Source organism: Salmo trutta, chromosome 17 (genome assembly GCF_901001165.1).
Source record: "Salmo trutta chromosome 17, fSalTru1.1, whole genome shotgun sequence".
NCBI classification, from domain to species: domain Eukaryota; kingdom Metazoa; phylum Chordata; class Actinopteri; order Salmoniformes; family Salmonidae; genus Salmo; species Salmo trutta.
In genome coordinates this window covers 30,191,561-30,322,910 of record NC_042973.1, presented here as the reverse complement: position 1 = coordinate 30,322,910, position 131,350 = coordinate 30,191,561, and the positions used below count along the sequence as shown (strand labels likewise).

The following is a 131,350-nucleotide window of genomic DNA, read 5'->3' as shown; positions in this document are numbered from 1 at the left end:
ACAAAGTCTGCTGCCTCAGTTTGTATGATGGCAATTTGCATATACTCCAGAATGTTATGAAGAGTGATCAGATGAATTGCAATTAATTGCAAAGTCCCTCTTTGCCATGCAAATGACCTGAATCCCCCAAAACATTTCCACTGCATTTCAGCCCTGCCACTAAAGGACCAGCTGACATCATGTCAGTGATTCTCTCGTTAACACAGGTGTGAGTGTTGACGAGGTCAAGGCTGGAGATCACTCTGTCATGCTGACTGAGTTTGAATAACAGACTGGAAGCTTCAAAAGGAGGGTGGTGCTTGGAATCATTGTTCTTCCTCTGTCAACCATGGTTACCTGCAAGGAAACATGTGCCGTCATCATTGCTTTGCACAAAAAGGGCTTCACAGGCAAGGATATTGCTGCCAGTAAGATTACACCTAAATCAACCATTTATCTGATCATCAAGAACTTCAAGGAGAGCGGTTCAAATTGTTATGAAGAAGGCTTCGGGGCGCCCAAGAAAGTCAAGCAAGCGCCAGGACCGTCTCCTAAAGTTGATTCAGCTGCGGGATCGGGGCACCACCAGTACAGCGCTTGCTCAGGAATGGCAGCAGGCAGGTGTGAGTGCATCTGCACACACAGTGAGGCGAATACTTTTGGAGGATGGCCTGGTGTCAAGAACGGTAGCAAAGAAGCCAGTTCTCTCCAGGAAAAACATCAGGGACAGACTGATATTCTGCAAAAGGTACAGGGATTGGACTGCTGAGCACTGGGGTAAAGTCATTTTCTCTAATGAATTCCCTTTCTGATTGTTTGGGGCATCCGGGAAAAAAGCTTGTCCGGAGAAGACAAGGTGAGCGCTACCATCAGTCCTGTGTCATGCCAACAGTAAAGCATCCTGAGACCATTCATGTGTGGGGTTGCTTGTCAGCCAAGGGAGTGGGCTCACTCACAATTTTGCCTAAGAACACACCCACGAATAAAGAATGGTACCAACACATCCTCCAAGAGCAAATTCTCCCAACCATCCAGGAACAGTTTGGTGACGAACAATGCCTTTTCTAGCATGATGGAGCACCTTACCATAAGGCAAAAGTGATACCTAAGTGGCTCGGGGAACAAAACATTGATATTTTGGGTCCATGGCCAGGAAACTCCCCAGACCTTAATCCCATTGAGAACTTGTGGTCAATCCTCAAGAGGCGGGTGGACAAACAAAAACCCACAAATTCTGACAAACTCCAAGCATTGATTATGCAAGAATGGGCTGCCATCAGTCAGGATGTGGCCCAGAAGTTAATTGACAGCATGCCAGGGCGGATTGCAGAGGTCTTGAAAAAGAAGGGTCAACACTGCAAATATTGACTCTTTGCATCAACTATATGTAATTGTCGATAAAAGCCTTTGACACTTATGAAATGCTTGTAATTATACTTCAGTATTCCATAGTAACATCTGAGAAAAATATCTAACGACACTGAGGCAGCAGACTTTGTGAAAATTAATATTTGTGTCATTCTCAAAGCTTTTGGCCATGACTGTACCGTTCTATATATTCCTCTTTGCATGCAGCCAGATGGCCAGGGGTTCACACACTTTTTGGGGACCCCTTTTGTGATAGGGAACTCATCAGGGGCCCCCTCATAATCAGAACACAACTCAAGTGCGATAAAAATAGCATACAAGGAGTTTTACTACAATGTCTGCAGTGCATGGATGGATGAACCAAGTCTACAGAACATTTAAATGTCCTGCATTTTGAGAAAATAAAGCGGTTTTCAATATAATTTCCTGCAAAATTCTACACACTTTGCCATAGTCAGAGAGAACACTTTGCAAGTTTGTACATTTATGTTCAGAACAACATTTCGGGAACTTATTCAATGAATCCCTTGGCCAAAATTGGTTTAATCTGTTGTTGTTAGCAATATTCATAAAACAAACTAAAACGTAAATATAGATCTCTGGCTGATCCCCCTGCAGTACCTGACCCCTATAAAAGACAATCAGCCAATGGAAAGCCAGCTAGTCAGAATGGCGCAAAACATACAGCCTCTTTGCAGAAATGATTTATTTTAGTAAATTATAGCTAGCTAGGTAAACAACAACATAGACAGTCTTTTTGTTGTTGATACACCACGACAATAAGACGTTCAGAGACTGTACAAGCTAGCCAGCTTTTTATGATTACACTAACGTTATGAAGTTGAGTCCCTAGCCTAAAGCGTTAGCTGATGATGTCCAGTCTCCCTCAAAATAATTTGGAAGAACTCGAGATACATATCAATGGTGCTCATGGCAAATTGTCGTTGTTTAAACCCAAACCAGGGTGAGTAGCTATCTTGATAAATTATTTAGTTAGAGTTTTATAATGTTAGCTAGCTAACTGTTAGGACGGGCTGGTCCTGAGCGTTACGTGGAGCCTTCCAACGATTTGTTGCCCCGATGTTGTTTATTGACTGGCTTCAAGCCTCACCAAAGTAAAGATATGCTAGAGTGTTGTTGAACTTTGCTATGTATGCGCAATCTGTTGTTTCTCCCAAAATACCATATAGCAAGCTAAACTACTATTTTGTACCTTCACTAACTCTGGTCAATGCGCACTCATCGGTTCTGTCACTACAAGCTGCATACATATCCAAACGTATGCGCGTGGACCAGAGCCAGCTAAAAGTCTGCACCAAGCTGAGTTCATTATAAACCAGGTGGTTCGAGCCCTGAAATCTGATTGGCTGACAGACGTGGTATATCAAGCGTATGACAATACGTGTATTTTTACTGCTGTAATTATGTTGGTAGCCAGGTTATAAGGCACCTCGGGAGTTTGTGGTATATATTTTTTTTTGAAATTTGACCTTTATTTAACTAGGCAAGTCAGTTAAGAACCCTTTTTTTCAATGACGGCCTAGGAACAGTGGGTTAAATGCCTTGTTCAGGGGCAGAACAACAGATTTGTACCTCATCAGCTCAGGGATTCAATCTTGCAACCTTTCAGTTACTAGTCCAATGCTCTAACCACTAGGCTACGCTGCCAGCCCAAATATTGCCAATATACCACAGTAAAGGGCTGTGTCCAGGCACTCCGAGTTGTGCCATGCATAAGAACAGCCCTTAGCCGTGGTATATTGGCCATATACCACACCCCCTCAGGCCTTATTGCTTAAATATTGCCTTGGTAGTCTTATAGCTACTCATTAAGTATCTTTCCAGCTACATAAACATTGTTATGAGGTTAGCTATAATCGCTTGACTTTACTTTTCTTTGCAGGACATTTTGTTTAAAAGATAAGTTCACATCAGGCATCACCAAGGTGGAAGTTCCCTCTAAGGTATAATACGTTCAAATGGTTTAACAGACAGGAGTGTCAATGTACCTCATGATAACGACAATTGACTTTTTCAACCAAGCCTGAAAGATCTCTCGCCAAAGTCAACTTCTCCTCAGTCAATCCCAAAAGCAAGTCGGAAGCCATCAAGCCTGTATTAAACCCCTTTTCAGTGAGGAAACCCATTCCAGCTTTGTCTTCTACAAAGATCTCCCCTGCTCTAAACAAATCTGATCGCTCAATCACAGATAGCAATGGCAGCAAACCCACAGGACTTGATAGTTCTTTTGCTGGTATACCCCTGGATGGATAGGATGATTTTGATGACTTTGAAACCCCTGTCAAGGGCAAAAGTACTTTACCAAGCCATCACTCCACCCAGTCCAGTTGAAAAGACCGATGAGTAGTACTCTTAAAATATAGCCTCACTCCAAGTATTAATGTCTCCGGTCCAAGTAATTTCCCTTTGTACATTTGTTGTAAGCTGGAGGTCACCTATTTAAGGATTAACATCTTGGCAGTGTGTTGGCATTGAAAAGACAACAAACTCATCTCCCAAAACTTTTCCCCAGATCATCAAAGTAGATGGAGTGAAACAGCTGTCATAGATCTTGATGACAAGTCGGAGCTAGATGAAGACCTAGATTGCACCCCCCCCCCCCCCCTTTCCACAAGCCCAGAGGATTTCAGTCATTCTATTTCTACAAAGGAAACAAGGTACGTTTCTGCTGTACATGTGTACATTCATCTGTTACATTTTAGTTTATGATTGTGTTTTACATTTGTTTCTAATGGACGTATGACTTGAGGCCTAATGGTGCGAATGCACTTGATATGATGTTGTACAGCACGCTATATCTATTTGCAAGCGTATATTATGATCACAACAGATTGAAGTCAGCTGGCTCTGCAGTCAGTCAAGGCATCAGCCCTGTATCAACAAGGGTGTCAAGCCTGCAGAGTGTCTGATGGTCCTCCTAAAGAAAGAAGAGGTGAATAACATGGGTTATGTTTCAGCCAGATGTTTCAGTCTATTTTGAAAATTTCAGTGAACATACCAGTATGCTTATAATTCTATTGTATTGCCTCCATCATTTATTTGTCCAGAATAGTCACCAATCTAAAATCAGAAGATCCGTTTTTGAGTATCATGGAGTCCATCAGTGCTCTGGTGGATTCCATTCCCAAGCATGAACTGATAGGCCTGTGGGACAGAATTCTTACCGCAGCGGGCTCACAGGTAATTCCTTGATTCTGCGCTATATGGGACAACAGCTGTAGATTAAGTTTCAGCTGTAATTTTACTGTGACATGTATTAATCTCACGTGATATATTGTTGTCTCTACCTTCTTGCCTTTTGTGCTGTTGTCTGTGCCCAATAATGTTCGTACCATGTTGTGCTGCTGCCATGTTGTGTTGCTACCATGTTGTTGTCATGTTGTGTTACTAACATGCTGTGTTGTCATGTGTTGCTGTCATGCTATGTTGTTGTCTTAGGTCTCTCTTTGTGTAGGCCGTCATTGGAAATAAGAATTTGTTCTTAACTGACTTGCCTAGTTAAATAAAGGTTTCTTTTTTTTTATCTAACAAATCTGCAAGTTATATCACATTTTACCCTCAGGAAAAGGATCATTGCTACTGGCAGTAGTGACACATCTTTCAGCCAGACAGCACTGTCTTTGAACCCAGATTTAGAGAAAAGCCTACCTTTTCTTTTACTACACCGAGTGTCCTGTCTACCACCACTTGCCTGCCCAAGGATAAAGGAGATTCTTCCATGAAAGCCCTTCCATTCAGGAGATCCTCAGTCATATCTGTGGACTACAACAGCAATTTGTTTGAGGACTGCATGATCAATGGAGTTCCGACACAAAGCACCTCTTGGAAACCCAGCACTCTGGCAAGTCCTATTTTCTCTGGAGACGAGGGGAAAGTGTATACAAGAGGCCAAAGTAATTGTGACTCTCTCCAAATAACACCATCTCCAAAAATCAAACTTGTGATGTGGATCAGTCAGATCTCTTCTTCTCACAGAAGAGGCCGGCAGCTGCTGTACAAGTGACTGGGGAGAGCAGTACCCAAGCCTCTGTGGCTCAAGCCCCGGCAGTCACGGAGCCGTGTGATTTTTTTTTCATTGATGACTTTGACATAGATGACATCAGTGATTCAGATATCCCTGATTACTTTGATGAACCCCTGAGCTCCTCAGCATCAAGGCAAGAAGCACTGCAGAGTTGTCACTAAAGTGGTGTGTGAGGGAGGACTAAGAACAGCAACATGGCAAAAGAAACCAGCTACACCAGTCCCAGTGGCTAAACCTCCTAAAATCCCCTCTCCTGGAAAGTACATTCAAGTTATAGAGCAGCCTTGAGATTTGATTGTATTGTTCCCTCTACTAAACAAATGTGATTATTTTTTCTTACATGTATTACTTGGTCTGTAGCCCAGACACCCATGTTTATCTCTCATGTCATTTGCAGAGCCCAGATAAAGAAACCCTGCCCACGATCGTTTCAGAGGCTTCAACTTCCCCAACTGTCCAGAGATTATGATTTTCCACAAGCGCTTTGGTCTGGTTCCTATTCAATCAACTAGAGACCATTAATGCTACGTTGTTCAGTGAAGACTCATTTTTCCTGATGTCCACAGGTGAGTGGTGAATCAATGCAGATTGAATCAAATCAAATTTTATTTGTCACATGCGCCGAATACAACAAGTGTTGACCTTATCGTGAAATGCTTACTTTCAAGCCCTTAACCATCAGTGCAGTTCAAGAAGAGTTAAGAACATTGTACTATACAACAAGTGCATTTTAATGCATTAATTCAAATAACTTAAACTGACTGCAGATTTGTAACATTTAGTAGGTATGAACAGATCGTTTTGATTTGGAAATGTAATAAACTGTGATTTATTTCCTGTTTTTCAGGAGGGGGTAAAAGTCTTTGCTACCAGCTGCCGGCCTGTGTGTGCGCAGGAGTGACTGAGGTCATCTCACCACTGAAATTTCTCATTGTAGACCAGGTCCAGAAACTCATTACTCTTCATGTACGTTTTCAACCATACTGCTCACAGTGCGAAGTATGAAATGTGTACATTCTTGCCACTCTGTGCATGGAAGATGTTTTAAACATCCTTACATGCTTTTAGATTCCTGCCACAAGTTTGTCTGGTGACAAGGCTGATGGTGAAGCAGGGAGGATCTTGCAGCTGTCCAAAAAGGACCCCCATCAATAAACTGCTTTATGCCACTCCTGAGAAGGTGAGAATAAAATCACAAGACCTGTAGCGAAAACTAACATTAACCTCTTCTTGAAAGCCCCCTGTTTGAACTAGTGCGTGTTTTGTTCGCACTGTGACAGTAACATGCTTAGCAAGAACAGAATGCTCGAATCAAACCTGTGTTTTCTGACCTATCCCTTTCCCCAGGTGTGTGCGAGTGGCAGATTGATCAGTGGCCTTCAGAACCTGTATGAGAGAGGTCTTCTGGCACACTTTGTCATTGAGGCTCACTGTCAGTCAGGTAGGTTCATGTAGTGAATGTGAAGCTTTATCTGTCCTACTGTTTTGTGGTCGTGGATGAGCCTCATGCCCATTTATCTTTTTAATCTCAGTGGGGCCATGACTTCCGGCCAGACTTCAAGTGGATGCATGAGCTGCGGAAAAAGTGCCCCACATGGCTCTAATGGCCACAGCCACCCCCCGTGTCCAGAAGGACATCCTCAACCAGCTGCAGATGGCCAGACTTCAGGTGTACGTACTCTAAGAGGTGTCTTACCTGGGACAAAATACCAGTACAGATGTGGTGATGTCTTATGCAAACATACAGAGGCTGTTTGAATGAATGTTCCTCACTGTGTCTTTTCTCTTTCAGATTTACTATCAGTTTCAACAGAAACAACCTCAAGTATGCTGTGCTACCCAAGAAACCCAAGAAGGTAGATGAGGACTGCATCAACTAGATCAATAACCATTATCCACGTTAGTGTTCTCCCTAAGTTTGTCTGAAGTTTCCAATGCTCATTGAATAATGTGTTTTTGAGGACTGGGATCATGACTTGGTATTTACTCCTTGTGTGTACTCCAGGTGATTCAGGCATTGTGTGCTGTCTGTCCCGTAATGACTGACACCATGGCTGACAGTCTTCAGAGGGCTGGTATACTAGAGCTAGATTACCACGCGGACCCTCAATGACAAAGACAGAGAATATGTGCATACCAAGTGGATCAATCCGGATGGCTGCCAGGTAAGGTAATCTCAACATATGTTAACATCACTAACAACCTTCTACTAACTTCATGAAGAGGTTAATGTTGTATCCCTGTCCTCCTGGTCATGTGTGCCACCATAGCCTTTGGCATAGACATCGACCGGTTTGATGTTCGCTATGTGATCCACGCCAGTCTCCAAGTCAGTGGAGGGCTACTACCAGGAGTCAGGCAGAGTAGCCAGGGACGGAGAGATCTCTCACTGCATCCTCTTCTACTCCTACTCTGACATAATTTGCATCGAGAGGTTCATTTTATAGATTTTTTTACTTACCGGAATTTCCGGACTATTAAGCGCACCCACTGAATTTAAGCCGCACCCACATAAGCCGCACCCACTGAATTGAATTGTTTTTTAGCCAGATCAATCGCCTTCAACTTGAAAGCTGCATCATATGCATTTCTCCATGTCTTTGCCATGATGAGGGTGACAAAATGACTACCGTAATCAGAATGATGGGAAGTTTGAGAGCGCTCGATTTAATCTAAACAGTAAACAAAAAAGTTGTTTGACCTTAACCCGTTGGGCAATTTCATTTGTCTAATGAAAGCTTCATGCCGCCAAAAAACTGAGCACATCACAGAGTGTGTTTAAAAAAACAAAAACAAATTGAAAGCGGGAAAAATCCATATATATCATTGTTTAAGCCGCGAGGTTCAAAGCCTGGGAAAAAAGTTGCGGTTTATAGTCCGGAATTTACAGTAATCCTTATTTTACCAGGTATGTATCTGAATTTTGACTATATAGGCCTACATCTTCTTACATAGAATACTCTGCAAGTTTGTATGTGTTATAACACACACACACACATTGGAACATTTCTGTGAAAGCATTGCAAGTTCCATGGAAGGGTCTAAAATCCTGTATGTCAAAGTGTGAAAGTTGGATCCAGATATGGCAAATCTGCGAACCAAAACCGACTGACTCTGAACATGCTGGTGGACATTTTCTTGGGTAAGCAGTAAAGTGTAGCGTCACTCAAATTAAGCATTAACAATGGCTGTATGTGTTCTGAGAAAATCTGAGAAACCAACAATGCGTTCTGATAGGCACTAAAACTGCCCGTATCCAATCGGGGATGTTTGGGTTTGGAGCGGCCTTCTCCAGACACAACGCTGACAGGCTGTTCAATAAGCTTGTGCTGGATCACCTCCTGGTGGAGGACCTGTACATCACAGCCAACGGCCAGGCAGTGGCCTACTGCTCTGCGGACTCAATGCTATAAACATCCTAAGGGGACACATGCAGGTGAGCTGACACACATCACACACTGGCTTCATGTAAATACATACTCTTCAATAGCAGTGTTTTCCATATGCACCAGCCTTCGGCTAAATAGCTGATAAGACTCACTGTAATCCAGCTACTTTTTCAACTTTAACTAGGCTTCTTTTCATAGTCAGAAAAGTCTGTGTAGACTTCTCCTGCTAGAATGAACGATATGCATCTTCTAGTGATCTATTGATAGGACAGGTGCCTGTCAGTCACAAAGCGAGCAATGGCAGGTAAAGACTACTGGTTTGCCAGTTTGCTGTCTTTCCCGGTTCTTGGTACCTATGTTATTTTTGTGCGCTGTGGTTAGCTGCAGTCTAATTTATTTTACGGAGGAGTGAGAGCATGATGCTTCTTCATCGTCTCCTTTGAGTGAATTTACACGTCCCATGTAATGGAAGTGGTAACGATGAGTTGAAAAATGTAATAATGACAATTACAACAATACTGAATGAACAATGAACACTTTTGTTTTAATTTAATATAATACATCAATAAAATCAATTTAGTCTCAAATAAATAATGAAACATGTTCAATTTGGTTTAAATAATGTAAAAACAAAGTGTTGGAGAAGAAAGTAAAAGTGCAATATGTGCCATGTAAAAAAGCTAACGTTTAAGTTCCTTGCTCAGAACATGAGAACATATGAAAGCTGGTGGTTCCTTTTAACATGAGTCTTCAATATTCCCAGGTAAGAATATTCCCAGGTATATGAAATACAAAATACCATTTGTATTTCATATACCTTTGACTATTGGATGTTCTAATAGGTACTTTAGTATTGCTAGCCTAATCTCTGGAGTTGATAGGCTTGAAGTCATAAACAGCGCAATGCTTGAAGCATTGCGAAGAGCTGCTGGCAAACGCAGGAAAGTGCTGTTTGAATGAATGCTTACGAGCCTGGTGCTGCCTACCACCGCTCAGTCAGACTGCGCTATCAAATCATAGACTTAATTATAATATAATAACACACAGAAATACGAGCCTTAGGTCATTAATATGGTCAAATCCGGAAACTATCATTTCGAAAGCAAAACGTTTATTCTTTCAGTGAAATACAGTGGGGGAAAAAAGTATTTGATCCCCTGCTGATTTTGTATGTTTGCCCACTGACAAAGAAATGATCAGTCTACAATTTTAATGGTAGGTTTATTTGAACAGTGAGAGACAGAATAACAACAAAAAAATCCAGAAAAATGCATGTCAAAAATGTTATAAAATGATTTGCATTTTAATGGGGGAAATAAGTATTTGAACCCTCTGCATAACATGACTTAGTACTTGGTGACAAAACCATTGTTGGCAATCACAGAGGTCAGATGTTTCTTGTAGTTGGCCACCAGGTTTGCACACATCTCAGGAGGGATTTTGTCCCACTCCTCTTTTCAGATCTTCTCCAAGTCATTAAGGTTTCGAGGCTGACGTTTGGCAACTCGAACCTTCAGCTCCCTCCACAGATTTTCTATGGGATTAAGGTCTGGAGACTGGCTAGGCCACTCCAGGACCTTAATGTGTTTCTTCTTGAGCCACTCCTTTGTTGCCTTGGCCGTGTGTTTTGGGTCATTGTCATGCTGGAATACCCATCCACGACCCATTTTCAATGCCCTGGCTGAGGGAAGGAGGTTCTCACCCAAGATTTGACGGTACATGGCCCCGACCATCGTCCCTTTGATGCGGTGAAGTTGTCCTGTCCCCTTAGCAGAAAAACACCCCCAAAGCATAATGTTTCCACCTCCATGTTTGATGGTGGGGATGGGGTTCTTGGGGTCATAGGCAGCATTCCTCCTCCTCCAAACACGGCGAGTTGAGTTGATGCCAAAGAGCTCCATTTTGGTCTCATCTGACCACAACACTTTCAACCAGTTGTCCTCCGAATAATTCAGATGTTCATTGGCAAACTTCAGACGAGCATGTATATGTGCTTTCTTGAGCAGGGGGACCTTACGGGCGCTGCAGGATTTCAGTCATTCACGGCGTAGTGTGTTACTAATTGTTTTCTTGGTGACTATGGTCCCAGCTGCCTTGAGATCATTGACAAGATCCTCCCGTGTAGTTCTGGGCTGATTCCTCACCGTTCTCATGATCATTGCAACTCCACGAGGTGAGATCTTGCATGGAGCCCCAGGCCGAGGGAGATTGACAGTTCTTTTGTGTTTCTTCCATTTGCGAATAATTGCACCAACTGTTGTCACCTTCTCACCAAGCTGCTAGGCGATGGTCTTGTAGCCCATTCCAGCCTTGTGTAGGTCTACAATCTTGTCCCTGACATCCTTGGAGAGCTCTTTGGTCTTGGCCATGGTGGAGAGTTTGGAATCTGATTGATTGATTGCTTCTGTGGACAGGTGTCTTTTATACAGGTAACAAGCTGAGATTAGGAGCACCCCCTTTAAGAGTGTGCTCCTAATCTCAGCTCATTACCTGTATAAAAGACACCTGGGAGCCAGAAATCTTTCTGATTGAGATGGGGTCAAATACTTATTTCCCTCATTAAAATGCAAATCAATTTATAAAATTTTTGACATGCGTGTTTCTGGATTCTTTTGTTGTTATTCTGTCTCTCACTGTTAACATAAACCTACCATTAAAATTATAGACTGATCATTTCTTTGTCAGTGGGCAAACGTACAAAATCAGCAGGGGATCAAATACTTTTTTCCCTCACTGTATGTAACCGTTCCGTACGGTTGTGATTTTTTCGCAAATGCGCTTTTGTTAAATCATCCCCCGTTTGGCGAAGTTGGCTGTCTTTGTTAGGAAGAAATGGTCTTCACACAGTTCGCAACGAGCCAGGCCCAAACTGCTGCATATACCCTGACTCTGTTGCACAGAACGCAAGAGAAGTGACACAATTTCCCTAGTTAAAAAAAATTCATGTAAGCAGGCAATATTAACTAAATATGCAGGTTTAAAAATATATACTTGTGTATTGATTTTAAGAAAGGCGTTGATGTTTATGGTTAGGTACACATTGGTGCAACGACAGTGCTTTTTTCGTGAATGCGCTTGATAAATCACCCATTTGGCGAAGTAGGCTATGATTCAATGATATATTAACAGGCACCACATCGATTACATGCAACGCAGGACAAGCTAGATAAACTAGTAATGTCATCAACCATGTGTAGTTAACTAGTGATTATGATAAGATTGATTGTCTTTTATAAGATACGTTTAATGCTAGCTAGCACCTTACCTTGGCTTCTTGCTGCACTCGCATAACAGGTAGTCAGCCTGCCACGCAGTCTCCTCGTGGAGTGCAATGTAATCGGCCATAATCGGTGTCCAAAAATGTTGTAATTGTCATTATTACAAATAAATAAATCGGCCGGTTAATCGGTATCGGCTTTTTTTTGTCTACCAATAATTGGTATCGGCGTTGAAAAATCATAATCGGTTGACCTCTAGTAGGGGTAGCCAGGTGGAAAGCATGGCCAGCCGTAGAAAAATCCTTATTGAAATTCTCAATTATAGTGGATTTATTGGTGGTGACAGTGTTTCCTAGCCCCAGTGCAGTGGGCAGCTGGGAGGAGGTGCTCTTATTCTCCATGGACTTTAGTGTCCCAGAACCTTTTGGAGTTTGTGCTACAGGATGCAAATTTCTGTTTGAAAAAGCTAGTCTTAGCTTTCCTAACTGCCGGTGTATATTGGTTCCTCACTTCCCTGAAGAGTTGTATTTCACGGGGGCTATTCGATGCTAATGCAGTACGCCACAGGATGGTTTTGTGCTGGTCAAGGGCAGTCAGGTCTGGAGTGAACCAAGGGCTATATCTGTTCCTGGTTCTACATTTTTTGAATGGAGCATGCTTATTTAAGATGGTGAGGAAGGCACTTTTAAAGAATAACCAGGCATCCTCTACTGATGGGATGAGGTCAATATCATTCCAGGATACCCCAGCCAGGTCGATTAGAAAGGCCTGCTCGCTGAAGTGTTTAAGGGAGCGTTTGACCGTAATGAGGGGTCGTCATTTGACCGCAGACCCATTACGGATGCAGGCAATGAGGCAGTGATCGCTGAGATCTTGGTTGAAAACAGCAGAGGTGTATTTGCAGGGCAAGTTGGTTAGGATGATATCTATGAGGGTGCCCGTGTTTATGGATTTGGGGTTGTACCTGGTAGGTTCATTGATAATTTGTGTGAGATTGAGGGCATCAAGCTTAGATTGTAGGATGGCCGGGGTGTAAGCATATCCCTGTTTAGGTCACCTAGCAGCACGAGCTTTGAAGATAGATGGGGGGGCAATCAATTCACATATGGTGTCCAGGGCACAGCTGGGGGCAGAGGGTGGTCTGTAGCAAGCAACAACGGTGAGAGACTTGTTTCTGGAAAGGTGGATTTTTAAAAGTAGAAGCTCGAATTGTTTGGGTACAGACCTGGCTAGGCTATCTCTGCAGTAGATTGCAACTCCGCCCCCTTTGGCAGTTCTATCTTGGTAGAAAATGTTATAGTTAAGGATGGAAATGTCAGGGTTTTTGGTGGTCTTCCTAAGCCAGGATTCAGACACGGCTAAGACATCCGGGTTGGCAGAGTGTGCTAAAGCAGTGAATAAAACAAACTTAGGGAGGAGGCTTCGAATGTTAACATGCATAAAACCAAGGCTTTTACGGTTACAGAAGTCAACAAATGAGAGCACCTGGGGAATAGGAGTGGAGCTAGGCACTGCAGGTCCTGGATTAACCTCTACATCACCAGAGGAACAGAGGAGGATAAGGGTAACAGAGAGTAAAAGGAGCAGGTTTCTGGGCACGATAGAATAGATTCAAGGCATAATGCACCTTTGGCAGCAATTACAGCCTTGATTCTTCTTGGGTATGACACTACAAGCATGGCACACCTGTATTTGTGGAGTTTCTCCCATTCTTCTCTGCAGATCCTCTCAAGCTCTGTCAGGTTGGATGGTGTAAGAATATTTAAGATAAACACACAATGCAGAGGACTAAAGGTCAAGAGAGAATTAATGATCAATGGGTCAGAGACATGGGAGGAATTTGTCTAGGCATTGAGCCTGAAACAGAATACTTGTTATTTGGCCATTGGCCCAATTTTATTGCCAGGAATTGTAATTGGTCAACCACAGGCTAGGGTTGAGGGTATAAAACTACACCCTGTCTCTTTGTTCTGTGGAGAGAATCACTGAGGACAGGGGAGAATGAACATCTATCTCTCAGCATAACATCTATGATTTGTCCTCTTTGAATAAACCAATTTTTCTCCCCCTGATTTGCTTTGGAGTCTGTGTTATTGAAGAGTAACAACTGCTAACACTGGGGAGCATTGTGGCACAGCTATTTTCAGGTTTCTCCAGAGATGTTCGATCAGGTTCAAGTCCGGGCTCTAGCTGGGCCACTCAAGGACATTCACAGACTTGTTCCAAAGCCACTCCTTGAACACCTACTTCGAATACTGTACTTACTGCCATTTACCCCAAAAACATGCAATATGAAGAGGTTTCCTTTAGACGTCAGTATAGTATGAACTTTCAGAAAATCTATCGGAGACATACCGGTACTGTTTTCATGGAAAGATTATACAAAAATGTTGACATTTTAATTGCATTGATGGGAATGTGCAGTGAAGAGCCATAAACCACAAGAATCCACTTTACATTTTTATCCAATGTTTATTTCAAGTTTGAGTAGTTTAATGGCACCAGTTACAAGGGACTATCAGAGAGAAACAATATTTTATACTGTGTTGTACAGAAGGTTCCTACAGTACAAACATGGGTTCGGAATGGATGAGACTGAACAAGGACTGGATTTGGCACATACATTTGTATATATTTGTATATTCATATATTACGTAAATAAACAGCAACCTTCAGTCCTGACATGGAAAGATGCAGAATACATAAGACATGCCGACAGACACTGGTATGCATATACACTTATTTACATGTATATGCATGGCTGTGTGAGTGTCTGTTTGCTTGGGAGCTGGTTAGGGGGTAGAAGCATATTACAAGGTGACAATAGTATGACTGATTTTATTAACTCCCTCAGCTACTCCGTCTGCCCTCTACTTGTTAAGTAGTATTACTGTGAGAGTAAAGGGGACCTTCAGGAAAAGAACACTCAATGCCATTTACCTTGTTTGCAGTCAAACTAGCATATTATTTTTCAAGCTGTCCTTTTTGCTTGGCTACTGTTTACTCTTCATGTCTCTGGCAAACAGCCATCATATGTAGAATATATTTTACCTCCTTTATCAGAATAATAGCCAGTCAATGTTATGCCTGTGTTATGCCAATTTAGCCTGTGGTTTCCAGTTCAGACTTTATGGGTATGGCCAGTGTATTGACTTTTTAACTGATGTTCAATAACTAATGTAGTTTGTCCTATAGAACTTAACTGCAGAATGATTTCCAACATACTGCATGTAAACCATAGCAGATGTCCAAAGATAACATCAGAACAATTCCATACTGTTTTACACACCTACCAGACAAACAAGTACTACAGCCAGTTCCCAATAGAGATTAGTCAAATAAAATAATTTAAACATGACATTACCAGACCAAAGGTACTGTATAGTTTCAAGGTTTTTCAAAGGCAACATACCTGTACAGACAGATACAGGTGGAGACAACTCCAGAACTTTCCCCCAGACACACAGATGACTCATGCTGCCATAAGTGCTGACCATAAACATGACATGAGATCAGTAACCACCACCCTATACTAACACAACATCTACAGCATGAGAAGTCAAAGCTACACAGCAAGCAGTGTTTTCCCTTTGAGTCTGTGAAATGAAAGGGTCGTCCATACTTTATGAGGATGCACTGAATATATGTCTATGTCCATTCACTCATTTGCCCCTTTTGTAAAATGCAGAGCTGTTAGGAACTAAAGATTCCAGGCACAGGGAAAGACGCTTCGGTCACATTGAAGTACTGTTGAACAAAACTCTGAAGGCTAACATCCCAACAAGGGCACTAACAATGAAAGAAACACTATAAAATGTGGTAAATACTAAGAACAATGATAACTGTATTTGTCTTCACATTATTACTGTTTTTATAAAAAAGGAAAAGGAGCGTACCATGAGCTCTTGTTGGTTTTGTAGATACAGCAACAGTAGACAGATTTTTGACACTGCAAAAACCAACAGCACAATGTCCAGTGTAAGACTTCTGTATACATTTCTATGTCCATTTGCTCTTACAGTTTGACTGATTATTGCTCATTGAATGATACTGCCTTAATTGGTGCATGCTTGAAAAGACATTTGAAGCTACATAATGCTAATGCATACAAATGTAGACCATCAATTGACATTTCCTTCCTTTTTGCTCTTCCAGTTCCCTGACCTTTAAGAAGTAACACTAACATACTCTGCCTACTGTCCTGTTGACCTTTACAGTATTTAGCTTTAGGCAAGTAATAAATAGGAAATATGAATGCATAAAACAATGAAACAGTACCGTTATCTTGCATATCGGATCTACACTCCCCGTCCAGGTACAGACAAATTCAACCTTTCAAGTCGTCCTCCATCCTTGTATCTGTTGTTCATTGGAAGTGCATGCATGGTATACTAGCATAGAGAGCATGCATATTTGACTCAGGAATTTCTGCCTTTATACGGTATATAACGGTTACTGCACCAGATTTGCTACTAAGGGCTGCTTTTACCACCCCTGTGCCATAAACATGGATATTTATCCCCACAGATGTCTGGGTTGATTGAGGGTTAAGAACTGAAATGGTTATGAATACAGTAGACACCCAGCCATAGCACTACAGTATGCTGTAGTGTCTTCATTGTTGGGTCTACCTCAACTAGCAGGGTGCTGTTGGGAGACAGACTACACTTAGGGCCAGGGGCTACAGTGCTCTGGTTACATGGGCCCAGGCTGGGTTCCCCAGGGCAGAGCAGGCAGCAGCACTGCTGGGGGATCAGAGCATGGGGCAGCTGTGTGGAGGTCATGGTGTGAAATAACAGGCCAAAACAGGCATGGCTATACTGCCAATTGAATCACAAGCACCAAGTGCTCACAAATGCATTCCCCTTTGACTATACTTGTACCGGCCACTTTCATGTGAGGCTGGTCACTCACCAGTTCCTCATTGCTCATCTCTTCTGACGTCCCTTGTACCTCTGTCTCACTCAATCTCTTTCTTTCCAATCTCTCTTACTTATCACTCTCTGTTATTCTCCCTTTTCAAAAATAAGACCATATTTTTCTCAGTCAACACTTCACATTATCATCTTGAAGTTTGTTACATTCCTACATACAGACACACAAACGCACTCACACCTGCACCAGGTACAGTAGAGGAGGTAGACAGAAACACAAAAACAGATTTTACCCAGAATCCAGCAGCCATGACAGCAGAATTATTGCTCCTTTGAGCTATGAGGCAGAAGAGTCTGCACCGTCACCTCTCAAACTGTGGAAAACTATTGACTATCTGCTTTTGTTGTGATGTTTCCAGGCATGTCTTTGGACTGACTATGCTTTTTCTGTTGGTATTGTAGTCCAGTCTACTTTCTAAAATATGTATTGTTCCTCCACCATCTGTTGTGCCTTCCTGGCCCATAGTGGGCATTGGAAATAGTTGTATTGACTTCTAAAAAGGGTGCATACAGTGACTGATGCTTCATTGCTGGCGGAGTGAGAGAGGTGTGATCTGTGGGGAGTCAGTGGATCTGGATAAAATATCTGTTTCTGAGTTAAACCCCCCCTTCCAATATGTCCATAAATGCTAGACCTCACTTGAAACACAGCGCTAAAAAAATGTATAATTTAATCTTCAATAACAAAATAACATTTCAGTTCTGTTAAAATATACATGGAAAAACTGTCAATATATTAGGAAACAAACTACTTTGTACAAAAAGTACATCATTGTAATTCTTATGCTAACAATTAATTATAGTGTGATATACACAAACTTAAGAGCAAGGTTGATATGTAACTAAAATAAACCATAAATTCTTTATACAAAGAAATCCTTAAATTTCATCAGATCTTAACATAATAAAGAAATGTAGACACAACTAAATTAAGAAATATGACAAAACAAATGCACTCATTCAAAAGTACTGAAGTATTTAACCATAAGATTATTGCACATCTACCTAGACTGGTTCCATTGGTGCTAGTGAGTGTTTTCATGAGGTTGATCATCAACACTTCTAAAAGCTACTGACACAATGGGGTCACAAAACACCATGGTTACTGGTTTATTTAACTGTATCATTTATAAAACTTCACAGTTTCTACTTTAAACACATACAGTAGTTGCATTTCCACTAAATTATAACTTTAAAACAATCCGCCAAATTCAAAACGGTCTTCATGTCATCTACTTTTTTCTTCATAAAAGGCATTTGGTAATCATCCTGACTTACTCAATTTCAATCACTTGCACTTTGACAGACAGACACAATGCACATTGCTCTAATTTCCCTCACATAAGGTGTTCTGATCGATGGCCATCCAATGAAAATCATTATAGATGTATTGATTGGGATGGATGTTTTCAAAACTGTATCTAGCTCACTCCGTTCTGAACCATTTCAATGACTTGGTGGCTTTCCTGATATCCTTGCATCACATTCCTCCCATATGCAAATGTTTTATGTTCCAAACAATAAATAGTAAATGAAGGCAACTTTCATTCGTTGCAACAAAATGTCTACTTCCTAAAAAGTAACGTTCTAAAATACTTCAGTTCTTTGATTTCAGTTTAATATTTTTTTGTTTATATTTTTTGAAAAAATAAAATACCTGAAATGACCTGAAATTAAAAAAAATGCAAAAATGTCTTCTGGCTTTGTAAAAAAGAAACTAACGTAAAGGGAAAAAAAGGGGGAGTAACTCAAAATGGAGGGAGAGAGAGAGAAACTCCTGGCACAGTGATTCCAGGAGTGGTCCGAGGTGTATGTCAGAAGGAGTATCATGAGAGAAGCTGGGTTCATGGTTGGTACGGGGCTGCCCTCCATCTCTCCGGAGCCTTAATCGTCTTCTCAAACCCCCAAATGGGCTTACGCACTCTATGGCCTCACTCTCTCTCTCTCATTTGTTAATGAGCAAACTGCCCGCCCAGCGGAGCTTGCAGGCAAACCACCGCCTGAGGGGACAAAAGTATTCGTAATGGAACTGCTCAAATTCGGGGGTCTGGCGGATATCACGTAAAAATGCAACGTCAAGGTCGGATTCGGTGAGGACGATGAGGAGGAGGAGCAAGACAAAGAGGAGTCCAATGGTCACAAGGAGCAAACGGAGGACACTTAAAACAAACTTATTCACCTGTTCCACTTCGCTGAGCGACGAGGCCCCCCCTGCACCCTCTACCGCCGCTCTACTGTCTGTCAAGTCGCCTGCCTCCCCCACAGAGGGGGTGCCCGCCTCCGACTCCTTCTCCTCCTCGATGCTGCAGGGGGCTCCGTTGACCTGGCGTGCCACGGCCAACTCCAGGCTGTGCTCTGCCACGGGGGTGGGCAGCACACTGTCAGAGGGGCTGTAGGCCTCGTCAGAGATCACCGCTGAGCCCTCGCTGGCGTTCGTGGCCAGGCTGCGGGAGCGCGGCATGAAGGAGTCCCCATGGGACACAGAGCGCACAGGTGTAGAGTGGGCACTGTCACGCAACGACTCCAGACCTGTCAGGGCAGGGGGGTGGGGCGAGGAAGGTGAGGGAACAGAGGGAGGGAGAGAGAAACAGAAACACTCAGGAGAAATAAAAACATACCAGTAAAGTTGGCTACAGACCCCAGCTGTCCACACAATATGCATACACTACAGATCACTGACATGAGATGTATCTAGAGACTATCTAGTGTTCACACTGGTACAGCAGGTATAGAGGAGTTCATAAACGGGGTGTAAAGAGGTCTGTTAAAGGCAGGAGACACTCAGGCTCCAGGCAGACCAGTCTGAGAAGGGAAACCTGATCATAGATCCCCAGAGTGAGAGGGGGTTTCCAGTACACACAACACTGCAGTGTTAATGTCTAATAAGAGATAGCTTCAATCCTGTGAGAGCATATCAGTGTGTTTATACAGTAACATAATGCAATCTGTTTGTTTTAACGGTGGATCATATGAACATGGGTCTGGACTGGATCATTGATCTAGATGAAGGTCTGATGAGTGGGCAATGTCCAATGACATATAGATAGATCAACAAACACATGCTCCATTCTATTTAGCAGCTCGTTCATTAGTCCCACAGCACTCTGAGCCCTCCCAGGTCTAAAACTTGAAGGTCACGGTGGGTGTGCGTTTTATCTTTCAGTCAGAAGCTAATATAGGCCTATGTACTGTATATGGACTCTTGATGGGCCTTCAAGTCAAAGTACAGGATGATAATAACACACTAAGTATTGCTCATTTCAACCTACTAACAGGGAGTTATAATTACCACAATGGGAAGTAAACAGGCCTATGCAATAACAGGGAGAATATCATAATCCACAAGATAGTAATAAATATAAATATTTCAAGTAATGTCCCATGTCAATTGAATTCCCTTTGCTCTCATTTTCAACTGTCATGATTTCCTAAATAACTATTGACTCAGTATTGGTCTCTGGGGTAGCCTACAGGGAGCTTTAGCATGCATTAAAGGTTGCTAGCTCATCGGTGATCACATGCTTACCCTGTAAAAAGCAAAAGCAGCATTTTTGAATATACCTAAAGGACATGCAAACAAAAGTATCTATATATTCTCTTTATAAGAGCTGAAGAATAGACGTCACTGCGGGTGAGAAAGAGTTGAGCTTGCACTGACTGTTCCATTCCTCAGACAGCCACCGCAATGTTACACCTTCATAGATGCAGAGGGATTAACATATCTCCTGAAGATGAGGCGTATGTCAATGCTCATATGTGTGCTTTTCATCCATAGGCAAAAAAAATCCTTACAAAATCGAGATTAAGCCAGCTCTTTTAAACCATGCTGACTGCTGAGATTCTGTCAAAGCAAAAGCAGGATGCCTCTGAAGTGGGTGAAAGTGAGAGGCCATCTTTACTCATTGGTAATCTCCTTCAGTACATCATAGGATATGCTTGGTTGCAGGGCAGATTGCCAAATGCAACCTACAAACAATTGACTGCACAATATATTTTGCAAAGGACATCAAAATCCTTGAAAGGCCAAGATATAATTGAATTCAAAATCAAATCATAACTTCACAAATCAACAACAAACCAGGATCAGCTCATTAGTTTGTACCTCAACCATCACAACCAGAATAATGAGACCCATAAACTCAAGACTTCCTCTAAACCAACAAAAGGATAAATGAACCGACATCTCAAAGAAAAATAGACCAAAAGAATCTCCATTCACAAAGGACCACCAAGGACCATATGATTTAGAGGATCAGACATCAACAGCATCAAATGCATGGTGCCATTTCCATTCGGTCAACATTGATGTGGTGGGACTGATTTAACACAGAGAGAGCTGGTAACTGTGTAACACACACTCCAGGATGGTGCTGATGAGGTTACCTGTTGGGGTTCTGGACTGGGGCCGGCTGTCGGGCTGGCCGTCTGGCAGAGGGGTGCCAGGCAGGATGGGGGGAGGCAGAGGGGAGAGGCTGTCAGGCTCCTGTCCAGTCAGGGCAGGGTAGAGGGGCAGGACGCCCAGGGCCTTTCCCAGCATCCGGGGTCCCAGGCTCAGCACGCGCACCTTCACATCTCGGTAGCAGTGGTTGATCATCCGCAGGTGGACGTTCACCCGGGTGGTGATGCGGATCAGACACTTTACCATGGTGGCGTCTTCTAGAGCTCAAAGCATGTGTGTCTTTGTACAGTCCTGGTGGTCCCTGTCCCAGAGCCCTGGTGGTCTCGCTATGTGTGTTAGACCGATGGCTGCTGTCTTGACTGGCAGTATGAGGGCTAGCGAGAGCCACTGTCCTGCTCTAGCAGTGTTCAGACGGCCAGCGCTGGCCCTGTTCAGGCCCCACCCAGGGCAGTGACATACATGGAGAGAAAGGCCCTGGCTATTTTCAGCAGGGGTATTAATACTACTGTAAGACAGCCAGTCAGCACAGGCAGGGGGTGATAGGTGAGCACTTCTCATAGCTCTCTGAGACATGCAGCACCAGACCCTCTCACTCATTGCAGCAGCCTAGAGCCAGACCTGCGTATGGCCAGGTGTACATACTGGGAGGCAGGCAGGGACTCAGCTGTGACAAGGACAGGTACCAGTGACCTTCAGTCATGCTGCTCCTGTTCACCCAAGCCCATGCTGCAGTGTCAGCCTGCAAGGTTAGCCTCAGGGACAAAGGCAGGTCAGATCACTGTGTGTGAGAGGAGGAGCAGGCCCACCTGCAGGCTCAGAGCCCAGGCCCCAGGGCAGGTGGACTGACTGATGGCTGCACCAACTGCCTTTGTATTGGCACTGTACCCCTCACTCTCACACACACACCCAGCGCTGAGAGCTGGCACTGAAATAGAGCAGCCTGAGTGACACACACACATGCGACTTAGCCCTCCACTCCCACAAGCCGGGACATGGTCAAGCTCAGGTTACAGTGTGTGTATATGCGTGTGTGTTCTGGGGAGGGGGATAACAGGCTCCCAAATAGGAGCAAGAACCTGATCCATTTAAAACTCTTTGGATTTAACACCCTCCCCTCTGTTATTGCTCCATTGAATTATCCACAAATGACTTTCAAAACCACAGATCCAAACTAACGTGTTGCGACACATTCCCACAACTCTCCAGTCTAGTGTACATGTTCATATAGCTGCAGAAAACTGACAGAGCTGTGTCCCTCCTGTCCACATTCTTGAGGGGATTGTTATTGAGTGTCAGGGTTGACTGAGGGGACGAGTGTGTCAAGGGTTAGGTCAAACTCTTACCCTCCATGATGGATATGTGGACAGCTCTCCGGCGGGTGCGTGGAACACTGGTGAGGCGCGGGCCATGAGTTATGGACGGACAGCTTCTACTGGGAACCAGGCCAGCCCTGTGGAGACACACAACATGCACATGTCCACACATACACAGACACACATACGGAGGCACGGAGGCACATACACACACACATCCCATATTTGTAATCTGAGATGATACACTGCCCCCATTGACATCTAGTGGATAGCATTGATATTACCTGTGTATTTCTGGAGGCTCTCGTTTGATTTTGGCACTCTGCTCCATCACTTCTTTTGCTACTCGTCCACTACAACAGAGCACAATAATTGAGCTCAGACTTACGCGCACACACACACACACACACACACACACGCACACACGCACACACGCACGCACACGCACACACACACACACACACACACACACACACACACACACACACACACACACACACACACACACACACACACACACGACCCCAGACTCCCTGGCGCCACACAGTACACTGACAGCAGTTCAGTGAGAAGCATAAGTACAGTACATGGGAACTGAGATTAGATTAACCTCGTGAACCCACTCTCTAACCCAATCACTGTCTCAAGACAATACTGCAATATCAAAAAAATAACCAAGGGTTCAAACACAAACTCAACCTTTCATCATAACACACTGGACTCACCTGTAATCATTTGAAACCATTTGAACATTTAGATTTCTAGTTCATATTGCAGTGAAACACAATAACTATAAAACAGGTGAAACACAATAACTCTAAAACCTTTAAAAGGTTTCACATGCCCAGTTATTTTTCCCGCCCCTTGCCCTTTGGCGTTCACAGATATGAAAAGAATGAAATGGAACCTGCAACTAAAACACTGTCCCCTCTGTGTCCTCTAGCCTACTGTCTGAGGTGTCAGGCTCAGGTAAAGGTCCCCTCCTGAGGGACAAGCTCTACAGCACAGCTGTGGGCTCTCTGCTGTGCCCTCTATTCACTGTCATAATTGGCTATACCTGTAGCGGAAACGACTCCCCTTGAAGAACAGGTTGCTGCTGGACACTGTCCGCACCTGACTCGACTTCTCCAGCCTGATGCAGGGGGAAAGAAGGGAAGAGGAAAGAAAGAAAAGAGGGGTGAACTTTGGGAGCTGTTAATACTTTTTACTCTTTACATTGTAAGGAGTCTGTGGACTGATCCTATTCTCCCTCCTACAGCATAACAGCCTATTCGCACTTTGCTGTTCTCACTTTTAGTACATACAATGAGCTTCTTTATTTCCAGCCTTATATGCTATCTGGTTCTCTAAGCCCAGGTTGGACTGGAAAGCAACACCCTGACTGTCATGTATTATGGCCTAGTGCCTAGTCCTCCTGGGAGATGTGTGCATGCAGTATACTGTATGTAAGACATAATAGCATATTTATACTATATGTAAGACATAATAGCATATTTATACTATATGTAAGACATAATAGCATATTTATACTATATGTAAGACATAGCTTAGTTATAACTATGGGAAAATTACATAAAAAATCATTGTGCCCTGAATTATAAATGTGTGTATGTGTGGTGTGTGCCTGATGTGCATGTGTCTGTTTCTGTGGGATGTAGCTCTCATAGACAGATGGCTTTCATTACAGCAGTATGAAACTCTGTGCCAATGAGCCAGGCGTCCCTGAAAATCCACCAGTCCCCACTGAGATCTACAGCCCTATAGCCGGAAATCTCATCATACTAATTCCATTTCGCTGTGTGCTGTGAGCTGCCCTACGCTTGCCCTTTCCTCCCCCCTTTCCCTCTTCTCCCTCCCCCTTCCTCTGTGTCCTTATATCACCTGAGCACTCTCTCAGCCCACATGCTCCTTAGTATCATTCCCTGTCACCCTCATCCATTACAACACTCTCTCCAGTCATTGTGTTGATGTGCTGCAGGGGGTGGGGATGTTTTAACTCCTCCCAGAGGAGGTGGGTAGAGGACATACAATCAGTCATGGCTGAGACGGAAGGAGGACTCATTTCTCTGGAGGAGCAGTGGGGTGTTCACTGCCTCACTCCAGTGCACACTCACTCACAATAGGTCACCGTTGCCACGCGTCTCATCCCCTCTCTGAGAAGGACGCTTCAGGGTGAGAGGAGAGCCCCCTTCGGACCCCTCTCACAGATACACTGGAGTACAACGTGTAGCTACGGACTAGAGGAAGAACAACACTTACTTGTAGAAGGCTTGGTTCTCCACTCCACATTTCCACAGGTGCTTGCAGGCCTCTGGTGTTGGTGCAAAGTATGTCAAGATGATCTTTTTGTCCTGCACATTAGAAATAAATGTGCAGGAAAATAAAACAAACTGACAGTTTATCTCAGAGTTTCAAGAGTCAAGAGTCATTACTGTAACTACCGCTGTTGATTGAACACACTGGTCTGTGGTATGACTAGATCATGGTGTCTCCAAGCCCTGTTGTCGGAGTATAATGGCCTTAGAACAGTCCCAGTATGTTGCTGCACTGCTCTCTCTGCTTGACTCCCCCAACACACAACAATAATTCATGCTCTCACCTCCTTCTGATTTGCATATATATGGAATATCTTTCCCTCGAACTTCAGTTTAGTCACCTCATTCCTGCCCACAAGGAAAGGGGATAGTTACACACACATATCCGGCTGCACTGAGAGGCTCTTTAAAAAGTCCTCACAACCACTAAAAGATCACACAAAAAGCTCCATGTTTGTCTGACAGAACACATTTCTGATAATATCCCAGGCAAACTGGGGACATGGGATGGGTAAAACCAACAAAGCAGCCATAAATAACATGTTGTAACATTCACATTGTCTACTTGGCCAGAATTAGTAGGTATTATAGACATACGGTACTGAATTAGGCAGTGGGATTTCTATATCTAACCCATATTGAACTATTACAGTACCCAATATAGTGGGTTACTGGCTTAAAGAGAGGAGCTGTATGGAATAGAATACAGCATTGATCCATGTGTCTTTGAAGATTCTTATAGCCACAGCTGCATGCCTGAACATTTCTGCATTGTGGTTGAAAACATGTTTTTCTATTAAGCATCCAATCTGTAAACACGTTGATTTTTGAACAGACAGGCTGTGGAATCATATGCCCAGAATGGTAGCGACTAGCTAACATAATGAGACACCTATAAGTCCTGTATGCATTCTGGCCCTCTGATCAGGAGGAGAGAGACAGATGGACACACTCTGTTGATTGTGACAGTATAACAAGATAGGGCATTTTGGTTTAGGGTTACAGGAGAAATCATTCTACTCACCACTTGAGGAAATGAACCCTCTTATTTCCCTGAAGCACGACAAATCCAAACGGGGTGAAGGCAAGAAAGGCTGGATTTCCAGATACATCCTGTCAGAAACAGAATAAAGTGTTTTACATAACGGCACCATACAATACTCGATATACCTGTATCAAATACACACACGCACTGAACATACTACATAACTGTATATGCTGCTATTTGTTTTAGAAAGTTGTTATCCGTTCTACCAAGAGAGACCTCAAAGCTCAAGTAGAGGGAAAAAAAAGGGTCTTTAAATGAAAATGTCTTAAACTGAAGCAGCAGTGTGTGAGAATTGGCCACCTTGCATGGATGAGGATCCACACCATATGTCTCCAGCATCTGGGCTTTCTGGAGGAAGTTCAGCTCTGATGTTTCAGGTGTCTGGCCACTGAGAGAGAGCACCAACAAATATGGCATCAATGTCTGATTAAGATACTTAACATCAATACAGCCAGGTCTATGAAACGAACAAGTAAAGGTAAAACGCCTGAATAATATTAACAGTGACAAAACTCTTCCCCTTACACAGAGGATTGATCACCAGACTGAGCTAGCAGATGCTGAATAGACCACAGAGATCTGGATACATAGCCAGACATGCAGATAGTGTGTCAACCGTCCTAGATGCCTTTACAAATGAACATTTAATCAAGCACCAACCATTCAACATCCAATAGCAATGGAGTAATGTGAGTATCAGCCTGACCTCCAGCACAATCAATGGAAAAAACACATCAAGATATGCCTGCGACCCTTAGGCTTGAATTACTGATACACTAAAAAAATCGAAATAGGCACCTGCCTCAGCATTCCAAGGATATTTTCCACAGCCAGGCATGTTGGACAGGTGTTTTGTTGGTGGTGAGACGTGAACAACCCACTAGAGTGCAGCAGAGGATCTTATCTATAATTATCTTACAGCTCCTATATCTACGAACCTGACTACACTCATTTGGGTGCAGTCACATCCTCCATGCTTTCCACAGTATAAAGTATGTTCCATGGCCATGACCAGTTCACGGGATTCCAAAAGGGTTCTTCGGCTGTCCCCATAGGATAACCCGTTTTGGTTCCAGGTAGAACCCTTTTGGGTTCCATGTAGAACACTCTGTGGAAAGGGTTCTACATGGAACCCAAAAGAGTTCGACCTGGAAACAAAAAGGTTCTACCTACAACCAAAAAGGGTTCTTCAAAGGGTTTGCCTATGGGGACAGCCAAAGAAACCTTTTTAGGTTCTAGATACTGAAGCACCTTTTTTCAGTGTAGACAAAGCACTCAGTAATAGCAACAAACATTAAAGAACCTTCAAATCACCTCTGAGCTAAAGTGAAAATGTCTGATCCATGTTTCAATGTATTTTCATTTCTATAGAGCACATTATCTCATACTAATTATGGTTAAAACAAAGGAGAGGGAGGATACATAGCTCATTCATTATGGCTAAACCATTATCCATGCGGCCTCAATCACATGACCTTCAGAGTCCTGAGGGAGAGCGTGAAGGATCAGTGTGGTAAGTGTCTGTCACAGCCTGTGTATCATCATGAAGAAACCCTCAGTGATGCTTAATCTGCTAACCTGTGTATCATCATGAAGAAACCCTCAGCGATGCTTAATCTGCTAACCTGTGTATCATCATGAAGAAACCCTCAGCGATGCTTAATCTGCTAACCTGTGTATCATCATGAAGAAACCCTCAGCGATGCTTAATCTGCTAACCTGTGTATCATCATGAAGAAACCCTCAGCGATGCTTAATCTGCTAACCTGTGTATCAGCGATGCTTAATCTGCTAACCTGTGTATCATCATGAAGAAACCCTCAGCGATGCTTAATCTGCTAACCTGTGTATCAGCGATGCTTAATCTGCTAACCTGTGTATCATCATGAAGAAAACCACAGCGATGCTTAATCTGCTAACCTGTGTATCATCATGAAGAAACCCTCAGTGATGCTTAATCTCCTAACCTGCTGGCAGAGAAAGTGATGTGTGTGTGTGTTTGTGTGTGTTTGTGTGTGTGCGTTGTGTGCACACTACCTTATCCTACTTCATTAGGTGTAATGCATTGCACTCCCTACCAGATCATTAGTACACTAATGACTGTTCTAATGAAAGGTAGTACTAATTTGTGTGCTCAAGACAATTCCACCATCTCAACTCTGTTTTCTACAAAAGCCTTAAATAACAAAGGGCCATTAGCCAGTCTATCTGCCTGTTTCTGCTAGTTGCAAGCTTTAGAAGATTTTCCATTTGATGAAACAAATGTTTGAGAAAAGGGTGAAGGAACTAGTCTCCAAGACGATAACAATTGCAGCGCTTTGAGATTTATTTTAAATGAATAGCGCTATAAAAGTTGAATCACTTGTAAGTGCTTTGAGTTGTCTTATAGGTTGAATGTTGTGTGTATGCATGAACGTGCATGTGTGAGTGGTTGAGAGAGACCCAGGAACAGTGGATTGGTCCTTACATCAATTCTGTCTTGTGTATATCTGAGATTCGTCTCTCCAGCTTCTCTGAATGTTTTGGAAAAAACTGGAATTTAGAGCTGTATCCTTCAGGATGTTTCCCAGGGTCATAGTCCCCAATCTCAGCTGGAACACAGAGATAGAAAAATATTCATGAAATTATATACCATTTCACAGCACCACACTCTAACCCTACATGGTTACATACAGTATATACGGTAATATGTCTAATATCCACATCATTCCATGTGTTGGTTCACACCTGTGTTGTATGTCAGCAGAGCTCTGAAATGACAGAGTTGCTGTTGTTTATTTGTGACTTCATGCAGCACTGAAGTCCCTGACAATTATTTCCCCCAGCGAGCAAGGACGAGAAGGTGACCAGGCAGCACATCTTTAATTCAGCAGCAGCCCTTCCTCCTGAACAGAGCAAGGGCACCTGCCAAGGGACCTGATACTGCACTTTCTGCAGACTTTGGCTCGCTCCCTGTACCCCTCAAATATGTTTTTAGAGGGTCTACTACGTGTGAGCTCCATGCTTACATGAGAATGCTGTTCATTGACTACATCTCAGCATTCAACACCATTGACACTGAGCTCAAGGCATGAACCCCACCCTCTGCAAATGAATCCAAGACTTGCTGACAGGTAGGCCGCAGGTTTTTTATTTCTTTATTTTTTAACCTTTATTTAACTAGGCAAGTCAGTTAAGAACAAATTCTTATTTACAATGACGGCCTAGGAACAGTGGATTAATTGCCTTGTTCAGGGGCAGAACATCAGATTTTTACCTTGTCAGCTCAGGGATTCGATCCACCAACCTTTCGGTTACTGGCCCAACACTCTAACCACTAGGCTACCTGCCACCCCTGGTAGTGAGGTTAGGCAACAACACCTCCGCCACGCTGACCCTCAAAACGGGGCCCCCCAGGGGTGTGTGGTCAGCCCCCTACTGCACTCCCTGTACACCCACAACTGCGTGGCCGCCCATAACTCCAACACCATCATTAAGTTTAACGATGACACACTGGTGGTGGGCCTGACGTTGACTGCGATGAAACAGCCTACAGGGAGGAGGTTCGAGCCCTGTCAAGTGGTTCCAGGAAAACAGCCTCTCCCTCAATGTCAGCAAAACAAAGGAGCTGATCGTGGACTACAGGAAACGGAGGGGGAGGATCAAAAACATCAAGTTCATTGGCGTAGACATCACAGAAGACCTGACATGGTCCAATCACACCAACCACCGTTGTAAGGAAGGCGCAACAGTGCCTCTTCAACCTCAGGCGACTGAAGAAATTCGGCATGGGCCCACGGGTCCTCAAGAAGTTCAACAGTTACACCATCGAGAGCATCTTGACCGGCTGCATCACCACCTGGTACGGCAACTGCACCACCTTCAACCAGAATGCTCTACAGAGGGTGGTGAGGACGGCCCAATGCCCTGCAGGACATCTACTCCAGAGGGTGTCGGAGGAAGGCCCGAAAGATAATCAAGGACTTCAGTCGCCGAGCCACAGACTGTTCACTCGGTTACCATCTGGCAAGCGGTATCAGAGCATTGGGTCTCGGACCAACAGGCTCTGACAGCTACTACCACCAGGCTATTCGACTGGTGAACAGCTAACCCTAGATGTCTTCCTGCATAGACCTGCACCTTAGAGACTATTTGCACCTTAGAGATTATTTCCACTGACTACCCACACATCCAAACCTTACACACAAACGTACACCCAAACATACACTCAGAACACACACACATAGACATGTATATACTATTTATTCTACTGCGTGACCAAGTCACTACCCACTTTATATTTGTAAATACAGTGTAATACATTCCATTATTACTATGCGTACTACCTCTCCTATTACTTCTATTAATAGTTATTTTGGACTTGACTATTTCTATTGCTGTAAATGTAATTGAATAATGTACTGCATTGTTGAGGGAGCAAGCACATAAGCATTTCATTGCACCTGCTGTAAACTGTGTACGTGACGAATACAATTTGCTTTGATTTTAAACAGCTAACGATAGTGCTGATAGCAAGATGCCTGATAATCATGTTGAAGACCTTATAACCTAGCAACCTCATGTTTATGCATTCAAAGCATTGATCTTACTTATCATCCGTCCCATCTTTCTTTGTCAGCTATGGTTTGACAGTGTAAATTAGTATGGAGGTGCACATGTTGTCTGCATGAAATTCTAATTTCATGCTTTTTAGTATACAGTAGAGATCAGTCAATACGGAGGTAAGAAACCCACAGGACATATAATTTGCGTTACAAACTGATTACACTACAATCCAGGATTGTTTTTCCTGGCTGGTATTTATCTCGATGGTGGGGTGACTGGCAGGTCCTGTCACTGTACCTTGCAGGATGAAGGCAGCCAGCATGGCAGCATCCGATGTCTTACACAGGAGGCGGCCGTGGTACAGATCTCTCTTGATCTGCAGGAAGACTAAATATCTGGAACCAGAACAGAGAGGGGAAAGGTCAGAGGTCATGAAACTCAGTCACACGTCTACTTTAATGAGATTCATCAATATTACAGACGTATTTTTAGATCTACTGCAAAACAACTACATGGCAAGACATCCCCAGTGACAAACTCAAAATAATGTTGATTTCAGATTCCCTTGGGTGCTTTGAATAAAAAATTATAGATTTTGCACAAAATGTGCTTTCTGTTTCTGGGGAAAGGATGTTTAAATTAGTTTTGGGGACAGGGTTTGGTAGGGAAGGTCCTGAGGCAAACTGCTGCTATTGTCGACTGACTGTGTTTCTGTTCAAGCCTACAGATTAGAACCCAGATGGGACCAGGGCCTCCCAGAACACAGCAGCACTGTCTGCCAGATACACCAGCTGCACTGGCTTCGGACTGAGACTAACACCTGGAACAATGCAGCTACACTGGCTGCAGACTAAGACTAACACCTGGAACAATGCAGGTGTTAGCAATGGTTTATGTACAGGTTTGCCCATTTAAAGATTCTGAAAGTGAATGTAACACGTGAAAGAAATGGTTTAATGGATCATTTGGAGAGACAACCAAATGGACCCCAGATTCCCCTGACACCAACTTGACAGAACCAACACCAGAATAAGTCCAGGAGAACCCATGTGAATGCAAAAAGACACGTTTGCTCGGCTGTAACTTTGTAATCTAGACCAGCTCCACAACAGTTAATAGCATATCACTTAAGGAGCATTATGTGTTAAAAAAACAACCTTCCATTCTCTCTCTGGGTGATACCATTAAATCACCGATGCTGTACCCTGACAATTTTCTGCCCTACATTTATTTTGTCTTTTTATCTGCCTTTCACACTTCTGCTGTCGGTAGATTTGTTGAAGGACAGCCGTGAATTGAAATGAATATTTTACCCATCCCTATCCTCTTCCCTCATTGTGTGGTCTAACCATTGTGCTATATATTATACAGTATCCTTTCAGCATTTGATTAACAAGGAAACAACATTGAAAAAGACATGTCATTGATTTGTATCATTTACCCTCCTTTTACCGTTCCTCTCCCTGACCTCCAACTAGATGAGGTGGTCTATCCCTCCCTGCCACTCTCATAATCTCTCTCTCTATCTCTCTTTTCCTCAGCCTTCACTCCCCTTCTCCCCTCCCTCTCCCACTCCATCAGAACCTCTCACCCATACATAATCCACACAATTCATTATCTGCACTCAGCATTCTATGTTCATTTCATCACACCCAAGTGAATGAATCCCTAGACAGTAATGAATATGAGATGTCAAACACCTCATATGAATCAGGCTAGGTGTGTATGCCTCCTTTCAACACATACACAAACATTGTAATAGACATAATCAAACACACGTACCGATACACAGACAATAGAAACACACTCATACTCAATTGCACATGTGCAGTGCATTCAGAAATTATTCAGACCCTTCACTATTTCCACATTTTGTTACGTTACAGCCTTATTCTAAAATTTATGAAATAAAACATTTTCCTCATCAATCTACACACAATACCACTTAAGGACAAAACGACTCGAAATTGAGCTCAGGTGCATCCTGTTTTCATTGATCATCCTTGAGATGTTTCTACAACTTGATTGGAGTCCACGTGTGGTAAATTCAATTGATTGGACATGATTTGGAAAGGCACACACTTGTCTATACAAGGTCCCACAGTTGACAGTGCATGCCAGAGCAAAAACCAAGGAATTGTCCATAGAACTCCGAGACAGGATTGTGTCGAGGCACAGATCTGGGGAAGGGTACCAAAAAAAGGTCCAGCATTGAAGGTCCCCAAGAACACAGTGGCCTCCATCATTCTTAAATGGAAGAAGTTTGGAACCACCAAGACTCTTCCTACAGCTGGCCGCCCGGCCAAACTGAGCAATCAGGGGAGAAGGGCCTTGGTAAAGGAGGTGACCAAGAACCCAATGGTCACTCTGACAGAGCTCCAGAGTTCCTCTGTGGAGATGGGAAAACCTTCCAGAAGGACAACCATCTCTGCAGCATTCCACCAATCAGGCCTTTATGGTAAAGTGGCCAGGCGGAAGCCACTCAGTAAAAGGCACATGACAGCCCGCTTAGAGTTTGCCAAAAGGCACCTAAATGACTCTCAGACCATGAGAAACAAGATTCTCTGCTCTGATGAAACCAAGATTGAACTCTTTGACCTGAATGCCAACCGTCACGTCTGGAGGAAACCTGTCACCATCCCTACGGTGAAGCATTGTGGTGGCAGCATCACGCTGTGGGGATGTTTTTCAGCGGTAGGGACTGGGAGACTAGTCAGGGTTAAGGAAAAGATGAACGGAGCAAAATACAGAGAGATCCTTGATGAAAACCTGCTCCAGAGCGCTCAGGACCTCAGACTGGGGCGAAGGTTCACCTTCAAACAGGACAACGACCCTAAGCACACAGCCAAGACAATACAGGAGTGGCTTCGGGACAAGTGTCTGAATGTCCTTGAGTGCCCAGCCATAGCCCGGACTTGAACCTGATCGAACATCTCTGGAGAGACCTGAAAATAGCTGTGCAGCGACGCTCCTCATCCAACCTGACAGAGATTGAGAGGATCTGCAGAGAAGAATGGAGAAACTCCACAAATACAGGTGTGCCAAGCTTGTAGCATCATACCCAAGAAGACTCGAGGCTGTAATCGCTGCCAGAGGTGCTTCAACAAAGTACTGAGTAAAGGATCTGAAAACTTATGGCAATGTGATATTTCCATTTGTTTTATTATATAAAAATGTTGTAAAAATGTCCAAAAACCTTTTTTTACTTTGCCATTATGGGGTATTGTGGGTAGATTGATGAGGAAAAAAACAATTGAATCAATTTTAAAATAAGGCTGTAATGTAACAAAATGTGGAAAAAGTGAAGGGGTACTTTCCGAATGCACTGTACTTGCTTCTTTGATGTCATCATCAGGAGGTAGAAATCAGAGCGTATCAGAGGGTGTTTAAAGGCCCTATTGAGGGCACAGAGAGGCTTTTCTGGGTGACCTCATTGCAGACTGCACAGGAGATGAGGGAGTCAGGCGAAGAACTGTGCAAAAATGATTCCAATCTGAGCTAGCTGGGGGCTAATCATGTATCATTTAGAGGAGTCTGCTAGCCGTCACTGACCCTCAGTCCGCCTCCTTCCCTGCCTTCCCTCAACAGCCAGCAAGTCAGCCGGCCAGAGAGACCAACGGAGAGCACAGCCCAGCTACACAGCCTCCCAATTTAGCTGAAATTTCTGAGAACAGGCTCGCCCGCCAGCTTACTTAGGAAGGCTTTTTATGTACATCTCAACTTTACTTCAAACTGCAGTCTCTTTTTAATATTTATCGCACTATTTTAGACACAAAGTGCTCAGAATTGTTTTATTATGGAGGCCCTTCAATAATGACTAGAAAAACTAAAAATATTGTATGTGCATTCAGCAGGCAAACACTTCTGGAGGAAAAGAAAAGTATGAAAAAAGGTGATAAGCAGAGGGTGCTTTGAAACTGCTTTTGAAAAGGCAAAAGTTATTAAAAGATTTTATACACAAAGCCATGGCTGCTCTACCTTACTTATTTTTTATACTAGAGCAGTGGTTCCCAAACTTTTTATAGTCCCGTACCCCTTCAAACATTCAACCTCCAGCTTCATACCCCCTCTAGCACCAGGGTCAGCGCACACTCAAATGTTTTTTTTGTTGCCATCATTGTAAGCTACATGATAAATGTATTAAACATAAGAATGAGTGTGAGTTTTTGTCACAACCCGGCTCGTGGGAAGTGACAAAGAGCTCTTATAGGACCAGGGCACAAATAATAATATAATAATAATCAATAATTTTGCTCTTTATTCAGCCATCTTAAATAAAACCTTATTTGTTCATCAAAAATGGTGAATAATTCACCACAGATTAATGAGAAGGGTGTGCTTGAAAGGATGCACATAACTCTGCAATGTTGGGTTGTATTGGAGAGAGTCTCAGTCTTAAATCATTTTCCACACAGTCTGTGCCTGTATTTAGTTTTCATGCTAGTGAGGGCCGAGAATCCACTCTCACATAGGTACGTGGTTGCAAAGGGCATCAGTGTCTTAACAGCGCGATTTGCCAAGGCAGGATACTCTGAGCGCAGCCCTGTCCATAAATCAGGCAGTGGTTTCTGATTAAATTATATTTTCACAGAACCGCTTGTTGCAATTTCGATGAGACTTTCTTGTTCAGATATGTGGACTGAAGTGGACTGGAGGCAGGGCATGAAAGGGATAACGAATCCAGTTGTTTGTGTCATCCTTTTCTGGAAAGTACCTGCGTAATTGCACACCCAACTCACTCAGGTGCATCGCTATATCACATTTCACATTGTCTGTAAGCTTGAGTTCATTTGCACACAAAAAATCATACAATGATGGAAAGACCTGTGTGTTGTCCTTGTTAATGCAGACAGAAAAGAGCTAAAACTTCTTAATCATAGCCTCAATTTTGTCCCGCACATTGAATATAGTAGCGGAGAGTCCCTGTAATCCTAGATTCAGATCATTCAGGCGAGAAAAAACATCACCCAGATAGGCCAGTCGTGTGAGAAACTCATCATCATGCAAGCAGTCAGACAAGTGAAAATGATGGTCAGTAAAGAAAACTTTAAGCTTGTCTCCCCATATAAAAAAAACATGTCAATACTTTTCCCCTTGATAACCAGCGCACTTCTGTATGTTTTAAAAGCGTTACATGTTCGCTACCCATATCATTGTATAATGCAATAGTTTTTTGTGCCTTTCCCCCAGCATTGTCCCAGCCATATCCATGGCAGCAGGAAGAATTAAGTCCTCCACAATAGTATGGGGCTTGCTTGTCCTAGCCACTCGGTAGCTCCCCATATAAGATGCTTCTAGCTCCTTCTTATTCATGGTATCTGTTGCTTTTATAAATGTCTTACTACTCGAAAGTCGTCTTTATTCTCGCTCCAAAAACTCCCGTGGCTTATTTTCAAATTGTCATGTTTCGTTTCTAAATGTCTGTGCAAGAGTGAAGGTTTCCTGCGAGAGAGTAACGGTTAATGTGATTGGATGTTAATTATTTGACAAGGCTACCTGTACTTGACATTGTGTTGTTATTTCGCTGAACACTAGATGGTTTCATTTTATTTTTGGCAGTGAAACGTACCCCAGCTTGGGAATACCTGTACTAGAGGAACCCAGAGTGGTGGCTGGGGGAGTGGTTGTTGGCATTTCTTTACTTTGCTGAGGATCACAAAAATCCTACCTGGTGATTTCCTCTTTGAGAGCAGCGGGATCAGGAGGGTAAAACTTGACTCTGAGACACATGGTGAACGGAGGCTGGGCTGGGGGACAAAGGCTTGAGTCAGCAATGGAGAACAAAATAGTCAGGAACATTTCATGGTCAGAGTTAAAATGATTAACTGAAAAAATGCTCTAAAAGCACCACCTTGCAAAAGTGTTCTAACAGTGCTAACATGAATTGATGAAACCATTTCGGTTAACATATTAGCATTTCAAATGGCTACTCAATTTAAACAGAACCCATTAATTAAGCAATCTTTGAAGGTGGCACTGAAAAACGATTACCATAAATGAAAATGATTTTCGATCTTTACTTCCTATCATAGCACAGTATACAGTAGATTAGGTTAACGGAATCTCACTTAAACTCTGTATCCACAATTAGCAAGACACAGTTCATGATGATTTGCAAAGACAAGAGAGTGGGTGAGAGACCTTAGTGTGGATTATCTTCTGCTAGGATTTATTTGAGTTTTTTTGAGGGACAGTTCATCTTTTCTGTCCATACTCACAGTCAAATGGAGAATCTTGATCTGTTGAAATCATAATACAGTAACTTCCTACCATCTGTATTCAAATGCACAATCATTACATTTACATTTTAGCAGACACTCTTAGCCAGAGCCATGTACAGGAGAAATTAGGGTTAAGTGCCTTGCTCAAGGGCTCATGACAGATTTGTCACCTAGCTGGTTGAGGGATTTGAACCAGCAACCTTTTGGTTACTGGCCCAACACTCTTAACCATTAGGCTACCTGCCACCCATTAGTCAAGTTACATAATGTGTCATTAGAGACCCCATGGTGATGATAACTACAATTGCTCAATTGGCAGAATGATCATAGCATGAACAGGAAGACACTCGAAATACTTACATTTCATCTGCTTGGCAATACACTTTGTGACCTCCAACCAATGCTGCATCAACAACAAAAAAGACACATGATCAAAGTGTGACAAAAGTGAAACGTCTGTCAATCCTGCATCTACCGCCTTAACTACAGCTGAGCTGAGCTGTTACTCCTGACGCCATACTCAAATCACTCCATATCACTCTACAAAAGCTAGCAGGTTAAATGCAATAGACAGGAATGACCGTTCATCTAAAGATGTGTGAAAGCCTGTGTCATGTCATGTCAGCTTCGGATCTAAAACACACCAACATCATTCATGCTATCAAGTCCTGATTTGTATCATTAAATCAACATCATGCTGAAGCAAATTGAAGAGTAAAGGCCCATACAGATAACCTCTTTGTCTATAAATGACAGTAATGGATGTTGTATCAGATGAGACAGACAGACAGACAGACAGACAGACAGACAGACAGACAGACACAGACAGACAGACAGACAGACAGACAGACACAGACAGACAGACAGACAGACAGACAGACAGACAGACAGACAGACAGACTGCGGCAGTACTCTCTAGGCTCAGTGCTGAAGGTAACTCTGGTTCTGCCAGTATATCAGGCCTTGGTTTATCCCCCTGTCTTCTGGGAACATTAACTCCATCAAGCCCCTCTCCTCATTGTAAATGCAGGATCAGCAGGACCTGTGTCTTGTCTCTGTGGCTAAAACACACGCTCTGAGCACATGTTAATTCTTCATGAATCAAGCAGTGCAGCTACAAGCTATTTCTGAGAGAATATAATAACCTTTAGTGCTCTGCTGCTGCTGCTGGAATGAGTGTCGCTCTAATATGGTGTGTTATGAAAGAAAGAAAATAACATACATCTTCAATCTGGCCCTGTATCTCTTTCAACCGTCACCTCTACTGCAGTATGCTTCATGCAGCACACGGACACACACACGCACGCACGCACGCAAGCACTCACACACACACCCGCTGTTTGTCTGGGTCCACATATCTGATGCCAAAGTAGTCCTTCTCCAGTAGGTTCAGGTGGTGGCAGATGAGGTCGAACAGATACTGTCCTTTTGCATCCCGCTGCAAGACAAGGAGAAAACAATAACATGAGGAACTGACAGAAAACACAAGAGCACTACAAACTACTGTAAGCAGGCAATTTCGAGGAAATACCCCCACTTAAAGGACATAAGTGGGCTGGCCCAGGGACTCAACTCCATTAGGACATGAGGGAGAACCTTTGCCAAAGTTTGAGTGTGAGACTAAGGGCAAAGAGGGAGGTCATTTACTGATATATAAATGTGCTTCATATTTCCCAGAACCTGTGGAAATATCTAGGATTTATACAATATTTATACAATACAGTCTAACCCAGCCACCACAGCCATCTGCTGAGTCTGGGCCAGAAACCCTCCATAGCTGAGAAAAAATGAGAGAGTGGATTAAGTGTGCTGAGATCTGGCTGGGTTAGACTGATGAACTGTGACCCTCCCTTGCTTGCGTGTGGGCACGCTGCCCTATGAGCAGCAGTCTGGCACACCACACAGTGGCACAGAGGACTGGACGCAGTGGGCACACTCCTCCACTGACTCTCTACTGCACATCTGATGCCCCCGTCGGTCTCCTATATTCTGCACAGCCACAGGTGCAATTCCTATGGACTAACCCAGCCTCCCTATTGAGTCCAGACCCTCTACACTGAGTTTAATGCAAATGTTTCTTCTCCCTAAAATTACTGTACCTCTAGGCCTGTACATTTAGACAGACAAATGGTGTGTTACAGCACCTCCGCTTATATTCTAAGCTTTAATGAAGGTTAACCAAGTATCACACAGTTTAGGTATGATGATTGGTCAAACCCATAATACACTATATACAGTATATTATGCTGAGAAAAATTGCATATGATTTAAAGGCATTAATTAAGGTCCTGGGTTTAAACTAAGCTAACATATGTACCGTAATTTCCGGACTATTAAGCGCACCTGAATATAAGACGCACCCACTGAATACAGTTTTTTTTTTTTTTGAACATAAATAAGCCGCACATGTCTATAAGCCGCAGGTGCCTACCGGTACATTGAAACAAATGAACTTTACACAGGCTTTAACGAAATACGGCTTGTAACAAAAATAAATAGGCTTTAACGAAACACGGCTTGTAACAAAAATAAATAGGCTTTAGCGAAACACGGCTTGTAACAAAAACAAAAAAATTAGCAGTAAACAGTAGCCTACCAAGAAAGTCATTGCTCCAGACCAAGCTCCCGTGCAGCAGCTCTAATTCCTTTTCCAACAGCCAGATCAATCGCCTTCAACTTGAAAGCTGCATCATTTCTCCGTGTCTTTGCCATGATGAGGGTGACAAAATGACTACTGTAATCAGAATGATGGGAAGTTTGAGCGCGCTCGATTTAATCTAAACAGTAAACAAAAAAGTTGTTTGACCTTAACCCGTTCGGCAATTTCATTGGTCTAATGAAAGCTTCATGCCGCCAAAAAACTGAGCACGTCACAGAATGTTTTTATTTATTTATTTATTTGAAAGCGGGAAAAATCCATATATTAGCCGCGTCATTGTTTAAGCCGCGAGGTTCAAAGCGTGGGAAAAAAGTAGCGGCTTATAGTCCGGAAATTACGGTAATTGTTTTCCGATGGTCATACCAACCAACATTTTTGCTTTTTGATTTAGTTTTAGGACCCCTGTAAGTATCCCCCCAATAAATTGAATTTGGCCTTACTGCTATTGGCCCATAGAAACGCATTGAATAACATATTCATACATGACAAAAGACAGTAAAAAAATACATAAAAAGGAAGTATGCTTTGATGTGCCTGTCCTATATCTGAGAGATATGAGAAAGCTCATGAAATTATGATGTTTTTTTACCCATATTGAACACTTTTTTGGCACTAAAGTACTTCCAGACTGAGTGTACAAAATATTAGGAACACCTGCTCTTTCCATGACAAAGACTGACCAGGTGAATCCAGGTGAAAGCTATGATCCCTTATTGATGTCACTTGTTAAATCCACTTCAATCAGTGTAGATGAGGGGGAGGAGACGGGTTAAAGAAATATTTTTAAGCCTTGAGAGAATTGAGACATGGATTGTTTATGTGTGCCATTCAACATGGGGGACAAAATATTTAAGTGCCTTTGAACAGGGTATGGTAGTATGTGCCAGACACACCGGTTTGAGTGTGTCAAGAACGGCAACGCTGCTGTGTTTTTCACACTCAACAGTTTCCCGTGTGTATCAAGAATGGTCCACCACCCAAAGGACATCCAGCCAACTTGATACAATTATGGGAAACATCGGAGTCAACATGGCCTAGCATCCCTGTGGAACGCTTTTGACACCTTATAGAGTCCATGCCTGACAAATTGAGACTGTTCTAAGGGCAAAAGGGGGTGCAACTCAATATTAGGAAGGTGTTCCTAATGTTTTGTACACTCAGTGTATATAATTCCATTCATTTTTTTAACTGGTCCCGGGCTACCTTAAGATGAGTCTTGTGAGGCAGCATGTACGTGTTCGTAAGAGTCTCACCTTTCGATGATGGGGTCATATTACTGTGTAGCCCAAACTGTTCGGACGCCTCAGATAGAAGTTTGCAGATCGGCGGTACCTACTTCAGACAAGGCCCGTGACGCTTGTGAGGGTCGTAGAGACAAACGGAGAACACAATCGTGCTCGTGAGAGTCTCATCTTTCCATAAAGGGGTCATATTAGCATTAGTAGCCAAAACCGTTCAGGTAGCTCTGCCACCTTCCACCGCAGATGCGGAAAGCCAACATCGGCGGATGCGGTGGATTGAGCCCATGCAAAACAACATATATCTCTAGATTAAACAGATGGATTTTTGATTATGCTAATTAGATTTCCACGGGGGCGCGGGCATCGACTCTAGTTAAGAGGAGATCAAAGAGAAGGCAAGGCAGAGAAGGAGAGGATAGAAGAGGAGGGGAGACTCTGCCCACCTGCACCAGCACCAGTTTTCCCCTTCCTCTCTCACACACCACTGAAAGACCTATCAGGCTCCCAGCTCTGATTACTATTTAAAATGTCACTCAAATCAACATGTTTTCCATAATAATATCCACCCTCTCTGAATTATTCCAGAAAGATAAGTTATGTGAATTTTCAGCAAACATTGCACACCACCATAATAAGTTGTTACCCTCTGGTGGAGCTTAAGGCATTTGTAAGGGCTGCTGGTATTAGCAGAAGCACAAACCAGGGGTGATTACAGCTCATTGGAACAGGGTGGTGATCCATCCGGCAGGCAGGCAACTAATACATCTCTCTACCTAGCCTACAACCTGGGAGTTATATAGTGCAGACTCAGTCAGGCTGTCAGCTTAACACTGTGTCTGTTAGTCAGCTAACTAGAATAATGTACTGAAACTGGGTGGACTAGGATTCTGATACACTGGCACCCCTCACAGATTACTGTGCAACATCAGGAAACGACAGACTAAATTATTACAATTATTACAATATCCTGAATCAGTACCAATGTAAAAAGTCACCTTCAAAGCAATGCTATAAAAGAAAAGAAATGCAATGTGAATGATCTGTTTATCGCTCAGTGCCATTGCATTTTAATAGCTGAAAAGGATACATGCAGGTGCTGAAGTTGTGCCTTCTAGGCATGACATGTGTGACATATTAAGAGGATTGCATCTCCCAGTCTTACTAATAACTGGGATGTGGATGAAGAGGTGATACATCAGTGCCAGGGAGAGAACACAGATTAATGATCGCTCCACTGCTCTGCCTCTCCTTCTCCCTCCCCATGCCAGGGACAAACAGGCCTCACGTGCCACCTCCCTCCATCCCCACTGGCTCACTCGGGGCCGTTTAATGGAGCTTAGTAATGCGGTCAGTCAACACACATGCTCCTCACAATCAAACTCATATAAGCTCATAAGTCTTCATGCAAACTTTTAAAGGAACACGCTTCAAGGTCAAGCATACGTATCATGCGTATCATGCGCCAGATGAATCTGTCACGCTCCTATTGATACCATGTCAGCCAATGAGGACTGCAGTCAGAGCTCTGCATGCCTATTTTTGGTAGTCTGACAGACGGGGAGCAGTCGACCTTAAACGCATACGATTGAAGCATGCAAAGCACAATGTGATGTGTGGGTGAACAGCAGAGGATTCCCTAAATGAGCTCCTGACACAGAGCGGGCTGAGGTCTGCTGAGAATAAGACACTGGCCATGCGTGGGTAACATGCTGCTGTTGGCCTGGACACCACCTGATGGCTGCTGCTGCTGCTGGATCTCACTGGATCTCTCCAGTCCAGAGGACAAGAAGACATGTCCCTCCCCCTCACCATCAAGAACAGTTTGACCCTTGAGCTGTGAGTGAAGGTCACCTCAGGCCAGGCTAGACCAGGGCAGTGGGCTGCTAGAGTCAGCCTCAGTCACTCTCTATGTCCTCATTGGGCCTGTGATGGCAGAGGAAGTGTCTCTTTGATCAGTAATCTCCTCAACGTCATTACTCAGGCTCCAGCTAACACACTTCATTAAGAGAGAGCCCTGTCAGAGAAGGTTTACCGGGTGCCTGCCGTGACTCTCCGGCCAAATATCAGTGCGAGCAAGCGCTGCTAACAGTCTGACCTTTCTCACAGTAAGACTTAGGGCTTGCGGACCTCCATGGGCGATCGTCACTGTCACTTCTAGACCTCTCCCTGACATCCAACTCAACCCGACATGCCTGCTTACTCGCCCCGGGCAGAAATTGAAGCGCAAAGGGGCAATGCATTGCGCAAGGACACACACACGCTTATCAATTATGCATATTACATCCTTATAAAATAGGTATTGGACACAGATCCCTCAATAAGATCAATCACAGTCTCTCACTCTGAGTATTGACACAATATCCCATCATAATAAAACATTCTTGTTCGCCTTGCATTTAGAATTAAACTTTGTTTATTCAACTTGAATAAGTTGTATTTAAAAAAAGCTGTAAATAGACAATACACATTGTTCTGAGATGCACCGGCCTCAAAAACCACCACTGGGCAGAAATCCCCGCCAAGGCGAGCCAATGACAAAGCAAAAAAGTCTGGAAGACAGTGATGTATATGGGCAAACGGTGACGCATTGAGTCAGACAGGAAGCCTGGCTTTTTTTTCAGACAGCAAGTGTGTTAGTATTCCATAACACTCCTCTATCCCTCTCTCGCTCCTTCTCCTGTCTCCCTCCCTGAGTCATCTCTCTACCCCACACAAAGCCTAGCTGCATTATCCCCCTCCAACAGGCTCTGTAATTATAGGATCTGTGACGGTCTGGCGGGAAAAAAGGATCTAATGAATGATACTGGTGAATTCTTAATTAAAACTAATGCAGCGTCTCTTCAGCTGAGTTGGTCATGGATTGTTAAAGGGTATAGACCAAACTGCCAATCCCCTGGTCTGACCATTAACTAACCAAATCAAATAGCATCTCCGATAAAGACATTGGTTTGTTCGTGTGAACAGGGATTCAGTGATTGTTGAGGTGGCAGTAGCATCTGGTGTGAAAACCTATGCATTCTGTTACCCCTAGTGAAATTTTACAGTTGGTGTGAAAACCTATGCATTCTGTTACCCCTAGTGAAATTTTACAGTTGGTGTGAAAACCTATGCATTCTGTTACCCCTAGTGAAATTTTACAGTTGGTGTGAAAACCTATGCATTCTGTTACCCCTAGTGAAATTTTACAGTTGAGAACACTTTTATAAAAAAGGGTAACAAAAGTTTTTTTTGGCCGTCCTCATAGGAGAACCCTTTGAAGAACACTTTTTGGTTCCAGGTAGAACCCTTTTGAGTTTCATGTAGAACCCTCTGTGGAAAGGGAAAGAACCCAAAAAGATTCTACCTGGAACCAAAAAGTGTTCTTCAAAGGGTTCTCCTATGAGGACGGCCAGAAAAACCTTTTAGGTTCTAGATAGCACTTTTTTTCTAAGAGTGTATGAAGGCCTCTTTCCACACATCCTGTAAACAGACTGCATCCTCTGCCATCAAATCCAAAGGATGATTCATAATAGTGATTGGGGGGGAAATAAATACAGTTGCATATCGGGATATTACTTTTGAAGTTATATCGTATCATTTTGACAATATCGCAATATTATGTTTGCGCTAGTTGGCTGCACCAAAACTCCAGTATTTTTCATTATATATCTTCTTTTTAAACAGGGAGCCAATTTGTTTTCAGACCTTTTATTTTCATGACTGATCAAAACTAATTTTCTCATGGCTCTCTCTTGTCCCTCTGCAGCAGACATATGGTGAGCAATATGTTTGTAACACCGAATCGCATAACAATCACAATATCGAATCGCAATACATATCTTATCGGCACCTAAGTATCGTGATAATATCGTATCGTGAGGTCACTTGCAATTTCCAGCCCTAATTCAACATAAATCATAAAAACATTTGGCTAAACCTGTGGCAAAATGCCTGTCCTGTACTAATACTACCGTACGCATAAGTAGTAGCACAGCCATGAAAAGGTGGGGTAATTCTATTAAATGTCATACTGCTTCACAAGCGTTTTCCTCTCCTGCGTTCTCTCTGTTAGCTGCAGTCTTAATTTTGTCATTAAACTGTAATTTACTGAACAATAGCTCATCCTGGAGGTAATGCTGCGCCAACAATAGCACATCTTCCATGCAATGCCATAACGTGTTACCTAAATGGTTGGGCTGCTTTAACTGGCAAAACAACCCCAGTCTCCATAATGTCTGTGTGTCCAAACAGACAGCTAGAGCTCCTGCAGAGTATAAGGCTTCACAGGACACAAAGTTGATGGAACTCTAGCCAGATATTTGAATGGAGCAGACTTATACGTACAGTATGCTCAATGGCAAAAAGACTGACCAGCAAAATAATCCCCAGTCTTAAAACAGCATCATTGCTACCCTATTTCCTAAGGGTCCCCTTGAGTACAATGCCCACTTTCCTTTCAGATGAATCATTCAAATGGGCTCTATGTCAACCTTGCAACACAGAACATTAATAAAAGACAGTTTCATTTCATAGAGAGGGGGAGGGAAACACAATGCTGTTGGCTCTTGTGTGACTGGTGCGTGTGTGTGTGTATGTGTGTTTGTGTGTGTGTGGTTTAAAGCACAGAGAGGACCTGGAGTGGTAAATCCCTGGGGTAATTCCTCTGGTTTCATTAATAGATTACTTTCCTTAGCATCAGGGCCCGGGGTGTGTGAGTGAAAGAATTGTTAATGTAGCACACTCAGCCTGTGTGAGGTTCAAGCTCAGGTTCTGCTGCCACAGCATCACAGCCTGGGGCCTGGGACCCAGAGCACACCAACGCATGCACACACGGCAACTCATCCACAACCCATTACATACAGTACACACAATACCTCTGCTTCAAACGGAAAATCAACAATCAAGTTCTTAAGCCTTTCCAAGTAACAATTAGAGAACGATTAACGATCACCCAGCAAACCTATTCGTTCTTTTAAACAGAGAACATAACATCAGACGGTTGTAAAGAGCAAATCTTTATGATGTAGATTTGTTAAAATCATTCTTAAGCACTCAAGACATTTATCAAGCACTTAAGCTTTATTGACCCCAGAGAGTGTCCTTCAGATATCTGCAGTGTTCTGCGGTAATGGGAATGTAAGTCAAAGGGATACAAAGCACATTCTCCACTCAGCCACTTCACACTTCCCCATAGCTTCACCTGCTAGGTTCATACTGTATGGTGGTGAATAGGGTTGCAAAATTCCGGGAACTTTCAATAAATTCCCTGGTTTTCCCAAAATCCCAGTTGGAGGTTTCTAGAATAAGCAGAAAATCCGGAATCCTGCAACCAGGATTTCTGTTGGAGGGAATTTATTGAAAATGCCATGAATTTTGCAACCCTAGTGGTGAACATTGGGAACGAGGCCATTGGCTTCCTCTAAACCTTTCACCTGCACTGGGCTGGTGCTGCTCATCTCTCCCAGTTAAAACCCCGACCACATAGTCTCCATCACACACTGGTCCCAATAGGAGAGGAGGCTAGGATGCCGGGGTTAGATGGGGATAAGCTGAACTGACATTTTGGGACCTGGGAGACGATGGTAGAATCTGCGGCTCAGACACAGTAGCTAATTAAAACTTTAGAGTCTATGATGACTCAAACAGGATAAAATCACACAGGAAGTGCTTAGTCCCCTACTGTAATCCCTGTTCACCCATGACTGTGTGGCCGCACACAACTCCAACACCATCATCAAGTTTGCTGATGACACGAAGATGGTAGGCCTGATCACGTACTGCGATGAGACAGCCTATAGGATGAAGGCTAGAAACTTAGCAGTGTGGTGCCATGACAACAACCTCTCCCTCAATGTCAGTAAGACCAAGGAGCTGATTGAGGACTACAGGAGAAAGAGGGGAGAGCACGCCCCCATCCAGTAGTGGAGTGAATCAAGCGGTTCAAGTTCCTTGGCGTCCACATAACTAAGGACTTAACATGGTCCACACACACCCGCACAGTTGTGAAGAGGGCACGACAGCGCCTCTTCCCTCTCAGGAGGCTGTAAAGATTTGGCATTTGCCCTCAGATCCTCATTGGACCTCGTATCCCCTCACGGGGGCCGAGCTCCCTGCCATCCAGGACTTCTATATCAGGCGGTGTCAGAGGAAAGCCCTAAAAATGGCCTCAGACTCCAGCCACCAAAGCCAAAGACTGTTGACTATGCTACCGTCCGGCAAACAGTACCAGAGCATCGGCTCTCGGACCAAAAGGCTCCTAGACAGCTTCTACCCCTAAGCCATAAGACCACTAAATAGCCATAAGACTACTAAATAGTTAATTCATTGGTTACCCTATCTGCACTGACCCTATCTTGCACTGACTCTATGCACAGTATTAACACACTATAGTCACGCACACACTACACTGACATTCTCACACAAAACCCACATAAATCCACATACACTACATACGCACACACACACACATAACATACAAACGCATAGCAACACAACACAAACACACATACAGAAAAAAGGGTTCCAAAAGGGAGGGATAGAGTTCTACCAAGAACCGTTTTGATCAGAATAACCCTTTTTTGGAAGACAAGGGTTCTTTGTAAGGCAAATGGTTCTACATATACCCTTTAACATCCTAAGAACTGTTTTTAAAAGTAAGGGTTCTTTGATTATTCTTTGGAAGGCAAGAAGGATTATTTGGAAGGCAAGAAGGGTTCTCGATAGAACCATATATAATATTTCCCAGCATGGTCTATTGCAGGGAGATTTTCAGAATTGTTTGTTTAACAATAATATCTGTGTTTTTGCATGTACTGTACATTGATTGGTTGATTAATTTTATGCAACACAAAGATAAATAACATAACGTTTTGTAACCTAATCCAATCTGTTAGTAATTGGATGAATTGCTGTTCCAGTTTAGATGATTGAGGTAGTCTCAGTATTCAATCTTCCCTACCCTGGCAGTCATTCTGAATACAGGTTGCGGGTGATTAACAAGTCCACTTGTTGGATATCCTAACTCTGGCTGGATTCCAATAGGAATTACACATCACTTTGCAAGGCATCATAATGTAATTTGCAGGCCTGATATGACCTGTAAACCAGGAGATTCCTAACATCACTGTGTTTGGAGATAACTAGGCTCTCAAAGAAAGCCTTATGATATACCCTGAGTATACAAAACATTAGGAACACCTTCCTAATATTGAGTTGCATCCCCGTTTGCCCTAAGAACAGCCTCAATTTGTCAGGGCATGGACTCTACAAGGTGTTGAAAGCGTTCCACAGGGATGCTGGCCCATGTTGACTCCAATACTTTACTTGACACAGGTGTGTCAAGTTAGCTGGATGTCCTTTGGGTGGTGGACCATTCTTGACTGTTGAGTGTGAAAAACCCAGCAACATTGCAGTTCTTGACACACTCAAACCGGTATGCCTGGCATCTACTACCATACCCCGTTCAAAGGCACTTAAACCTCTGAATGGCACACATAAACAATCCATGTCTCAACTCTCTCAAGGCTTAAAAATCCTTCTTTAACCTGTCTCCTCCCCTTCATCTACACTGATTGAAGTGGATTTAACAAGTGACATCAATACGGGATCACAGCTTTCACCTGGATTCACCTGGTCAGCCTGGCGTGGAAAGAGCAGGTGTTCTTAATGTTTTGTGCACTCAGTGTATGTAAAGTATTGTCATAAATAATTACATTTTAAAGGCTAATAAAGCTGAAGGAACCGTTCATAGAGGGTTTAGGAAGAACCCTTCAAAGATAAAATGGCTATTGGTCGAACCATATACGGGGGTTATTTGAAGAACCCTACATCAGCAAAGGTGTCTACCCAGCACCAAATAGCGTTCCCCTATGGGGACAAACCAAAGTACCCTGTATGATTCTATGTAGTGCCTTTTTGTGTGTGTACACACACACACTTTTACACTCATCATATGGTGCTGCTACTCTGTTCTGTATTTTACTCTTATTATTATCTATCCTGATGCCTAGTCACTTTACCCTGCCTTTATGTTCATATCTATACCTCGTACCCCTGCACATTGATCTGGTACTGGAACTCCATTTACCAGAAGATACCGACCCTGCCGTTACACTTGTTTACACTGAGCTGTACTGGGGTTGGAACCCAATCATGGTTACATTAAGACACCGTGGAGCTAACGTACCTCAAACTAGCAGTCTTCTCAATGGAGCAGTTTGGATAAAGGTTACATTTGGAGAACAGTGCGTTATCCCATCCTTGTATTCCGACCTATATATCGCACCGGCTCTACGGTGTCTTAATGTAACCATGATTGAATTCCGACCCCAGTGCAGCTCAGTGTAAACAAGCGTAACGGTAGCGTCAATATCTTCTGGCAAGTACTCCCTGTATATCGTTTCATTCTTGAGTATTTAATTACTCTTGTGCTACATTTTTTTTTTTATTATAATATTTTAACTGCATCGTTGGAAATGACTTGTAAGCAATCGTTTTACAGTAAAGTCTACTACACCCAATGTATTCAGTGCATGTGACAAATACAGTTTAATTTGAATTGACCTATCAGAGCTCACTGTGAAATGCTTGCTTATAAGCCTTTCCCAACAATACAGAGTTGAAACATCTCCTTAGTGTGACTGGAGTGTGCAAGAAGTACAGGATGCCAGAGCAGAACTGTTAGCAGGTCAGTGTAAGGAACCACAGTGAGTGGCAGAATGACTTAAGTGTGATCAGCCTGAATACTAAATACTATTCACACTCTGATCACTCATGGTAACATGCTAAACAGACAGGCAGACATCAGCATATACCCATGCCTCATGCCTGTACACATAAACAGAAAAATACAAGTTACATCTAAGAAATGCAGATATCCTAGTGTTAAATTCCATCTGTCAATACTCACATAGAATTTAAATTCCAAAACCTGTAATTTCCTGTTACCAGGGCTCTGTGTTTGTCACTGTGCCTACATGTACATGAACCTCCAGAAAGCTGTTGCGTGTTGAGAGAGTTGTATTGTCCAGGAACTAGTTCCTGCAGCCTCCTAGTAGCCAGGGTTCCCACCAGCAGCATAATGCTCTGCTTGGAGAAAAAGCAAGCTGTTCACACTCACCAGGCAAAAAGTGGGCCATCAAAACACGACGGGAATGAGGCGGAGTATGGATTTGCCCCAGAAACAGGAAGAAACAGGAAAACTAGAAAAGCAACAGAAGCTGGGGAGTTGGGACAGACTGAAAACAACACAATGACTACATAATATAAACCACACATACTGTATCTCCTTGTATGAGCATCCATAGAAGCTTCTGAAAAGCTCAATTGAGCAGAATATTAAATGTAGCTGTATGGAATGCAAGTCGGCATGTACGGAACACACATGATAATCAAACCCTTCAGCGAGAGCGGATCCACACTATCCACACTAATGCCAGAGTAATACTTCCAGTACTTCAAGTTCAATAATGATGCATAATTAACGATTGTCAGTGGTGGAAAAAATACTCAAAAGTCATACTGTAGTAAAAGTAAAGGTACCTTAATAGAAAATTACTCAAGTAAAAGTGAAAGTCACCCAGTAAAATATTACTTGAGTAAAAGTCTAAAAGTATTTGGTTTAAAATATACTTAAGTATCAAAAGTAAATAGAATTGCTAAAATGTACTTTAGTATCAAAAGTAAAAGTACTACAAATTTAAAATCCTTATATTATGCAAACCAGACAGCACAATTCATTTTTTTATTTTATATTTACAGATAGCCAGGGGCACACTACAGCACTTTGACATTAATTTACAAACAAAGCATTTGTGTTTAGTGAGTCCGCCAGATCAGAGGCAGTAGGGATGACCAGGCATGTTCTCTTGATAAGTGTGTGAATTGGACCATTTCCCTGTCAAAATGTAACAAGTACTTTTGGGTGTCAGAGAAAATGTATGGAGTAAAAAGTACATTATTTTCTGTAGGAATGTAGTGAAGTAAAAGTAAAGTTCAGAAATATAAATAGCAAAATTAAGTACAGATATCCCAAAAAACTACTTAAGTAGTACTTTTATTTAAAGTTTTTGTTACTTTTACCCCTTTTTCATGGTATCCAACAGTCTTTTCTCATCACTGCAACTCAACTCAACCACACTGCTTCTTGACACAATGCTAACTTAACCCAGAAGCCAGTTGGAGGAAACACCATGCACCTGGTGCCCAGCCTGCCACAGGAGTCACTAGCGCACAATGGGACAAGGACAAACCCTCCCCTAACCTGGACCAATTGTGCACCACCCCATGGGTCTCCCAGTTGTAGCCAGCTGCGACAGAGCCTGGACTCGAACCATGAATCTGTAGTGGCACAGCTAGCACTGTGATGTAGCGCCACTCGGGAAGCCACTTAAGTAGTACTTTAAAGTATTCTAAGTTAAGTACTTTACACCACTGACAATTGTATCGTAGCTCTCTGATAACCGCTTGAATAAACACATACATTTTTAAATACACATTTTAATGTATGTATAATCATATCCATGACAAACATTCAGACTTTGCATTGAGTATCTGACTCATGCATACCATCTATCCAATCAGATTAAAGCAAGAACACATACAGACATCTTCAATCGGGTGCTAACAACAATCTGTACCATTCTTGTCAGTATCCTCCTGTCCACCCTCTCTGGAATGTCTTATTAAGTACATACAAAAATTAGATGAAGCCATCAATTGCAACATTCAGAAGGGGGGATTGGGACTGTACTGGACTGGGTTCTGTAAGAGAGCCTGGTCTATCTGAATCATTTATTGAGGAGATTGTGGCTCCCCGGGGCCTCCATTAACGCATTGACACGCAAAGCCGCAGTGTTCCTCTCACGCCTGCATGCACAAGGAGCCAGTCTCCAAGGCCAAACAGCTTTCTGCATTTTCATGGCTGGATTCACCAGTGGTAAGTGATCTCTCCTGAGGCTTGGGAAACAATGGAGGGGGTAAAGTGGCACCATGGAACTCCCTGCCTCTCCACATGGAAACCTCAGGTAGCCAGAGGAACTCCAGTCCTGAGGCAGGAGCTGTACTGTATTGCATGCCATTTCACCACTCCCCTTTTCTCTTCTCCAGTAACCCTGCCGATACTGATTGATTAATATAATACAGTTTGTAGAAGAAAAAAAATCGATAATGTGTTATTATCTGCAGTCAAGCACACTCCATGCTACAGTGTGTTGCTTCCACTGCAAGCTGGTAACAGTTCACAAAACCACAATGACATTAAAATGACAAAACATGTCATTGAACAGAAGGACCATCTCCCTCAGCAAGGACAGAGGTACCAGGGTATAACCTTCACAGCGATTTTTGCCCGTTCTTTTTCAGTAAGACCAATGCACATAGTTTCACAGGGAGAAGAGTGGATCTGTCGAGCTGAGCTCATGTAGGCCTACGGCAGAGGTAACATCATCAGCATAGAGATAGAAATCAAGCTTTCCGCTGCAATTTACTCCTGAGCTTTTCGCCGGCTTCTGCACTTCTCTCTGTTTAAATATTTTTCCCTTCTTTTGATTACAGAAATATTAGTATGATATTCCTGAGAAACAACACTGACTGCAACGATCAGTCACTGAATGTGCAGTTTACTTGCAATACTGTATGTTGAGCTGGATCCTCTCTAAAATAAATATAAATGCATTAGATCCCAGTGTGAGGATGGTTGAGACGGGGCAACTGCTCTCTCAGTAGATGAGGGTTTGAGGGGTGTTGTTGACTAAAGGGATCTCTGTGGTGTGTGTGCTGTGTGTGTGCAGTTGCTGTGAAGAAAGAGAAAGTAAGAGAAAAGACTGCAGCAGCTGCAAAGTTCAAGAGATGTGCATTTGGCACAGTCCACCTAATACATATGGACGAGGTGGAGAAAGATTTTGGCATGGCATCCAGAGAGGCATTAAAATAGCCAGAGCTGTGCAAAAGCTCTTAATTATGCAAAAAGGAAGAGAGCTTCCTGCTCTGACCACAGTGAGCAGCACAGACTGGTGACATGTTAACCATCTACTGTAGCACTAAGAGGATACAGACATCATATCAGGGAGACAGCCAACACCGGGCCAGAATCTGATGAACAGAACAAGCTCTCTGATTGGATTGGCTCAGTGGGCATTCCAGTGGCGTCCCTTACATGGAACTGTCAGACATATAGTGTACACCCAGACAAGGAAATGCTTCATACTGTATATCAGACTGCTCACAGACAGAAGCTGTCTTTGGTATTGGGACTGTTGTATCCCCACAAAAAAAACACAGCACTATGATCCTTTGTGCACACACACACACACACACACACACACACACACACACACACACACACACACACACACACACACACACACACACACACGCAAGTATGCACAATCACGCACACGTACATAAAATGTGACAAATAAATGCACACTTATGGTCTAAAGTAGCCTGGCCTCACCTTGAATCCACCACGCTCTGTTGAAGCAATTTATCAAACAGCACAGACTAGGTGATGCCCCTGTCATCACTCTTCTGTTCACCACCCTGGCTAGGCGCTGTGCAGCTCTATTATGGACAAGGTGGTCACATGTTGTGGCTGTGTTGGGTAACATTATGTGACAGGGAAGAGGCCAGTCCCCTGGAGAAAACTCTCTAAGAGGGAGAAACCAAGAGGAACATGTCTACTGGAGGGAACCAAACTGCCTCTGAAATCATCTTCATACAGCCCCACAGTAGGCTACCATACACAAATCAAATCAAAGTTCATAAGTCGCGTACACAGATCTGCAGATGTTATCGCAGGTGTAGTGAAGTGATTGTGTTTCGAGCTCCAACATTGCAGTAATACCTAGTGATACAAAACAATTCACACATCATCCCAAAAATGAAAAAAATGAAAAAAATAAGGAAATTAAAAATGATCAGAACGAGCAATGTCCGGAATATAAATATATATACATATAATGGTGTGTATAGACAGTATGGACAGTATATGAATAGAAAAGGTGTGTGCAGTAGCTATATAGGATGAGCCATGAGAATACAGTATATACAGTTGAAGTCGGAAGTTTACATAAACCTTAGCCAAGTACATTTAAACTTAGTTTTTCACAATTCCTGACATTTAATCCTAGTAAAAATTCCCTGTCTTAGGTCAGTTAGGATCACCACTTTATTTTAAGAATGTGAAATGTCAGAATAATACTAGAGAGAATGATTTATTTCAGCTTTTATTTCTTTCATCACATTCCCAGTGTGTCAGAAGTTTACATACACTCAGTTAATATTTGGTAGCATTGCCTATAAATTGTTTAACTTGGGTCAAACCTTTCGGGTAGCCTTCCACAAGCTTACCACAATAAGTTGGGTGAATTTTGGTCCATTCCTCCTGACAGAGCTGGTGTAACTGAGTCAGGTTTGTAGGCCTCCTTGCTCGCACACGCTTTTTCAGTTCTGCCAACACATTTTCCATAGGATTGAGGTCAGGGCTTTGTGATGGCCACTCCAATACCTTGACTTTGTTGTCCTTAAGCCATTTTGCCACAACTTTGGAAGTATGCATGGGGTCATTGTCCATTTGGAAGACCCATTTGCAACCAAGCTTTAACTTCCTGACTGATGTCTTGAGATGTTGCCTCAATATATCCACATCATTTTCCTACCTCATGATGCCATCTATTTTTGTGAAAAGCACCAGTCCCTCCTACAGCAAAGCACCCCCACAACATGATGCTGCCACCCCTGTGCTTCACGGTTGGGATGGTGTTCTTCGGCTTGCAAGCGTCCCCCTTTTTCCTCCAAACATAACGATGGTCATTATGGCCAAACAGTTCTATTTTTGTTTCATCAGAGCAGAGGACATTTCTCCAAAAAGTACGATCTTTGTCCCCATGTGCAGTTGCAAACCGTAGTCTGGCTTTTTTATGGCGGTTTTGGAGCAGTGGCTTCTTCCTTGCTGAGCGGCCTTTCAGCTTATGTCGATATAGGACTTGTTTTACTATGGATATAGATACTTTTGTATCTGTTTCCTCCAGCATCTTCACAAGGTCCTTTGCTGTGTTTCTGGGATGGATTTTCACTTTTCGCACCAAAGTAAATTCATCTCTAGGAGACAGAACACGTCTCCTTCCTGGGCGGTATGACGGCTGCGTGGCCCCATGGTGTTTATACTTGTGTACTATTGGTTGTACAGATGAACGTGGTACCTTCAGTTGTTTGGAAATTGCTCCCAAGGATAAACCAGACTTGTGGAGGTCTACAATTTATTTTCTGAGGTCTTGGCTGATTTCTTTTGATTTTCCCATGATGTCAAGGAAAGAGGCACTGAGTTTGAAGGTAGGCCTTGAAATACATCCACAGGTACACCACCAATTGACTCAAATTATTTCAATTAGCCTATCAGAAGCTTCTAAAGCCATGACATCATTTTCTGGAATTTTCCAAGCTGTTTAAAGAGATATCCCACTGGAATATCCCACTGTATCCCACTGGAAATGGGATACAGTGAATTATAAGTGAAACAATCTGTCTGTAAACAATTGTTGGAAAAATTACTTGTGTCATGCAAAAAGTAGATGTCCTAACCGACTTGCCAAAACTATAGTTTGTAACAAGAAATGTGTGGAATGGTTGAAAAACACGTTTTAATGACTCCAACCTAAGTGTATGTAAACTTCTGACTTCAACTGTATATATGACTCCATATCACACATCAGTTGGCCTGAGCCTTCCAACCATCCCTGCATGTAAGGAGAGAGTAAATGTTGAAATGCACATCCACACTGAGCTATTCTCCTGTGGGCTCTGATTCAATCAATTAAATATACAAAAATGTGAATGACTTGGAGGCATTTTCTTGACTAAAAAGACATTACATTCAAGAGAGAATTACATTTTGGCAGTCAAAAGATAAACATTTCACAGTGAATGCCCTTGTTCTTCAGAAAAGCGCTTCTTGCTGCCCTGCTTCTTATGCACTCTCTTTTCTTTTTGAGATCTGACATCTCAGGTTTATTGAGGAAGACACACAATACTTTCAACAGCTGGTTTATTTGCGTCAGCAAATTCCTAAAGTGGCAGTCGAAGGGACAGTTTAACAAGCAAACTGGTGTTGGAAATAATAAAAATACAATTTTAAATGTCAAGAAAAGCTCCAATAAAAAATTCAGATAACCGGTTCCTGAACGAGGCTCATCAACAAAGCTGGCCCGAGAGGAGATGGAGAGAAAAAGAAGCAAGAGGAGTTGAAATGCAGGCACCTCTCACAGGGGGTTATCGCATTATCTGCTCACTAAGAGTGGCAATTATGCAAAACAGAGGGTGCAATGGAACTGGAACAATCAGCCCCAGTTGGTGTCTACGCATATTTTACAAACAGGAGGCCAAATTCAAAGGGCCGGTGAAGAGGAGTGGCTGTAGGCCACAGCTGCTCTGGCATGGTGGAGGGCTTGGAGCATGGAGGCAGAGAGGGCTCAGCTAACAACCAACCCAATCCTGGCCAGGGTTATCTATTGTTTTCAAAGAGCCAAGGGCCCAGACAGACTGTGGGCTTAATCTGTACCCTCAGACCATCTGGATCCTCTATTACCTATACAGTACAGGGAGCCTTCCACATGAAACCGGTCTGACATTACCTTCTGTTAAGGTGTACCAACTGGGGATATCTTAAAAGGCCAAATTAAACGGAGCGAGGCGAGAGAGAACTCTTAACAGGCTCAGGGGTACATAACTTCTGCTTCAGGAAGAAATCCAATGATACAGTAGTGTATGCACTCTGCAAGCGTATGGCTATTGCACTGATAAATGCCAAGGAAGAATTGTTCAGTGTGTGAAAGAGATCTTGCCAGCAATGTTAATGTGCTCAACTGGTGATGTAAAGTCAGGCTAAAACCCAAGTCTGAAGGCCAAGCAAAGATGTGCTTATGGTGATATCTGCTGTGGGAGTACCCAACAGAGCAATCCCCGGCAGGATAAAAGGCAGTAGTAGAACAGAATAAATGTCAGGTCTTGAGGGCTGATGATGAAGTCTAGAGACATTGAGTCACTGCCTCACAGACAGCATGACACCACAATGTGTTGTGTAAGGTGAGACTGATTAACGTATCACTATCAGGGCTCCGCAGATGCCAAATAATTTGTTATTGTTTCTAAGCTAATCCTCTGAACGACACCAATTGTGTGGCATGTATTCTATTCTGAGGGTATTTGCTACACTTTCTTACTGAGCAAAATTAACTATTGTACAGTAGAAGCGTAACTCCAACCCCAAATAATGCATTTAGTCTGAGCGAGTTTAGCAGTGAGAGAAATACTTAAAAATAGGCCATTCAGCGACAGATGCCACACTAGGCATTGGCACATTTCCAAAAACACAAAAGGCTGGAGTTGCAACATTCCTCGGCATTAGCATTGAATAGCCCCCATGATATGCAACTTTTCTGGGAAGTTAGGAACCAATATACACAGGCAGTTAGGAAAGCTAAGGCTAATTTTGCATCCTGTAGCACAAACTCCAAAAGGTTCTGGGACACTGTAAAGTCCATGGAGAATAAGAGCACCTCCTCCCAGCTGCCCACTGCACTGATGCTAGGAAACACTGTCACCACCGATAAATCCACGATAATTGAGAATTTCAATAAGCATTTTTTTACGGCTGGCCATGCTTTCCACCTGGCTACCCCTACCCCGATCAACAGCCCTCCACCCCCCACAGCAACTCGCCCAAGCCCCCCCATTTCTCCTTCACCCAAATCCAGATAGCTGATGTTCTGAAAGAGCTGCAATATCAGGACCCCTACAAATCAGCCGGGCTAGACAATCTGGACCTTCTCTTTCTAAAATTATCTGCCGAAATTGTTGCACCCCTATTACTAGCCTGTTCAATCTCACTTTCGTATCATCTGAGATTCTCAAAGTTTAGAAAGCTGCCACGGTCATCCCCCTCTTCAAAGGGGGAGACACTTTAGACCCAAACTGCTACAGACCTATATCTATCCTACCCTGCCTTTCTAAGGTCTTTGAAAGCCAAGTTAACAAACAGATCACCGACCATTTCGAATCCCACCGTACCTTCTCCGCTATGCAATCTGGTTTCAGAGCTGGTCATGGGTGCGCCTCAGCCACCTCAGCCACACTAGGCAGGTAGCCTAGTGGTTAGAGCGTTGGACCAGTAACTGAAAGGTTGCAAGATCAAATCCCTGAGCTGACAAGGTAAACATCTGTCGTTCTGCCCCTGAACAAAGCAGTTAACCCACTGTTCCTAGGCTGTCATTGAAAATAAGACTTTGTTCTTAACTGACTTGCCTAGTAAAAAAAAATTTCAACGATATCATAACCGCCACTGATAAGAGACATTACTGTGCAGCTGTATTCATTGACCTGGCCAAGGCTTTTGACTCTGTCAATCACCACATTGTTATCGGCAGACTCAACAGCTTTGGTTTCTCAAATGATTGCCTCGCCTGGTTCACCAACTACTTCTCTGATAGAGTTCAGTGTGTCAAATCGGAGGGCCTGTTGTCCGGACCTCTGGCAGTCTCTATGGGGGTGCCACAGGGTTCAATTCTCGGGCCGACTCTCTTCTCTGTATACATCAATGATGTCGCTCTTGCTGCAGGTGATTCTCTAATCCACCTCTACGCAGACAACACCATTCTGTATACATATGGCCCTTCTTTGGACACTGTGTTAACTAACCTCCAGACGAGCTTCAATGCCATACAACTCTCCTTCCGTGGCCTCCAACTGCTCTTAGATGCAAGTAAAACTAAATGCATGCTCTTCAACCGATCGCTGCCCGCACCTGCCCGCCCGTCCAGCATCACTACTCTGTACGGTTCTGACTTAGAATATGTGGACAACTACAAATAACTAGGTGTCTGGTTATACTGTAAACTCTCCTTCCAGACTCACATTAAGCATCTCCAATTCAAAATGAAATCTAGAATCGGCTTCCTATTTCGCAACAAAGCATCCTTCACTGCCAAACATACCCTTGTAAAACTGACCATCCTACCGATCCTCGACTTCGGCAATGTCATTTACAAAATAGCCTCCAACACTCTACTCAACAAATTGGCTGCGGTCTATTACAGTGCCATCCGTTTTGTTACCAAAGCCCCATATACTACCCACCACTGCGACCTGTACGCTCTCGTTGGCTGGCCCTCGCTTCATACTCGTCGCCAAACCCACTGGCTCCAGGTCATCTACAAGTCTCTGCTAGGTAAAGCCCCACCTTATCTCAGCTCACTGGTCACCATAGCAGCACCCACCCGTAGCACGCGCTCCAGCAGGTATATCTCACTGGTCACCGCAAAGCCAATTCTTCCTTTGGCTGCCTTTCCTTCCAGTTCTCTGCTGCCAATGACTGGAACAAACTCCCAAAAACACTGAGGCTAGAGTCTCATATCTCCCTCACTAGCTTTAAGCACCAGCTGTCAGAGGAGCTCACAGATCACTGCACCAGTACATAACCCATCTGTAAATAGCTCATCCAACTACCTCATCCCCATACTGTATTTATTTATTTATCTTGCTCCTTTGCACCCCAGTATCTCTACTTGCACATTCATCTTCTGCAGATCTACCACTCCAGTGTTTAATTGCTATATTGTAATTACTTCACCACATTGGCCTATTTTTGCCTCACCTCCCTTATCCTACCTCATTTGCACATACTGTATATATACTTTTTCTACTGTATTATTGACTGTATGTTTGTTTATTCCATGTGTAACTCTGTGTTGTTGTATGTGTCGAACTGCTTTGCTTTATCTCGGCCAGGTCGCAATTTCAAATGAGAATTTGTTCTCAACTAGCCTACCTGGTTAAATAAAGGTGAAATAAAAATAAATAAATAAAAAACAACATTCAATAGGATGATCTGAAAATAAATAATTTTACTCACAATTTTGTCCTCAAAGCTTAGACGAATGATGGAAGAATGGCGGAAAGCTACTTTGCGCCTAATCCAAGTCCCTAACTGTCTCGAGCTGTCAGAGTGTGGCATGCAGTCCTTCATACGGAGAGTAGCCAAGGATTATGTCATTTCAGATTAGATTAAACTATGAGGGTTTACAGATTTGATGTATTGAATCTCATTATGTCAATGGATTACTATTGAAAGCATTACTCTGGTATCTGGCCTTGTTTTCTCTGATGGAATCTCAGTTTTTAGTGACTCCTTAATAAAATTCACAAAGCTTCTAATGTTTTTACATGGACACAAATGGATTGTAACATCATTTGGCAAATAGACATGTCAATATTTATTGTTAATGTTACATTTCTGAGGGCATAGTTGAATGAAATCAGTTTTGCTGTTGTATTTTCTGCAACATTGACACTGCATGCTAAGCCGACTGGACTTGTGGACTTGTGATTTGGGGGAGGCCTAATGTTATGAAGCAGATGACAAATCGTGTTGCGTTTGCACTGGGCCACCCTGTCGCTTATAATTTAATGACTTGACACAAATGTCATTTGGTGGTTATCAAAGGCGGCACTGTTTTAGAGTGCACTGGAAAAACCACAGAGGCATTGAAGTGGCCCTTTGTTTCACAGCAGTGAATTCCTTGGTGTGTAACCAATAAGATAATTTCTTAATTTCCCAGCGTAGAGGAAGCAGGCAGCCATCTGAATGTAAAGCTCATCTCTAGGGAGAGTAGTTGATCGCTAAAGGTCACTGTATCTCAAGTCAAGCCCCAAATGACGCAGAGAGAATGAACCTTTTTTCGTTGCAACGGAACATGCATGAAAACATGAGAGGAATGTCAACCTGTTTCAACCCTCCATACAGTATTTCATGTAGTTAATCAAATTGGAGTTTTCTGCACAATCCTGAGAACATATTCTGGAAGTTCCATTAATCACTTTGTTATTGTATTATCAGTAATAAGGCACGCCTCCATTCACATCAACGGGGCTGTAGTGTAGCGGGTCGAGAGTATCTAGTTCCTTGGCGTCCACATCACTAACAAACTGTGGTCCAAACACACCAAGACAGTCGTGAAGAGTGCACGACAACGCTTATTCCCCCTCAGGAGACTGAAAAGATTTGGCATGGGTCCTCAGATCCTCAAAATGTTCTACAGCTGCACCATCGAGAGCATCCTGACAGGTTGCATCATCGCTTGGTATGGCAACTGCTCAGCATCCGCCCAAGGCGCTACAGAGGGTAGTGTGTACATCACTGGGGCCAAGCTTCCTGCCATCCAGGACCTCTATACCAGACAGTGTCAGAGGAAGGTCCTAAAAATTGTCAAAGACTCCAGCCACCCAAGTCATAGACTGTTCTCTCTGCTGCAGCACGGCAAGCAGTACCAGAGCGCCAAGTCTAGGTCCAAGAGGCTCCTTAATGGCTTCTACCCGCAAGCCATAAGACTGCTAAAAAGTTAATCAAATGGCTACTCTGACTATTTGCATTGACCCCGTTTTTTACGCTGCTGCTACTCGCTGTTTATTATCTATGTATAGTCACTTTAACCCTCCTACATGTACATATTACCTCAATTACCTTGACTAACCTGTACCCCCTGCGCATTAACTCGGTACCTGTATATAGCCTCGTTAGTGTTATTTTATTGTGTCACTTTTTTTCTTACTTTAGTTTATTTAATTTTGTATTTATTTTCTTTGCAAATATTTTCTTACTTACTTTTTTAAAATTCAGCATTGTTAGTTAAGGGCATGTAAGTAAACATTTCATGGTAAGGTCTATACCTGTTGTATGCGGCGCATGTGACAAATACAAGTTGATTTTATTCAATTTTATTTTATATTGTGACATTTCCTTTGTAACATGATGACACCTCATTATATTCAGTGTCCACTCAGTGGCTTGTGTTAATGTTGTTTCTTTTAGCAAAAGCATTTCAGTGTGTGTGTGCGTAGTATATAGTCAGTACTATACCCTTCATGCCGAAGGTCAGAAGCAGGGCTGTCACCTCATCACCCTAAAGGATGGACAGACATGAACTACGGCACCTCCCTCTCCCTCACTCCCTCAGACTCTCTAGTCCAGCATGCTGGTTGCTGTCTTATTCAGAAGTCATTCTCTGTGGTAATGATAGAGCATTAGGCTACTTGCTAATACAGCAGCATGGCCTGATATGCACCCATTAAAAATCCTTTCTCTCTCATGTCGCTTTAGCTTTGCTCTTTATGCATAAGCTCTGCACATATCTATTACTTGTGATTCCTACCATCGTTTTGTGTTATTTAACATGTTCCCCTCAGCCTGCTCTCTTCTCCCTTACTCATTAGAGAAATGGCATGAGACAGGGATTTAGATGCCAGCTTCCCTCAAAGTGATAGATAAATCTCATTAATGAGAGGACACCCTGTCAAGGAATATTGACAGTTTCTCATGTGAGCCTGGGCTGCTAAGCGCTGCGCTTTTAGTGTCAGAACACGAAACCTCTCTCTCCCGCTCCCCCTTTCTGTTGCCTGTAGCGTAGTGTCTCTTGTGTACATTGTATAGTTACAGTAAAGCTAGAGTGTTTTCCCAGTTGCGGCCTTGGTCATCATTGTTTACATATCTTGCATTACTCATCTCATATGTATATACTGTATTTTATACCATCTATTGCATCTTGCCTATGCCACTCTGTCATTGCTCATCCATATATTGATATGTATATTCTTATTCCATTCCTTTACTTAGATTTGTGTGTATTAGGTAGTTGTTGTGGAATTGTTAGGTTACATGTTGGATATTGCTGTATTGATATTGCGGCACATGCTAACCATGTGTATGTGACCAATAAAATTTGATTTGATTTAGTAATCTCAGGTTTAAAACAGAGGGTTAGGGTCAGATTTGCAGATTGAGATTAATTTAGTTTTTTTAGCGGATTCAATGGCTGTCAGTGATCCAGGACAAAGCATCATCATTCCAAAGGGATTTAACGGTACAGTTACGTTTTTGGTCCGATGCCACTGAGAGAGGAGATAAATTACTTAATGAGCATTACTCTTCAGATCTGTCTTTAAAGTGGAAATTAAAGCATTTAAGCAACATGAAATCTTATAAAAATCTGTTCATATATACCCCTGAGGACTTAATCGCCCTAGCAGAGTTGGTTAGGCTGACTAACAATTACTTTTTTTGCCTACGTTTACTGACACCAGTCATATTCAACGGGTGTTGAGCGTTCGTAAATTCATCAGTTATTTTGCACTCTGGCACACTCAGATGAGAGTCCTCTGAAATCGGAGTAGCTAGATCACCAGAGTGAATTTGCTAATGCAAGAGATATGCTAGCTAACTGGATAACATTCATGCTGGCTAGCTAACCAAATGACACCTGCATCTCTAGCTGTTTATAGCCACTGAAAAACGATATCAAAAAGTCTGTCACTCACCCACTTCTCCGATGAAATGACATCTCTCCTAGAAGCTAGCTAGCTAGCTATCTAGTTAACATTAGGCTCTGTGTTTTTCGCTTGCTACGTAAATAGATACACTAGCCTATTAGCCACATTATGACTGACTTGTGATCATTGCCCTTGCTAGCCTGACATTCCCAGCCTTTGTTACATTTGTCAATTTTTGTCCAAAATATTGAGTCATTGAAACTGAAACAGTGTCATGACGTCAATGGAGGCAGTGTCATGACTTCCGCCGAAGTCGGGTCCTCTCCTTGTTCGGGCGGCGCTCGGCAGTCAGCGTCGCCGGTCTTTTAGCCATCACCGATCCACTTTTAATTTTCCATTTTTTTGGTCTTGTTTTCCTCACACCTGGTTTCATTCCCCTCAATCACATGTGTATTTAACCCTCTGTTCTCCCCATGTCTTTGTGTGGGATTGTTTATTGTTTGATGTATGCGCACGTTAGACTGGTTGACCTGGGTTATGTCAACCCGTATTGTATTTCGTGTTCGTTGTGCCCTGTGTTTTTGGTTCACCTAAATAAAAGGCTCCGTTTGCTACCCAATATCTGCTCTCCTGCACCGGACTCCCGTACAGCCATTTATGCATACTTGACAGGCAGCAAACAATGTACCAGGCCAGCTGCGATTTACAGCCTGATAGCAATATTTTTAGAACTTTTGGCTCATTAATCTATATGGTCCAAATCAGGATGATCCATACTTTTTCAAAAACATTTATACCAATTTATTGAATTTACAGGCAACAAATGATCAAATCATTATGGTAGGAGACTATAACACAGTGATAAGTACCTCAATGAACCGTAAAGGTAATCACTCTACAAACTATCATCACTGTGCCTTTAAGGAAATCAAAAATATTATGGACACATTAGAAATAGTGGATATTTGGAGACTAAAAAACCCAGACCTAGTGAGATATACATGGAGGAGACTGAATCAAGCTAGTCATCTTTACTACTTTCTTGTTTCTTTCTCTATTGCATCAAAGGTTAAAAAAGTTTTAATAGGAGACAGAATGGGATCGGATCATCATCTAATTAGCATTCACATAACTCTTATAGATTTTCAGCGTGGACTGGAAATATTGGAAATTTAATCAAAGTTTACTGGAGGACAACATATTTTTAACTAAGACAAAATTATTTATAACAGAATTCTTCCAGTATAATATAGGTTCAGAAAATCCCCTTATTGTTTGGGAAACCTTTAAATGTACCTTATGAGGTCATTCAATTAAATATTCATCAATAATAAAAAAGCAGTTTCTGACTAAAGAGACAAGTGTCACAAGCGTTGTTAAGGACCGACCAAGGCGCAGCGGGTATAGTGCTCATTCTTACTTGTTTATTTAAAGAGAACACTTAAACAAAGAAAAAAAAAGACAGCAAACAGTTCCGTAAGGTTCACAGACTATAACGGAAAATAACCACCCACAAAAACACAGGAAAAACAGGCTGCCTAAGTATGGCTTCCAATCAGAGACAACAAAAGACACCTGCCTCTGATTGGAAGCCATACCTGGCCACACATAGAAAAAGAAACTTAGAAATAGAAAACTAGAACCAAAATCCCCTAGAACCAAAAAAAAACAAAAAACACACAAAACAAACACCCCCTGCCACGCCCTGACCTTACTACAATTTCAAATGACCCCTTTACTGGTCAGGACGTGACAACAAGACTAACCAGGGAAATCCATGAACTAAAAGTACAGGTAGATAGCAATAAAAACGATACTACAGAGATACAACATAAGTTAGAGGAAAACCAAAAAGAACTTGAGGAACTTATTCAAGAACAATCTAATGTAATCTATTACAAAAATTAAGCAAACTGGATGGAATATGGAGGAAAATGCACCAAATTCTTCCTGAAAAAAAAGAACTTGCAGAAACTCGTTACTGAAGACGGAGTCATCTATGATTCTCCGAATAATATTTTAAAAGATGAAGCTAATTTTTTAGGCAGATGTTCTCTTTTCGTCTCATCCTCTCCCACTGCATGAGGACTACGGTAAGGAATTCTTTCCAAATAATATTTAAAAAATGAAAATTAACAATGTACAGAAAGATCAGTGCAAAGGCCAAATTACAGAGGAAGAACATTTTGAGGTTATTAAATCCTTTCAGTCTGGAAAAACCCCAGGGCTTGATGGCATACCGGTAGAGGTATATCAAGCCTTTTTTGATATACTAAAGCTCTATTGTTAGATTGTTTTAACTACTCCTATATAAATGGTAGTCTGTCAGGTACTCAGCAGGAAGGTCTGATTCCTCTATTATTAAAACAAGACCCAGATGGCAAATATAAAGACATTTACATTTCAGTCATTTAGCAGACGCTCTTATCCAGAGCGACTTACAAGTAGTGAATACATACATTACATACATTTCATTTCCATGCATATTTTTTTTTTTGTACTGGCCCCCTGTGGGAATCAAACCCACAACCCTGGAGTTGCACACACCATACTGGCATTGCAAACACCATGCTCTACCAACTGACCCAGTCTATCTTAAAAACTGGAGGCCCCTTATACTTCAATGTTGTGATGCAAAAATACTAGCAAAATGCATAGCACTCAGAATTAAAAGGGTTTTACCAGGTATTGTTCATCCTGATCAGACAGGTTTTTTACATGAACGATACATTGGAGATAATATACGACAACTACTATAAATAATAGAGCATCATGAAACATCTAAGAAGCCAGGCCTGGTATTTCTAGTGGATTTTGGAAAGGCATTTGATAAAGTTTTTACATTTTGGTAATTCTCTTATAAAATGGGTAAAAAGAATGTATAGCAACCCCAGGTGTAAAATAGTAAATAACGGCTACTTCTCAGAGAGTTTTGAATTGTCAAGAGGAGATAAACAAGGGTGTCCACTGTCACCATATCTATTTGTTATGGCCATCGAAATGCTAGCTATTAAAATCAGATCCAATAACAACATTAGAGGATCAGAAATCCAAGGCTTAAAAACAAAGGTGTCCATGTATGCCAATGACTCAAGTTTTATATTAAGTCCACAAGCTAGAACCCTGCAATATCTCATTGAAGATCTAGATAACTTTTCTGTACTCTCTGGACTAAAACCTAATTATGATAAGAGTACAATATTACGTATTGGATCTTTAAAAAAAATACAACTTTTACATTACCCTGCAGTTTACCTATAAAATGGGCTGATGGTGAAGTAGACATACTTGGTATTAATTTCACAAAATATATAAATAAGCTCTCCACAATGAATTTCAATAGAAAACTTATAAAAATAGACAAGATCCTGCAACCACGGAGAGGTCTATACCTGTCTATTTATGGAAAAATTGCCCCGATTAACTCCTTAGTCATATCTCAGTTCACTCACTTACTTATGGCGCTGCCTACTCCTGATGATTCATTTTTCAAATCATATGAGCAAAAAATATTTATCTTTATCTGGGACGCTAAACCAGACAAAATAAAGTGTGCCTATCTATATAATGAATATGAATTGGGTGGGTTGAGATTATTACATATTAAAGAACTAAACCTCTCTCTAAAAGCTTCAGTTATACAAAAGTTTTATTTGAACCCTAAATGGTTCTCAAGTAGATTACTAAGAAAATCTCATCTATTGTTTAAAAATGGCCTTTTTGCCTTTGTGCAGATTGCCATATCTCATTTTTGATTAATTGCAAATAATACTTTTTTCAAAGTATCTCTCTTTTTCAAACAAGCATTGCAGAGCTGGCTACAATTTCAATTTTATCCCCCTGAAAAGATAGAATAAATATTACAACAAATATTATGGCCGAATGTGCTGGTTGATAAAATACCTGTATTTATGGGAAAGAAGTTTGAAAAGGGTATTTTGTTCTTGAATGATATTGTAAATTGGAATGGTAGAGTTATGTCCTTCATGGAGTTATGAGAATTGTACGGGAAGGTCTGCTCAATCCAAGAGTACAACCAATTGATTACAGCATTACCTCAACAATGGAGGAGGCAGGTGTCAGCGGGAGGAGGTAGGGAACTGGTCTGTCTGCCTAATATAACGGATCAAAACTGGCGGAGGAATAAAAATAGCATAAATAGGAAAGTATACCAGTTTCATTTGAGGACCAGGATGTTGACAACTGTGCCATACAGATTGCAAAATAGTTAGACATTTTTGATGTACCGATTCCATGGTACAGGGTGTACGAGTTGATATATAAAATAACGCAATATTCAAGACTTTGTGCTTTTCAGCTAAAATTATTATATAGAATTCTTGCCACCAACAAAATGTTGAATATTTGGAGAATAAAATCATCGAAGCTCTGCAGATTTTGTTGTGAGGATACAGAATCAGTAGACCATTTATTTTGGTATTGCCCTCAGGTAGCCTGTTTCTGGTCTCTGGTTCAGGAATGGCTGAAAATGCATAGCATTGACCTAAAATTGACCCTAGAAATAGTACTGTTAGGAGATCTGGAGAGACCAGGTCAGTCAACTACTAATATACCAATACTCTGGCTTAGTGTACGTCAAGAAATGTTGAGTCAAATAGAACCTATTTTAAAAGCTCTTATAAAGTTGGTTTTGTTGCATAAACTGAGAATTTGATATACAGTGCCTTGCAAAAGTATTCATCTCCCTTGGTGTTTTTCCTATTTTGTTGCATTACAACATGTAATTTAAATAGATTTTTATTTGGATTTCATGTCTTGGACATAACCAAAATATTCAAAATTGGTGAAGTGAAATGAAAAAAATTACTTGTTTAAAACAATTTAAAAAAAGGAAAAGTGGTGCGTGCATATGCATTCACCCCCTTTGCTATGAAGTCCATAAATAAGATCTGGTGCAACCAATTACCTTCAGAAGTCACATAATTAGTTAAATAAAGTCCACGTGTGTGTAATCTAAGTGTCACATGATCTCAGTATATATACACCTGTCCCGAAAGGCCCCAGAGTCTGCAACACCACTAAGCAAGGGGCACCACCAAGCTAGCAGCACCATGAATACCAAGAAGCTCTCCAAACAGGTTAGGGACAAAGTTGTGGAGAAGTACAGATCAGGGTTTGGTTATAAAAAACTATCAGAAACTTTGAACATCCCACGGAGCACCATTAAATCCATTATTTAAAAATGGAAAGAATATGGCACCACAACAAACCTGTCAAGAGAGGGTCGCCCACCAAAACTCACAGACCAGGCAAGGAGGGCATTAATCAGAGAGGCAACAAAGAGACCAAAGATATCCCTGAAGGAGCTGCAAAGCTCCACAGCGGAGATTGGAGTATCTGTCCATAGGACCACTTTAAGTCATACACTCCACAGAGCTGGGCTTTACGGAAGAGTGGCCAGAAAAAGCCATGTAAACGCTATGTCTGGCGCAAACCCAACACCTCCCATCACCCTGAGAATACCATCCCCACAGTGAAGCATGGTGGTGGCAGCATCATGCTGTGGGGATGTTTTTCCATCGGCAGGGACTGGGAAACTGGTCAGAATTGAAGGAATGATGGAATGCACTAAATACAGGGAAATTCTTGAGGGAAACCTGTTTCAGTCTTCCAGAGATTTGAGACTGGACAGAGGTTCACCTTCCAGCAAGACAATGACCCTAAACATACTGCTAAAGCAACATTTGAGTGGTTTAAGGGGAAACATTTAACAAAACTTGTCATGCTACAGTATGAGTAGGGTAGAATAACACAGGCAGAGATTTGGCCTGGAATCAATGTTTCCTTAAATTATATCCTGCGCACCCGCAGGCTCAGGGAAATTAACATGTTTCTCTTAGAGGATTTCTGAGGCATGAGTCCTAGACGCCATCCATGATGGATCTCTCTGCCAGCACTGCCTTAATAGCTTTTCTACCTCATCTCTCTCACATGGGCTTAGCAAAGCATTCTGGGTATGGTCACTTCTACCTAGATAAGGCCCCCATGTGATGATGGTTGCATGGAGCTGGGTTTCTGTACCTTTTCCCCTGAGGGGTGGTGCATCGAATCACTGGTACTCTCATGCTGCAGGCTGCTCTTGAAATCAGAAATACACCTTTTTGATTAAGAAGGAAAATACAGTATTCTTCCTGGATGTAACAAATGACAATGATTATTGCAAACAATTCATGTAACAAAGGCATCTGATTGTGATTGCCCACTCCTACAGAGTGTCGGGAAGCAAAGAGCTACAGTATGTTTCTTTTGTTTGCTTGAGAGGTCATCACTGGGTTACTATGAATAACAAAGTTATGGGCCCCCTACAAACATCTTTACATGACTTGGTTAAGTGTTGTCTTCTGGATTGCCCTGAAAGCTCAGTGAAGGTCTGGTGTGGGCATGATGAGACATACAGCACTGTATGTTGTGGAAAATAAAAAATAGTTGTTATTTTAATGCAACTTGTAGTGTGGATACTGAATAGATCAGACCCTGCTTTATGACGCAGAACGCCACAGGATGTTTTTGTGCTGGTCAAGGGCAGTCAGGTCTGGAGTGAACCAAGGGCTATATCTGTTCCTGGTTCTACATTTTTTGAATGGGGCATGCCTATTTAAAATGGTGAGGAAGGCACTTTTAAAGAATAACCAGGCATCCGCTACTGACGGGATGAGGTCAATATCCTTCCAGGATACCCGGGCCAGGTCGATTAGAAAGGCCTGCTCGCTGAAGTGTTTTAGGGAGCGTTTGACAGTGATGAGGGGTGGTTGTTTGACCGCAGACCCATTACGAATGCAGGCAATGAGGCAGTGATCGCTAAGATCTTGGTTGAAAACAGCAGAGGTGCATTTGGAGGGCAAGTTGGTTAGGATGATATCTAAGAGGGTGCCCGTGTTTACGGATTTGGGATTGTACCTGGTGGGTTCATTGATAATTTGTGTGAGATTGAGGGCATCAAGCTTAGATTGTAAAATGGCTGGGGTGTTAAGCATATCCCAGTTTAGGTCACCTAGCAGCACGAGCTCTGAAGATAGATGGGAGGCAATCATTTCACATATGGTGTCCAGGGCACAGCTGGGGGCAGAGGTCTATAGCAAGCGGCAACAGTGAAAGACTTGTTTCTGGAAAGGTGGATATTTAAAAGTAGAAGCTCGAATTGTTTGGGTACAGACCTGGATAGTAAGACAGAACTCTGCAGGCTATCTCTGCAGTAGATTGCAACACCGCCCCCTTTGGCAGTTCTATCTTGTCGGAAAACATTATAGTTAGGGATGGAAATGTCAGGGTTATTGGTGGTCTTCCTAAGCCAGGATTCAGACACGGCTAGGACATCTGGGTTGGCAGAGTGTGCTAAAGCAGTGAATAAAACAAACTTAGGGAGGAGGCTTCTAATGTTAACAACATGCATGAAACCAAGGCTTTTAAGGTTACAGATGTCAACAAATGAGAGCACCTGGGGAGTAGGAGTGGAGCTAGACTCTGCAGGGCCTGGATTAACCTCTACATCACCAGAGGAACAGAGGAGGAGTAGGATAAGGGTATGGCTAAAGGCTATCACAACTGGTCGTCTAGTACGTTCGGAACAGAGAGTAAAAGGAGCAGGTTTCTGGGCGCGATAGAATAGATGTTGTTGATGCAGTGTGACAGACATGAATGGTGTGAGCAAGCAGGCGAGGAGACTAACTGCTCACTTGCAAGGATGCCTCGCATTGCTGTCGACTCCATAATCAAATGCCCAGGCAGGACAGCCCATTTGAGAGATTTACTTTTGTGTCACTTATGATGCTTCAAGGAAGCATCTCTGTGTATTGCTTTATCTCTGACTGACACAAAGATAAACTTATACTTTGGGGACAAATGAAAACAAAAAAGTTTGCTGTAAAATGCTTAGCCTATATAAAATAACTACATAACTGAACTCAGGATGAGCCAACTTGATGGGCCCCAGACAAAACTAAGTAGATCTTCTAGAATATCATAATGGTAGAAGCAGTAAAGCTTTCTGAATGGAAGATGTTCATCTGTGTTCACCCGTTGAGAACCAATATCTTCAGATGGCTGCTCCGCTTTCCATTATTTGTTTCTGCAGTGCTAACTCGGCTGTGCAAACATTTCCCCTAAATTAATTTGATCTATTCCTTCGAAGAAATTACATTTCAGCCTCAGCTAACCTGGAATTTTCTCACTGAAAAACATTTTTAAAAATTAACTATGTGAATCGCATCAAACTAACATGCAGAATGCGAGTGATGTACAGTGCATTCGGAAAGTATTATTCCACATTTTGTTACATTACAGCCTTATTCTAAAATGTATTAAATAAACATTTTTCCTCATCAATCTACACACAATACCCCATAATGACAAAGCGAAAAAAGCTTTTTTTGCAAATGTATAAAAAATAAAAAACAGATACCTTATTTACATAAGTATTCAGACCCTTTGAGCTCAGGTGCATCCTGTTGCGATTGATCATCCTTTACATGTTTCTACAACTTGATTTGAGTCCACCTGTGGTAAATTCAATTGATTGGACATGATTTGGAAAGGCACACACCTGTCTATAAAAGGTCCCACAGTTGACAGTGCATGTCAGAGCAAAACCAGGCTATTACATCGAAGGAATTGTCCGTAGAGCTCCGAGACAGGATAGTATCGAGGCACAGATCTGGTGAAGGGTACCAAAAAATATCTGCAGCACTGAAGGTCGCCAAGAACACAGTGGCCTCCATCATCCTTAAATGGAAGAAGTTTGGAACCACCAAGACTTTTCCTAGAGCTGGCCGCCCGGCCAAACTGAGCAATCGGGGGAGAACGGCCTTGGTCAGGGAGGTGACCAAGAACCCAATACTCACTCTGACAGAGCTCCAGGGTTCCTCAAGGAAAACCATCTCTGCAGCACTCCCCTAATCAGGCCTTTATGGTAGAGTGGCATGACAGAAGCCACTCCTCAGTAAAAGGCACATGACAGCCCACTTGGACTTTGCCAACAGGCACCAAACAAGATTCTCTGGTCTGATGAAACCAAGATTGAACTATTTGGCCTGAGTGCCAAGCGCCACATCTGGAGGAAAGCTGGCACCATCCCTACAGTGAAGCATGGTGGTGGCAGCATCATGATGTGGGGATGTATTTCAGCGGCAGGGACTGGGAGACTAGTCAGGATCGAGGGAAAGATGAACGGAGCAAAGTACAGAGAGATCCTTGATGAAAACCTGTTCCAGAGCGCTCAGATTGGGGTGAAGGTTCACCTTCCTACAGGACAACGACCCTAAGCACACAGCCAAGACAATGCAGGAGTGGCTTCGGGATAAGTCTCTGAATGTCCTTGAGTGGCCCAGCCAGAGCCGGACTTGAACCCGATCGAACATCTCTGGAGAGACCTGAAAATAGCTGTGCAGCGATGCTCCCCATCCAACCTGAGAGCATCTGCAGAGAAGAATGGGAGAAAGGGAAAGGGGGATACCTAGTCAGTTGTACAACTGAATTCATTCAACTGAAATGTGTCTTCCAGAAACTCCCCAAATACAGGTGTGCCAAGCTTGTAGCGTCATACCCAAGAAGACTCGAGGCAGTAATCGCTGCCAAAGGTGCTTCAAAAAAGTACTGAGTAAAGTGTCTGAATACTTATGTAAATGTGATATCCCCCCCCCAAAAAAATGTATACATTTACAACAATTTCTAAAAACCTGTTTTTGCTCTGGCATTATGAGGTATTGTGTGTAGATTGATGGGGAAAAAAACACAATTTAATCCATTTTAGAATAAGGCTGTAACGTAACAACATTTTGAAAAAGTCAGAGGGTCTGTATACTTTCCGAATGCACTTTATATACAAATATTTTTCAAACCTAGCCTGGAGGACAGAATTGAATCCATTAAATCTACACAGACATGAAGGCAAACCTTATAAAACATGTAGGAAAAGGGGAAAGTGACAACACTAAAGGGAGGCAAGCTAACCTAAAGTCTTTCTTACCTCTAGACCACTGTCTCTGTCCCTTCACTAGGTCATGACACTATAATCCTGGATCTACCATGGTCAGTACACAACTCAGAAAGACAGCAAGTAACACTCTGAGAGAGTAGCGTGACAGAAATGCTTGACAAGAGTTTCCAATGACATGGAATCCAGTCACACAGGCAGATTAGCACAAAAAGCTGTGTTGTACCAATCTGCTGTACATGAAACTTGAGTGGGCTATAAACCTGGGGAAGAGGAGAGGACCTCCTGGGAGCATGATGTCTCTGCCTATGTGGCGAGCTTAACCTCTGTCTCTGCGGTGAGTTTATCATTAAATTATGATTTTGTCTCTCGCTGAGAGAAAGAGAGAGGGTAAGATGATAACATTCTCTGAGGTTAACCACTGGGAACATTGACTGCCTCCTCAACAGTGGCACTTAATTGGTTGGTGTACTTAATTAAAAGCGGATTATTTTGAGACCAATCTGATTAGAGAGCTAATATAATTCAAGCCTCTTAAAATAGAAGCCCAAAAAGGGCAATAAAAATAGATATTTCAAATTGCAATTCTGATAATTATTTTAGAAGCATTTCAGTTTTATCTCTGGGACAGTTTGACTTTAATTCCTTAGGAGAGCAGTGCAACTGTACATTTTCCCATTGTCCTAGGGCAGAAGTTACAGTGCCTACCATTAAAAAGATACCGTACTGATGTAGAATGTACAGTATAGGCCAACCTGTGTGCTCCCACAAAAGCGTGTGTGACATTTGCCTGTCAGAGACCCAGTGGGATCCAGAGACTCAGAGAGAGGAGGACCCAGGGGTGCTGAGGAGGTGGGAAGAGGACACATACAACGCTGACTCATCATCACCCTGGCGACCCACGAGGTCCTCCTGTCTCCAACAGAACCAGTTCAACAAACACACTCTGTCATGTGACTCCAGAGCTATGCCCTTCCCACCAGAGAGTCTGAGACATTTCCGAAACAATCAGTGGACCCTGAGCGTGTCCCTTTACCTCCTTCTCTCTGCCTCATAACAACTAACTACAAACCCAGAGGGACAGATCTGGCCTTTTCTCTCCCTGTTACACTCCGTAAAAACATTTGTCTCTCACTGAGCGAGAAAGCGAGAGGGTAAGATGGGGAGAAAGAGAAAGAATAGAGAGAAAGATAGATGAAGAAAGCAAGCGAGAGACAGCTGGAGGGAGAGAGAGAGAGGGAGAGAGAGAGAAAGAGAGGCTTCAGTCAGTCCTGCCTGTGGAGAATCTCCAAAGAAGCACACAGTATCTTCACTCATCAAGCAACACTCAAAGACACCTGCACTGTTCTCCCACACAGTTTATATAAGTCATTGATTTACAGTACCAGTCAAAAGTTTGGACACACCTACAGTGAGGGGAAAAAAGTATTTGATCCCCTGCTGATTTTGTACGTTTGCCCACTGACAAAGAAATTATCAGTCTATAATTTTAATGGTAGGTTTATTTTAACAGTGAGAGACAGAATAACAACAAAAAAATCCAGAAAAGTATAGGGTAGTAAGTTGGTGGTTTGAAGATATCCCTCTAGTGGTGTGGGGGCTGTGCTTTGGCAAAGTGGGTGGGGTTATATCCTGCCTGGTTGGCCTGGACGGGACCACAGTGTCTCCCGACCCCTCCTGTCTCAGCCTCCAGTATTTATGCTGCAATAGTTTATGTGTCGGGGGGCTAGGGTCAGTCTGCTATATCTGGAGTATTTATCCTGTCTTATCCGGTGTCCTGTGTGAATTAAGTATGCTCCCTCTAATTCTCTTTCTCTTTCTCTCCCTCTCCCTCCCCACCCGGAGGATCTGTGTCATGTCAGCTCTTGCTCCTCCCCTCCGGCATACGACGTTGCCAGAGTACTAACCACCAGTCCTAGGATTCATCATTACGCACACCTGGCACTCATCATTACGCGCATTATGATTCACACCTGGACTCCATTACCTTCATAATTTCCTCCTCTTTATATGTCACTCTCCCAGGTGCACTCACCATTTGGTATTGTTCTTGTGTATCGGCGTTCTGCCTTATGTTAGTGTCGTGTTCTTGGTTTTGTTGTTTTATTAAAACGACTCACCACCCCGTCATTACAACCTGAGCCCTGGGACCATGCCTCAGGACTACCTGGCCTGATGGCTCCTTGCTGTCCCCAGTCCACCTGGTCGTGCTGCTGCTCCAGTTTCAACTGTCCTGCTTGTGACTATGGAACACTGACCTGTTCACCGGACGTGTTACCTTGTCCCAGAACTGATGTTTTCGACTCTCTCTCTTTACCGCACCTGCGGTCTCTAACTCTGAATGCTCAGCTATGAAAAGCCAACTGACATTTACTCCTGAGGTGCTGACCTGTTGCACCCTCTACAACCACTGTGATTATTATTTGACCCTGGTCATCTATGAACGTTTGGACATCTTGGCCATGTACTGTTATAATCTCAACCCGGTCCAGCCAGAATAGGACTGGCCACCCCTCAGAGCCTGGTTCCGCTCTAGGTTTCTTCCTACGTTCCTGCCTTTCTAGGGAGTTTTTCCAAGCCACCGTGCTTCTACATCTGCATTGCTTGCTGTTTAGGGTTTTAGGCTGGGTTTCTGTATAGCACTTTGTGACATCAGCTGATGTAAAAAGGGCTTTATAAATACATATGATTGATTGACCAGCCTCAGAAATTGGCAATTAACTGCACCTCAGAAATTGTAGCTCAAATAAATGCTTCACAGAGTTCAAGTAACAGATACATCTCAACATCAACTGTTCAGAGGAGAATGTGTGAATCAGGCCTTCATGGTCAAATTACTGCAACGAAACCACTACTAAAGGACACCAATAAGAAGAAGAGACTTACTTGGGCCAAGAAACAAGAGCAATGGACATTAGTCCGGTGGAAATCTGTCCTTTGGTCTGATGAGTCCAAATTTGAGATTTTTGGTTCCAACCGCTGTGTCTTTGTGAAATGCAGAGTAGGTGAACAGATTATCTCAGCATGTGTGGTTCCCACTGTGAAGCATGAAGGAGGAGGTGTGATGGTGTGGGGGTGCTTTGCTGGTGACACTGTCTGTGATTTATTTAGAATTCAAGGCACACTTAACCAGCAAAGCTACCACAGCATTCTGCAGCGATACGCCATCCCATCTGGTTTGCACTTAGTGGGATTATCATTTGTTTTTCAACAGTACAATGACCCAAAACACACCTTCAGGCTGTGTAAGGGCTAGTTGACCAAGAAGGAGAGTGATGGAGTGCCGCATCAGATGACCTGGCCTCCAGAATCACCAGACCTCAACCCAATTGAGATGGTTTGGGATGAGTTGGATTGCAGAGTGAAGGAAAAGCAGCCAACAAGTGCTCAGCATATGTGGGAACTCCTTCAAGACTGTTGGGAAAGCATTCCAGGTGACTACCTCATGAAGCTGGTTGAGAGAATGCCAAGAGTGTGCAAAGCTGTCATCAAGGCAAAGGGTGGCTACTTTGAAGAATCTAAAATCTAAAAAACATTTTGATTTGTTTAACACTTATTTGGATACTACATGATGGCATATGTCTTATTTCATATTGTTGATGTCTTCACTATTATTCTACAATGTAGAAAATAGTAAAAATAAAGAAAAACCCTTGAATGAGTAGGTGTGTCCAAACTTTTGACTGGTACTGTATAAGAATGCTAAGTTGTTTGTGCAACCATGTTTTCTCAAATGATTTGTACAGAAGTGTTTACAAGTATTTACATGTGAAGATGCAGATTAACTGTGACATTCATGGCACGGGGACAAGGACAGCAACCCCCATACAAACAAAAAAATGTAATCATCATAATCCTATTCATCATATCAGAAGGACAACTGTTAAACCCTTTATTTACAGCCAACACAGCCACTGACAGCTGCATTTTCACATATAAAGTATCTAATTATTCCTTTCCAAATTAGTTTCGATTCTCTCCATTTTGCTCGGAGCGGGCCTAATCTAACATTCCTAATTACGTCTGTGCAACAGCGGCTGTGTCAGCCGCTCCATTTGCCTAAGAAGGGATGGAGAGCTGTGACCTCCACTCCAATGGAGGTAACGAGATTCTGTGAATGCAGCTCCACAGTCCAAACACACTGGAGTGGAGGCGAGGGATGAGAGATGTGACACTCAGCTAAAAGACTTAAGCTCTTCCAGATAGAGAGCTGCTCCTTATCCCTCGTCCCTGTCTGCTTTCACTTCCACCCTCCTTTTCTATGTGGAGAGGTTTAGTCTTAGTGGGTTTACTCTACAAGTACCAGGAGAAGTCCCAGGAACATACACTACAGTATGTAACCAACACCCTGATATCCATTGGGGCAAGGTTTCCCATTAACTTTTACCCCTGACATTATGTAAATATAAATTTGGAGGCTCTTTACCAATTGTTCTTAAATCAGATGGGAAGCTGTGATAAGCAGCTTTAAAAAAATAAATAAATACAATTATGAGCAAGGCACTGCATTACTGACTGTGTGCACTTTATTTGAGCCCCTGGGGATGAATAAACTACCTCAGCCTCCACAGACTTCATGCATACACATTTCAAAGTATACATAACTAATTTATGACAGCATCCATCCCTGATTTATCTCCATAAAATTGCCTTATTTGCCGTCGTTAGCAATACTCAGCAAAAAGCCTTGGCTAAAATTAGCATTGGGCTAAGTCAGGGCTTTCTCTTTCTTTGAAGTTGAAGTTGAAAGCTATGCGTCCTTGCAGATAAAGACATCGAGAGAAAGGGGTACGTAAAAAGTCAATACCGTCAGATACATCTTACTCAGCTATTACCTTACTCTTACCATAGAGGAGGATTCACAGACCTACTGGAACAAGAGAGACATCTCTTTAGCTTACAATCTGCCTGTGTAGCAGTTGGTTAAACCTGTGAAATAGCCTTATGAGAACAAATGTGTTAATGGATCTCCTTTCCTGCAGTACGTCTATTTTAATAAAGCTTTCACCAAATCCCATCTGCTTTTGTTTACTGCCTCTGAACGAGTCAGCTGTAAAAAGTATTTAACCAAAATAACCTTTTCCCTGTCAAAGATGAATTAACTACTCATTAAAGACCTGGGCTCCTCATATGTGCCTATATTAACCTCATAATCTTCTCAGTTCAGATCATCAATTCAAATCTGAAACAAGAATACATTTGTGAAAGCAGATTTAAACGTCTTGAGGTATTCAGACACTGTGAATGTGTTAACAGGTAAAAGTAACACTAGGACATCTGATCACCTAAGGTTGTGACAAGACAAGAGTGACTGAATCAGGCCAATGAAGTTGGGCAACAGGAGGGCAGGGAGGCTGTTGGCTTGACAGGTAATGGATGTGACATCCATCAAGGGAGCACAGGGCATGCAGGTCCAAGTAGACCTCACCAGTCACCAGTACAGTAGCCTCCCAGCACATGCCCCTGGAGCTGCTCAGGCAATCAGAGTAGGGTTAGAATGAACACGCAACACAGCCAATGAGCTTACTCAACACTTCCTCATCTCTATGAGCATCAACATCACCATGTCCTCATTTCCACTGGAGCACCAAGGGGCCCCTTCCCATGGTTAAGTCCATAACTAGACTTCTGAAGTGGTTTTGTTATCTGTAGTTAACTCACTGTTACCTCCCTGTGTGATCGTTGCTTCCCTCTTGTTCTCAAAACTACAGAAAGGAATGTGCCTCTCTGTCACGTTCTGACCAGTAAAGGGGTTATTTGTTATTGTAGTTTGGTCAGGACGTGGCAGGGGGTATTTGTTTTATGTGGTTCGGGGTTTGTTAGTATATGTGTTTATGTAGAGGGGTGTTTGGTTAGAGTACCCCGTCCAGAGCTTTCGGCAATAGTGCCTCGTCCAGAGCTTCCGGCAACAGTACCCCGTCCAGAGTGTCCGGAAACAGTGCCCCGTCCAGAGTGTCCGGCGACAGTGCCCCGTCTAGAGTTGGCCCACAGTCCGGAACCAAGAGAGACGGCCCACAGTCCGGAACCGAGTGAGACGGCCTACAGTCCGGAACCGAGTGAGACGGCCTACAGTCCGGAGCTCCCAGAGTCACCCTACAGTCCGGAGCTCCCAGAATCGCCCTACAGTCCGGAGCTCCCAGAGTCGCCCTACAGTCCGGAGCTCCCAGAGTCGCCCTACAGTCCGGAGCTCCCAGAGTCGCCCTACAGTCCGGAGCTCCCAGAGTCGCCCTACAGTCCGGAGCTCCCAGAGTCGCCCTACAGTCCGGAGCTCCCAGAGTCGCCCTACAGTCCGGAGCTCCCAGAGTCGCCCTACAGTCCGGAGCTCCCAGAGTCGCCCTTCTACATAAACACATATTCTAACAAACCCCGAACCACATAAAACAAATACCCCCCTGCCACGTCCTGACCAAACTACAATAACAAATAACCCCTTTACTGGTCAGAACGTGACACTCTCTCAAATCAATGATTACACTGAGCATGGTTGATGCATTGCTGCAGAAACTTGGGTGGATTGTTCAGCTATGCCTCCATGACTTGTTCTGAGATGGGCTGAGCAGGGAGGGAAATCAAACAGTGAAATCAGTCTGGCTGGTCGAGCATTACACAAAGCAGTAATGGTAGCGTAGAATGAACGGCTCACTTCACATGAAGCAGCCAAAAGGAACAGAGTGCTTCTGCTCTGCATGGTCACAGATGAGAAGGGCCTGAAAGGGGGCTTTGTTTCCCCCGGGGGGAGCAGGAGTCGCCTGGCTTGGCTGCATTGGCCTGGGCTACATGTGGTCAGTCAGACTAGGACTGGGACTCTGACTGGGTGGTGTGGGAGGGAGGATGTGATTTTTGCTGCAGGCCCTTTACCCCATCTTTCCACCCTCCTTTTAGCCAAGTGCCTGAAAGCTTAGAGCTCTATGATGTCATGTAGTATTGCAGACAGGGGAGCCTCACTGGTCTATCTCAACACAGTGAGCTCTGAGCCCTGGGATTTAGGAAAAGCAAAACTGATCATTTCACCTCTTTCAAAATCATAGTAATGTGTTTTGAGACACATTATGTTCCTCTTTTAATATTGTTTTGTTCTTAATATCAGTTTATAATGACAGACATGTTTGCTCCATGTCATTTCCTGGGTCTTCTGGTACTGTACCCACTACACCAGCAAGCAGGGACTTGTCCTGTCACCAACCACTCTGGAGAATCCTCAGGAAACAATTAGCCTTGCAGTGCTATAAACAGAAAGTCATTACCTTGAGGTCTGGGGGGGAAGGGGCTTCTTTATTATTTTAATCCAGTAAAAAATGTCCAACATTCAGACAGTTTCATACAATGTCTGAGGTTTAGGCACAAGACCACTTTAAAAACATTGTTTTCCCCACATACAGTATGTGAAGCTGAGCATGGTGCAGTGGGAAAGGACAGTGGATTTTGTGGAAGCCATCGATCAACTGAGACACAAGGACAAGGAGATAGAGTTGGTCCCAGAAGGAAGCCTGTGTCTCAACACCATCATATTATTCTGCACTAACTGCCAACAAGGACGAGATGGATGAGTGGTTGTAAAGTCCAAACATACAGCAGCTCATAGGGCACTGCTGCACTAAACAGCCCCACTCAGCAAAGCCAATCTACAGCTGAGAAATCAGTCCGACTAAAACTACTGCATGCAGGAGAGAAAATGGCTTCTGGATGATTTACATTCTACACCACCATATCATCTCTAAATGAGAAGGATAAGGAGAGAAAATGAACAATTACAGGGGTGACACTGTTAGACAACCTTTCCCTGATGCACATGACACAATTCCAGCCCTGTTGGACAATGGAAGCAACATTCAGTTCATCATGATATGAAAGCTAATATTCATGCTTTGTATGATTCATGAAACAAGGGTTTTCTCTTTCATACTCCACTTTCCATAATGTGCCCATGAAAAAAAGGTACACAGGATAACTACAACATGAGAGAGTGTTAAAGGTCCCTCGTCCTTTTCAGATGGGAGGTAATGCTGACAGAAAAATAAATTAAAGTTCTCTCTCTCTATGTGCTCTTTGCTCTGCCGTTCAGGTCTACCCACCAAGAAAAGGTTCCACGCCACCCTGAGAAATGGAGAGGCAGAGTTACACAGGGAGAGTTATAGAGGAGAGTGAAGCCCTTTGCATTTAATTTAATTGAGTGAGCTGAGGTGCATGAGTTCAAGACAGCCTCCCTTCACCACATGAACTTTTTCATATTTTATTATTTCATACCTTTCACCGCTGCATGCAGCCGTGTGTGCTGACATAGCCAGATTTATTTTAAGGTTCTGCACAGACAACAGTTTCAAGACTTCAGTAACAGAAAAAGGGGGTTGGGACAGGACAGAAGCAGCCTCCAGGGTCTGTCTGTCTGTCTGGCCTCTCACCGTCTCTAATAGCACGGTTAGGGTTCACATTCACATCTGTGCTCAGGTCGGGGGCTGCTCAGAAAATAGCTTTTAACGGTCTCCATCGTCCTACAATCTGTCCTCTCAGCACTAAGTGCTCTTCTATGCAGTCCAGTAGGTTCCCCTATCTCTGGTGTCATGGATGGTCACTTAAATGACACCTCAACTAGGGAGAGTGAGGGGTTCAGTCAAGCAGCAAGGTCACTCTGTCCACTACTAGAAGGTTAGGGTTAGACTAAGCTGCTCATATCATCCCCCTCTACCTGAACGCCTTCAAAATAAAGTTTGTTTAGCTTTACCCCTTACGGAAAAAACACATGAATTTCAAGTAAATACGTGATCTTATGTAAAGTTAATGTGATAACATATGACAACATGTAAAGCAACATGAAATAACATGAAACTACACATGTGAAAACATGATGACATGTGAAGAGTTCCAAAAACACACTTTCACATGATTTCTGTAACGGACCATAAGGAATAAATGAAGTGAATGAAAGAGGGCCTTTGAGCGCAGTCTTTTCCAACCCACAGAAAGAAGCCTGCTGGTAAATCTGGTTTAATCCAGCCAAATGAGGCTCTTGCTTCCATTTAACTTACATCCTAATTGACAAATACTTCTAATCAAATCTTAATCCCTGCTCTGGGCTGAAAGGAGACGCTCAAACATGATATGAGTCATTGGAGACCCGTTTCTGAATGACCTCAACTAGAGTATATCACCACTCATTCATGTTTGATGATTTTTATTATATTGTCAGAAACCAAGGAACAACTTGCCAGACATCTGTATTCTGCATGCATATTCCTTATGCCATGCATAGATGTATTAGTTGTTACATCATGATACACATACTGTATCTTTACAGTGAAAAGTGAGTCAGATAGGGCCACAGGAAATAGGCCATATGGATGTGTTTGGTTCACTAAAGCACACACACACACAGACACACAGTCTGTCTGCAGGGAGGAGAACCACTGCTGGCCTAGTGACAGTGATTAAAGTGCAGATCAAGGCCTAACCTTGCGCGGGGCATGAGCCAAACTAGCCTAAAGACTAAAGAGGCATCTCTCTTATACCTTCCATGATGCCCGTGACTGTTCCAAACCCAGTTATCATTTGCGGGGGAACAATTTATCAACAGGCAATATCACACATCACCCTTCAGTAAATGTCAGGACTCAGGAGGTATTTGAGATTGAAGAATCCTCTAAACTTCATAGCCAATATGGTAGCATAATAGAACAGCATAGAACAGAAAGGGAACCCCAGCAACCAAACCACCAACATTGATCCCAAAACACTGATCCCATTAGTAGAGTGCATTGCAATCAGCCTTTGAAATGATCGCAGCTCCTTTCAGACTGCCTGTGATCATGTCACCCATCTGGCCCTCTGGGACCCACCAGCGCTGCTCTGCTCTTCCAGGCCCAGCCAGCATCAGCAGACAGACAGAGGGCCCACTGGAGCACTACCGCCTGGATTAGCAGGATGTGCTAGCAGAGCGATGGGCTCCTCAGGCAGTAATTACTGTAGGAGAGAGCGATTGATTTAATCAACAGGCTGCATTGCTCACACTGGAGTGTATGCCACTTGCCATTCCTCAGTGTTTATTGGTACTCGGACCTGTAAATACAGGAAGTGAAGCAGACGGTTGCTGAGATGAGAACATTAGTGGGGCATTTCCAACTTAGACTTACCCCACACCAGTGTCGTGTCTTTGGCTATGCCGGATTAAGTGATATGACATGCTATTGTAGAAAATAATTTCTCTGTAATTAATATTACCTGATTAAGCTAATCATGTAAATGTAATTAACTAGAAAGTTGGGGCACCACGAAATAATGTTTATAGAGCTGATATCTTCCGAATAAACTCTTAAAGACCTGGTAATCTTTTACATCAATAGCTGTCAATATTTAATTGTCACCTTGTTTCAGTCTCATCTGAAAGTTGTAAATTCTTGGTTATCTTCACGAACCCTGGCTAACAAGTTGAATCAGCAATACAAAACTTTGGTTTAATTATTTATTTACTAAATACCTAAATAATCACACAGAATGGATCATACATTGATTACTAATTATGTCCTACAAGAAAACGTCCCTGGGGGAGGGAATCTGTATGACGGCTGGTTACACAAAGAGAGGGGGTTAGGCTTGAATGAAAGAGCGGGAGGACTGAAGAACAAAGGAAGAAGCTATGCTATCGTAAATATAGACTCTTATGCATTCTAAATAACTGCCCATTTGGAAAAGGAAAATGCAATAAATATTTACTCTGAGCTGCGCTTCAATAGGTTGGTTGTAGATGGAAGGCCGTGTTGCCCAACAGAGATCTTCCTTGTCCTTTGAAGAGTGTCTCTGGTGGTGAACTGAATACGTTGTAGTATCGTTGTTGTGTGGTAGACTGGATACGTCGTCCGTCCTTTCCTAGCCCACATTTACAGCGGCCGCTGCTAACTCAACGGCTAGGAGGTATCACTTCTGGAGTGAATAAGAGTTCAAAGTTAATACCAAGTTGCCATACTTTTAGCTCATGCTATATTCTGGCTGGTATAGTCGAAATTCATCCTTTCAGCGTGTTGATCGTCATCTTCACGTTGAAATTCGATGCTAATTTCGTTAAGTTATTATCTGAGACCTTTCAGCGTGGGGGACCGTCGTCCTCTCGTCCTCGGAACACGAAGTTACATTTTCATCAAGGGCTTATATAGTAGGGGAGAGAAGGGCGTGTTTCATAGTTTATAACCAATGTCTGTTCACATGGGCATGGCCACTGAGTTGAGCATAGTTCACTCATGAAAACCTAATTCTCTCATTTGGAAGCTAAAATTACATTTAATCTTTTCACAAATAGTTTCATATTTAAACATTTAAATTGCACAACAATTCCATGTGAATCTGATAACTAGAATGTGTAGACTTTCCAAGATACAGTTTATGTCATCCTATCATTAGTAATAATGTCTCAGATGACAACCGAACTGACATCATATTCATTAAGTACCAACGCATATGTTCAACTGGTTGGATTACCGAAATATGGTTCCTTTCCCCCACCTTTTTATGTTCCCAGACTCTATATGTTTAACAAAGGCTTTTCAAGAGTCCTTCTGTAGAGTCAAGAGAGAGGAAAGGGAGATAGGTATTTATGGGGGGGGGTCATAAACCTCACCCACAGGCCAACGTCATGACACCAGTGTCGTAAGTGTTTACAGTATGTTAATGTGAGGTCTAGTTCTATTTTTCAGAAACTGTTTCCATCAGGAGTCTGATAATTGTCCTTATGTCCTCTGTCACTTGATCTAAAGACTTGCTATTATAAATGACCAGACACGATTTACAGGTTGAGAATCAGATTTATTTATTGTAATAATGTAGTCATATTATCCAAAGTTTTGATTGTTGTTGATCACCTGTCAAAGAAAGAAAAATGCCTATTATGACTTTGAGTTTGGAGCATCGGGATTATTGGTTTGGCACCGAAACCTTTTGTTGTGCATCTCCAGTTAGTATAACTCTTTCTGTGCATGCATTCAGTGATCACAAGTTAGTTGTATAATGTGAGCATGTTTAGCAAGTAAAACGTGAAAGTAGCTTGAAAGAAATGTAAACGATTACCTGATATTTCCTCATTGATGGAAGACAGTTCGGTCCATTTCCTGGTCATAATTGTGATGGTCAAACGGGGAGCGTTCAAGCCCAAGGGTTTTCATGGTACGGTGTAATGTCATAGTAGTAGCTTATTCCCAGGGGAAGTACATGTTTATATCCCAGGTTGTATTGAGACTTAAAGCATATGAGCACCGTTATTGAAGTGTGTACTGATGGTAGTATGTATGTTTATGGGTGAGTATGGGTGAGTATAGTAATATTGCCTTGTTAATGTTAATTGATCATGGTGTCATATATTATTCTCATTGGTCAGATGCATGATGGGTAGTCCTATTTAAGCACCTATAATTGTATTGAATAGAGAGAGAGAGACAGAGAGAGAGAGACAAGACAAGACAAGACAAGACAGCTAGGTAGGTAGGTACTGTAGGTAGGTAGGTACTGTAGGTAGGTAGTTAACTAACAGTTTGGCATGCTGCCGGGTATACAGGATGATTGAAGCCTGGGTTCTCTTTTGTTAGAGTTCTCTTTGATTCCGATAAGTTTATTATGTCTAACTATTTGTTCATCGTCCTGTTTATTTGATTTTGAAAAGAATTGTACAGTTCGCCGGCTCTTTAAACTCACTTTATAAAATAAATAGCCTCACATTAGCAAGAAAAAGCTTCCTCATCTTCCACATATGCCTCCTCACTGTTAAAATCCAACCCCATGATCAACCTCACAGGTGTGTAATCTCAGTTAACCCAGAACTAAAATCTTGTGCAATTTGGTCAGATGCTTGATTAGGTTCTGGGGGAGGCGTGTTATAAATGTAGATTTCCAGTTAGCGAAGTCTTCTCCCTCGCAAACAGGAAACTCTTAGGCAAAGCCCCCACCCACCTTCTGATAATTTCAGCTGTGTTTATCACACAGAGGCTTGAAATCCCAGCTCCCAGTTTAATCACCGCCTTCGCCCAATCCTGATTAGTCCAAATAACCAGTGACGAAAATCCAAGCACCAGAACTAATGCTGCTCATTATCTCATAAATCCCATAGCATGATGACAGATCTACGGTACCATAATGTCCATGAGAGATTATCAGGAGTGTGACACTGCTCCCGAGTGGTGCAGCAGTCTAAGGCACTGCATCTCAGTGCTAGAGGCGTCACTACAGACCCTTGTTTGATTCCAGGCTGTATCACAACCAGCAGTGATTGGGAGTCCCATAGGGCGGTGCACAATTGGCATAGCGTTGTCTGGGTTAGAGTTTGGCCGGGGTAGGTCGTCATTGCTCTTAACATTTTAAGGTATAGGGGGCAGTATTTCAATTTTCGGATGAAAAGCGTGCCCAGAGTAAACTGCGTAATACTCGGGCCCAGAGTCAAATATTTGCATATTATTAGTAGATTTGGATAGAAAACACTGACATTTCTAAAACTGTTTGAATGATGTCTGTGAGTATAACAGAACTCATATGGCAGGCAAAAACCTGAGAAAAATCCAACCACGAAGTGGGACATCTAAGTATTGTAGTTCTTCTTTTGAATCCCTATCGAAACTACAGTGTCTGTGGGGTCACGTTGCATTTCCTAAGGCTTCCATTGGCTGTCAACAGCCTTTAGAAAAGTGTGTCATCCTTCTCCTGTTACTGGGCAGAAAATAGGAGGTCAGTCAAGGAGTGGACTGCCTGGGACCAGTGAGTTGTTTACTGCGCAGGCACATATGGCACGCCGCTCCTTCTTTTTCCTCTGTAATGAATACGCTATTGTCCGGTTGGAATATTATCGACGTTTTATGTTAAAAAGACCCTAAGGATTGATTGTAAACAACGTTTGACATGTTTCTAATTACGGTAATGGAACTATTTGACTTTTCGTGTCTGGATTTACGCTCGCGTGTTATGCCTTTGGATAGTGATCTGAACGCACGAACAAAATTGAGGTATTTTGATATAAATATGGAGTATTTTGAACAAAAATAAAATGTATTGTGGAAGTAGGAGTCCTGGGAGTGCATTCTGGCGAAGATCAGCAAAGGTAAGAGCATATTTATAATACTAATTCTGAGTTTAGTTGACCCCAGAACTTGGCGGGTATCTGTATAGCTTGCTTTGATGGTTGAGCTATGTACTCAGAATATTGAAAAATGTGCTTTCTCCATAAAGCTATTTTAAAATCTGACACAGCGGTTGCATTAAGGAGAAGTATATCTATAATTCTTTCAATAACTGTTGTAAATTTTATCAACGTTTATGATGAGTATTTTTGTAAATTGATGTGCTCTTTCATCGGGAGTTTTGGTGGGAATACATTTTCTGAACATCACACGCCAATGTAAAATGGGTTTTTTGGATATAAATATGAACTTTATCGAGCAAAACATACATGTATTGTGTAACATGAAGTCCTATGAGTGCCATCTGATGAAGATCATCAAAGGTTAGTGAATATTTTAGCTGTATCTTTGGTTTTTGTGATGCATGTCCTTGCTTGGAAAATGGCTGTGTGGTTTTTCTTGTGAAGTTTATGTCCGAACATAATCTAATTGTATGCTTTCGCCGTAAAGCCTTTTTGAAATCGGACAATATGGTTAGATTAACGAGAAGTTTATCTTTAAAATGGTGTAAAATTGTTGATTGTTTGAGAAAAAAGAAAATTATGAGATTTTTGCTGTTTTGTATTTCGCACCATGCTACACTGCTCAAAAAAATAAAGGGAACACTAAAATAACACATCCTAGATCTGAATGAATGAAATAATCTTATTAAATACTTTTTTCTTTACATAGTTGAATGTGCTGACAACAAAATCACACAAAAATAATCAATGGAAATCCAATTCATCAACCCATGGAGGTCTGGATTTGGAGTCACACTCAAAATTAAAGTGGAAAACCACACTACAGGCTGATCAAACTTTGATGTAATGTCCTTAAAACAAGTCAAAATGAGGCTCAGTAGTGTGTGTGGCCTCCACGTGCCTGTATGACCTCCCTACAACGCCGGGGCATGCTCCTGATGAGGTGGCGAATGGTCTCCTGAGGGATTTCCTCCCAGACCTGGACTAAAGCATCCGCCAACTCCTGGACAGTCTGTGGTGCAACGTGGCGTTGGTGGATGGAGCGAGACATGATGTCCCAGATGTGCTCAATTGGATTCAGGTCTGGTCTGCTGACACACTCCAGCCACATGAGGTCTAGCATTGTCTTGCATTAGGAGGAACCCAGGGCCAACCGCACCAGCATATGGTCTCACAAGGGGTCTGAGGATCTCCTCTCGGTACCTAATGGTAGTCAGGCTACCTCTGGCGAGCACATGGAGGGCTGTGCGGCCCCCAAAAGAAATGCCACCCTACACCATGACTGACCCACAGCCAAACCGGTCATGCTGGAGGATGTTGCAGGCAGCAGAACGTTCTCCACGGCGTCTCCAGACTGTCACATGTGCTCAGTGTGAACCTGCTTTCATCTGTGAAGAGCACAGGGCGCCAGTGGCGAATTTGCCAATCTTGGTGTTCTCTGGCAAATGCCAAACGTCCTGCACGGTGTTGGGCTGTAAGCACAACCCCCACCTGTGGACGTCGGGCCCTCATACCACCCTCATGGAGTCTGTTTCTGATCGTTTGAGCAGACACATGCACATTTGTGGCCTGCTGGAGGTCATTTTGCAGGGCTCTGGCAGTGCTCCTCCTGCTCCTCCTTGCACAAAGGCGGAGGAAGCGGTCCTGCTGCTGGGTTGTTGCCCTCCTACGGCCTCCTCCACGTCTCCTGATGTATTGGCCTGTCTCCTGGTAGCGCCTCCATGCTCTGGACACTACGCTGACAGACACAGCAAACCTTCTTGCCACAGCTCGCATTGATGTGCCATCCTGGATGAGCTGCACTACCTGAGCCACTTGTGTGGGTTGTAGACTCCGTCTCATGCTACCACTAGAGTGAAAGCACCGCCAGCATTCAAAAGTGACCAAAACATCAGCCAGGAAGCATAGGAACTGAGAAGTGGTCTGTGGTTACCACCTGCAGAACCACTCCTTTATTGGGGGTGTCTTGCTAATTGCCTATAATTTCCACCTGTTGTCTATTCCATTTGCACAACAGCATGTGAAATGTATTGTCAATCAGTGTTGCTTCCTAAGTGGATAGTTTGATTTCACAGAAGTGTGATTGACTTGGAGTTACATTGTGTTGTTTAAGTGTTCCCTTTATTTTTTTGAGCAGTATATTTCACTGGCTGTTGATAGTGTGTACTGCCACCTAGCCCATAGAAGTTAACTGACTTGCCTGGTTAATTAAAAAAATAAAAGACTTGGGGAGTGCAGAGAAGGCTTGTGAGCAGGTGTTAACCCATTTTCAGTTAGCCATTATGTAAATGCCAGCTAAAAAGTACCAGTAACCAGGCCTTGGCCCCAAGTCAGGGCAGGTCCACCGGGGCCATGGCCCAGTGAGACAGAGGGTCCGGTCCGTGGAGACTGAAACAGAAAAGTGAGCTTTTCTGGTAAAAAAAAATATGGGTTAAGTCTAAAAAGAAAATTCGCTATAGGTGTGACAGCTCCTATACTCTTTACAGGGTAAATGCCCACACTGGAGCACTTGAATGCTTCATTCGACACTGTTGCTCATTCTGTTTTGCTGAAGAATTTATCAAGAGTAGGCCTGGGATATACAGCTTGTTTATGGTTTCAGAATTATCTTAGCGACAGAACTCAGGCCATCTTGATAGATGGGGTTAAATCGGAATTTCTTGAGATTCAAAAAGGTGTTCCTCAGGGTTCGATTTTGGGTCCATTATTGTTCACTTTGTATATTAATGACATAGGAAACACTGTTAATACTTGTAACATTCATCTCTATGCAGATGACACAGTTTTGTATTCCTGTGCCACCTCAGTGCAGCAGGCTATTTGTGAACTTCAGCATGACTTTGATTCAATTCAGAAATCACTTACAGATCTTAAATTAGTGTTAAATACATGTAAAACCAAGCTCATGCTGTTCTCTAGGTCATGAAATGATGACCCTGAGGACCTGCATATTTCGCTATAAATGGAACCCAAATTTAGCTTGTTTCTCAATATAAGTACCTGGGTGTCTGGATTGATGACAAGTTGTCCTTCATAACGCATATTGAAAATCTGACTAAGAAGCTAAGATCCGAGATTGTTTTTTTACATTGAAATAAATCATGCCTTAGTATTAAAAATAGATGAAAGATTGTTCAAACAACGCTTCTCCCTGTATTGGATTTTGGTGATATTGTTAACATGCATGCGGCAACCTCTGTTTTGAAACCCTTGGACGCAGTCTACCATTTCACAATACGTTTTATCACAGTGGACAATTTTAGAACTCATCATTGTAGTCTGTATAAGAATGTGGGATAGACCTCTCTGTATGTAAGAAGAGAGCTACATTCTCTTTTATTTATTTACAAAGCAATCTTACAGAAACTCCCTCTATATGTAGCATAATTAAGATAAGAATCAGAAGTTACCAAACCCATTCACAGGAATGGATAACACTAGAGATCCCTCCAGTCTCCACAGATCTGGGAATATCTGCATGTTTTTTTTTTGCCCTTAATTTGTGGAACAATATACCGAGTTCACCTCAGCTAAATGTACTGGTGCCACTCAGGCAGTTTAAATTATTGATTGAGGACCTCCTATGTAGTTGAATGTGATTGCTTTAATTAAATGTTTATCTTTGTTTATGGTGCTGAATTATATTGTTTTATACATGTGTATGTTTTATTCTGTTTTTATTGTAATGTGTACAGGGCTCTCTTGTAAAATATATTTTTTAATCTCAATGTGACTCCCTGTTTAAATAAAGGTTAAATACATCATTCAAAAATCTATCATATTGTATCTCAATGCTGAGGATGACTCACACAAGTAGGGCAATGTGGGTGAACTCCCTACTACAGCAGAGAACCTTTTAATGTTGAGACTGTTACTAAATTCTGAGCATGGCTAATTCAATGTTATGGTAATAGTTCTGGTGAGAGGCGCAACCAGAGGTGTCAATGGTGTTGCCCTTAGAACTGAGCTGAGTGAGTTTACCGGTAGGCATGTATTACCCGGCCCAGCTGAGGGACGATGGAATGAAGTGTTACCATGGAGACGAGGTGGCACAGCATCACAGAAGTCCAAGGACGGGGAAATGTCATCTTCCCAGGCTGCGTTTAGGGAGACACCAGACAAATGGAAATGATCCCGGAGAGTGATGTTCATTAACCGATTCTGTTGGGTGCTAATTTCAATGTGACCTTGAGCTTCTTTTGTGTGGTCCAAGCAGATGTGATTATGTTCTGATGTTGTTAACAAAATTAGAACATTTCCATATACCATCTAATACTGTAAATAATTGTTACATCTGGTTCAACACCCTGTAAACAATTGCACTGAATAGATTGAAAATCATGGTGACATAGTACTGTATGTCACAAGCAACATACCAAAACTAGAAAGATGTGTTCACAGTGGACTCTATGCTATTGCTGAATTGCTGTATGCATAATCCTTGATTGAGAGTGAATAATCCACGACAGGATATAAAATGAGTCAGAGTGAAATAAACCTACATAGACGACCAACAGCATCATAGACTGTGTTTTGGGAGAGAGCAAAGTAAAACAGAGTGAGAGAATACAGAGAAAACCTGGATTCAAACTGCAAAAGTGATGTGATCCCTTGTGCTGTCCTGTCCAGAACCGTCCCTCACATAGGAACGGACATTTTCTTACCTGTCATAGCTAATTACTTGGTTGGTTGGACCAGACTGACTGAACAGCCAATAGACACTGCACCTAGCTTTGACCAGTTTTAAAACTCATATTTCATCTGCCTGACATGCCTTAATGTGATACATATTTCATGCTGTCTGACTTTTAGTTGTTTCCTCAAATGACCTTCTGGACTATTTTCAAGCATCTGTCCATCCTCGCTGATGTTGATATCCTGACAGATTTGTGACAGAGCCTAAGAGTATTGCCGTTTAATTTTGGCATGTGGACTACTGTGTGATTTTCCATGATTCAGACCCGCCACACGCTCTCTGATCAACAGTTTGACCTTTGCACAGGAAGTACCTCTTTGATGAATGACCTTGATGCGCTAGTATCAAAGTGGACAGACAGCTCAAATTTACAGAGAATTTTAGAAAGAGCCTTCACCATCCCATTCTGAGATCTTCCCAGTCATGTAGAACCACCATTTCCCATAGGCATGTCACTCAGCCACCTGGTTAGCACAGAGATAGTGTATTATTACACTGACACACTGAATATTTGATTGAATATTGTCTATTAGATGCTGTACTTGTCATGTTAGTTTTACTTTGTTCTATCATATTTCTCCTAGACAGTGAATAAAGTTACGAGAGGCCTTCAGATGTGGTTTGTTTATATTCGTTAGACATGAATAGTGCATCAATGTCAGTCAGAATGAAAAACAACACCACGACTACAGTAGCAGTCACAACTACACATAGAGGAAAAGTAGAGCAGAGCAATCTGCCAAGCGCTGTCCTGGGGGAAGAATACAATGTTCTGCATGGATATCATCAATGAAAAAAAACATAATCTACCCCACTATGAATGGGAGCGAAGAAACATGCTGATGACAAACACAACGTGTAGTCTGGAGGGAGAGCTCGTATTTTTGGAGGTTGTGCTACATAGAATGCTGACAGTCAGTGTCAGTGCTTCAGGAGGAAAGGGTCTCTCTTCTCTCTAAGTGCCATGCTAGAATATCAAAAGCAGCACAGATTGCTGTTATCGTATACTAGTAAACAGGAGTCCTTTATCTACCACCCCAACAAAGGGAGCATCCTTTTCTTGCACAAATGGTCTTCTTCGACACAGACATAAACAACTCATGCATGGGAGGGCTAGCAGCATTCCGGTAATGCTCTGAAATGTCACCACACCACGGAAGACAGACTGATTGAAATATCAACAAAGGCGTGATGCGCTTCTGTTGATGCACAGAGATGACTGATCTAAGAGAGGTCTGTCTATTAGCGTGTTATTAGGGCCAAACACACCATATGATATTAACACCGGTTTTTAGTTTGACCAGAGCTGTATTAGTAATAGAACAATAGTGAACCACACCAGCTTAAGCAGATTAACTTCTGAACATTGAACAACGATCAATGAGTTAATAAGTCAATGCTGCCCAATTCCCCCTGACAGCTCCGGAGGCTATATCGTATTTGGCCCCTACCCTGACACTACACAGATATGAGCCAGTGGTCATGTTCTATTGGAACTTCTATGAAAGTTAATCAGCTGGGCCATGTAGCTGACAATTACCTTATCTACAGGCTAGACCCCTGGCTAGACCGTTCTCTTTAATGATGGGTTTTAAAATAGAGTACATCTGAGTTTTCTGCCTCACTACAGAAAACACATGGGCTAAATTGATTGAATGTGCGAAGTGATAGAGAAAGGACACCATATAATAAACCTGTCTGTACCAGACACCACCAAGCAGCTACCCAGGGTGAAGCAATGAGTAGAACAGCTGGCAGTTGGCATAACAAAGCCTCTACCATTCAACTTTGCAAGCAGAAAAACGAATACATAAATCAGGGCAAACTGACTCTCCACAGACGTGTAGTTTTATCTCTGGACCTGTGGATGTTGCATGGCGTGGGAGCCATGGTAATACATTGAATGAAGGTGATTGTGGATGGTCTGACTGTGAGGTATTATCTGGCCTAGTGGCTTCTGGAGTCAGGAGGATCCAGAGAGGTCCTGACAGTTGAGACATAATTACTGCAATGCAGACTGACTCTGAAGGGCACAACACTGGCTGGCCACAACTCAAATTCTCATATTCTGCCTACTCTCCATTTCCGACTGCTTTTGATACAAGTCAGGGATCAGAAGTTAAGTCAATGAAAGGTTGAGGACTCATAGGCAAAATGTTGATTTTGACAACGTATGCTATCCCTAACCTTAACTCTGCGAAAGTACATTCTTGCATTGTCTAAGCACATATATAATTCATAATATTTAAACGCATCTATTATTCAAGAAACTAGCCTGCAACTTTGAGAAACAGGAAAATTGCAATTGTGTGCACCCCATAACATTGATATACTGTTCCTTCATAATTTCCACCCTTGGGACTCTATGGCGACATTCAATCCACCAGTGTTTATGTTTCCTCTGATGCTGTGTTGCCTATTGGGCTAAGTCTCTATACACAAGCCCTTAACTTGGGGAATTGTTTATTGAGTATTCCAGACCCTACATAAATGGAAAGAACTTACCAGAAGCATTAGATACCAAAGCTAATTGAGAGGTCAAAAACCACATGGCTTACAGTATGCTGTCATCCATAAGGCTACACCCAAAGCAGTCAATAACTTATCGCTTGTCTTTCCCTACTAGCACTGACTTTGCTGATAAATACTTTATTGAGGGAACATGTACTTGATACGATTGTAATTGTTGTTGTTGTCTCACCTGTCTATCTTAAAAGTAAGATGAATTCACTAATCGTAAGTCCCTCTGGATAAGAGCATCTGTTAAATGGCTAAAAGGTTAAACTGAAATCTAAATGATTATCACTGTAATTTGTCTTGAATTTTCTCTTCTTGGGGAAATGTCCAGTAAAAAAAAAAAAAACTCATCCTCTGTCACAGGCATCATAGATCACACATTACTGGAGCACGAGTCAGAGGCTGGTCCCACCTGAGATGGAGGGAGGGGGTAATAGGCCACATCTTGAAGGGCACTCCAGGGGGCTTTCCATAAATCTGTGCCGCCACTCCTCTGTTAGCCACTCTCATTAATAATGAAGGACAGTTAATGCCTGCAGTATGAGAGGCCTCTCAGGAGAGCCAATGGAGGAAGGGAGAAGGAGAAGAGGACAGTGGTCAAGGAGAAAAGTGCAACGCCATAGCCGAAGATGACACAGTTCACTTGGTACCATTGAGGTTGTCACTGAAATACAACTTGCATTGAATGCAAGCCACTTCAGTTGACTTGAAAGGTTTTGAATGTGAGGTACTTTCTCAAAGTAGGCGTGTATATTCTGATGGAATAAGCTAAACGAGTTGTGGAAGCCAGTGTGAGCATCAAGAACCAAGTCATCCCTGAAACACCCCTGCACTGTATTGACAACCAGAGAAGAGTCATACCTCAGATTGATATCCATCGACTTAACAACGAGGTGAACAGGCGGTGTACCAAATATAAAACTCAGTCTCAGAGCCTTTCGTCAATAAAGTCAAAGTTACGACATAGAAAGTGCAAATACCCTGAAAACGAGTGGAATGCCAGATTCCTGAAGACCACAAGTCAGAGACTGGGCTTGGTGTCTGTGAGTCATCCCCCCCCTGCCCTTCCACCACACTACCACTCCAGGCTGAGCTCCCTCCCTGAGGCTAGGGGTTTGAACCAGGCAGCCGCTCTTCTTTCATCCCTCCATCGCCTCAGTACACCTGACAGAAGACGCCGGCGCAGGGAGCCCTGCCTCAGTAAACTGACTCACACTAGCGTGGTTTAAAATAACACAGTGGGTCAGCCTTCAGAAACAGAATTGTTTCTCTGCAAACCTCTCTCTTGTGGTAGCGGAGAACTGAGGGCCTAGTGGGAGAGCTAATATCCACGTTTTAGAGACAATATGGGTGCAGAGGAATGGAAACAGCAGATACGACTAACATAGAGGAAAGAGGAGACAACCAGGGGATGAGGCAGTGAGTGAGAGGACGTGAATTCAGACAGAGGCAGCTTCTGTGGAAAGTTAGATTAACAGGGATGTTTGACAAAGGCTTGACAAAAGGGTGAGAGGGACACATAGATCAGACAATGTATAAATTACAATTCATGATCTTGGCATTGCGCATGAGGCAACATGCCGATGACGGATGAGGCATGGCTGGTCGTCTAGAGAGAGTTTAATCTCTATACCTGTACTATGGAGATCTGCTCAGGCTAAATATAGCTCCACTCCACCACAGGCTAGACCGCAGCATGGCATTAGCATCCATCCACACTGCCTGGCATGCTCAGGAATTGTTGATCCTTGTCTTGATAGGACTAATCTACTTGAATTTAATTACAATTAGGGAAGCGTGAGCGTCTCTCTGGATCATTGTCGTAAATGGTATCGGAAAACAATCTCAATTCGAATTTTTGTTAGTGTGTGCGAGTGTAACTACTTGGAAAAAACAGATCATCATATTTGAATTCCTTAAACACTTTTTAAAATTGAATACCCTTTTCCAAACTGGGATGACTGTAGACCCAGCAGCGGGGCCAGAGGCAAACAATCACTCCTTTCCTCCAAATGATTGGAGTGCAGCAGGGAGGGTAGCTGTGCAAACAGTCTTTTATTTCCCCCAGCGGCACCTGTCTGCAGCCCTAGGGAGCTCTATTCAATGAGAGGAAAGCTACTGTTGAACCAATACCAGACTCCCTTTCTCCTGCCATATGAGCACTAACATGAAGTTCATAGAATCATATCAAATTGGGTGTCAAATGAAAGCTAAGGGTCTATATTTTGGGGAAAATAAATAAATAAATTTTTCAACCATTTTCCATTTAAAAAATGTGGCATAAGTAAAGGCTTTGATTTCTGGATAATCAGATGGAAAATGGGTCTTAGAAAACATTTACCAGAAAAAGTGTAAAAAGGTATCATCAATACATCAAAATACAATGATGTTGACGTAAAGACCCCTAATATCAACACTTATATTTCATTTTGGAGAAATAGCTAACCTTCTGTAAGAAATAAACATTGCCTTGTGCCTTGTAAAACCTACATATCTTTGAGATATGCAAGTGGAGTATGCAAGTGGAGTATGCAAGTGGAAGGGAGGACAGTAGCAGGTGACCCAACTGTGGTTTGTGACTACTATGATTTACCATCGTATCCAATTCAATTGAAGTAATTCCGTTACAGATTTTTTTTAAATGTACAAATCACACTTCACATTGTCTTTTGACTGTCAAAGGTGCAATTGATTTGTCTACTAACAATGCATTTATTTTCATTTGAATCAATTTTTAGCTCTTAAATTAAACCACCTGTTTTGTTTTGGCAGAGGGTTGAGAGGTAGCGCAGCTGGGTCCTTTTGTACTCGTCAGATGCTCTGTGCAGTCAGAACAGTCACCCCCAAGAGACACACATTTCCCTGTTACACGGTTAACCCTTTTCACTACACATCTGCTCACGTCTGGGTTCAGGTCTGGGACATCGTGGCCAAAAATACAGCATTCTGTATTTCTAACAAATAAGAATTACTACTCATCAGTTTACCATCACTCAATCAGCCATTATTTCTGTTAAGACCACATCACTAGTTCAGGTCTAAGCATGTGTTCATTTTCTACTGTGATAGTATGGTGTACATTCATGAAATACATCATGCTAAAACATTAGAAGAACCAGTGTTGCAGATTAAATTAGCTGACAAAGATGCAAAGTAGAGGTTGACCGATTAATCAGAATGGCCGATTAATTAGGGCCGATTTCAAGTTTTCATAACAATCGGTAATCGGTATTTTTGGACACAGATTAGCCGATTTTAATTTAATTTTAATTTTTTACACCTTTATTTAACTAGGCAAGTCAGTTAAGAACACATTCTTATTTTCAATGACGGCCTAGGAACGGTGGGTTAACTGCCTTGTTCAGGGGCAGAATGACAGATTTTTACCTTGTCAGCTCGGGGATTCAATCTTGCAACCTTACGGTTAACTAGTCCAACGCTCTAACCACCTGCTTTACATTGCACTCCACAAGGAGCCTGCCTGTTACGCGAATGCAGTAAGAAGCCAAGGTAAGTTGCTAGCTAGCATTAAACTTATCTTATAAAAAACAATCAATCAATCATAATCACTAGTTAACTACACATGGTTGATGATATTACTAGTTTATCTACCTTGTCCTGCGTTGCATATAATCGATGCGGTGCGCATTCGCGAAAAAGGACTTTTCATTGCTCCAACGTGTACCTAACCATAAACATCAATGTCTTTCTTAAAATCAATACACAAGTATATATTTTTAAACCTGCATATTTAGCTAAAAGAAATCCAAGTTAGCAGGCAATATTAACCAGGTGAAATTGTGTCACTTCTCTTGCGTTCATTGCACGCAGAGTCAGGATATATGCAACAGTTTGGGCCGCCTGGCTCGTTGTGAACTAATTTGCAGAATTTTACGTAATTATGACATAACATTGAAGGTTGTGCAATGTAACAGGAATACTTAGACTTAGGGATACCACCCATTAGATAAAATACGGAACGGTTCCGTATTTCACTGAAAGAAAAAACGTTTTGTTTTCAAGATGATAGTTTCCGGATTCAACCATATTAATGACCTAAGGCTCGTATTTCTGTGTGTTTATTGTATTATAATTAAGTCTATGATTTGATAGAGCAGTCTGACTGAGCGGTGGTAGGCACCAGCAGGCTCGTAAGCACTCATTCAAACAGCACTTTCGTGCATTTTGCCAGCAGCTTTTCGCATTGCTTCAAGCATTGCGCTGTTTATGACTTCAAGCCTATCAACTCCCAAGATTAGGCTGGTGTAACCGATGTGAAATGGCTAGCTAGTTAGCGGGGTGCGCGCTAATCGCGTTTCAAACGTCACTCGCTCTGAGACTTGGAGTAGTTGTTCCCCTTGCTCTGCATGGGTAACGCTGCTTCGAGGGTGGCTGTTGTCGATGTGTTCCTGGTCCGAGCCCAGGTAGGAGCGAGGAGATAGACGGAAGCTATACTGTTACACTGGCAATACTAAAATGCCTATAAGAACATCCAATACAAATCGTATAGAGAGAAATAGTCCTATAATTCCTATAATAACTACAACCTAAAACTTCTTACCTGGGAATATTGAAGACTCATGTTAAAAGGAACCACCAGCTTTCATATGTTCTCATGTTCTGAGCAAGGCACTTAAACGTTAGCTTTCTTACATGGCACATATTGCACTTTTACTTTCTTCTCCAACACTTTGTTTTTGCATTATTTAAACCAAATTGAACATGTTTCATTATTTATTTGAGGCTAAATAGATTTTATTGATGTATTATATTAAGTTAAAATAAGTGTTCATTTAGTATTGTTGTAATTGTCATTATCACAACAAAAAAATTAAATAAATAAATCGGCCGATTAATCGGTAGCGGCATTTTTTTGGTCCTCCAATAATCGGTATCGTTATTGAAAAATCATAGTCGGTCGACCTCTAATGCAAAGAGTGCATTTTGCTTTGTGATTAAGTCCTCTCTGCTCCCACTCTGCTATTATAGCCAGTGGGGCATGCAGCGCAGGCAGAGGGCACTCTCTCTCCCAGTCCCTCCTGCTGCTGCCTCTGAAGACAAAGACTGAAAGGCGGAGACAGAGGGTGGAGGCCAGGGGGGAGGCAGGTGGAGAGGGGACAGGAGGGGAGCAGTGTGAGTGTGTCAGCCTCTTAAAAAGAAGACAACAGGCCTCCATTGGCTGGTTGTGTCTATCTCAGACATTGCCAGACACACATCAACCAATTAGGGCTTCTGAGTGGCGCAGTGGTCTAAAGCACTGCATCTCAGTGCAAGAGGTGTCACTACAGACCCTGGTTCGATCCCGGGCTGTATCACAACCGACTATGATCGGGAGTCCCATAAGGTGGCGTGCAATTGGCCCAGCTGGGTTAGGGGAGGGTTTGGCCGGGGTAGGCCGTCATTGTAAAATAAGAATTTGTTCTTAACTGACTTGCCCAGTTAAATAAAAGTCAAATAAAAAAATATATATATATAATAATCAATGGCAACAGGGAGAGAGAGAGAGGAACATCATGTATCACCTGGCCTGGTCTCTGGCAGCCGGTAGTGGCAGCCTGACGGGCTGGTGGGGGTGTGGGGTGTATGTGTGGGTTGGTGAGTAAGATGGAATAAATAAATACTATTAGCCCATCCAGGCTCATGGCTGGCACACATGCACACACACAAAAGCACAGACCCACACAAAGCAACTGGATTCCATTCATCAATCCACCCAGTGGAAAACAAATTACACTCTGGTGGAAAACTGCCAGATGGGATTACAGAATTAGATGTATATGAATTAATCATTCAATGGGAGATTTTTAACTCTGAAAACAATAACAAACTCGCCTTTGTGCTGTGCAGAAACAAGACACACATCTCTTAGAACTCTCTCACTCTCTGCCTCTTTCAGCTTTCATAAAAGGATTTGTTCAACTGTGAGCAGTGGCACACCTGAGAGAAAGAGAGCTTTGTCACTGAATTTCAACTCCAAGATGAAAGACAGTGAGAGGGAGAGAGATATCCACAGAGAGCGAACAGACACGATACCTTACCGCAGCTCAAGTAGCCCTCTTTACAGGCTGGCTCCTAGCAACATTTGCACAATCATGACAGGGTTTTATTTCTCTCTGAGAGCTAGACACTCATTTCGAGAAGTGCAGAGGACCTTCCTCAGTGCCTAGTCTTAGTAGACTGCTAGAGATCCAAAACCTATTCCACAGTAGTAGTAAACACGAGCCTGGAAAGCACATCCTGCTACCGTAGTCTGAGTGTTCCAGTGGAGAAAACATTTTCTTCTCCACCATATCAATCAGGCAAAGCACAGAACCCCAACAACAAAGCTTGAAGTAGCAATCAAAATCAAATACTTCTCCCTTGCTACTGCCAATAGCTATGATTTTCAAGAGAAGCATATGAAATGTCTATTTCAAACTTCAGAATCGGTTAACCTTTCATATCTTTTCAGTTATGAAAATGAAGAGGTAGAATGTGCTGTAACCAAATGCAGGGTACAAGTTCTGTCTCCATTCTGTGTGACAGAAGAAAATGTGAGGATAATTTCTATTCATGTCACATCTCTGTGAACATGTTGGATCCTATCAGGTCCTGTCTGCTTCTCACAGACAGAGCCATTCACCACGAGTCACAGACTTCTGTCAGCTGGACAGAGTTACAGCATGGACACAGAGCCTGGTGAGGGATGACGACGTGAATTAAGTTGCCCTCTTGAATGAACCTGTTGAATGAAATTCAATGCAGCTTCAAACCAGTCCATATGAAACGTGTTCAGTCTACCAGTCATGACTAGAGTAGCCACCTGGGAGAGCCATGGCTATGCAGTGCTCCCAGTCTAGGGATGAGATCAATGGCCTCTGCTCCTAGGGAGAGGAGGAAGGGGAGATGGGAGGGGCTTGACAGCATGGAAGGGAGAGGTGTGAGAGGATGTGATACAGACAGAAAGAGACTATCCTCTGTCATATTGTGTCATTAACCATCAGTAGCAGCGGGACACGTGGAGAACAGCATGTTGAGTGGCAGAGCTTTCTCTGAACACCAGTGACCATATTCAACCAAGAGAGGAAGGTGGGAGGCACATCAATTCTGCTGCAGACAAGCAACCAAGATCGGCAGAGGACCTAGAGAAATGGAGGATAAGAGAGATAGCAAAAGTGTAGAGAGACTGGGACCATGGTGGAACAAGAGACATGTTGCAGAGAGATAACAGGCAGAGCAATGGAGAAAAGAGCGAGATAATAGATGGATGAGGGACAGCGAATGAGAGGAGAGAGGTGGGAAGAAGAGGGGGCTGGCTAGTGGGGCTTCAGCCATGGCCGTGGCTGGACTCTGAGACAACAGCGCAGAGAGCTGGTCTCACGTGACAACTTGAGGAATGTTAGCAGCCATTCAGCGCTAGGCTAGCGCTCAGAGCGACTGCTCTGCTGCTGGCCTGGCTGTCACATCTGTCAAGCGCGGTCTGACTTCCTACCGCACTGCACCCAGCCTGCGAAGTGCCTACTGATCTGATGCCATTCAGATTAGTCCTTAAGCCACAGCAGTTCCTCTGACCTGGCCAGAGTCATGGCACACGCACACAATGAGTATTCGAACATCAGAGCAGCGATGAAATCAGTCCTGCTGATGCTGGAACTGTAATGCAATGTCTGCACTTAACACACAGTGGTGAAAATATCCCCCAGACTCACAAAGAGGAGGGCAGCTGCTACATGCATCTCCGAATACCACCATCCATTTCCATCCCAGCAACATGCACTGAACCAGATCCTGAGGTATAATATGTGACCAGTCACACAGTAATCCAGCCCTGCTAGCTGTTTGTCTCTGTGAGTGTAGTGGTACCAGCACATCCCTGGGTTCCCTCATTAGTCGGCAGAGGCACAGGGCTCCAGAGGAGAGAACCAAACAAAGGATGGATTCTCTCATCTCATGCAGTGGAAAGCCCTGAAGCCCAAAGACCAGCCGGAGCAGAGAGAAGAGAAGGAAGAGAGGAGAGGATGAGGGGAGAGGTAGGGCAGGGGTTGGTATGGGCACTGTCATTATGACATCACTCGCTGGTACAGTCTGCCAACACACATTCACCAGTTCAATCGGGTACAGGCTTAACTTAATGAACAACAAAGACAGAATGCAATATTACATTTTATCAAATAGTTTGGGGGAAGGCCTTGTCTCTGAGGGAAGATTCTCTGAGCCAAATGATGTGAAGGCAGGAAGCCCTATGTGGGGCTGCTAGCATCAAAACCCTCGCCACTGGGGGAAAGGAGTTCCAATGACGGGCCTTAAGGTTATTATGTATGGTATGTATGGTTGTCTGAAAAACAGCGAGTGAGAGAACAAGGGTTCGTTGACATGCACTACAAATACATCCCAAGATTTATGCCCATTGGTTGAGAGGAAGGAGATAATTGCAAGAGTGAGCCCATAGGTTAAACGGCAAGCATTAGGAATGTGCATTATTGTGCCGTGCTTATAGGCTATAAGGTGAATCGGCGAATGCCATTCCGTACATGGCTAATAGGGAAGAGGAGAAGAAACAAAACGCTATGCTGAGGATACATTTGTATTAATTCCCACTATGCCTGTATAATAGGAAATGAAGTGAATTTTGTTATGCTTACTGGATGAAGTTAAAACGATCACTTTGACTAGCCTTCCTGATTGAACGTTCGTAAACTATATAACTAAATCCTCTGCCTGGACATACTCAGACAGGGACACTAACAGGCATACAGCACTAACATTAACACACGCAGGATAATATACTGTGTGAATAGACTAAAAAGCCCTGACACAAAGAATACTTGGCCATTGTTTGAACCATTTATCGAATCATAAAAACAAATCTAATCCCATTGTAGCTGAAGTGTTGAGTGTAAGATAACATTTAAACTATAATTGTGTTTGAGACCAGAAGTGATTCAAAGCCTGTTTCAGGTCAGCTTTTGAAGCTCTGATCTGGTAAGATACCTTCCTTGAGGCAGTGCATTCTACAGAAGATGAAGATAGAAGATAATCATCTACATTTGTACAGTATATCTTCGGTGCAGATCATCAACAGCCCTGATTCATTACACAGTTTCTCCCCAGGAGTGGAGGCTACTCTGGTTCTCCCGTTCCCCTCAGAGGCTTCCAGTGCACCGTGTTAAGTCATTTATGATGCCACTGGAGCATATAAACATCACCAACAAGCTGTGCAATCTATTAGCCCTGCCATAGCCACAGGCTATCTCTTTTTACACTGCACCTAGGCATACGTGGAGCTCTATATGCCCTCTCCCCTTCTCTCCATAGGTCATCATAGTGGTCATAGTGGTATGTGCCATTGGCCTGTATAGAGCAGGGGAGGTTCAGGTTTAGTATTCATAGTCCCAGCTGGAGCATCACCTCAGGCACTTCTCAGATTTCTCTCTAACACAATACAGCTCAGACAGTACAATAGGAGGGCACGGCAGACAGTTATTGATACACTGACAGACTGCTCGCCTGCTGTCTGTCCAGCCCACACAAACACACACAAAGGACTAGGCAGAGGACGCTCAGCCACCCACCCAAAAGCTCACAAACACTCACCCACACAGTGGTACCAGGCCTGCCTATGAGTGTCAATTGCATCTGTCTTTTATGTGTGTGTGAATTTGGAACAGACTAGCTGAGCAGCTTGTCTACCACATTAAGTACCATAATGAATTCCGGAAATCCAATGCAGGTCTGTAAGAGTTGAATTTTACTACAACACTTCAGTGGAATATCAGAGCTTTGGAACTGTGACGAATCCCATCCAAAGACAGCCGTAAAAAAAAGACTGCCTCTGAACCCTGGAAGGATGCATCAAAGATTTCATTATGAACCAGACATGAGTGATGATGGCAAGTGGCTTATTTCCTAGATAAAACACATGAAAGGGATCCAGAGAGCTGGGATGATCTTCTCTTAGTATGCTGCTGTACTGGCACTCCATGTGATGTAATCATTAAGCGCGGCAGGCACACAGCGTGAAGCTAGCCAATCGGAGCACTGCTGCGTCGTGACGCTGGCAAACAGTGGCGACGTACTCCAGAGGTAACTCCTCATAAAATATTTAGGCCTAGCACACATTTTAATATTTAATAGGCAGCATAGCAACAGTGTGGCAGGCAGCATGATCTCTAAACACACAGTGTCTGAAGGGCTGGGCGGCTGCTCCATCATCGCAGGCTGACACATGACTATCTGGCAGAGCACGGCATGCGGCTCCTGAGGACCTGACAGGAGGAGCATGTGAGCATACGGTGAGAGAGAGAGAGCAGTCTGTTTCAGCACTGCAGCACAGGCAGTATGGGAGTACACTGTATAACCAGCTTCTCAGGCTCCATCTCAATGTGCTTCAATGTATAGCTAGAGAACTTCTGATATCTCTAGGAGTGATGAGTATAATTTTGGTCTTAATCTGTTGTCTAGTATTGTATTTTTTCTAACTAGGGTCGTCTACTTTAAGTGCTGTCTGTCTTTCCAGTAGCCTACAGTGTGTTACCTGTTGACTACTCATAACTTGCATCTGATTTTTTACACTTCAACCAGGATTAAGGGGCAAGAAAATGTGTTGTTTTCGTAATCAGTTGCTGTATTGGAGGGGGAGTGGTTTCTCCTCCCCTAGGCAATCAGCGATCAGTACCAGGAGGTGTGCTCTTCACCTCTGCTAGGCTATTAGCCATTAGTGTTAGTACTCCCGTTTTCTCGTCGCCGAAACAAAGACTGTTCTGGAGGGTTATTCGAGGAAGGAAAGAGAGGAAGGCTCAACACCACTCTCTCACTTGAGTATCTTACCTAGTTATTTACAGATGATCAAATGTTGCTCTCGTGTACCTTTATCAACTATGTGTGTTTTCTATACTTGTTTGCTCCTCTCCCTATAGACTTTACAGACGCTCCCCACCCCTTGGCTGCAACCCTTCTAATTTAGTGAACACTGCACGCAAAACGCATGTGGAATTCCTGGTCTCCGGCAGCGTTTAGAACTCCCAATCTTTGGTCAAGAACATCATGTTCATCTCAGCCTATGTCCCTAGACTTTTTGGGCCCTGACAGAGAAATGGATCACCCCAGAAAACACTGCTGCTTCAGCTGCTCTCTCTTCATCTGACTATGTGCTTTCTCATAGTCCAAGAGCATCTGGTCGTCGCAGTGGTGGCACAGGGATACTAATTTCTCCTAAGTGGATATTTCCCCTTTTCTCCCTCACTCACCTGTCCATCTCCTCATTTGAATTCCATGTTGTCACTGTCAATTGTCAACTCAAGCTTAACATTGTCATATATCGCCCACCAGGTGCCCTTAGAGAGTTCCTCAATGAGTTTGACACCTTGACAAACTAATTTCCTGACGATAGTTTACAAGTATTCGTACTTGGCGACTTCAACCTCCTGACGTCCGCCTTCAATTAATTTCTTTCTACCTCTTTCTTTCCCCTCCTTAACTGTTTTGACCCCACCCTTTCCCAGTCCCCTCCCACTCACAAGGCAGGAAATACATTTCACCTCAACTTTACTAGGGGCTGTAATCCCCCCCCCCCCTGATCACTACTTGGTTTCCTTTTGTCTCCCCCTCCTCCAACCCTAACCACTCAGCCACTATCCAGATGGTCATGTGTCATCGCAATCTTCCCTCTCTCTCCCACGACTCTCTCTTTCTTCTATCCTGTCATCTCTTCCTTCTGCTAAATCCTTCTCCCTACTGTCTCCTGATTCTGCCTCCTCGACCCTTCTCTCCTCCCTTTCCGCATTCTATGACTCGCACTGTCCCCTCTCCTCCTGCTACGTAGCTGAGTGACTCAATGTGAGTTTACAGAACAGGGCTGCAGGCAGCTGAGCGAAAATGGAGGAAAACTAAACTTCCGGAGGATTTATTATCCTTCACTCCCTCCTCTCTTATCTTCTCTTCCTCTGTATCCACTGCCAAAGCCACTTAAAATTACTTAAAATGTCAAGCTTCTGTCTCTAACCCTAGGAAACTGTGCCACCTTCTCCTCCCTCCTTAATCCTCTGACGTCAAAAACAGCAGCTGGGTCTTTTATGGGGGGGTAATCCATAAGCAATTTTCAGGGATGCGTGGCCTATTAGGGGTGTGGCTTTTAGATAGTTAATGTTGGCCACCCATGTGAGTAAATGTCATTCCTGTTCATCATATTAAGTTTGTACACTGCAAAAGTAAATTCCCCTTGAATATATATATATATATATATATAAATATATATATATATATATATATATATATATTGCACTTTACATACTTTGATATAACATTTATAACATTATTATTTAGATATTGTAACAAAGTGGTAACTATCCCAACATTTGAATATGCATAGGCTCTTGAGGAAATCCTACACTTTTGTAAAGCTACAAAAGTGTCAGTGTTCTGCATATTTCAAGACATGGCATTTAGGGGTGGGGTGAGATACCCAATGGGTTGGACCATACTTTTCTCGTCAATCATTTTGAAAAATGTTTTACTTAAACTGGAAATCGAATGATCCTCCATCGTTAAGACAGTGGATGAATCAAATGCATTCTTATTATAATTATAATAATGTGGGCTAGAGAAAAACGAAATAGTCAAATCTGAAGTCATATGGCATAAGTATTACGAGGACCATCAACATCCAATGTTTTTGTCTTTATTCGTCTTTTGTCTTTATGTTGAAGGTTGGTGTTGTGTATTGATATTCTAGTTTTGTCCCTTTAGGGCACCTGTAACCCCCCTTGCTTACCTACGTTGAAATGCTTGGAATGTTCTTCCTGTGAAACGCATTAAACAATGCCCACGTTAATTTCTACTCCCGTCTCATGTCCTGTCCTTATATTAGTTGTATAAGTAATACAGTGTGCTTTTCAACAAAACTTGGGAATTAAGTCCCAACCATACGTTGTGTATAGTTTAGTGGATCCATGTTTGTGAAATGGGAATTAAGTCCCAACCATACTTCATGTATAGTTTAGTGGATCTATGTTTGTGAAATGTTAAGTTGTCTATTGTTTTGTCTATGTTTGTATTGACTCTGTAGGAGAGGCCTTTAGAGAGGCCTGGGAGAGACCTGGGACTTGGAGATACCTTTAGCGAGGCCTGGGAGAAGCTTGGGAGAGGCCTTTAGTGAGGCCTGGGAGAAGCTTGGGAACAGACTGGAAAACACTGATAATGTGTCTGCTGGGATGTACCAGAGTGCTGTCAGTTTTTAGGCTTGAATATGAACAAAAATGTGCTGACAAGGTATTGAATTAGAGATTATCATTTAACCTTTCTCTACCATGTCTAAGAGCTCAGGCAGAATCGAGCTAAACTTATGAAAATGATTTTGGATTATGCTTGCCAGGTCAAGCAGCAGTGCATTATTTAATATCTGCAAATCCAGCTGGGATATCAAGATACCACTCACAACAAGACAAAAGTGCACATTAACCAATCACATTGTAGATTGTATGGGCCGCTTTATAGACCCCGCAATCGATACATTTTGGCTAAGCCATAGCCAATGGAAACAGTGACAGTGACAGCTTGAGCTTCTGAAGGGGCAAGAATTCCATTCAATGAGTTCCAACCCCATTCACACTTGCAGGCTCCATGATCACTGTAGCATGAAAGCACAAACACCACAAAAGAGAAATTAGAGAAAAATGTAATTTTTACAATTAGTTGTTCTTTAGCCTATAAAAGTTGAGTGAGACACAAAAACGTCTGATCAGTGGAGTTAGGAGTTTTTTTTATGTTTACCCTGAGAACACCATTGTGGGGGAGAGGGGAACTAGGAAACTGGGTCAGGGGGACAGGGGGAAAGGATTGGGGGTAGTAGTGGTTTAAGTGGGATAAGTCACATAATCACCAGCATTCTCCAATAACATTCAGGGAATAAATAACCTTATCTTATCCTCTGTTACACTGTGAGCAGCTACATTTTGTCCATTGTTGGGGCTTCTACATTACAATGGGATATCCTGAATGAAGTGATCTCACATTTTGGCAGTGTTACTGGGGAGTCACCGTAGCAACAGCTGAGACCCTGGCTGACTGTGGCACCATGTTTAAATGTAAACCCCCTTTCCCCCTGCCTGCCGTATCACCAAGGAGACAGCCCCCAGGACAGGCTGTGCAGCACCCTCTTGGGAAAATGTTCCCAAACCTTTCATTCCTGCAAGGAGGGGAGGGTGTACTCCCAAAGCTTCTTTTTAAAGTGCCGTTCCTGCATGGAATGATTTATCATCCAATATTGTCTCACCACATGCACAGATGTAAGATCTAATGGCTACTGGATTCTTCAGTGCTAGTTACAGTAAAGACCCCACATTTGCAAGATCTTTCATTTGTGTTGATAAGATCTCAGCATGACATTGATTGAGAAGCTGAGCACAAGAGAAAAAAGATCTCAGAATAAAATCCTAATATTAAAGTGTAACCTCAGTTTCCCTTAATCAAATTATCTGTATGGCAGTTCTGAAAGGATCCAACCTCCTCACACTGTATATTTCTGTTTTTTTCTTGTCTTTCCAAGATGGCGTAGCAGTCGGGCGTCTGTTTTGTTTGTAATGCCCCGTCCCGTGTATATATCGTTTTCTTCGTATATATTTCGTACATACTTTTTACATTTTTAATCTAAATTTCCATCTACGGACAGAACATACTCTCCTGCAACCCGCATCACCCAATGTGGTATGGATCTGCTATTTTTTATACTTTAGAACCGGAACCCCCATCAGTAGCTAGCCAGCTAACCAGCTACTAGCTAGTAGTCAGTTAGCCCCTTCTATCGGTCATCACCGTTAACTCGGACATCAGTCAGCCTCAGCCCGACCAATTCCTGCCAGTCTGCACAGCGCGATATCAACCCAGAGCATATCGGACTGCTTTTTCTCTACCACATCTCCGGATTCCTACCGCAAGCTCTGAACCTTTACTCCGGATTATAGCAGCTAGTTAGCTGCTACCAGAGTGGCTACTCCTGGCTAACGTCTCTGTCCCGAAGCAAGCACCAGTTAGCCTGGCGCTAGCCTCAAGCTAGGACCATCGCCCGGCTACCCGAAGAGATCCATCAGAAAATTCCTGGGTTTCAATACCTCTTTTGCCAATTGGCTTGGACCCTTTGCTGCCAACACGGAGCCCCGCGATCCATCACGACTGGTCTGCCGACGTAATCGCACAAGGGGATTTCAACAGGCACTTCCGTTGCGACGTCCCCCTGAGGCCCATCTGCTAGCCTGCTAGCCCCAGCCTGCTAGCTGTCTGAATCGCCGTGTCTCCAGCTCGCCTAGCTACTCACCGGACCCTATGATCACTCGGCTACACTTGCCTCTCCCTAATGTCAATAAACCTTGTCTATTGCTGTTTTGGTTAGTGATTTTTGTCTTATTTCATTGTAGAGCCTCCAGCCCTGATCAATATGCCTTAGCTAGCCCTTTTGTTCCAACCCCACACATGCGGTGACCTCACATGGCTTAAATGGTGCTTCTAGAGTAAACCTCTCTCATTGTCACTCAATGCCTGGATTTACCTCCACTGTACTCACATCCTACCATACCCTTGTCTGTACATTATGCCTTGAATCTATTCCTCCGCATCCAGAAATCTGCTCCTTTTACTCTCTGTTCGGAATGCACTAGACGACCAGTTCCTATAGCCTTTAGCCATACTCTTATCCTACTCCTCCTCTGCTCCTCTGGTGACGTAGAGGGTAACCCAGGTCCTGCAGCCCCCAGCATCACTCCCATTCCCCAGGCGCTCTCATTCATTGACTTCTGTAACTGTAAAAGCCTTGGTTTCATACATGTTAACATTAGAAGCCTCCTTCCTAAGTTTGTTTCATATACTTCTTTAGCACACTCCGCCAACCTGGATGTCCTAGCCGTGTCTGAATCCTGGCTTAGGAAGGCAACAAAAAATCCTGAAATTTCCATCCCTAACTATAACATTTTCCGACAAGATAGAATTGCCAAAGGAGCGGAGTTGCAATCTACTGCAGAGATAGCCTGCAAAGTTCTGTCATACTATCCAGGTCTGTGCCCAAACAATTCGAGCTTCTACTTTTAAAAATCCACCTTTCCAGAAACAAGTCTCTCACTGTTGCCGCTTGTTATAGACCACCTTCTGCCCCCAGCTGTGCCCTGGACACCATATGTGAATTGATCGCCCCCCATCTATCTTCAGAGTTCGCACTGTTAGGTGACCTAAACTGGGACATGCTTAACACCCCGGCCATCCTACAATCTAAGCTAGTTGCTCTCAATCTCACACAAATTATCAAAGAACCTACCAGGTACAACCCTAAATCCGTAACCATGGGCACCCTCTAAGATATCATCCTGACCAACTTGCCCTCTAAATACACCTCTGCTGTCTTCAACCAGGATCTCAGTGATCACTGCCTTATTTCCTGCGTGCGTAATGGGTCCGCGGTCAAACGACCACCCCTCATCCCTGTCAAACGCTCCCTAAAACACTTCAGCGAGCAGGCCTTTCTAATCGACCTGGCCCGGGCATCCTGGAAGGATATTGACCTCATCCCATCAGTAGAAGATGCCTGGTTGCTCTTCAAAAGTGCTTTCCTCACCATCTTAAATAAGCATGCCCCATTAATAACCTCTCTGGGAAATGTGGGACGCTAGCCAGTGAAATAGCAGAGCGCCAAATTCAAAACAACAAAAATCTCATAATTGAAATTTCTCACACATACAAGTATTATACACCATTTTAGAGATAGACTTCTCATTAATCCAACCACAGTGTCCAATTTCAAAAAGGCTTTACGGCGAAAGCATAGCATTAGATTATGTTAGGACAGCACCTAGACAAGAAAAAACACAGCCATTTTCCACGCAAGGAGAGGCGTCACAAAAACCAGAAATAAAGCTAAAATTAATCACTAACCTTTGATGATCTTCATCAGATGGCACTCATAGGACTTCATGTTACACAATACATGTATGTTTTGCTCGATAAAGTTCATATTTATATCCCAAACCCCCATTTTACTTTGGTGTGTAATGTTCACAAATGTTTTGCCTCCAAAACTGGCGGTGAATGAGCACATCAATTTACAGAAATACTCATCATAAACTTTGATAAAAGATACAAGTGTTATGCAAAGAATTATAGATAAACTTCTCATTAAGGATGTTTTTATCATAAATATTCAATAATATTCCAACCGGACAATTCCTTTGTCTTTAGAATTGAAAGGAAAGGCAGCTCGCTCTCACGGCCGCACTCATGATTGAGCTCATGCCAATTTTCCAGACACCTGACTGAATCAGCTCTTATTCTCTCCCCATTCACAGTAGAAGCCTGAAACAATGTTCTAAAGACTGTTGACATCTAGTGGAAGCCTTAGGAAGTGCAATATGACCCCACAGACACTGTATATTGGATAGGCAAACACTTGAAAAACTACAAACCTCAGATTTCCCACTTCCTGGTCAGATTTTTTTCTCAGGTTTTTGCCTGCCATATGAGTTCTGTTATACTCACAGACATCGTTCAAACAGTTTTAGAAACTTCAGAGTGTTTTCTATCCAGATCTACTAATTATATGCATATCCTAGCTTTTGGGCCTGAGTAGCAGGCATTTTACTTTGGGCATGCTTTTCATCCAAGCTACTCAATACTGCCCCCCTTTCCTTGAGAAGTTTTAAAAAAAGTAGAACTAAGAACAGATATAGCCCTTGGTTCACCCCAGACTTGACTGCCCTTGACAAGCACAAAAACATCCTGTGGCATTCTGCATTAGCATCGAATAGACCCCGCGATATGCAACTTTTCAGGGAAGTAAGGAACCAATATACTCAGTCAGTTAGGAAAGCTAAGGCTACGTTTTTCGAACAGAAATTTGCTTCCTGTAGCACTATTTCCAAAAAGTATTGGGATACTGTAAAGTCCATGGAGAATAAGAGCACCTCCTCCCAGCTGCCCACTGCACTGAGGATAGGAAATACCATCACCACCGATAAATCTACGATAATCGATCATTTCAATAAGCATTTTTCTACTGCTGGCCATGCTTTCCACCTGGCTACCCCTACCCCGGCCAACATCTCAGCACCCCCTGCAGCAACCTGCAGATGACACCATTCTGTATACATCTGGCCCTTCTTTGGACACTGTGCTACAAAACCTCCAAACGAGCTTCAACGCCATACAACACTCCTTCCGTGGCCTCCAACTGCTTTTAAATGCTTGTAAAACTAATTGTATGATCTTCAACCGATTGCTGCCCGCACCCTCCCGTCCGACTAGCATCACTACTCTGGACCATTCTGACCTAGAATATGTGGACAACTACAAATACCTAGGTGTCTGGTTAGACTGTAAACTCTCCTTCCAGACTCACATTAAACATCTCCAATCCAAAATTAAATCTGGAATCGGCTTCCTATTTCGCAACAAAGCCTCCTTCACTCATGCCACCAAACATACCCTCGTAAAACTGACCATCCTTGACTTCGGCGATGTAATTTACAAAATAGCCTCAAACACTCTACTCAGCAAACTGGATGTAGTCTATGTCAGTGCCATCCATTTTGTCACCAAAGCCCCATATACTACCCACCACTGCGACTTCTATGCTCTCGTTGGCTGGCCCTTACTACATATTCGTCGCCAAACCCACTGGCTCCAGGTAATCTATAAGTCTTTGCTAGGTAAAGCCCCGCCTTATCTCAGCTCACTGGTCACCATAGCAACACGCAACATAGCACGCACTCCAACAGGTATATTTCACTGGTCATCCCCAAAGCCAACACTTCCTTTGGCCGCCCTTCCTTCCAGTTGTCTGCTGCCAACGACTGGAACGAATTGCAAAAATCACTGAAGCTGGAGTCTTATATCTCCATCTCTAACTTTAAGCATCAGCAGTCAGAGCAGCTTACCGATCTATGTACCTGTACACCGCCAATCTGTAAATAGCACACCCAACTACCTCATCCCCATATTATTACTTACCCTCTTGGTCTTTTGCACCCCAGTATCTCTACTTGCACACCATCATCTGCACATCTATCACTCCAGTAATAATGCTTAATTGTAATTATTTTGCCTCTATGGCCTATTTATTGCCTACCTCCCTACTCTTCTACATTTGCACACACTGTACAAAGATTGAAAAAATATATATATATATTGTGTTATTGAGTGTATGTTTGTTTATGTGTAACTCTGTGTTGTTGTTTTTGTCGCACTGCTTTTCTTTATCTTGGCCAGGTCGCAGTTGTAAATGAGAACTTGTTCTCAACTGGCCTACCTCATTAAATAAATGTGAAATTAAAATTAATTAAAATTAATGTTGGAAGGTATGCAGCAGTATTGACAACCATCTGGGCATTCATCAAATCACCAATTAAATGTAAGAATAAAACACAAATTAACAATAAACAACACGTTGGGTTTCCTGGAAATGACATGTTTCTTCCTCTAATTAGAGAAAAATAATTGACTCAAGCACTGAATTTATCACACATGCTTTCTTAACTAAACTGTGACTAAATTCTCTATGAACGCTATCATCAAAATGTAAGTATTCTGATATGATTTTAAAGTGTATTCTACTTTCATTCTATAAAAAGTCTGAGCTGTGGGAAATAAAGCTTCTTAAAAAGCCAAATAATGCTGGCCAGCTATTGTCATGAGTACCCCCCACACGCATGCACACACACATTTAATAAACACATTAGCCTGTACACACTCCCTGGACTGTGTTGAATGTACTTGTCCTGTACATATTCAACACAATCTATTGCACATCTTGGTATTTACACCATTGACAGGCAAGAAGCTGCACCTTCTCAGAATAAAACACATCATTACTGTATTTTGAACAATAATTGCTCCTTCCCGCCTTAACTTTGTGGTTATTTATGGGCTTAGCTGGTAAAAAGTCTGTAGATGCAGCGGTGCAACAAGCACTCAAGGCTTTCGTGTCACCATGCAGCTTTACCTAGGGGCTTGACAAAATGTTTAAAAGTATAGCAAACACATAATAAACAACCTGAGCAAAGAAGTCCCATTCAGAATCTTAAATAATATATTGGACATATATTGAATGTTTAAGTCTTGCTTAAGACCTGAAGACACTGCTTTGATTGCAGCTGAATAAAGTGCCTTCATTCTGTGCCCTTCTAAATTCTACCTCAACACTATTTATTTTATTTTATTTTACTTTTATTTAACTAGGCAAGTCAGTTAAGAACAAATTCAATGACGGCCTAGGAACAGTGGGTTAACTGCCTTGTTCGGGGGCAGAACGACAGATTTTTTCCTTGTAAGCTCAGGGATTCGATCTTGCAACCTGCTCCTAGTCCAACGCTCTAACCACTAGGAGACCTGCCTCCCCACTAAGACTAGCTCCATCTGGACAACTATTCTGCAGGGGTATGTCTTTACCTGCAAACAACTTTTGAGAGACACTACTCAACTCCTATTCAACTCATCATCTACTCAGAAATAAAAGGTGTTCTTGGATAGAAACAACCACACATAGACAGAGATAGCTATTGGTTTACATTACAAACGCACCCGCAACACACCTCATTGTACTCAAATTTGTTTTTGGAATAACAAACAACTTGGAGCCTACTTTCACCTCCCCTCTATCATACAGGGCAAGTAACCCCCACTCCCAGTTAGTCAGCTCAAAGTGTAAAATTAAACACAGCACCCTTTCAACTGTAAATTCAACAAACAAGGTTGGTGAACAAACAGCACACTCCCTGAATAGAGAAGCACTCTGGAAGATCACTCTTAACGAAAGGGAAAGGGGGATACCTAGTCAGTTGTACAACTGAATGCATTCAACTGAAATGTGTCTTGTGCATTTATGTAATTACTGTGACTTTCCATGTACACACTTTACACATTCAGCTCTCTACTATACCATTTTGAATTCTCTCTTGTGCAGAATCACTGCAGCCTGGATGCTGTGGCCTGTAAGGTATTCAACTGTGACCTAGAGATGTGAGGAGCCTCTAAATTCCCAACCATCACCGGTGCTGCAATACTGCATTAGAGAGCGGAAGAGGCCTGGGGCAAGCGGGATGGCAGTGACTTCCATCAAACTACAGGGGTGTATAATGTTGAGCACTCACTTTCTTATCGCACAAATATAGAGGAAAGATCCAGAATTCATTGAAGTAAAACTTTAAAGTCATGGATTATAGCTGTTAAAAATATGAAGACAGATACAGTGCTTTTCCCATCTACATTTTAAAGGGATACTTCAGGATTTTGGCAATGAAACTCATGGATACCATTTTTATGTCTCTGTGTCCAGTATGAAGGATATTAGAGGTAGTTCCACAAGCCAATGCTAACTGTTGTTAGTGCAATGACTGGAAGTCTATGGGAATCTGCTAGCATAAGGACTTTCTCCTCCCTGGTTTTGGCATTACAATTTCTGAAGCTGATGATATTGATGATGACATTCAGAACACAGGAATAGCTACCAGAACTCAAGGCTGTAATGGCCCACCTGTGCTGTGTGGATGTCAGAGGAAGGAGGCCAGCCTGCACCAGAGGTAACCCTGAATATGGAGCAGTTAAACAGTTTAGGGAAGAGATCAGAGTGTAATGAAAACAGGTCCACAGGGGATTGAATCGCAGCACATAGTGGGAACAGGATATGAGCAAAAGTAAGTAAGCGAGCGAGAGAAAGGACCTCAACATGACAGCAGGACACATGCCCAGGCCGTGAGCAGAGCAACAGGCCCATCCCCCACTATTACACCCGCCCAAGCCCCATCCTGCGACCTAAGAGGTATATTTCAGATGCTCAACATGCTCTGCTCACACCTACTGTGATGGTCCAGGCCTAAACCACACAGAAACACTAGACACCATTGAACACAAAGCTTTTACTATCTCATCCTGGAATATACAGGGTTTCAGGTTAAATTGAATTTAGGCCTTGGCCTAAAGAGCAGGAAGCCAGACTTCATCAAAGAAATTGGAAATACCGACATTGTCATCCTACAAGAAACATGGTATAAAGGAGACGGACCCACTGGTTGCCCTCTAGGTTACAGAGAGCTGGTAGTCCCATCCACCAAACTACCAGGTGTGAAACAGGGAAGAGACTAATTTGGTATAGAGCTAATTTGGTACAGAGCAGACCTAACCCACTCTATTAAATTAGTCAAAACAGGAACATTTTACATCTGGCTAGAAATTAGTAAGGAAATGATCTGAACAGAGAAAGATGTCCTCATGTGTGCTACCTATATCCCCCCAATAGAATCCCCATACTTTAACAATGACAGCTTCTCCATCTTAGAGGGGGAGATCAATCATTTCCAGGCTCAGGGACATGTACTAGTCTGTGGTGACCTTAATGCCAGAACTGGACAAGAACCTTACACCCTCAGCACACAGGTGGACAAACACCTACCTGGAGGTGACAACATTCCCTTCCCCATATGCCCCCGTAGACACAACTACTATGACTTAACCAACAAAAATGGGTCACAACTCCTGCAGCTCTGTCAGACGCTGGGTATGTACATAGTCAATGGTAGGCTTCAAGGGGACTCCTACGGTAGGTACACCTATAGTTCATCTCTTGGCAGTAGTACTGTAGACTGTAGACTACTTTATCACTGACCTCAACCCAGAGTCTCTTAGAGTGTTCACAGTCAGTCCACTGACACCCCTATCAGATCACAGCAAAACCCCACTCTACTTGAACAGAGCTATGCTCAATCACGAGGCATCAAAGCCAAAGGAACTTAATAATATAATGAAATGCTATAGATGGAAGGAAAGTAAATGTGGAAATCTACCAAAAAACAAATAGGCAACAACAAATTTAATCATTAATAGACAATTTCCTGGACAAAATGTTTCACTGTAATAGTGAAGGTGTAAACATGGCAGTATAAAACCTAAACAATATATATGACGTGTTCCCACTAACAGCATCTACCCCCAGCTTCCCAATCAAATCTAAAAATTTAAAGCAGACAACGACAAATGGTTTCATGAAGAATGCAAAAACCTAATTAAGAAATTGAGAAACCTATCCAACCAAAAACATAGAGACCCTGAAACCCTGAGCCTACGCCTTCACTATGGTGAATCACTAAAACAATACAGAAATACACTACGGAAAAAGAAGGAACATCATGTCAGAAATCAGCTCAATGTAATTGAATAATCCATAGAATCTAACCACTTCTGGTGTCACGGATCCCCCCGGTACTGCTGTTCATTCCGTTCACCAGCTCCGGAGGTCTACATCATCGGCCTTCTAGGCATCACAGAACTGGATTCATTGCAGAAAGAATCCCTTGTATCTCGCTGGCGCGCACCTCAAAACGCAGGATGGTTGCCAGCACGCTGTCCATGGTGCTGCCGAGTATGGAAAGACAGTCATCGTGATGCTGGACTGTCCCTACGATGGTCGATAGCTCAGTCTTTCCTGCTGTCTCCATTTATGAGGTCGGTTATTCTGTCACAATGTCTAATGATTGGAGACAGGCGCAGGAATACGTAATATGGGGTTTTATTTACTCCACCCAAACAAAAGAGCGAGGTGTAAACCTCAAAATAATACACAGGACGAGACCCGTAAAACAAGTGCACAATAACACGCAGTATGGAAGCCGATACAACAGCACAGGTACTCACAGGACCAACAGACATAGTAACAATAACCGACAAGGACACTGGGGAACAGAGGGCACATATATATACACATACTAATCAGGGGGAATGGGAACCAGGTGTCCGGGGTTGGTGGTAATGACAGTCTGGGGTTGGTGGTAATGAATCTAGTTCAGTGACGCCTAGAAGGCCGGTGATGTAGACCTCCGGAGCTGGTGCACGGAATGAGCAGTAGTACTGGGGAGATCCGTGACATCTGGGAAAATTGGAAAACTCTAAACAAACAACAACATGAAGAGTTATCTATCCAAAACGGAGATGTATGGATAAACCACTTCTCCAATCTTTTTGGCTCTATAACAAAGAACAAAGAGCAAAAACATATACATGTTCAAATACATCCTCGTCATTCACATAAAGAAAAGACGGCGATACAGGGGGCGCAGATCCGGGTGCCTTGTGAGAATTCGCCGGCAAGTGGATAACACGCCTCGACCATCCGTTTTATTGGCCAACGTGCAGCCCAGTAGTGGTAACAGTCCAGTACATCACTATACTAGGCGGTGTCAGAGGAAGGCCCAAATAATTGTCAAAGACTCCAGTCACCCAAATCATAGACTGTTCTCTCTGCTATCGCACGGCAAGCGGTACCAGAGCGTTATGTCTAGGTCCAAAAGGCTCCTTAACAGCATCTACCCCCAAGCCATCAGACTGCTGAACAATTCATCAAATGGCCACTCGGACTATTTGCATTGATACCCCCCCTCCCCCCACAGCTACTCACTGTTTATTATCTATGCATAGTCACTTTACCCCTACCTACATGTAGAAATGACCTTAATCATGGAAAGAGCAGGTGTTCCTAATGTTTTGTACACTCTGTGTATATCTCCACCAGCGACACCTCCGTGCACCAAAAATTGAAATATTTTCAGCAAAGTAACAGAAACCAGGACAGTAGCTTTTACATTTCATTACATCATAGAGGTATCCCTAAATCTTTGTAATTTTTACTTCTAGAAGATTTGTTCAATGTCTCAATCTGTTAAAAAAAAGTAGTAGGAGCCCTCTAGGGATTTCCTCAGTCCAGGAGACAGCTCTTCCCAAAAACTTCTGAGGAATGATGATCCACAGGTGAACACACACACACACACACACACACACACACACACACACACACACACACACACACACACACAAACATACTGTAATGGATTCTGATCGACCCTCTCCCCTGCCTTTATTTTAGGCTGAAGATAAAACGAAGGAAACATCAAAGCAAGACTAGCAGCATGGAAACAAAAGAAAAAGAACCAGCCCCTTACTCCTGTCTTCCCTTCAAGGAAATCCATTCTACCTTACTTTGTTCAAAACATGACATTGTATTTGTATTATTAGGTCTACACTACAGTGAACTATACTGTATAAAGCTCATAACAGTTGCAGTAAACACATTTATATTGAATAACAATAAAATTACATTTGAGGAATAGGCTATAATGTAAGGCAGGGTGTCAATTGGGTAGCTCAACACCAACCATTTAAAATAGGCTACTAAAATCATTCCGATCCCGATTAAAAAGGAAATGCATTTTAGCAGTATGGATGGCTGACTTAGGACCATGTGGACTGTCACGTCCTGACCAGTAAAGGGGTTATTTGTTATTGTAGTTTGGTCAGGACGTGGCAGGGGGTGTTTGTTTTATGTGGTTCGGGGTTTGCTGGGCTATGGTATTATGTAAGAGGGGTGTTTGTTTAGAGTGTTCCGGGCATTTTGGTCTATGTTCTAGGTTAGTGTTTTTCTATGTTCAGTCTAGTTTTCTACTTCTATGTTTTAGGGTTTGTTGATTGACCTTCAATTGGAGGCAGCTGTTCCTCGTTGCCTCTGATTGAAGGTCCTATGTATAGGGGTGTTTTTGTAATGGAATTTGTGGGTAGTTGTCTCCTGTTTTGTCTGTGCACATGACAGGACTGTTTAGTGGCGGTCGTTGTTTTGTATACGTGATTTGTTTGTTTTTCCTTCTTTTTATTTAATAAAGATGATGAGTATAAACGTTCCCGCTGCACCTTGGTCCAATCCTTACGACGCCCGTTACATGGACACCTGGGAGCGGGAGGGAAGGCTGTTTGTATGGCTGGCTTTATGGAGCGCTCATCGACTTTTTCTCAAAACAGTGCAGAGGTAAAGATGGCTGTAGTAGATGGCTTTGGTAACTGCTGTTTGACTTGACGTGAAACTAAACTAGAGTTTTAATCTCAGTGCTGAGCTAGTACGTACCAACTCATTATTGTATGACGTGTTTGTAAAATGATAAGTCCCCTATTGACTGAAGGTCATTTCCATGTAACAGGACCCATGAGAACCAACGAAGTTCATAGGAGCATGTCAAATCTTGGTGTGAAATGAAAGCTGTGTCTATATTTTTGAGAAATTAAGACATATATACATTTTTCAACCGTGTTTTATCCTAAATATTAGGAATAAGCAAAGGCTTTGATTTCTGATAAAACAGATGGAAAAGGGGTCGTAAAACATATTAAAAGGTATTAGAAATACATCAAAACACAATCATTTAGAAGACCCCTGCCAACTAATAGCAACACTTATATTTAGTTTTGGAGAAATTATTTGCCTTGTGTAAGATTAAGAAATATTGCCCTGTGACTTGAAATTCCATTTCCAAAAACCCACATCTTTAAGATATTTTCTAATTTCTCTCCCTCAAGAGGAGGGAGCGTTGAGGAAGCTACTCTGAAAATACAGAATAGTTTACCAAGCTACCAATTACTTCACACTAGAAGAAGTTAAGCTATACTAAAGGTACCCTTAAGAAAAATGTAATTACTTAACTAAAGTTATTTTGAAAAAGTAGTTCACTACATCCAGACTATTTCGTAAAAAATGATCATATATAAATCTGAAATGTCGTAGACTACAAATTGCAAGTACAGATCACTTTGTTAATAGAATGTCATTTAGCATATTAAACACAAAAACTACGTTTCAAGTAAGAATTAGGCAGTTCTGATGCTGAAAAAGAAAGGAAATTATTACCTACTCCACCCATATTTAATTTTTGCAACAAAAAAAACAATTGTTCAACTACCACTAAGAAACTGTAAAATGTTGGTAAATTACTAGTTGAACTACATGTAGTTCACTACTGCTCAACACTGGGAGGGAGGATAATGAAATAAAACACAGAATTAACAAGTTAAGGTAGACCTACCAATTAGTGATAGTGTTTTTACTGATATCTATTTGGTTATGAATTACTAAGTGACAAACTCTAAATCTGTTCCCAAATTGGTAACGTAGCGTCCGAAAAATCAGTGACGGAATTACTGCAATTTAATTGGCTAAAATGGAAAATCATAGTAGTCACAAACCACAGTTGGTTCACCTGCTACTGTCCCCCCTTCCACTGGCATACTGTTACATTCAACTCATAACTGTTTTCTTTCTCTTTCTGTCGTATGGTGGTCAAAGCAAGTGTGAAAACGGTCTGGACAACCCTTCCCTCTCTCTCTTCCTCTATTTCCAGTTAATGTCACCTCTCCCTGCTCTTACTGACACCTACTCATGAGCCCCCTCTCTTTCCATTTACTGTAACCAGCATTCTTACCCATTAAGTACAGACTGACACCGGACGTCCATGGATGTTGAAAAGTAGTCCACAGATGTGGTTTTTGGTACGGTCCCGGCCTTGATTTGGCCCAAACATAGAGGTCCATGATTGGTTCAGATTTGGTCCGGAAATCTGAACCAATCATAGACGTCTATAGTTGTCACAAGTGTGGAGAGCTCAGTACAGTACAGTAGAGCACTGTAGAGTAAAGTAGAGTACAGTAAAGTAAAAAGTGTTAAGCAGAGTAAAGTTCAGTACAGTATTGTACTGTACAATAGAGTAGAATAGAGTACAGTTCAGTAGAGCACACTAGAATTGAGTACACTATAATGTACTGAACTATACTGTAATTTACTGTACTCTACTGTACTGAACTATACTCTACTGTTCTGTGTTGTGCTGTGCTGTACTGTAAAGTATTCCACTGTACTCTACTATGCTGTACTTTGATGTTCAAACTTGTGAAACATAGACATCTATGATTGGTTCAGATTTGGTCCAGGACGGACCAACCAAATTTGGTCTTGTTTGGGTGTGGAGCTCATTAAAATAATAGCCAGTGTGTAGAATAATACTGAGATATGCAAAGGAGGAAATTGCATATTTATACCGTTGTGTACCTATTCGGGACACATCACCATGAAGTGAATGACACTCATATCCATAAATACTGTATGGATTTCTGTGTAGTACAGATCAGGGAGTCATGATGAAATTCCGTAAACGTAATTCTGTTACTGGATGTGAATCCACTTCACTTAATGTAGTTCAAAAACCAAAATAAATGTTTTCAAAGTCAAGGTCTCATGTCATAGCTAGTCTCGCGTTGCCATACCTTTAAAAGCCTGGTTTATGACGAGACTATGTCATATACAGTTGAAGTCGGAAGTTTACATACACCTTAGCCAAATACATTTAAACTCAGTTTTTCACAATTCCTGACATTTAATCCTAGTAAAATTTCCCTGTCTTAGGTCAGTTAGGATCACCATTTTATTTTAATTATGTGAAATGTCAGAATGATTTATTTCAGCGTTAATTTCTTTCATCACATTCCCAGTGGGTCAGAAGTTTACATACACTCAATTAGTATTAGTAGCATTGCCTTTAAATTGTTTAACTTGGGTCAAACATTTCAGGTAGCCTTCCACAAACTTCCCACAATAAGTTGGGTTAATTTTGGCTCATTCCTCCTGACAGAGCTGGTGTAACTGAGTCAGGTTTGTAGGCCTCCTTGCTCGCACATGCTTTTTCAGTTCTGCCCACACATTTTCTATAGGATTGATGTCAGGGCTTTGTGATGGCCACTCCAATACCTTGACTTTATTGTCCTTAAGTCATTTTGCCACAACTTTGGAAGTATGCTTGGGGTCATTGTCCATTTGGAAGACCCAGTTGCGACCAAGCTTTAACTTCCTGACTGATGTCTTGAGATGTTGCCTCAATATATCCACATAATTTTCCTCCTCATGATGCCATCTATTTTGTGAAGTGCACCAGTCCCTCCTGCAGCAAAGCACCCCCACAACATGATGCTGCTACCCCCGTGCTTCACGGTTGGGATGGTGTTCTTTGGCTTGCAAGCCTCCCCCTTTTGCCTCCAAACATAACGATGGTCATTATGGCCAAACAGTTCTATTTTTGTTTCATCAGATCAGAGGACATTTCTCCAAAAAGTACGATCTTTGTCCCCATGTGCAGTTGCAAACCGTAGTCTGGCTTTTTTTATGGCGGTTTTGGAGCAGTGTCTTCTTCCTTGCTGAGCGGCCTTTCAGGTTATGTCGATATAGGACTCGTTTAACTGTGGATATAGATCATTTTGTACCTGTTTCCTCCAGCATCTTCACAGGGTCCTTTGCTGTTGTTCTGGGATTGATTTGCACTTTTCGCACCAAAGTACCTTCATCTCTAGGAGACAGAACGTGTCTCCTTCCTGAGCGGTATGACGGCTGCGTGGTCTTTTTTTCTGAGGTTTTGGCTGATTTATTTTTTATTTTCCCATGATGTCAAGGAAAGAGGCACTGAGTTTGAAGGTTGGCCATGAAATGCATCCACAGGTACACCTCCAATTGACTCAAATGATGTCAATTAGCCTATCAGAAGCTTCTAAAGCCATGACATCATTTTCTGGAATTTCCCAAGCTGTTTAAAGGCAGTCAACTTAGTGTATGTAAACTTCTGACCCACTGGAATTGTGATACAGTGAATTATAAGTGAAATAATCTGTCTGTAAACAATTGTTGGAAAAATGACTTGTGTCATACACAAAGTAAATGTCCTAACTGACTTGCCAAAACTATAGTTTGTTAACAAGAAATTTGTGGAGTGGTTGAAAAACAAGTTTTAATGACTCCAAGCTAAGTGCATGTAAACTTCCAAATTCAACTGTATGACACCCCATTCTTTCTGTAGACATCTTTGAATCTTAATTCGGAGAAGATATTTTTTGAAAAACATGGTCACAAAAAACGGAGGGAGTTTTAACAAAATTGGCATTTTCACAGTTCTCCCAGTGAATGTTTTTTTTTTTTTTTAAATGTTCACTACAAATTGTTACAAGTAGTCCTTGTGCATAGAGTTTCATGGTTTATTCAATTTTCAAATCAATGTTTTTATTTTGGCATATCGTGGAATTGCCCTGAGGTAAATTAAGCTACAGGAAAAAGGTGATAATGTTACGATCGTCTGAAGAACTGGACCAAGGTGCAGCGTGGTAGGCGTACATTTTACTTTTAATAAAAATGACACCGGAAAATACAACAACGAACGTAAAGCTATATGCAGTGCAGAAAGCAACTACACACAAACAAGATCCCACCATCACAGGTGGGAAAAAGGGCTGCCTAAGTATGATCCCCAATCAGAGACAATGATAAACAGCTGCCTCTGATTGGGAACCATACTAGGCCAACAAAGAAATAGAAACCTAGATATGCCCACCCAAGTCACACCCTGACCTAACAAAATAGAGAATAAAAAAGGCTTTAAGGTCAGGGCGTGACAGTACCCCCCCTCCCCCCAAAGGTGCAGACTCCACCCGCAAACCTGAGCCTATAGGGGAGGGTCCGGGTGGGCATCTCCTCTCGGTGGAGGCTCCGGTGCGGGACGCAGAACCCGCTCCGCTTGAGGCTCCCCCCACTTCCGTGGAACCGGACCGTGGATCGTCGCCGGAGGCTCCGGACCGTGGATCGTTGCCGGAGGAACCGGATCGTAGATCGTCGCCGGGGACTCCGGACTGTGGATCGTCGCCCGAGGCTCTGGACTGGGAACCCCCGCTAGAGGCTCTGAACTGCCGACCGTCGCTGGAGGCTCTGAACTGCCGACCGTCGCTGGAGGCTCTGGACTGCCGACCGTCGCTGGAGGCTCTGGACTGCAGACCGTCGCTGGAGGCTCTGGACTGCAGACCGTCGCTGGAGGCTCTGGACTGCAGACCGTCGCTGGAGGCTCTGGACTGCAGACCGTCGCTGGAGGCTCTGGACCATGGATCGTCACTGGAGGCTTCGTGCCATGGATCACCACTGGAGGCTTCGGTCCATGGATCACCACTGGAGGCATCGTGCCATGGATCACCACTGGAGGAGTCGTGCCATGGATCATCACTGGAGGCGTCGTGCCATGGATCACCACTGGAGGCTTCGGGCCATGGATCACCACTGGAGGCTTCGTGCCATGGATCATCACTGGAGGCTTCGGGCCAGGGACCGTCGCTGGAGGCAGAGTGCGTAGAACTAGCACAGGACGCACCGGGCTGGAGAGACGCACTGGAGGCCGGGTGTGTGGAGCTGGCACAACGCGTCCTGGCTGGATACCCACTTTAGCTCGGTAAGTGTGGAGAGCTGGCACAGGACGCACTGGACTGTGAAGGCGCACTGGAGGCATAGTGCATTGAGCCGGCGCAGGATACACTGGGCCGTGGAGGCGGACTGGAGGTCTGGAGCGTAGAGCTGTCACAACGCATCCTGCCTGAATATCCCCTATAGCACGGCAAGTGCGGGGAGCTGGCACAAGACGCGCTGGGTTGTGCTGGCAAACTGGGGATACCGTGCGTAGAGCTGGCGCAGGATATCCTGGGCAGAGGAGACGCACTGGAGACCAGGACCGCGGAGCCGGAACAATCTGTCCTGGACAGATGCTCACCTTAGCACGGCAACTCCTGAAAGCAGGCACAGAACGCAACGGGCCACGGGTGCGCACTGGAAGCACGGTGCGCAGAACCGGAAAACATGGTATCTGAACCGTGACCAACTCCTCATCGTAATTATAGGGAGTTGGTTCTTGTTTACACCTTTGCTCCGCTCGCCACCCCGTGTGCCCCCCCCCACACAAAAAAAATGTAGGCTGCCTCTCGGGCTTCCATCGTCTCCTTGATCCCTATTTTCCTCGCTGTTCCTCTCTCGCTGCCTCTGTCTGCTCCCGTGGAAGGCGATCCTTTCTGGGCCTGGATCTCTTCCCACGTCCAGGATCCCTTTACCGTCCAGGATATCCTCCCATGACCAGGATGTCGGCTCCTCCTGGCCACGCTGCTTGGTCCTTTGGTGGTGGGATCTTCTGTTACGTCCGTTGTTGGAATGAGACCAAGGTGCAGCGTGGTAGGCGTGCATTTTACTTTTAATAAAAATGACACCAGAAAAAAATAAAAATACAACAACGAACGTAAAGCTATATGCAGTGCAGAAAGCAACTACACACAAACAAGATCCCACCATCACTGGTGGGGAAAAGGGCTGCCTACGTATGATCCCCAATCAGAGACAACGATAAACAGCGGCCTCTGATTGGGAACCATACTAGGCCAACAAAGAAATAGAAACCTATATATGCCCACCCAAGTCAGACCCTGACCTAACAAAATGGAGAATAAAAAAGGCTCTAAGGTCAGGGCGTGACAGATAATGGCTAGAGTAATGTTGCTTGTTTTTGCTGTACTCTAAATAGCATTTTAGAGCTTTTAAATTGTAAAAAATTCAGTAAATGAGCTTCAATTTTAAATATATTTTTTTAAATGTTGGGGGGGTTACCCCTGATGTAAGGCTGATGATAAGAATGTAAACCAGGGACACCACGACTTCAGTGTTAGACTCAATGTTTATTATGAGACTGAGTGGTACACAATTTATACAGGACAAAATAATAAAGTGAGCCAAGAGTGTGGCTCCTTCTTTCGCTTCAAACTCAAGCATTACCCATGAACCTTTGCTCTTCTCCCAAGAGCCAGAATAACATTTCAGAGTCCCACTTTAAGAGTCCCACCTTATAAACGCACAATAAAGGTCTCACAATAACATAGACCTCTATTGTAAGTATTGATTTTGTTGACAAATTAATATATAACTTGATAGTGATGGGATTATCTCCTCTGCATTAATTTGAATTGTTACAGCTAGATTGTAACTCTGTTAAATCTAGATTGTAACACAGTTACAGCTTCATTGTAACTCTCACTGTCAGATGAATTACTCTATAAAAACGATAAGTATAGACATTGGAAATACAATGCTGCTCAAAGCCTATACAATCAAGTGTTCGAAAGGTTGTTGATCACTTTTCAAACTTCCAGCGCTCATGGTGAATAATAACAATACCAGTAGGCTATTTGTCTGTGATAAACCATTTCCTTTTTTTGCCATGTCTTGATCAGTCACAAAAACATCGATAAGGTCCTGAGCATTCAGTCTATTCGTCGGACGACGAAACTATCGATATTTGCATCAAGTCAAATGGCATATGGTAATAAAATGTGTCAGAAAACAAATGATTCACACAACAATAGATTCAGACGGTGACTATCGCGGGATGCAGGCACTTGCGCGCTTTTCTTCCAATGAGAGACAATTTCACCACTTGATATTCTCTGCTGATGGCATATAAACAATTATTGTCTGAATATAGTAAGTGACTGACCTGAATTGTGCAGGTATATTCCGTATCATCCAGGAGTCTGACGGTGCAGTCGTATTCTCTATCCAGATTCCGGATACTGCCACTCATTATTCGGCTCAACATATTTTCACAGAATTGCTGGTCTGCGTCTAGGACCAGAGCAATAATCTGAACACAGCATAGAAGTAGGCTAATGTCACATTGAATGACTACATTTTCCGATCAACCAGACGAGCGGCAGCTGAAGATTGTAATGCCAAGACACAGCGCATTGTCTATCCCATGAAGTGAACACAACACAGACACGAGCCACAGTGCGGAATCATTGAAAGGATGCCCGCATCCAGATCCAGAAGCAATTCACCCTTGTGTACCCGTAATCGAAAGATGGGTGACCATTCACCACTCACTGCTTGCAACTTGAGCTAGAGGGCGGATCCCTTAGAGTAAACTGACGTCAATGAGAACCAACCGGGAGAGATTTCTACAAAATGGGCAATATAGCCCTTAGTATAAACAGAATATTTTTTTTCATCCTTTCATTTTCTTAAACCACCAATTGGCACTAGACGGTAAAAATGTGGGATTTTCAGTCTTCTCTGAAACCCATGTTTATAAATGTTTACGACCGGCAAGGCCTCTTTCATGCGTGAAGAGCAAACGGATGAGGGATTGTCTGAAGTTTCAGTCCCTATCTGACAAAATGTTAAAAACATTTGTTTTAAATGCATGAGGAAAAAGTCGTCAAGAGAGCATCATGCTATTCAATGGCCAGTAGGCCTATAGGCATGCTGCATCTATAGCCTATTGATCTATGACTGTGGCCTATAGGATATCACAATAAAGCAGTTGAGTAGACTTGATAGACAATGGTTGTCGGCAACAATAATAGTCTATTGCATATTCACAATGGCAAGATTTTCTTTCCCAATTGTCAGAGCAGTCATGAAACTTTCATATAGGCGACGGTATGTGCATGAAACTATATAAAACAATGAAACAAATTGTGGGGGTTAACAATAGTAAAAAACAAGACAATAAACAGGGCTGCAGGGGGCTCTTCTCATAATTAGGCCCAATAGGTTAGCCGGACTAAATCATATACAAATTGCGGGCAGGTATGAAGACAGGTTTTTATGTAGCCTACCATTCCGAATATGATAGTTTCATTCAATATTACTTGAATGACATACATTTTAAAAAGGGCTTTTCACACAGTCTCAGGACAACAACAGCACAGCAACACAATATATCGACGAGACGCTTTCACCCCCTAGTGGACATATAACACAATTCTTATATGAATAACACTCCAGCCGATTTGGTAGCTTCGCTGTGTTCGGGAATATTGGTTCGACAACGCAATGACTGAACAAGGATAATGTATCATATAATTTGGAGCTTTTTAAATTTGTCAAATAATAAGCATAAGGACAAAATTATGCCCTTATGCCGTGACATTGTGTTTGCAATGCCGTGACCCGGATTCGAACCGGGGTTGCTGCGGCCACAACGCAGAGTACTAACCACTATACGATCACGGCGAGCTACCAGGGCTTGTAGAGAATTGGAGATATTGGGCTTATAACATAACAAGCGGCGACGTATTCAACTAAAGGTAGCTATTTAAAGTGATAGATATATGGCTAGAAAACGTATTCTTGATCAGGTTGAACCTTTCTGTATTGATATTCATTTTAAATTTCGAATGGTATGTTTAGTAAACTATTCAGATATACTGAATCTGAAGTCGTTTAAAACTAGCCTAACTAACGTTGGATGCTGACGCCTGTCCATAAACAGTAGCTAGGTACCTAAGTTAGCTAGCGAATTTCTTTATTTTTGCTTGGGAAATTTCAACTGGAATTGGAAATGTTCAATGTAATTAGCTAGCTAATATCCTCTTGTTCTTCATCTGCTCATCATGCTTGCTTATGTTTGTGTTAGCCTTATTTGTCTTCTGATGTGTTATTTTTTCTTTCAATCAATGGAATTGTAGACGTGTTAAAATGTTAACACGTCTACAAACCCCCTTGGCATTTTTCCTATTCAAGGGCATTATTGGCATGGGAAACATATGTTAACATTGCCAAAGCAAGTGAAATAGATAATAAACAAAAGTCAAATAAACAATAAAAATGAACAGTAGACATTACACTCACAGAAGTTCCAAAAGAATAAAGACATTTCAAGTGCCATATTATGTCAATATACAGTGTTGTAGCAATGTGCACATAGTTAAAGTACAAAAGGGAAAATAAATAAACATAAATATGGGTTGTATTTACAATGGTGTTTGTTCTTCACTGGTTGCCCTTTTCTCGTTGGCAACAGGTCACAAATCTTGCTGTTGTGATGGCACACTGTGGTATTTCACCCAGTAGATATGTGGGTTGATCAAAATTGGGTCTGTTTTCGAATTTTTTGTGGATCTGTGTAATCTCAGGGAAATATGTGTTAGGAAGGTTAGGAAATGCAGCTCAGCTTCCACCTCATTTTGTGGGCAGTGTGCACATAGCCTGTCTTCTCTTGAGAGCCAAGTCTGCCTATGACGCCCTTTCTCAATAGCAAGGCTATGCTCACTGAGTCTGTACATAGTCAAAGTTTTCCTTAAATTTGGGTCAGTCACAGTGGTCAGGTATTCTGCCACTGTGTACTCCTTTGTTTAGGGCCAAATAGCATTATCTCTCTCTCTCTCTCTCTCTCTCTCTGCTGTGTCCACTGAGCCGTTGGGACCGCCCTTCAACATCATTGGATAATGCTGGGCAGGCCTCTTGCTAGCTGTCACTCAAATGCGAGAGGCTGAAGCTCATTGGCTAAAGCTCGAATTGCAAGGGGGCTGGCCCACATGGGAGGAACTGAAGGGAAAATGGCACAGCACAGCTTCAAGAAAACAGTCGCTTTTAAGGCCCACAGATAGAGGGCAGGTGCTCATGTTAGAGGGCAGGTGCTCATTTTCATAGGCCTATTTATTCCTGAAACAACACAGAAATCACAAATTGTAAGCAAGCTAGTTGCCTCCTAAATACATGATTGACATCAGGAAAACAGGGTGGGCTATCAGCTGATCATTGATGTTGATGATTGATGTAAATCTGATAGTTAGCTAGCTCAATTATATTTTTACTGATTGTGGTTTAGCTTCAATGCTCCTTAATAATAACTTGGTAATATAATATTCAGAATAACAGTGACAAAAACTGTATACCCAAAAGGGCACAGACCTCTTATCTGTGCATGTGGCTGGTTGCTTTCAAACTAGGGATTTCGTTGCTAATTGAGGAAAAACAGTAATTCTGCTCATAGATTATTGACACATCCAGCCCAAAGCGGGAGGTTTAAAAAATGTTTCTTATTTGCCAAAGTACCGGAGCATGTCTTTATTAAAACCTGTTGGGGCTAGGGGGCAGTATTTGCACGGCCGGATAAAAAAAACATACCCGATTTAAACTGGTTACTACTCTTGCCCAGAAACGATAATATGCATATAATTAGTAGATTTGGATAGAAAACACTCTTAAAGTTTCTAAAACTGTTTGAATGGTGTCTGTGAGTATAACAGAACTCATATGGCAGGCCAAAACCTGAGAAGATTCCATACAGGAAGTGCCCTGTCTGACAATTTGTTCTCCTTCTGTGGCATCTCTATCGAAAATACAGCATCTGTGCTGTAACGTGACATTTTCTAAGGCTTCCATTGGCTCTCAGAAGGCGCCAGAAAGTGGAATGACGTCTCTCCAGTCTCTGGGCGAAAAACAGCAGGAGATTTTGTGAGTGGTCAGGCTGAGAACAGTGACACTGGAGATGCGCGTTCATGTGAATTCTCCATGTTTTTCTTTCTCTCTTTGAATGAATACAACGTCGCCCGGTTGGAATATTATCGCTATTTTACGAGAAAAATAGCATAAAAATTCATTTTAAACAGCGTTTGACATGCTTCGAAGTACAGTAATGGAATATCTTGAAATTTTTTGTCACGAAATGCGCTCGCGCGTCAC

General features: G+C 42.7%; 1 protein-coding gene, 1 non-coding gene and 1 pseudogene across 4 annotated transcripts; 1 reads left to right on the top strand and 2 right to left on the bottom strand.

The window, feature by feature from the left end:
• The first annotated feature begins 4,458 nt into the window (after positions 1 to 4,458).
• LOC115151347 (Bloom syndrome protein homolog) lies at positions 4,459 to 7,839 on the top strand (annotated as a pseudogene).
• Positions 7,840 to 14,451: 6,612 nt separating this feature from the next.
• On the bottom strand, positions 14,452 to 127,736 carry LOC115152009 (FERM domain-containing protein 5). 3 transcript variants are annotated; one of them, XM_029696441.1, is made up of 15 exons: positions 127,374 to 127,736; positions 38,108 to 38,212; positions 37,135 to 37,177; positions 36,772 to 36,792; positions 36,222 to 36,300; positions 30,851 to 30,948; positions 28,476 to 28,599; positions 26,309 to 26,396; positions 25,985 to 26,073; positions 25,245 to 25,308; positions 24,905 to 24,996; positions 23,703 to 23,777; positions 22,930 to 22,998; positions 22,676 to 22,782; positions 14,452 to 19,462 (listed from the first exon to the last, which is right to left on the bottom strand). In XM_029696441.1, the coding sequence occupies exons 1-15, from the start codon at positions 127,473 to 127,475 to the stop codon at positions 18,879 to 18,881; spliced, it is 1,740 nt and encodes a 579-aa protein (XP_029552301.1). In that variant the 5' UTR covers positions 127,476 to 127,736; the 3' UTR covers positions 14,452 to 18,878. The 3 variants fall into 3 exon arrangements, with proteins under 3 accessions (XP_029552301.1, XP_029552302.1, XP_029552304.1); XM_029696442.1 differs by having other exon boundaries at positions 24,905 to 24,987; XM_029696444.1 differs by lacking the exon at positions 36,772 to 36,792.
• A 1,088-nt stretch (positions 127,737 to 128,824) lies between these two features.
• trnah-gug (transfer RNA histidin (anticodon GUG)) lies at positions 128,825 to 128,896 on the bottom strand. Its single transcript has one exon. It is a non-coding gene; the product is annotated as a tRNA-His (tRNA).
• Positions 128,897 to 131,350: the final 2,454 nt, after the last annotated feature.

Excerpts from the sequence above, each read along its gene's own strand:
- LOC115152009 (XM_029696441.1), bottom strand. The coding sequence starts at position 127,475 with ATGTTGAGCCGAATAATGAGTGGCAGTATCCGGAATCTGGATAGAGAA. Across the intron at positions 26,074-26,308 it reads TGGATCCTCATCCATGCAAG|GATGTATCTGGAAATCCAGC; the intron begins GTGGCCAATTCT and ends TGTTTCTGACAG. Across the intron at positions 23,778-24,904 it reads GAGAACCAAGCCTTCTACAA|GCTGGAGAAGTCGAGTCAGG; the intron begins GTAAGTGTTGTT and ends CCCCTGCATCAG.